At 44.1% G+C, this 125,675-nt stretch overlaps 1 protein-coding gene across 1 annotated transcript; it reads right to left on the reverse strand.

Moving 5' to 3' along the window:
- Window positions 1-6,480: 6,480 nt before the first annotated feature.
- KPNA3 (karyopherin subunit alpha 3) lies at window positions 6,481-94,916 on the reverse strand. Its single transcript, XM_054015042.1, has 17 exons — window positions 94,738-94,916; window positions 77,157-77,201; window positions 40,736-40,825; window positions 40,434-40,463; window positions 40,291-40,343; window positions 40,107-40,202; window positions 36,006-36,091; window positions 30,483-30,569; window positions 29,927-30,096; window positions 28,519-28,563; window positions 26,575-26,706; window positions 22,393-22,521; window positions 17,539-17,643; window positions 17,338-17,409; window positions 17,083-17,245; window positions 15,420-15,514; window positions 6,481-9,473 (listed from the first exon to the last, which is right to left on the reverse strand). The coding sequence occupies exons 1-17, from the start codon at window positions 94,813-94,815 to the stop codon at window positions 9,375-9,377; spliced, it is 1,575 nt and encodes a 524-aa protein (XP_053871017.1). The 5' UTR covers window positions 94,816-94,916; the 3' UTR covers window positions 6,481-9,374.
- Window positions 94,917-125,675: the final 30,759 nt, after the last annotated feature.

The following is a 125,675-nucleotide window of genomic DNA, read 5'->3' on the forward strand; positions in this document are numbered from 1 at the left end:
TGAGTATTTTGATTCCTGATGTCAGATTTGTGTCCATTAATTCTTTTGCGTAGAGACTGTCTGGTTTGGCCAATGTACATGGCAGAGGGGCATTGCTGGCACATATCACATTGGTAGATGTGCAGGTGAACGAGCCCCTGATGGTATGGCTGATGTGATTAGGTCCTATGATGATGTCACTTGAATAGATATGTGGACAGAGTTGGCATCGGGGTTTGTTACAAGGATAGGTTCCTGGGTTAGTGGTTTTGTTCAGTGATGTGTGGTTGCTGGTGAGTATTTGCTTTAGGTTGGGGGGTTGTCTGTAAGCGAGGACAGGTCTGTCTCCCAAGATCTGTGAGAGTAAAGGATCATCTTTCAGGATAGGTTGTAGATCTCTGATGATGCGCTGAAGAGGTTTTAGTTGGGGGCTGAAGGTGACAGCTAGTGGTGTTCTGTTATTTTCTTTGTTGGGCCTGTCTTGTAGGAGGTGACTTCTGGGTACTCGTCTGGCTCTGTCAATCTGTTTTTTCACTTCAGCAGGTGGGTATTGTAGTTTTAAGAATGCTTGATAGAGATCTTGTAGGTGCTTGTCTCTATCCGAGGGATTGGAGCAAATGCGGTTATATCTTAGAGCTTGGCTGTAGACAATGGATCATGTGGTGTGTCTTGGATGGAAGCTGGAGGCATGTAGGTAAGTGTAGCGGTCAGTAGGTTTCCGGTATAGGGTGGTATTTATGTGACCATCGCTTATTAGCACAGTAGTGTCCAGGACCGCTTGTGTGGATTGATCTAGGCTGAGGTTGATGGTGGGATGGAAATTATTGAAATCATGGTGAAATTCCTCAAGGGCTTCTTTTCCATGGGTCCAGATGATGAAGATGTCATCAATGTAGCGCAAGTAGAGTAGGGGCGTTAGGGGACGAGAGCTAAGGAAGCGTTGTTCTAAGTCAGCCATAAAAATGTTGGCATATTGTGGGGCCATGCGGGTACCCATAGCAGTGCCGCTGACTTGAAGGTATATATTGTCCCCAAATGTGAAATAGTTGTGGGTGAGGACAAAATCACAAAGTTCAGCCACCAGGTTAGCTGTGACATTATCAGGGATACTGTTCCTGATAGCTTGTAGTCCATCTTTGTGTGGAATATTGGTGTAGAGGGCTTCTACGTCCATAGTGGCCAGGATGGTGTTTTCTGGAAGATCACCGATGGATTGTAGTTTCCTCAGGAAGTCAGTGGTGTCTCGAAGATAGCTGGGAGTGCTGGTAGCGTAGGGTCTGAGGAGAGAGTCTACATAACCAGACAAGCCTGATGTTAGGGTGCCAATGCCTGAGATGATGGGGCGTCCAGGATATCCAGGTTTATGGATCTTGGGTAGCAAATAGAATACCCCTGGTCGGGGTTCTAGGCATGTGTCTGTACAGATTTGTTCCTGTGCTTTGTCAGGGAGTTTTTTTAGCAGATGGTGTAGTTTCTTTAGGTAATCCTCAGTGGGATCAGAGGATAATGGCCTGTAGAATGTGGTGTTAGAGAGAAAACTAGACACAATCAACTCCGGTTTGAATAAGGACTGGGAATGGCTGAGCCATTACAAACATTGATTCTATCTCCCCTTGTAAGTATGCTCACACTTCTTATCAAACTGTCTGTACTGGGCTATCTTGATTATCACTTCAAAAGTTTTTTTTCTCTTAATTAATTGGCCTCTCAGAGTTGGTAAGACAACTCCCACCTGTTTATGCTCTCTGTATGTGTGTATATATATCTCCTCAATATATGTTCCATTCTATATGCATCCGAAGAAGTGGGCTGTAGTCCACGAAAGCTTATGCTCTAATAAATTTGTTAGTCTCTAAGGTGCCACAAGTACTCCTGTTCTTCTTTTTGCGGATACAGACTAACACGGCTGCTACTCTGAAACCCAAAGTATTAATAATACTTCCTCGTTTTTATAAATTGGCAATGATCATAATTAGTTTGTGGAAATATGGGAAGCTTAGTGTAGGATAAGTGGGAGGATAATATACTGTAGCAACAGTTACATGGGTGGCAGCCCAGGCAAGCCACCCACCTACAATCCTGTCCAACCCCTGGGTATGTACTCAGGCAACTACCCCAGCCACTACCTGTACAACAGCCACACTACTAGTTTTAGGCAGTAGCTTGAGCCAAACTAGCATGTACACCTCCCAGCTGCAGTGTGAGCACACTATTAGTCCACCCTCTCAGTGCGGCAGTGCTCCTATCCCTAGTATTTCATACATAAGCTAGTTGCTCCTCAGCAGTCACAGCTTTTTCCTACCCCTGCTGGCTGCTACTCCCCTCATCTCATTGCCATCCCACCCCCCCTTTAATCCAATCACCATGGAGCTCTTCCCCCATCTTTCCTCCAACCTCCCGCAGAACACTCAATTGTGAGGCAAGCAAACCTGTGCTGTTTGAGATTGCTGAGTACTTCACAACCTCTGTAAATAGTGCAGCCACAGAGCTGAGCATGGTGCAGGGATGGGAGGGAGGAGGCAAATATCTCATCCAGAATCCCAATTTCAACCCCCACACCCAATCCTAGCAATACCAGCAGCAGCAGCCCTACACCCAGCCCCTACATCCTACAGCACCCAGAAAACTTCCCAGTCATTCCAGGGACCCAAATCCTAGAATATGGTGGATCATGAGACGACTGCCAACTCCTTGGATAGGAGAGTCTGGGTCCTCATTTTCTGGAAAACCAAACAAAAAACCAGACTCATACTCACCAAGGTTTGAGGGATTCCAGCTAGCAGAGTGGAAGAGGAATAGATTGTCAGACAAGAGATCTTGGTTGCTGTGTTGTAGCCATGTTGGTCCCAGGATATTAAAGACAAGGTTCTTTTATTAGAAGATAAAAATTAGACTATCTTTGTATTAGAAGTTGGTCCAATAAAAGATACTTCACCTCACCTATCTTGTCTCTAGAGATCTTGTCCTTGGTGAATAGCTGATTAAACTTTTCCCACTCATTTTTAAATGGGTCTGTAAAATGTAGAAGGAATACACTTGGGAGGCAGAGCAGCAGTGATTGTAGCTTGAGATTAGCACTGCTTAGGTGGAGGTGGGTTGACTGAGGGCACCAGCTTGTCCTCTGATCTCAAAAGCCTTTACCAGGTTTGGCCTGACAGTAGAGGACCACTGGATGGCCAGCAGAAATTACCCATCTGCTGAAAAATTAAATAGAAGAGTTACATCTTTTGTGGGTTACTGTACAGGCTTGTCCATGGTGTTAGTTGGCATTGAAAGTCCTTTGTTAACAAATGTAACAGACTTCCTCATTTAACACTTAAGAGTCCCGGGGACAGCTGTGGGCTTGTCTACACATGGAGTTGTTCTTGATTAACTCCATGTATGGACACTCTTATTCCATAGTAAGCATCCACACATGGAGTTTTATCAGGAACAACTCCATGTGTAGACCAGCCCTCAGGACTGAGACTAGCAGCAGTCAGAAACGTTGAGACTTTTTGCCCCTTCCATCACCACCTTCGTTTCTATGCTCAGACTGAGTTTTGAAACTGTTTAGTCACACTCCAGCAGCTTGTTCTTTTGACCAGCTCTGAATGAGAACAAAGAAAAGCAGGAGATACCAGGAATCCTTAGTGCCAAAATCTTCAGTGCCTACTGCCTCCCACTCACCTATGAGCAAGTGATCCAGAATTCCAGGTAAAGTGTATCAGACTGCAGAAATGGAGAGATCACTTCTTTGGCTTGGATAGGATTAAACAATATCATCAACCTCAAATCTACAAAAAATCATGAAGCAGGTTCCAACCCTCCCCCACTTCCCCTGAGATTTATGAAAAGTAACGAGATTTTAAAAATAATACATTTGGGGGATTTGTCTGTCTTGCAGTTTGAGCTTTTAGGGTTATTGTTTTCAAGTTTCTCTCTGCAATCATAAGGACCAAAAAACTTTAAAAGTATGAAAACTGAGATTCTCATAACTGTAGGAAAAATTAAAATGTTTTGACTAAAAATGGTTATGGGGAAAACATTGTTTTGCCCACGTAAAAACAAATTCTTACAGCCATTACATTCAGCAGCTCTAGCGGGGCTCCAAGTCCCTGTTCCAAAGCACAAAGTTTGGCAGGAGGTGACTCTGGTGACAGGGATGTGCCTTAGAGATGAGTCTTGTGAAAGACTGGTAGATAAATTCTCCAAGATTCCAGATACACTGAGCATGCTCCATCCCCAAAGTTCCTCCAGGCCAGACTTACACCTGCCATTCCCACAGAGCAATTGAGCATGCTCTATCCCAAGACTGCAGAGACTGAACAGGACTTTTCCCCCTGCAATTACTTCTCACAGTGGCCCGGCAGCCACAGAGGCACTGGAACCAATAGCAGAGACACTTTTTTCCTTTGCTTTGTTTTTGCTGACATCAAGGCAGCTAGAAGGCTGCTATACTGGAATGTAGAGGGATGACATATATTAGGGGAAGACTGAGAATAGACAGTTGCAGAAGTCAGGGATGGGTAGGCACAGAGGTGCTCTGGGAATAAATCAGGGTGGTGTAAGAAGCGGTTGTCAGTAGGACTCCTGCTTCATTTGGTGCAGAAGTCAGAAGATGTGTAGTTAATGAGGCAAGGGATTGCAGGAAGAGAAAGGATAGTCTCATGGTTAAGGCATTGTTGCCCTGGATACTGCATTCTATCCCTGCCTTTGCTGGAGTTTCTCTGTGATGCTGGTCAAGTCACTTAAACCAAACTTTTCACAGGTGGTCATTGTGTATTCCCCTTTTTCTGGGTGCCCAACATGACACACCCGGGGCCAGATTTGTTAAAGTATTGAGTGCTCACAGCTGCAACTGAAGTTGACTGGAGCAGTGCTTTGAATATATAAAGTGCTATATAAATGCTAAGCACTCTGAAAAATCAGGCCCTAGGTGTTTCAAGCTGGGCATCCAAAATTAGTGATTTAGAAAGAAATCTAAAGGCTAAAGAAATTTAGCCTTTTTCTGTGCCTTAGTTCCCCAGCTGTAAAATGGAGATTCCACCACCACCACCTAATCTCACTGGGGTGTTGTGAAGATTAAGTTAATGTTTGTGAAGCATGCAGATACTATGGCTGAGAGTACCATGGAAATATCCATAAAAAAATTAATGTAATCAGTGCAGGGTTTGTATGGCATGCAATAAATAAAGCATGGGGCCACACATTGAATGTGGAGGATAAAGAGAAACACTGAATCGTTTAGCAATTCACTAAATGAGGCATTGTGGAAAAATATAGTATGTGACCATGTAGTTAAAGACTGTATCCTAATGCATATGGACAAGGGAGAAGAATTAAAGTTTGCACACCCAACCTGAATTCTCATTATTTGACAGTGCAACCTTAAAATTCTTCTAATAAAGTTTCTGGAGTGTAGCATATATTTACTTCAACTACTGCACTTAAGTATATCACCAAACAGTTTATGGTAAAGCTTCATCAAAAAGCAAAACCAAAGCAACTATAAATGTTCTAGTTTTACAAAGACAAGACAATCCAAAATATTTTGTATATCTGATGATCTCTATTTGCCAACTGCCTCTCAAAAGCAAAGAATGTTAAAATACAACCTCTAGTGATTTCATACTGTTTTAGAAACTTGGAAAATATACTCCCATCCTAATAATTTTACACTTTCATCTTGCAAATATTTCCATTTCCAGTTGAATACATCATTTTTTTCCTATTTATGTTTGTGAGCATAAGTACAATCGGTATTTCAGAAAAAGGTTCACTTCTACTGCAAAACTAACAGAGGAACCCAACTGAACTAGGCTATTTAGGCAGAAAGCTTTTTAATGGAATTAATATCTATTTTAAATATTCTGCATCAGATTAGAATAAGTAGGTCAAATCTGGGACCTGAACACTTGACAAACTCCTTTGAGATTTAGAAAAAAAAGCATGTCGGTCAATGCATCTCCTCACACATCCACTGCTTAATAGATCCATAAAGCAAAACTGAAGAGCTATGTCACCTTGAAAAAAGATAAGGAAGACATTCTTGTAAGATGCTTTGTAAAAGATACAAGACATTTTCTTTAAAAAAACATTGCACAACAAATTCTAACCTAGTAGCTCTCAAAATGTTCGTAAGTAGGACCAGCTGTATGGTTAACAATTTATAGGGTAAAATTTTCAAAAGCACCTAAATGACTTAATAGCTTAGGTCACATTGTCAAAAATCAAAGTGAATAGGAGGGACCCCAGTACCTAAATCACTTTTGAAAATGGGACTTAAGTTTTTGTCTGAACTAAGCAAGTAAGCCAAAGGGAGAAATTTACAGAAGAGCCTAACATGCAAAGAATAAGATAAGATAGTGCCTATACATTTTGTGCTATTAAATCTTTAAAAGACAATGGTGAATAAGCAGGTAGAACATAAATACCTGCAACCTGGAAAGGAAGTCTTCTGGAAGTTCTAGCAGGCAACAGTGTTAAAAAAAAAGTGTTATGAAAAAGTCTGCTTGCTTCCCAATTTGAATTACTTGTAATTTATTCCCTAATTTAGCATATATGTATATCATGTACACATGCCATTTGACTCAGACAACTGACAGAATAAATTGGCCTTTAGCTTTACTGCAATTTTTTTCCTTTGTAACTACAAAACTGCTAGAAATTGGCAGTCTGAAAAGCACCACTTTTGTCTTCACACCACTTACTATGAGTGTAACACAACCTTCCTCCACTGGATGGTCAACTCTATAGCAAATATAAAACTCCACATTAGAACAGTATTCAAAGTTTCAAAGATCACTGCATTAGCTTATTTTGTTTAAGTAGCATACTTCAAACTTTGATGTGGAGTTCTACTACCTAAAATTTGGTCAAAGACAGAAAAAACTTTAAATCAATTTGAAAAGACAGTTTGATAGTTTTCAAAATAAATTTTTGCATGTTTTATAGTATTTGATAGCAGCTTTTTATTGGTTACAAAACCTAAGCCCATATACAAAATTAGGAACACATTTAGATGCCTCTTTTGAAAGAACGTTTTAGTCTATTTTAACTGATAGTTTAAAAAAATAATAAAAACAATGCAATTTTTAAACACTTCTGAAAACGTAAAAGTGCAGCAATATACTTGGTTTCCTTTATTAACTATGAAATGGTGCAATCCCAATCAAAAGCTGATAAGGTCACAACAGAAAGAAATGAGCAAATGCTTTGTAGTGCTTTACTCAGTTCTCCGATGTTCACTTTTAATGTGATGCACTGAGTGCAAGAAAAAAAATTAGATCTTCACAGTTGTGGAAAATCATGAATGTAATCTCAATTTGTATGTAATCTCTAGGAAAATCGTGAGTGCAGGCTGAAAAGGGTAACTGTCAGTCTATATGGCATATAGAGAACTAAATTGAGAATAAAGAGGGGGAAGATTTGTTCACATCATCATCAGCTGGAACTCTAATTTCACAAAACTTTGTGACCTTACTAACTTTGACTTTATATTGTTTAGTTTTAGCAAACACCACACAGTTTAAAGATTTTAGACTATAGTATGTGACTAGGATGCAGTTACCATATGAAGCTTCAACTCAACTTTTGGGAAAAGAAAAAAAGGCACAATGAACTTCAACTCAATTTTATGTGCACAAGAGTTGAAAAATCTGAGCCACCTTAAAGAGAAATTGATTCTAAAATTTATAAAACCTATAAATAATCAGAGGCCAAACCACTATATTAAAACAGATTATCTAGCAAGTAAAAATCTTGCATTTTAAACATACGCTTGTATCTATTTAAGATACAAGACAACTCGCTCTTTAAAGTGGCTCCACCTTGGCAGATATATATTTAATGAATGCACACCTGCTATGTGTTGTTCATCCGTGGAAAAAAAACAGCTGATCCACAAAGCTCTGATGGCATCTGTCCTTATCTTCATCACAGTAAATACAACCCACATCCAATAACTAAATTAGTTTAGATTTTTCTATCCCTTCACATCAATGCATTGGGAAATTACACCCAGTAAACAACGGCAACAAAACCAGCTTGTGTGATAGCTTACAGAGTTTCAAATTATTCATCTTCACCCCACCAAAAGCAAATCCCTTTGAAAATAACTGGGCCAGACAACTTTCCGAAAGCAATGACCTCTCCTATTACCAGCTTATATAAAGTTATTTAATGTGTGCTGCATATCAGGCTTATGCTGAAACACTGCAGCTTCTAAACAGCCTCACACATCAACTAGCTTGTAATATTTTTAAATCAAGTGAATACCGTTTTAGACTCATTTCTGAATTACTCTTCCAATACTCCAAGAATGAAGCTTTTATGATGCTTCTAAATAGCTGCTGGTTTGTTGCCAACCACATCATCATAAGCACTGGTTACTAAGTAAAAAATAGTTTAAGACTAAATTACAGTAAACATGAAAGCTCCACAGTTTAAACCCAATATAAATCAACCTTATCCAATTATCAATTTAAAATGAAATATACTGACTACTGGAAGTTGAAAGCAAGATTCTTTTTAACCAATGCGTGGTTTTGGACAGATTTTTTTTTTCTCGTCAAGGACTCTTGCTTTCAGCTTAAACAGAAGTTCAAGTCCATAACAGGTTGTAGCTCAGGTAAAATACCATGCACAGCATCTGATTACTTCAAAACAGCAGGAACACACAGGCTGAAGTGAGTGGTCAAATAGGGCTCGCTGTTCTCAAAAATTAGGTATAACGGCAAAAGCTTTACCAGTCCAAATCTACAGTTCATTCTCCAACCCTGGTTTCTGAGGCAGTTAATGAACACACATCAATTACTGATAGATGAAGTAGTTTGTTTTTTAAACTTAACTGTTTAATCAATTGCCAAGTGTAAGTTACTTTTATTTCAGTTTCACCAATGAAATTCATTTGGCTTGCATTTTTGAATCTATTCTTCCACATAAAGTATATGAAAATATGTTTGTGGAGGACGATGGAGGCTCAGACCAAACTGTGCCCCTGTAAAGTCTTCCAAAATGTATGCATCATACCAAAGTGTCTTGATCCACAGCGCACCATTTTCCAAAGAAGTTACTTTTCCGTGGAAAGCAGATGTGCCACCACTATGAAATTTTCTTAACAAAACTGCAGATTGCGGTTGTCAGCATGTGGCACCAGGGAAAAAGGCAAAAAAAGAAGGTAATTGGGACTGTTAAAAAGAATTGTAAAACAGTTTAAGAGACCATGCATATGCATTCACAGTCCACGTGATAGTGACTTTTGGCAACTGCAAAGTGACAGATACATGGCTTGCTTTAGAAGCATCAAAACGAGGAGGCATGTGTGTCTTGGAGCCTTTTTTTTTTTTTCACTTGGTAGCCATTTGGTGGTGCTTCGTATTGGTGTGGGACAGAGAAGCTGCACTGTATTGAACTTAAAAATTAAATTCTTTTGTTTGAAGATTGGCTGTTGGGTCAAAGTTGTAAGTACCTCCTTGAGTGGCTTCAGGAATGAGGCTGGGATCTTCATCAATCTATAAAGATATAATAAAAAGTAATCCATACAAACCCAACACCTTGTACAAGTCATTTAACATACAGGGATGCATAAATATTTCATAAATATTGGCCAACTGAAATATTTTGTTACTAAAAGGTGAAATGTTAATAATTTTAGCCAATTCAATATAACTTTTTTTTTAAAAAGAAAAATCATGCTTTGTTCTAATGCCATTAAGGAAATAGATGCATCGAATCCTTATTGATTGTGTTACCACTTAATTACAGCAAAGACTCAACTACAAAATTAAGATTGAAATTTTAGCTTTCTACTATATCGTCTAATCAATATTAGTGAAATCTAAAAACTAGTTTTGTGCTTTTCTCAGGGTTACCTATTGTATTAAATTGATTTTTATCTATAGCCGATAGGAATTCTTGTCTTTTTTTTTTTTTTTTTAAAGTAATCAGTATTTCCTCTTTGATTCTGAAGATTCTAACTTAAGTTATTTCAGAGTGATTTATTTTTTAAACTTCTCAAATTCCCAGTTGAATATACTATATTATTTTACAAAAGAAACAAATGAAGCTTGGTGTAGCATGCAAGCCATTAATATAGAAGAACCATGATTCAATTTCCCCTCTCAGAGTTTTAGAAGTTAGGCATACAGGTAACATTTTGTTTCTAGTGAAGGCTAAAATTGTTAATAGCATTACAATATGTACACCGGATTTCCAGCATACAGTCCACTGGCAGCAGCATTGAGCATGCTAGGATAAGGTTACTTGCTGATATTTGTTCTGAATGTACTGGCTCTGAAAATCAGACTTCAGGAGCCACATGCCATGTCGCATGAGTTATTGAACCATTCAAAGCAGTAAGGCCATCTGAGGGTGCATATACTGTTTACACACTGAGATCCAGTATTCTGAAACAATATAAAGATAAGTCAACCTATATTAGGTCGACTTAAAGCCACTGAATTAATTACTGTGGTGACTGATGTCCACACTACCCTCCTTGGGTCAGCGGTGTGCGTCCTCACCAGGAGCCCTTCCACCGACCTAAGAGGGGGAATGTGGGGAGCTGAGAGTCCGGTCTCTCAGCTCTGTTGGCAGCTCTCTGCTGGGAGCCCATCTGCCCTGTTGGGAGAGGAGGGGAAGCCACCCGGGGCTCCCAGCTGGGAACAGCGTCCATTCTTGCCCCAGCTCACAGTATCAACACAGACACTGCGCCGCCCTAACACCACCAACATAAGCCCAACACCTCTGGTTTTATTATGTCGGCATAGTAGGGGAGTTACATTGGCGGGAGGAGCATTTCAGCATGTATACCTCCACTCCTTTATTGACAAAAGCTGACTTTTGTTGACAAAACTGTGTAGTGTAGACAAGGATTTTGGAGTGCTGACCCCTAAAATCCTTCAGCCCCTCTCTACTTCAGGAAACTCATTAACTCCTAAAGAGAGAGGAGGAGGAAAGCCTGTAGATCTGCTGAGCAATACATCTGGAGAACAAGTTACTGGCAAATAACTTTTCTCCTTCATAACAATGCTTATTACTCTAAATGGATGCCAGTGAAGCGCTAGAGGCAGCAACAATCCTCAGCAGAAAAGCTGAGTGCTAATTAAGAAAAACAAGAGCACTTTCCCAAACTGAGGATCCAATCTGGATTTAGAGTTGATACAATGCTTTGTTAAGTGTGATTGAACTACAACTAGCAGGACTGTCTTCTTCTACAAAGACATTACAAAGCACCACACCAAGGTTGATACTTCTTTAGTACAAGGGGTCTATCATCCCTTAGGAAGTCAGGAGAGGGTTAGTCTGGTTTCTGAAGAAAAGGACCACACCTGCATGCCCTATTGCAGTGAACTACAAGGGAATAATGTAGAGTTAGTGGCACAGAGAGAATCAGTGGCCTCCAGTCTCCTCCAAAAGGGGAGGAGAAGACATTCCACAGGGGGTGGGGAAAGAAAAAGAAAAAAAAAAGATGCTTCTGGGCTGGGAGCCCTAGTACTGTCAGGCAGGTGAGGTAAATATAGCTTCTTTTCTCCTCATTTGTGTAATCCTGTGTGACAGACCTGGGGTACAGGAGTCTGGTAAAGGGCAAATATACTGGTCACTAGATGAGTAGTTTTCTGTTCTCTGAGTGACCAGAGCAGGGGCTGCACTAGAGTAATCAGGAACCTGCTAGAACCAGTTAAGGCAGGCAGGTTAATTAGGACATCTGGAGCCAATTAAGAAGAAGCTGCTAGAATCAATTAAGGCAGGCTAATCAGGGCACCTGGATTTTAAAAGAAGCTCACTTCAGTTTGTGGTGTGAGTGTGAGGAGCTGAGAGGGAGAGGTGCAAGGAGCTGAGAGGGAGAGCTCCTGGAGGACTGAGGAACACAAGCATTATCAGACACTAGGAGGAAGGTCCTGTGGTGAGAATAAAGAAGGTGTTTGGAGGAGGCCATGGGGAAGTAGCCCAGGGAGTTGTAGCTGTCATGCAGCTGTTACAGGAGGTACTATAGACAGCTGCAGTCCACAGGGCCCTGGGCTGGAACCCGGAGTAGAGGGCGGGCCTGGGTTCCCCCCAAACCTCCCAATTGACCTGGACTGTGGGTTCTCCCAGAGGGGAAGGTCTCTGGGCTGTTACCCAACCCACATGGTGAATATCTGAGGCAAGAAAATCTGCCAATAAGTGCAGGACCCACCAAGATAGAGGAGGAACTTTGTCACACCTATTAAAGGGCTTGGTTTGTTTGCCTTAGTCCTTAAAAGGGACAGAATACTGTTTTGGGTTTGATAGTTACTTGTTATAAATAACCACCCGAAGAGTGTTATCTAGCTTTATTTTGTGTTTCTACATAGGACCCTAAGACATACTGACATTGAAAATCCAGTAAAGTTATAACAGAGCTGCCCAAAAAAACAAAACAACAAATCCACTGACTCAGTGTCCTATTTACTCCTGGGGGAATTCTGCATAATTCATGTCCCCCACAGATTTCTTTGCTTCCCTACAGAAAAATGACTGATAGGGAAGCAAAGGTAAGCTGTAAGAGCAGTCACTTGCCCCTCGCCAGCAGTGCAGGTGTGTCATTTCGAGCAATGCAGAACCCCCACCCTGCCAAGCCTTATCCCCTGCATCCATTCAATTGGTATTCAATTGTTTAACAGTGCGATTAAATCACAATTAATTTTTAAAATCATGATTAATTTTTTGAATTAATTGCATGAGTTAACTGCGATTAATCGACAGCCGTAATTTAAACCCCTAATTACCTGGCATCAAGAGTCAAGTTTCCTTGAAACAGACTGCACCACAGCTAGGTGATTCTAAAGCAAACCTTCTACAGCATCTAGAAGCCCTTTGTTTGTGGGAACAACTACCTGGCTCCTTCAACACCAGAAGGTCAAATATCACATGATTTACTATGGATTGAAACAAGAGGAATGTCAGACACTGCCATCCTTTCTACTACATCCTAAATGCCTTCAGGTCCCTCTGAGGAAAGGACAGAAAGGGGGAGAGAGATGGCTCAGTGGTTTGAGCATTGGCCTGCTAAACCCAGTGTTGTGAGTTCAATCCTTGAGGGGGCCACTTAGGGATCTGGGGCAAAATCAGTACTTGGTCCTGCTAGTGAAGGCAGGGGGCTGGACTTGATGACCTTTTAGGGTCCCTTCCAGTTCTAGGGGATAGGATATCTCCATTTATAAAAAAATAATAATAATAATAATAATAATAATAAAAAGAAGCATCAGATGACAAAGATGGGGGGAGGAATACTTCTGATGAATTACACCCAGCTTGTTACTCTGATACCAAATCCTTCAGGACAGAAATGGAAATTCTCATCCTGACAGCACTCTGCTAAAGGTCTGGAATATTTTGGGGGAGGCAACCTAGATATCAGTTTTCCTTCATCCTTTTTGCTCGAACCAACTCTCCAAAAGAGCCTGAATCAGGAAGAGCTGGAGCCCACGAGGGTCAAAACTCCCAAGGAGGACAAAAGACAAGAAGGTGGATATACATCTTATTCTGAAACAATTGACTCCCTCGGGCAGCAGCAGATGGCCAGAGTGACAAAAAGGTATCTAGAGGCAGGAATAACACTGCCAGAAATACAGCTTCAGAGCCTTCAGCTCTGTTCTTTAGTGGCTGCTCCTTCTCCCCACAGAAGCAAAACCATGACTGATTAGACCTCTCTGAGATGGCGATTTCTCAGTAAGAAAGGATGCCAACATAGGAAAGACTGTTTTTATGAGAAAATAAAGAGGTTATTTAGAAGACCGATCCAATCTGACTAATAAATCCCATTGCAAAGCCCAAGGAGTGCAGGATCCAGACACCCAGCATGTGAGGAAGTCTTAACTGCTTTTGACATCCCAGGATTTGAAGAAATGCATGCAAGTAAGCAGGGCTGGACCTGAACCAACCTTTGGATATGACTGACTTGTATCCTGGTGCCTTTTTTCATGCAAATCCCTTGAACTTTTACACACTTTTTAGAAACTCTGGACAGTGACTTAGGATTCCCTATAATCTGAGGTGCATAAAATCACAGAATCAGAAGTGTAGGACTGAAAGGGACCTCAATAAGTCATCTAGTCCAGTCCCCTGCACTCAAGGCAGGACTAAGTAGTAACTACTAGACCATTCCTGACAGGTGTTTGTCTAACCTGCTCTTAAAAACTTCCAATGATGGAGATTCTATGACCTCCATAGGCAATTTGTTCTGGTGTTCAACTACCATGACAGATAAGAAGTTCTTCCTAGTGTCCAGCCTAAACCTCCCTTGCTTTAATTTAAGCCCATTGCTTCTTGTCCTATCCTCAGACATTGAGGAAAAAAACTTCACCCTCCTCCTTGTAACAGTTCAGCTGCTTTACATCCAGAGGACGGACCCAAAAGTCTTGGATTCTTTGTCTGGTCCTAGGGCCTCCAACTCAGATACTTTAGACTGTAGACGCAATCCACTCAAATCTCCAGGAGAAAGCTCCTCACTCCACCAAGCATTCCAAGAGGACGGACTTCATCCCACAGTGGACCTTCTAAAGAAGCCTCAAAGTCATTTGAGGAAACATATCTTGAGCTAACATTTCATGGTGATCGGATTGTTGGAAACTAATATTTTGGAGGAACAAGATTACCAAGCAGTCAATTGTTGCTATACCTGCAATTATAACAAGATACCACTCAGGACAAATGTCCAAGAAAATGTTAATCACCATAAAAACTATTGATTTCACTGTGCAGGAATAGCTGGCACAGATTGAAACAGATTTGTGGTCACAGAACCAAACCCAATAAGAAGAGTGGAACTGAGGGAGTAATGGGGAAGGGACCTCTTTTCCTTGGCACTGAATTCTAGGATTATACACGCACCCCTTAACAGTTTTACTGTGCTGAATGGTTCCATGGCTTCTACACAGGACATGTGAGGCCTGGCGTGGTAATCTGAAGGAGAACTGCTGGCATCAAACAATTTTTAAGGACAGTGCAGGGTTAATCATAATATCTGATATCAATCTATTTTTCTATAAAGTATATAAAACTTGATTTGCAAGTACATTTTCTTCTAATGATAAACTGTTCAACTTTAGAAGATGTTGTAGTGTGGGCTAGCTTTTACTGGTTTATTAGGCAAAAAATGAATTGCCCGTCTTAGTCAATGTCTGTTTGAGGCAGTTTCTTGGTGCAAGAAAGGAATGAAAAAGATGGAATAGGTACAGGTCAAAGAAGTCACAGAAGGGAAGGAAACCATAGAGGGAGAATGGAAGATTGAGAAAGTATCTTAATTAAAAGATTAAGACAAGCTGTACAGAAAAAGGTAGGAAAATATCCTCTGAACAACCCATGTCCATAAAGGGGGATGACTGAAGTAAAGCTGACAATGTAGTTACAAAATTAAAATATGGAGTACAAAAGCATTCACACCAGACATTTCATACATCTATAACCACACACAGAGCATTCTTTAACATACTTACATCATCACCAGAGAAATACTGATCTATGATTTCAAATGCTAGTTTATAGATGTCCTCATTCTCGTGCTGTTGCAAGGCTTCAATTTTTTCTAAACCTGGCAAAATGACAGCAGGAATAAAAGCGTTCAACGGGTTAAAATGAAGTTTGTTAGTAGCTACTTTAGGTTAGCATAACAAAATACTGTCTTTAGTTACATTAGTACCTCTCAAGACATACTGGAGTACAAGGATGGTCACGATGGAGCCTAGTTTTCAAACATGACCCAGAATGTTCTTTCAAAGTTGCCATTTTCATCTTTAAGACAGAGGTGTGGCTTGTGGAATCTACAGGTCTCAGCACAGCCTGTTTCCACCTTAATGATGATGCGGAGTCAAACCTGTTCTTAAAAGCCTCCAGGGCTGCTGCAATCCATTCCCTTTTATGTAAGTTAGGTGAAGCACTCAGTTAAGCAAAGCTTGTGCATTTCTGCTGTATAGCATGTATCCTTTGTCCCATACAGACATTGTACATCTTGGCAGGCTAAAAGTGGTTCCACATTAGAGTAGCATACCAAGAGTGAAATGCAAACAAGGTGACAGAAGAACATAGCTACAGTAGTTTAAAATCATAACTTCATTTTCAAGCAAGAAATTTATGTACATGGGGGGAGGGGGGGAAAACCTTTAAGAAATTCATTTGTCTCTAACTTGCTTTTGAAAAATTAACTTGCCATCATATCTAAATTGCTGATGTGTGATTTAACAGGGACTTGCTACCTCAAGCCCAACTTCTCTTTCTATTTTAATTCTGCAGGGAAGTCAAAATACTAACATCCATTCCCACTGCAATGGAGTGATACAAAACCATGAGTTTTACTGCCTGTGCTTGATCCTGCAGGAGTTGGGTGGAAATAACGCTCTCTTTAAAACAAATCTGAAAAAGATACAGAAAGCTACTACTGAAATACACTGGTCTGTGGAAGTATGTCCTCGCCCCACCCTGCCACCAAGTGTCCGCCAATGTGAAAATCACTCTAAATAAGTTTCACTAAATAGAAAAAAGCTATAATGGCTACAAGGTAATGTATTTTTTTCCCTTTCTGACAGTTTCATCCACTTATTCAAATACCACATAAGGACCAATTGCTGGTGTTATGTGGCATGTGTCAATGGCCATAAGTCAGGGGTTCTTACAACAAATTTTTTGGTGGCCTCAGTTCAGCCACCACCTCTTGCCACAGCCCTGGGGCTAAGGCCTGAGCCTCGCTGCCCCTGGAAAAGTAGGTCAGGAATTCAGTGGTTGCCTGCAAAGTCCCAGGTTCCTCCGGTGCCATGCACACTGGCCCCATGTGTCGCCAGAGGCGCTGCCCAGATCCCCTGAGGAGATTGCAGTGCAATGTGCTGATCCTGTTGGCAGTACCAGCAAACACCAAGGCAACACATCCAGGAGCAACACTGGGCACTGCAGGGAGGAGCCGCTGCTTTGCCTCCCCTACCCCCCCCCCCCAAATCACTGCCTAGGAGGTTGTCGTGGCAGCAAAAAAATCCGGTGGGGGCTACATGTGGTCACGGTGGCCACATTTTAGAAACACTGCCTTAAGTACTGCACTGGTTCTGAAGAAGGAAGACAAAGTGATCCATAGCAAATAAAAGTTTAAAAAAAGCCTAACAAATAAAATCTTACCTCCACATTCTTCTATAATTTCAGCTATTGTGCTAGCCTCATCACCAGCCATTATCAGAATGTTTTTCAGCCCATCCAGGACCACCTGGACCACCTGAGAGTCTTTTACTGACAGTAAATTACAGAATGGTGGTATTACGTTCTGTTGTACAAGATATTCAACCTAAATAGGGGGAAAATGCCTTCAGAATTATATACGATTAATCTTACAATACACTACATTTTAACAACAGCCTGAAAGTCAGTCACACACACCTGATCTTTTCTTCCACTTATCGTCAAGTTGCTAATTGCCCATGCAGCTTCCTTTTGTGTTCCAAAGTCCCCCTGAAGGGTAAAATTGATAGTTCATTAAAATTAGCAAGCATACATCTGTAAAGCTTATTAACTCAAATATTCCATGTCAGACTTATAAAAAGATGATGACAAACTTGCGTAACTGACAGCTTGACTGACCTTAGCCAGCTGGTGTATGATCATAGGGATTAGTCCAGCATCTATTACAGCTTGAACTTGTTGCTGGTTTCCTGCTGTGATATTGGACAGGAACCAAACTGCTTCCTACAATCAGACAAAATGAGAAACCACCTTTCTTTAGAAATAATTTAAGTCTTTATACATGGCTAAAAAGCATTACCTATGAACTGCAATGACACAAAAAAAAAGCATTAAATAAGTCCAGCAATTCTTCATCAATCTATTCCACCATGTGTTCCTTGTCCTAGAAACACTTATTCCCTGAAAAAAAAAAAATCAAGGATGGTCTTCACTACAGGGAGATAGATGCTGCTGCAATCAATGCAGTTGGGGTAGATTTAGCAGGTCTAGTGAAGACCAGCTAAATGGACATCAGAGCCATCTCCGGTAGACCCTGGTACTCCGCCTCTCCGAGAAGAGTAAGGGAAGTTGACCAGAGAGCGTCTCCCATCAACGCAGCGCAGTGAAGACACCAGGTAAGCTGACCTAAGCTATGTTGACCAGTTACATTATGACTTAGGTCCAAGTAGTAATGACAAGCCCTCGGAGGCATTCAGTGAGCTTTAGAGTAAATCTGGCTTCTGTGACTGCGGTTTCAATTTGGCAAACTATATAGGCCAGGGGTTCTCAAATTTGGGGTCGGGAGGTTATTATGTGGTGGGACACGAGCTGTCAGCCTCCACCCCAAACCCCGCTTTGCCTCCAGCATTTATAATGGTGTTTATATATATATATATATAAACATATTTTTAATTTATAAGGGGCGGGGCGTTACACTCAGAGGCTATGTGAAAGGGGTCACCAGTACAAAAGTTTGAGAATCACTGATATAGGCCTTCAAATGACACACTTAGGTACCAAAAAGCCAGACTTACACCCGTGGCCCTCTGTCTGTCTTATCCCATGTGCTAGAACGTCCAGCGCTCCCCACCTCTCCCCCAGACAGCTTCTATAATGCAATCATGCGTTTCCAATACAGAATTCTGCAACACAGTGAAAGCTAAAGACATAGGGGTCAATATAAAATAAAGTTTAATGGGACTTTAAATATACACTTAGTACATTATCCACTGGACCAGCCTCATTTACACTAAGGCCCCCCAGTACATTTTGCAGTTATAGCTGAACCCACTTTCTGACAACTCTGTACTGCTAGAGTCAGTATAATTAAGGATCTGACCTTCTGTATTTATTGTCATATATAGTTAAATAAAACTATATTGAGACAGGGAATCCAGAGGCCTGACTGCAGATTTTAGCTCAAATATGCTTTGAATTACTTGGGAGGTGGGGGGAGGAGAGGGGTTTGCTTATACTGTTTATTGAAACTCAAATGTGAGAAGTTTTAATCTCTGATTTTTGCATATAAAACTAGAAATGAATAGAAGACCCTCATCCTAAGAAAATGAAATAACCAATAGTTTAGTCAGTGGTGGTCTTCTACCCTGGCACAAAAAAAGACCTGGGTTCAGTTCCTATTTCCATTGTCTTCTTGGACCAGGGAGTGGTGTTGATGCAATTCATTCAAGGCCCCCGCACTGGGCAGACAGGTATCCTCATGTTGCTCAGTTATCTTTTCAGCAGCAGAACCAAGTCTCAAGGAAATCACACAGTTCTTTGTTAAAAGGGCTATATAGGAAGAGTTACCAAGAACTCCCATAGCAGATTCAGAGAACACTACCAGATGGTCCTTTTGTAAAAGGAAAAATAATTCAAAGCTCAAAATAATGAGCTCATATAGTTCTTTCCTGGGAGCAACTGTATTCTGAGCCTCACTCTCTTCAGGGTTACTAGCGTCCAAATGTAGGCTGTTTGTTTTTTTTAAAGAGGGGGTTATGACCCCCTTTAAATAAACCCAGAAATAAGCCCCACTCCTTGTCATGACATCTAAGAAGCAGCTCCTAGAGTCCTTTCTGGGAGCAGAAAGTAGTAGGATACAGCCCAGCAACTGCAGCTATATGTCAGAGAGAACTCCTTCAGGGCTCCTAGCAACTGGCAGGGGCTAGGGGGAGCAGAGGGCAGTCACCAGGGGACCTCCTCTGCAGATAACACAGGGGAGGGAGTAAGTGTATGTATCCTGAAAGATAGGAAGCTTTTTCTCCATTCACCTGTCTTTTTGGTGGAGGGGGAAATCAAAGAGGGGTGGGGAAGCGCTTACTGAACACAAACTGCCCCACCCACACCTAAACAAACAAGTAACCATAGCAGAGGAAAGGCTCTGAGTACTTCCTCCCATTAACTCCCAAACTTCTCCACTTCCTGCACACACAACAGGGAAGCCCACTGACAAAGCTGGAAGGAGAGAGGAAAGGAAGCACAGGCTGTCTTTCCCCTTCTCTTCAAAGCAGAGGAATCCATATCCCCCTGAAGGCACCAAAGGCGGTGACAGGAAAAGGGAAGCTGGGAAGAAGGCAATAGGTCTGCTCTCCTCCGGGTGGTGCTTCACAAGAGTGCTCTGCTATATGAAGTGAAGAAGCTGGAGTGACCTTGCCTGTCTCAGTGGGAAGGAATAGGATTTCAGAGCCTGAGTGACCATTCCCATGAAGAAGATAGTTTGCATACTGAGTAATGTCAGACAGGATGTTTGATCGGCAGGAAACTAACTGCTCCCATCCTAGCAGAAGCACTTTCTCCATTAAGATTATTTAAGCAATATAGAGACGTTTTAATGGTTTGGTAGGCACTAGTGGTCAACATTTAGGGTTCCCTCTCCTCTACACATCCTGCAATGGAAGCTGGTAGGATGCCAGCTGCTGTCAGAAGCCTCAGGATGCTCCTCAGATGCCGCAGTAGAGGGTATGATTTATTCCTGGTATAAAAATGGGGCTTCTAGAAGGCATTTAGCTCTCTTCTCCCTTTAACGAAAATCACTCTACCTCCATCTCCTCCCCCACAAAAAAGGAAAACCCCATCTTCCCTTTAAAATGACACTTATGTTGGGCAATTACTAACAATGGCCTTCCCTTTCTTCAAGTGAGGCTCAGAAAACCATCTTAGCAGAACTAACAGAGATTCTACTCATAAACAGTAGCTGCCTTTAAATCGCCAAAAATAAGCATAGGTAAAAACTTTCCAGAGAGCCAAAACTGGGAAGGTGGCGGAGCAAATATTATAGTGCTGGATGAGTGATACGCTAGTAATTATATTTTGAAGGGCACATTTGCTTTTCCTGTGGGCTCAACTGAAAGTGATAATACTTATTTATGAATATTAACTGCAATGCAGATGACTCAATTCTCGTATAGTGATATAAAGTATTGTATTTCAATGCTAAGATTACACTTAGGATAGGTATCTTTAGATCACAGGTTCCTTGAAACAGATACGATGTACAACAGGGCACTGGAGCCAATGTGTGTGTCCCTGTACGCCTGTTACAGCCCTCAGGCCCTTACACCTGGAAGCAGTAGTTTCAGGTCACATGCTTGTTCCTAGTCATGTGCCCTAGAGGTAACTGGATATAAGGCTTCCTGCCTCTTAAACAGAAGAGCAAATAGGAGAGACCCAGCCTCTCCCAAGGAGCTAGGAGAGGGGTGGGCAAACTTTTTGGCCTGAGAGCACCATGGGGTTCCCAAACTGTATGGAGGGCCGGGTAGGGAAGGCTGTGCCTCCCCAAACAGCCTGGTCCCCGCCCCCTATCTGCCCCCACCCACTTCCCACCCCGACTGATCCCCTCAAAACCCCCAACCCATCCAACCCCCGCAGCTCCTTATCCCCTGACCGCCCCCTCCTGGGACCCCCCGCCCCAACCTCCCCCCTAGGACTCCACCCCCTAATCCAACTGCCCCCTGCTACCTGTCCCTGACTGCCCCCCAGGACCCTCTGCCCCTTATCCAACCCCCCACCCCTCCCTGCTACCTGCCACCTGCCCCCTTACTATGCCGCTCAGAGCCCGGCCGGAGCCAGCCAGAGCACTGGCGGCACGGGGAGATGAAGCTGCGAGGGAGGGGGGACAGCAGGGGACAGGCTGGGAGACAGCCTCCCCAGCCGGGAGCTCTAGGGCCAGGCAGGACGGTTCCACAGGCCGGATGTGGCCCACGGGCTGTAGTTTGCCCACCTCTGAGCTAGGAGATGCCTTTCCATGTGTCAGGCAGAAGGCCGGGGAGGGGACCACGAAGAGCGAGCAAGAGCACACAACGGGAAGCCTCTGTTGAGGAGGGCTGTGAAGCTCTGGAGATAGCTTTTTATCTTTTTACTGTGCCCTGTTGGGAAGTAAATCTGTTTTGGGTTGCTTTACATTTGTTTCTAAATTAATAAAGAAAACCCTGAAAAAGGAACTAGATCTGTGCAGCTGGTTTGAGTGAGTATAATTTTCCTCAGTTGGTGGATCAGACCACCAGCTCACACAGTCTTATTAAATCTGTGCACACCTCTGGCACTATATAAATAAGTCTGCCAGGAGTGAAAACTGGGGGGAAAAAAAAGTGTGTAGGTTTCAATATTGCTTTCACTGTTGGTCTGAAGCAGAGGAGTTCCAACCACATCTCTCCTACATGTACTCACCTTTGGTATTTATATGCTGTAAAATTTTACAGAAGCAAAATTTTTATCTGAAAAGACAGTATTTTCCACTCTTATTAAAGTAGTCCCTTTAAGTGGGATTGCCAATCATATCTCGAAGAGAATGGTTTGTGGCCACTATGCAGACATGGTTATTAATGGAAGGTTTTAAACTGTTTTAAACTGTTCCCTAAAGTTAAAAAGAATAAAATAAATAAAAAGTAGTTGGGAATTCTGCTTGCCACGTGCTACAAAAGGAGAGATATTTTGTTTTGTCAACCTAAAAGGTGAACCTAGAAACAAAACAAAAATGAAAATAAAACCAAAATATACCTTGTTTATCTTCTCTTTTGGATGCGTCAGGAGATTTGGGAAGTGAGAGAGAACATCACAGTTGAGAACAACTTGTGTTTGTTCATCAGTACCAGTTACTATGTTGCCTACTGCTCTCAGTGCTGCTGTCTACATTTGAAGAAAAGAAAGTAATAAGACATTACTGCATGCATTGTAACTAAAAAAAAACCATGACAGTGTTCCTTTAAGCCAGTCATTTCCCGAAATATAATTTAACATTGTATCTTCAAAACCAGGCTCAGCAATATGCTGAGAGTGAGCAAGGTGGAGTTCTTGAACCACCTCTCCGCAAAGTGAAAAGGCAGAGTACAAATATTTTCTTGAGTGAAAAAGTTCCGTCAGAAGTCAAGGAGAGTGCGAGATTTCAAAGTTATTAAAAAGAAAGATTAAGGAACTTGAAACTGAAAGAGAAGAAGATGACTGAGAAGACCAATTAATTAAGAGGTCTGATTTGAGTTACATTTAATGTTCCCATGCTTTTTCTGTATCTCCCCAGACAGCTATTCAACTCAGATCTGTGCTGCAATAACATTACAAGAACTCCCCATTTTTCCCCTTCCTACTAAGTACTGACTCTCAAATTGCTCTCAGTAGGCTCTAGATCTTTATTCATTAGTCAAGTAATTAATGTTTTACAACTGACAATATATTCAAAATATTCATTTTTTTTTTTAAGTAAAAAAATTCAGGACAGCCAAAGGAAATAAGAACTAAGAAACATGACAAGCATACAGATACCACAAAAAGGTCCTATTTTGCACCATGGCTTCATAGTACTAAAATTTTTAAAGGTGAAAATTTTATCTTAAAGATCCTTTCATTTCATCACATTTTTGACCTGGCTAAACTAGATTGGGTCCCTACCTTCTACAGGGAAATACCAATTTTCCTTACTAAAGAGGATTATAGCATCTGAGTTTATTTTGGCACTCAAAGGTCCCAAAATAACCATTCTTATCTCCAGGATTAGGTATCAGCATATACAGCACCCACTCTTCTTCTTCCTATACCCAAGGTAATACATGCACCAAATAACAGAGGATTACAATTCAGGAAAACTTGAAGGTTTTCGCCCTTGCAAGAACAATGGCTAGAAACAGTCTCAAAGTTAAATAAATAGATTGCGGGGTGGGTGGGTGGGTGGGGGGGAGGCGGGAAGGGAAGAGAGAAAAGACCCTTTAGGTAATCTCTTTCTGATGCCCTACTAAATTATCTATCAAACCTTTGTAGATTAGAGTGAAGTTTAGGGATTGTTCATTATATATTCCTTATGGTAAATTAATGTTTGAATACTATGTGTCATATATCATATATACATAACATATTCAAGTTTTACTTTTATTTTCTTCAGTTCTCATCAACTTGAAGTTTTTTCTACCATAGAACTTATTTAAGACTTAACAATGTGGCTATCTGAAGATCTGTTTTGTTATAATTTAATATTTTTAATAATTAAAAAAAAATTAAAAAGGTGTCTGGGATTTGAAAGCTCAAAAGAAGAATCAACACAAGTACGAGAGCAGCAGAACTGATAAGAAGCCAAGAGTCTCAGGACATCACTGTACAAAACAGACTGAAATTTTAGGGATAAGGCAAAAGTAAAAGAGATTAGACTGGATAAAAATGCATTACAGATTATAGAAGACGAAACAAAAATACTAATTGATCAAAAAATATTTTGGTACCACAAGTCTCATTATACTTTTAAAAAGGAATGTGAAGTTGACAACCACTCAATGGAAGACATTTTAATGGGTATCATTTCTTGCACAACTTGTATTCATTTTTTTACACAAAGGTCACACACCAGGAGATTGTACATATACCTTAAATAGACGGCTATGGAAATTCTATTAAAAATATCTACATATTAGAAAACAATTTAATCTGAAGAGTTTCCTACAACTAAACTAGGGCCTGACCGATCTTTCAACAAGACCTTAGTGACCTGCACAGACCTATTTCTATACCAAAAACCTTGGATTAATGTAGCAGGGCCCAATCCCCCAACATGACTTCTCACCCTCACTACATCCCCAGTTCACTACTTACCATCATCTCCTCCCACTTTAGGTTTGTGTAGTGTAGACATGGCAATTTTTTATTAGCTAGTAGGGGTTGACCTTAGGAGGGGAAGCCTTGGACTGATCCCCTCCAATACACACATTAAAATACAAGCTTCCCCATCTACACAAGGATAGTAACACATTTCAAAAACATGCCTTCTTTCCTAGTAGGGACACTGCCTTTGGGATCCAGTTTTAAATCTAATTAACTAACATGATTGTAAATGTTAGTCTCACCACTCAACAAAAAATTTTTTTTTCCAGGACACAGGGCAAATAACTTACTAAAAGTATTCATAGAATCAAAGAATATCAGGGTTGGAAGGGACCTCAGGAGGTCATCTAGTCCAACCCCCTGCTCAAAGCAGGACCAATCCCCACCTAATCATCCCAGCCAGGGCTTTGTCAAGCCTGACCTTAAAAACCTCTAAGGAAGGAGATTCCACCACCTCCCAAGGTAACCCATTCCAGTGCTTCACCACCCTCCTAGTGAATTTTTTTTCCCTAATATCCAACCTAAACCTCCTCCACTGCAACTTGAAACCATTACTCCTTGTTCTGTCATCTGGTACCACTGAGAACAGTCTAGATCCATCCTCTTTGGAACCCCCTTTCAGGTAGTTGAAAGCAGCTATCAAATCTCCCCTCATTCTTCTCTTTTGTAGACTAAATAATCCCAGTTCCCTCAGCCTCTCCTCATAAGACATGTGCTCCAACCGCCTAATAATTTTTGTTGCCCTCCGCTGGACTCTTTCCCATTTTTCCACATCCTTCTTGTAGTGTGGGGCCCAAAACTGGATACAGTACTCCAGATGAGGCCTTACCAATGCCAAATAGAGGGGAATGATTACGTCCCTCGATCTGCTGGCAATGTCCCTCCTTATATAGCCCAAAATGCCATTAGCCTTTTTGGCAACAAGGGCACACTGTTGACTCATATCCAGCTTCTCGTCCACAGTAACCCTTAGGTCCTTTTCTACAGAACTGCTGCCTAGCCACTCGGTCCCTAGTCTGTAGCAGTGCATGGGATTCTTCCATTCTAAGTGTAGGACTCTGCACTTGTCCATCAGATTTCTTTTGACCCAATCCTCTAATTTGTCTAGGTCCCTCTGTATCCTATCCCTACCCTCCAGCGAATCTACCACTCCTCCCATCCGCAAACTTGCTGAGGGTGCAATCCACGCCATCCTCCAGATCATTAATGAAGATATTGAACAAAACTGGCCCCAGGACCGACCCTTGGGACACTCCGCTTGATACCGGCTACCAACTAGACATGGAGCGATTGCTCACTACCCGTTGAGCCCGATGATCTAGCCAGCTTTCTATCCACCTTATAGACCATTCATCCAGCCCATACTTCTTTAACTTGCTGACGAGAATATAGTGGGAGACTGTATCAAAAGCTTTGCTAAAGTCAAGGAATAAAACATCCACTGCTTTCCCTTCATCCACAGAGCTAGTTATCTCATCATAGAAGGCAATTAGGCTAGTCAGGCATGACTTGTCCTTGGTGAATTCCTGCTGGTCACTTTCCTGATCACTTTCCTCTCCTCTAAGTGTTTCAAAATTGATTCCTTGAGGACCTGCTCCATAATTTTTCCAGGGACTGAGGTGCGGCTGACTGGCCTGTAGTTCCCTGGATCCTCCTCCTTCCCTTTTTTAAAGATGGGCACTACATTAGCCTTTTTCCAGTCATCGGGGACCTCCCCCGATCGCCATGAGTTTTCAAAGATAATGGCCAATGGCTCTTCAATCACATTCGCCAACTCCTTTAGCACCCTCGGATGCAGTGCATCTAGCCCCATGGACTTGTGCTCGTCCAGCTTTTCTAAATAGTCCTGAACCACTTCTTTCCCCACAGAGGGCTGGTCACCTCCTCCCCATACTGTGCTGCCCAGTGCAGTAGTCTGGAGCTGACCTTGTTCGTGAAGACAGAGGCAAAAAAAGCATTGAGTACATCAGCTTTTTCCACATCCTCTGTCACTAGGTTGCCTCCCCCATTCAGTAAGGGGCCCACACTTTCCTTGACCTTCTTCTTGTTGCTAACATACCTGTTTAATTGTTATCAGTGAAATAAAAAAACCAGACTTACTTGAACTTTAACCTCCTGATGGCTCAGAAGGGGAACTAGGAAAGGTACAACGCCTGAATCAATGACCATCTGTATCTGTTCATTACCACCATCTGTTAGGTAGGACAAAGCCCAAACAGTGTCCACAAGAATCTGCAGGAAGCAGAAAAGAACAGACAGCTTATACACTGAGCGTAAGACTGCATCTGAATTGTGTGATCAACACTCCACAAGTCTTTTTAAAAAAAGAGCATGCAATTTAGCCATAGGAAGAGCTCAGAAATGCTACCAGGAGAAACAGTTAGCTAGAATGTTATGATGGCAACTACAATGGTTAAATAGATGGTCATTTGTTCCATCAATAGTTCAAATGCATCACATGTGCTCGTCACAAACTTGGGGGGCGGCGGTTCATTAAAAAAAAACAAAACACTTTTTGGGTACAGTTGGGCCTGGTTAGTATTTCAATGGAAGACAATCAAGGAAATCCTAAATCCTAGATGATGAGGATTACTGCTGGAGTTACTATCTGTTGATTAAGACAGAAGTTGCCTTATGGTCATATTAAGAGAGACCATGTGTTGGTTTTAAGAGTTGAGCACTGAGTCGGAGAACCAGTCTAATTCCTATCTAAAATTCTAACTGCAATTTTAGTTAGAAGAAGTCTTATTCAAGTCCTGTTCTAAACTGTTGTGCAATGTTACTTGGTGCTTTTAAACAGCTACTGCAGTCTATTTGAGATTGCTACACTACAGTAATAAGTGAATGTAGTAAACACACAGAGACTTTAATCCTAATCTTGAAGGATGCATGAATATATATGCATACATATTAATACACTGGGTTTATTCTGGAAAAGAGATTATTTATATTATAGCTGGAGCTGGTAGTGATCCCTATTATTTAGGGTGCCTAATACTTTCCATTAAAGAAGAGTCTTGCAAACTTTTGTTTTTAAAAGCTCTCACCTCTCCAGTGCTTGCAGACGACCTTTGAAAATTGGCTGAGAAATCTTACAGAACTACAAAGGTGTTTTTTCTTTGACCCATGAATTTCTGTTTAGGTTTGGTTAAGTTATAAACTGTGAAGTCACAATTTCCCATCTCTCACTTGTGTTCCATAGAAATGTTGACAACATGCTAAAACATTAACTGAAAACGAACATTCAAAAGAGCCAGGTCCATTATCAAAACAGTAGCAGCACCTCCACATCACACTGTGCAGGTGACTGCTGAACCACCTCCCAGACCAGGGGTGGGCAAACTACAGCCCGCGGGCTGGATCCGGCTGGTCGGGACTTTGGATCTGGCCTGTGGGATTGCCCCCCCCGTGGCGGTGCGGGCCCTGCGCCGTTTCTGGAAGCGCCCAGCACCACATCCCTGCGGCCCCTGGGGAGGGGAGGGCTCTGCGCGCTGCCCTCGCCTGCAGGCACCGCCCCCCACAGCTCCCATTGGCCAGGAACGGGGAACCGTGGCAAATGGGAGCTTCGGGGGAGGTACCCACAGGCGAGGGAGGCATGGGGCCCTCTGCCCCCCTCTCCCTCAGGGGTTGACCTTAGGAGGGGAAGCCTTGGACCTACCCCCTCCAATACACACATTAAAATACATTTCATAAACAGGACAATCAAGAGGCAGAATTAAGGGAGCACAGGCAAATGTAAATCTGGCATCTCACAAATTTCAACCTAAATAGCTAACTTTTGTGTATATAGTTACTGTGTAAAGGGTAAAAAGGTTTCTAAATTTCAGAAATGGTGTTTGTGCTTCCCCCTTTACTCTCCTGATGACCGGAATCTATCATTATGAAAATACTGACAGTAGTGTGTTCACTTAATTATACTCAGGTTAACGTACAAAACAAGTTTACTATTTAAATACAATACACAAACATTTTTGTTTCTAGAGAAACAAAGAAAAAATATCCCAAAACTCAAAATTTTAAGGTATTTGTCTTGTTTTTACTTACATTTATATCTGTATGGTATATAAGAACACACAATGCTGGCAAAATCTGAAAAAAATAAACTATCAATAATTATAGTGGCACCTGTCCATCACAAAGTAACATCAGCTGTGTAAAAGCAAGTTAGAGTAGAACACGTAGAACAGTATGGTTTGAGGATTTATTCATGTATTATACACCTATGTTTCCTAACAGATGGCATTCACTCAAATGTCATAAAAAAATTAAATATTTTGCAGGAATTTTGTACAAATGCAAAATAAAGTTGCAGCAATGCTATACTTTAAAGGAGTAGTGAGAGAGAAGAGAACAATTTCAGGGAATATAAGCAAACTTAAGAGCAAAGATAAATTTTAGTGATTTTCCCAGCTACTTATCAGGGGTGCTGAGAGCCATTGAACCAAAATGTAAACCCTGTATTTGATGGAAACCATTTCAAGCCAGGGGATGCGGCAGCACCCCTAGTTCCAGCACCTATACTACTTATGAAAGCTTGTGTTTAAAATTACCAGGTATAGTAAAAATGTAAGCACAACAAAACCCCCACTTGTTTGGGAAGTTACTAGGATCAAAATAAAATGTTTTTTTACATGCATTTGTGTAGAGCCAAAGCAAAGTCACTCTTACTACAATACATAAACCCTTGTTTGGTAAATTCTCACTTTTAAACAAAAAAGTGTTCTGCTTACACAGTCTCTCAATTCTGAAGTTCCATCATACTTCATTTTGCACTAAAATGATACTTCAAACTGCTTCAAAAAGACTATAGACATCAGAATATATTTTTAAACAAAGTAGAGCTTTAAATAGGTTGGTAGTATAACCCACAGTAAACCAGCATCCCTTTTTTTACGATTGGCCGAAACGGTCTTCAAGTCTGTATTTTTTTTATATCTGGGCAGTCAAGTATTTTCAGGTGCTTCAGTTTTAAAATGGGGACATATCACTGACACTATATATTTTGATAAGTACTCAAAACTTAAATATATATTAAAATGACACACCCACTTAATCATTTACTTACATTTCACACAATTAAAAGTAATTTCATTTGAATAGCTATTTGTATGTAGTAGTCTCTTGTTTGGTGAAAGTATGAAATGCTGCAAATTAAACTAACTCTTCAAGTTAACACTTTCTACAGTCTTCACTTTTCGACAGTCTATTTCAACAAATTTTCCGAAGACTAATTAGTCAGCATTCACCCTCTCAAATGGTATAATTAGTTTAGTTATAACCTCCAATTAGATTACATAAATAGACCACTTTGATACTTCTATTAACTGGTAATTAATACCAGGCAGCATCATAAAACATGCATTAATTTGTAGCACATACAGCAGCATAAAAAAAAAACTGTCCTGTAGCCCAGAGATAAGGTGTAAAAATCAGTCCTATTATAATTATTTACCTCCTGAACTGTCTCCATAGGCGGTGGGGGGTCCTTATTCCTGCAGAGATTTACAATGACCCATGTGACGTTCCGAAGGAAGGTGATGGGAATGGAGGGATTGATGAAGGACAGAAGAGGTTTGACAACTCCCAGTGATATGACATAATCTCTACACTGAGGACCATCACCTACAGAAATGAAAATTGTTTTAAAAAAAATTACATTAAAGATGGAAAACCTTGAAATGTATGCAATGACTTATGTTGGGATACTGATATTCTATGTTTCCTCACCAGAAGTTTAGTACCAAAAGCTGCTGTTCAATAAAAATATTTTAGGAGGCATAAAATTTATATTAAAATTTCTTATAGCAAATGAAGTCACTAACTCTCCAAACTTAATAATTAGTATATACATATGGATTCTTGCCATGTGGAAAATTATATGAAACCAGAGAATATAGAGGAAACATAGTCTCATATGGTAATGCCAATGTTCAAAAGTCAGAATCTAAAATTCCTATGTGTCCCCTGATTTAATCTCAAGTACTTTTAAAAAGACAGTTAGCACTTACCTATAATATTTCCAAGAGCCCAAACAGCTTGCTCACAAACATTCTGATGTGGTGAGTGAAGCAGTCTCAAAAAGAGGGGTACTGCATCTATACAATGAAAAGATTCGACCCTGTTAGTGGAACATAGAAGAAACTGTACACAATATTTTAGTCTATTATTATTAAAATGTATATAATTCCATAACTTTGCCTGACATTAAGACCTTACAGTTTAAGTTAGAAATATACATAAATTCTCAAAAATGTTTCCTTTCAGAAAACAACCAAAGGTTAAACAATGGTCCCCGCACCTAAGCTCCCCTCCCAAAAGGTGGGAGTCAATACATTTAAACAAAATTTTAAGTTAAAGGTACAAAGTCCAGTGTCCTGGAAATTGAGATCTTCTATTTACCCACAAACCAGGTGCATAACCAGAGCAGAAACACAAGCTTCCCATGCTGCCTTGACAATGTGTTTCAACACCATGATCTGGAAAAACCACCTCTTTAAGAATTCATATTGGTACTATTCCCCTTGAGCCATCCATTTCCCCTCACATAACCCATTCCTTGAAAGCATGAGGAGTCTTAATGGTAAACTTTTCATTTGCACACTATCATACTTTATCATGTAGACCCGTCGGGCAAACTAAAACTGATTAATATGCTGGTGAATGAGTTAGCACTCACAAGAGAAAATACTACAAACATTAAAATATTAAGAGCTAAGAAAATTAAAGTGTGTTTTTAAATAGAAAATTTGCAATATAAAGAAATTCCAAGTGGACACAATTGTTTTATTTTTGATAATTTAACATGAGGTAGTAGTAAGCCGAAAAATTTGAACAGATTAATGAACAAAATCTATGGAAAAATTCCATGCAGTTAAGACAAACTGCAAAGGAATTTGTTCAAGTTGCCTCAAGATTAGTAACAGTGCTCAACAGATATGAGGGACATCCAACACACTGACACCTAAAAACTTCACTTCCCTCGGGTGCTGTGAAATTCAATCCTACCTGGATCACAAGGTCCTACTTTAATGGAATATTCTTGCCTGTCTTTCTTTACAATCAATGGCTCAACCAAATAACTCTGCTGGAACACGGAGCCAGCATGTCTGGATTGGGGAGGATCAAATAAGTGTTATTTCTTTCGATAGCACAACTTTTGTGTTTTTAGAAGCGGGATGAAATGTTTCACATCTGCCCTCCAACAGAAGGTGAATTTTTGCAAAAATCTGTTTAAGTAATTAGAGAACAAAATTAGAGGGTTCCCCCCCACAAAAAAGTGTAAAGTTTAACTATACTTTCTTTTCAACGGCGCTGGAGCAAAAATAGCTCAAGTTTGATACCCGGAATGGAAATAACTCTGAGGACTACAGTAGACATTACTAGATTTGGAAAAAGACAATTGAAGAAGTAGTAACTGAAAAATCACTGAGCGCACACAGTTGGCATCTAAGTCTTGCACCTTTTGTAAAATCACTGCATATACTCTGTCTAGCCTGACAGAAAACAGCCTGTTCGGATAATTTGCATGAGAACTGTCTTACTGAATAGTATCAAAATCCTTGAAAAAGCTGCTTTAGCACTGAGACATGAGAAAAACTGCAGGTGCGATCCTGGGATTTTATGGTTTCTCTGCACTTTTGACAACACTGCAAATTCTAAACTTGCATTTCTCTTTTCCAAGCTGAAGAGTCCCTGTCTTTTTCATCTCTCCTCACATGGAAGCTGTTCCATACCCTTAATCATTTTTGTTGCCCATCTCTGTACCTGTTCCAATTCTAATATACATCTTTTTTGAGATGGAGAGACCAGAATTGCAAGCATTATTCAAGGTATGGGCATACCATGGATTTATATAGTGGCATTATATTTTCTGTCTTATCTATTCCTTTCCTAATGGTTCCTAACATTGCTAGCTTTTTTGACTACTGCTGTACATTGAACAGATGTTTCCAGAGAACTATCCCAATGACGCCAAGATCTCTTTCTTGAGTTGTAACAGCTAATTTAGACCCCATCATTTTATATGCATAGATGGGATTATGTTTTTCAATGTGCATTACTTTGCATTTATCAACACTGAATTTATCTGCCATTTTGTTGCCCAGTCACCCAGTTTTGTGAGATCCATTTGTAGCTCTTCAAAGTCAGCTTTGCACTTCACTATCTTGACTATTTTTGTATCGTCTGCAAAGTTTGCCACATCACTGTTTACCCCTTTTCCAAATCATTTTTGAATATGCTGAATAGGACTGGTCCCAGTACAGATCCCTGGAGGACACCACTATTTACCTCTCTCCATTGTGAAAACTGATCATTTATCCCAACCCTTTGTTTCCTATCTGTTAACCAGTTACTGATTCCTCTTATCCCATGACTGCTTACTTTGCTTAAGAGAATTTCATGAGGGACCTTGTCAAAGGCTTTTTGAAAGTCCAAGTACACTATATCCACTGGCTCAACTGTGTCGCATGTTTGTTGATTCTATCAAAGAAGTCTAATAGATTGGTGAGGCATGATTTCCCTTTACAAAAGCAGTGCTGACTCTTCCCCAAATTGTGTTAATCTAGATCTCTGATAATTCTGTTCTTTACTATAGTTTCAATCAATTTGCCTGGTTCTGGAGTTAGGCTTACCAGCCTGTAGTCGCCAGGATTGCCTCTGGAGTCTTTAAAAAAAATTGGTGTCACATCAGCTATTCTCCAGTCATCTGGTAACAGAGGTTGATTTAAATCAGAGGTGGGCAAACTATGGCCTGCAGGCCATATCTGGTCAGGGAGAAGGGGGTGGTTAGATGGGGCCGGGGGGCGGCCAGGAAGAGGGGGGGGGGTTGGATGGGGCGGCGGGGGGTAGTCAGGAGCAGGAGTTCCAGGGGCGATCAGGGAGCAGTGGGGGTGGATGGAGCAGGGGTCCCCAGGGAGCAGTCAGGAAGGAGAGGGGAGGGTTGGATAGGGCGGCAGGGGGCAGTTAGGGGCGGGAGGTCCAGGGGCGGTCAGGGGACAGAGAGCGGGGGGGGGAGGGGGTGGGTCAGGGAGCGAGAAGCAGGAGGGCGGGGGGTTGGATAGGGGGCGGGGGCCGGGCCACGCCTGGCTGTTTAGGGAGGCACAGCCTCCCCTAACCGGCCCTCCATACAATTTCTGAAACCCGATGCGGCCCTCGGGCCAAAAAGTTTGCCCACCCCCGATTTAAAAGATAGGTTACATACCCAGTTAGTAGATCTGCAATTTCATATTTGAGTTCCTTCAGAACTCTGGAGTGAATACCATCTGGTCCTGGTGGCTTATTACTGTTTAATGTATTTATTTGTTCCAAAACCTCCTTTACTGATACCTCAATCTGGGATAGTACCTCAGATTTATCATCCAAAAAGAATGACTCAGGTGTGGTAATCTCCCTCACATCCTCTACAATGAAGACCAATGCAAAGAATTCACTTAGCTTCTCTGCAACAACCTTGTCTTCCTTGAGCGATCCTTTAGCACCTTGATCATCCACTCTCCTCACTGATTGGCAGGCTTCCTGCTTCTGATGTACTTAAATGTTTTTGCTGTTAGTTTGTGTGTCTTTTGCTAGTTGCTCTTCAAATTCTTTTTTTGCCCGCCTAAATATACTTTTACACTTGACTTGCCAGAGTTTATGTTCCTTTCCTTTTTTCTCATTAGTTTAATATTAAAAACCGTTCAAAACTGTTGACTTTGACTATGAAAAGCAGTTCCTAGTGGAAGGACAAGGGAAAGTTAAAAACACCTTTTCTTTGATATTCTGAATATATTTGTTAACTTTAAAAAAAACAACAACAAAAAACAAAAACAAAAAAACTCCTCCTTGGACTTAGTTCCTTTCTACATCCTGTCTGCCACAAGCCTGGCTGGCCTTTCAGCTGCAGCTTGTGGCTAAACCACCACCACCGTCTGTTGAAAATATCTAATTATGAGACTAATATAGCTACCACCCTCTTACCACCGCCCCGCACCAAAACGCAAAGAAAGAAATGAACATGGCTGCTGAGACACAAGCTGCAGCAGAAAGGGTAGCTGGGCTCATGGGAGATAGGCAGAGAGGGGCAGCTTACAGTTACCATTTTTACCCCTTCCTTCCCTCCTTTCCTCTGGAAGGTACAGGCCAAACTGCAGGAAAGTAATTCAAATCCTTCAATTCCCATCCCCCCTCAACTTCACCTTCAGTCACATCTAATCAGCTATTCCCTCCACATCTTTGCCCCCTAAATAAATAAATTCTAGCTCAATTAATCTCTCCACACCAATTTCCCCCTCTAAATTTATTCTCCCACCAAGCCAGTTAATGCATCTCCTCTCAAAAATCAACTCTCCTCTTCTCCTAAACAAAATTAATGCGGTCTTTCAAATTACACTGCATGCATTATCTGCCCCTCTAAAAATCAATAAAATCATCCCTGTTTTTACCTCTTTAAAATAATCAGTCCCCATCTCTTTTTGTGAGGCCCCTAATACTACTGCCCCTTTTCTGGTGTTCTCTTCTGATTGCCAACAGCCTTTAGCCTCCTAGCTCCTTCTGTACCTAAGCTAGCGCAAGATAAAAGCATAGCCTCTTTCCTTCTACAACAGCACCAAGGCACCCTTTGTTCCCTCACTCCCCATCCCTCTCAAAAGAGGAGCAGCTCAGAGGCTGTTTTGCTTCTTATTCCCCCTTTCTTCCTGTGGAAACAGCAGAAGCTCCAGCCATTGCACTTTTCATTCTCATTTGCTCTCCTGAAACAAAATACAGCTATTGACACCTGAGTCACTTTCCCTTCCACTCCCATTAAAAGTGCAGTAGACACCTGGACTGATCCTACCCTTGCATTTTCCCTGCCAGGTATTAACTGAGCAGGACATCCAGCCAGATTTCGGGAGAGGACATGTTCCCCTCATGCCTCTCAGTGGTCAGTTATATGAAATCATTAATTAGGCTCTGTCATGTGTATGGATTTCCTATTCTTATTACTCTGCTTAAATACACAACTTCATATATCACTGCTTATGACATAACACAAAGATGTCATGATGAGCACAAGAATTCTAGATAAACTGAACAATGTGCTCATGTTAAAGCTGCTATTAAAATCTTCAACGATTGCATTTCCTGACTAACTTCAACTGTGCAACCCTAACGCAGTTATCTGTATTTAACAGCATTTTTAAAACTGTAACATTTATAGTATCTTTTTAAAGTAGGAAGAATTATTCATTAAGCCTTCTGGTTCTAGTCCTGTGGAGAGTAATAGCACTCAATTTCAGGAAATATCTTTTCAAGAGTGACAAAGAATTAACATTTTCTGTGATGCTCATAAGAGGACTCTTCAAACTTCCATACTCAGGCCTCAATTTCCTAATGCTAATCATTGTTGGCAAATACCTCAAGGGTTACAAGCAAAAGCACGACTATTATTTCTAGCACCTTTCTGCTAATTTCTTTTTCATGGTTTTAATATAAAAATTCCAAATGGAAGACACTTTTCACCTTTACCCAGCAACATCCACATATCCCAAAAATGAGCAACTTTTAGCACTTACTTGACTGTACCACAGCTTGGGTCTGTGCAGAAGTGCCCGATGCTATGTTAGTCAGTGCCCACGCAGCTTCAAATTGTAATGAGGGACTGTTTAAAAAAAAAAAAATTAAGTCAAGCAGTAATTTGAAGTGTGCTCGTTAGGCTATTATATGGTTGCCCTCTACAGCTATTAGCTGTGTCTATATATAGAAATTGCAGAATTTAATACTGTATTATGTAGTTTTAAAAAAAAAGACTAGACATTTCAGAAGAATTGAGAAGTTTAAGGGAATGGGAAAAAAAATTATATTTGCCAAAGCCTCATCTACTACTCATCACCACTGAAAACAAGCCAATTGATTCTGTCCCTCCCACAACTAAGGCACCTCCCCATAGCCACACACTGCGGAGCCTGCCCCACACACAGCTGATACAAATACCCCTTCCCCTAAGCTTTGGGAGGGAGGAGAGACCAGCACTGGGGGATCTTTGTCCCCCTCTGAGGCCTGGGGGGAAGGTAACATCATTGGGGGAATCTTCACTGGGTGGGGAGTGGAGGGGTAGGAGCTGCTACTCCACAGCCTGCTCTGACTTTGCATACTCTAACCCCATGCATTCCAGTGAAGTGGAAGGGAGCACTAGTTGCTCCACATGCTGTGGGACCGGTTGTTAATCACATGAAGCAGCTCTGATTGGCCTGTGGAGCTGACAGGGGTCAGACAAGAGGGTGACAAGCGTGCGGAAGTATGGGCCTGTACTTGCCATTCCAAAACCTGCAAACATTTGTCTTACATATCTTTAAGATCTGCAACACTCCTCCCCACCACACATGCTATACTTATTGTATTGACCACCATATTTCTAGCCAGGGATTCCATCCACTGCCATGTCACTCCTTAATTAGTTGGAAAAGTCCATTATCTTTCCCCAAGGGATGAGTGTGCTGCCTCTGCAAAGGGCCCAGAGAGCAAATACCAGAAATATAACCAAACTTCTTCCAATTCCCCCTGCCCTTGTTGAAATCACTACAGAAATTCAGTCCTATGTTGTTGGTTTTTTTGGGGGGGGTTGGGGGGAGGGAGTTGGTTCAAAAACAGGAGTTTGTACACAGTTAAAGCAAATACTGACAATACAGGGGAGAAAATAACTGTCATGTAACATCTTAAATTATCATACAGACCATTTCAGGTTTTAACCTGGCAACTGAAGTCTTTTAGGGCTGGTCAGCTCAATGTGTTTGTCCTGTAGAGTGGGGTGAGGAAACAGAAGCAGGCTGTTCTCAGCAGAACACCTATTATGGAATGCCCATAATCTCTTTGTGCAACAGAGTGAATGTTTGAAAGCAAGATGCAAGGGTCCTTGGTTTTGCCACATTTTCAGTGGGGATTGTGGGGTTTGGTCTGTTTTTTTCTATAAGTGGTAGAGGAAACAGTTGCATTGGCTAACATGGTGTTGGTAATTTCACTGTAAAATATCGTAAGTATCTAGAACAGCGGTTCTCAAACTGGGGTCCATAGACCCCTGAGGGTACTCCAGGGGGTTTGTGAGTCCTGTCCAGCTCCAAGGGGTCCGTGAGTCATGTCCAGGGCCACCGGCTCCACTGATCAACTCCTCACCCTCCTTCCCAGTGTCTTCTGCACACCACGGAATAGCTGTTCAGCGGCATGCAGGAGGCGCTGGGAGGGCGGTGGGAGGAGCGGGGATGGGGAGTGCTCGGGGAAGGGCAGAAAGAATTGGGGAAGAGGGGTGAGGGCGGGGGTGAGGCCTTGGGAAAAGGGGTGGAGTGGGGGCAGGGCCTGAGCAGGGGTTGAGCACCCCTGTGGAAAATTAAAAGCCGGCTTGGGGAGCTATGAAAAATTTTAAATCAAAATGGGGATCCTTGGGTTGCTAAAGTTTGAGAACCACTGATCTAGAAGGTATTAGATATATATTATATTCATTTTTGACATTTGCATATTTCTTATTTTCAAAAAGAAGACATCTGAAAGGAAGAAAAAAACATAGCACAGTTTCAACTTTGACTTATTTTTAGAAATAACCATCTCTAAATGGACTACTTTGGATGGCCTAAGATAAACAGCGTATTTATGCTCACTAAATTACAGAATAACTGGACCAAACAGACGGACTGGTCATATAAAGCACAGTCCTGGCAACTATGTGGGTAAGAAGAGTCCAAAATATCAAGACTGAAGGAAAAAGAGGCTGACCCAAGACGTAGTGAGATGGAAGACCGTTAGCATGTGGTGTGTTAGAGGATATGGCACTGAAGAGAGAAAGAGAGAGAGAGAAAAAGATAAAGGAAAAAAAAAAAAAAAGAAAAACACGAACTCCTACAACAGACCCTATTTGATGAGATTAATGAAAGGACAAAGTTCAGAATAAATTTGTCACAGGAGCATTGTAATGCAAAAGCATCACAGAACTGGTCTGTCCCATATCACTGATTGCCAGTAAAATACCATCACACTTCCACCAACAAGAGCAGGGGAATATAGCCTGTTAAAGAAGCTCTGTGGATCAGCTAGGAATATGAGTGTATATAGAGTATTTATTTTCCCTGAGACCATGCATGTTGCATCTGACATGTGCCTAGCCAAATACACAGTAGTAATTTGGTAAAGAGTTGTGTGTAGACTGTGGTTAAAGGGAGTGATGGAGGGCTAGCATTTATACAAGGGGGCAGAATTAAGGTTGCAGTGAAGGGTATGGTAGTTGTGATAATCGTAAGATGTGTGCGTGTGGTTGGAGGAGTACAGGGTATGTAGTATTAGATGACTTAACTTTTCATTTCCTTGCTTTCACTGATTTGTTTCAGGTATGTTGCACAGGTAGCAACCCTAACTGCTTCTTGGAGCTTTTTGTGAAATAGCTTCCTAGATATGTTCATTCTTAATTCGAGGTGGTGTAGGAAAGGAATGGGTATTGTGGACACAAAAAGGTTAAAAGAGCATCTGCTAACAGACAATAGCTGTGCAGAATCGCTTCTGTTGTACGAGAAAGTGACAGTAAATCATGGCTTCTAGTGGAGGTTTTACATGCACCCAACCTCCATCAATCAGGCTTCTGTGCACTCAGTTCCCCATTCTCCCCATCAGTCAGGTTTGTATGTACAGTGCATAAACTTTCAATTATAACATGAAGAGCAGCTAAAAATGACCCTAACTCCAACTTAAGTTTTTAATTACCTACTGCATCAGATCTATATCCCTACTCAAATTTTGTAGACAATATTTTAAAAGATATGGATCACAATAAAAGAACTGCCCAGGAAAAATTTCATCCAGATCCCAATTTCAAAGACTCCCTACTACAAATTTACAAAGAAGCCATAAAAAACTACACAGAAAATGGACAAAAATCAACTGTGTGAAATGTCACACCAGTTGGACATCTACTTTTGCAGAAAAATGGGCGCTTATAGCCCATTTTATAATGCAACCCTAATTATGAAATTGTTACCAGGCATTTCCATAATAGCTGGTTTGCTGAGCAAGTCACAAGCAGGGCCTTGTGTATTCTATGATTCTGCAGCTGCAGAACGGCATCCAAAATCTGTTTGCATTTAAAAATGTTTCTAATTTATGGTTGCAGAAGTAACCTTGAAAACTCAAAGCAAGTGTAAACAAATACAGTGATGCCTGCCTGAGAGTCTGAAACGATAGCTGAGGGTTTATGAACTGCCCCAACTCCCCAATCAGAGCCATGGACTCCATGATTCTGTGATTGTGCAATTTGGCATTTTTCTAAGGTGTGCCAAGGAATTCACCATATCCCTCTGAACTCTGCCCTGCTGGGACTTGCCTGCAGCTGTCTTTTGTTTTCCAGCTTTCCCTTCAAAGAGAAGTTAGATAGCAGCACAATGCTCCCTGTACTGTTCAGTGGAGCCAGAGCTGAAGTCCACCTTGCAGAAAGAGCGAAGGGAGCCAGAAGTGTAGGCTGGTGAAACAGGCAGCCTGGGGAAGAGTGCAGCAACCAAGATCAATGATGCTGTGGTATTTGGTCCCACTGTGCCCAGTGGGACCATGACATGGCCATGGTCATAAGTTTGCATCTGAAATAGTGCTGCCTTTTAATCATAAAACTTAAGGAAAGGGGGAAAAGAAAAAAAATGTATACTTACTTATCATCCCTTTCTAGACAGTTGACCAGAATTGGTAAAATTCCAGATTTTATTAAGTCATCAATAGGTGGATTTCTGTCACTGGATAACAGTTTTCTGTAAAATTAAGTAAGACAGATGAGTAAACAACATCATCAAGGAAAATTTCTGTAGCAACTGTGTGCATGTTGCTGGGTTTTTTTACCTTGCAGCTTGGACAGCACTCAACTGGATCACAGGGTTATCACTTGTGGCATTCTGCAATACAAAAATAAACAAATTCAGAAATCCATCAAATGAGCCTTAAATTCTGAATTCAAGAAACTGAAGATATTAAGTTTAACATACCTGCAATATAGCTTCTAGTGTTACATTTTGCTTGAAAAGAAAGAGAGATCATTTAGCAACAAATTACTAAAATTACATTTAATGCTGAAACATTCTAGACTAAACATTTGAGCAATGGTGAGCAGTGCCACTCCACTACTTCGTTGGAGTTGTAACTGCTCGGATTTGCCTTTTCTGTCCATCTACAGGCATTTTAAAAATGAACATAAGACTCAAACTCAAGTGAACAACAGAACAAAAGTCTTCTAGCCACTACCAAAGAAACTAAGTTTTAGAAGCAGATTCAGAATCAAGCAACTTACTGCTTTGAAGTCAGCATCAACATCCGAGTCTTCTAAACTTTCTTCTTGAGGGACATTTCTTTTTTTCAAAAGATGTTCATCTCTTTTGTTCTAAAGATATTAAAGACACTTTAATGCTTATCAATACTGACTAGTCAAACAGAGGCACTTAAAAATAATTTACATAAGATTGTTTACATAAAGAGATTTGGAACTCCAGACTGATTTTACAGTAGGGCAGCTGTAAATCACTCATTTTGTCTTAAGCTAAAATAGATTTGAATCTATATATAAGCATGTATCTTGTGAACCATGACAAAATACTACAATCCGTTGCATAAAATAGATAGTTAACACCTTTCAGTTAAAAAGTATCAATATTTTACGTGGAGTTTATAGCACACATAGCTCTGCCTCAACAGTCACTTAAATTAGAAATGAATAATGATGTCCTAGTCAAATAAGACTAAAATTAGTTTGTAAATAAGACTATTACAAGCTGCTCAGATATCCTGATTACATCTATTTTAATCCTAGGTGTAAACAAACATGCTCCAACACACTGGCACTGATAGACCCTGGTCACTGCAGCATTAACAACAGTTTCTACTTCTAACACAGTACCCTGCAACTTAGTGCTTTGTTTAGTAACTACTCAGATGAGCTTCACTGAATAAGCTGCATTTTCAATGTTAAAGCATCCACAAAATGTTCAGTCTGCTTAATCAGCTTGCTTACTACCTTTTATATTCTAAGTTTTCTACTTTTATAAGAGGAAAAAACTCAAATAAAGGTTTCAACTATGCCAAACGAACATGTTTTATTTGTAGTTTTGAGATTTTTATTCCAAGTTTGTTTATTCACCAGAAAAAAATTCTCTTCCACAGAAAAAACTCTCTCTTCCACATTTTAGACATGGTCTATCTTTTGTTCTGTGCATAGTTTCCTGCAACTGTACTATATTTCCATCTTCATTTTGGGTTAAATATTTAAAAAGCAAACTACACTGTCTTAATTCCAAAAACTCTGATTCTCCATTATGCAAGCAATTAAAGAAAGACACTTTCTCCCCTCCAAACTATCATCTGCTATGGTGTCACACTATATCTCAAAAGAGCATCCTGTAACCCCCATATTCATCATTCATATATGATTGTGATATTTCATACAAAGCATGCCTTATAAGATATCATACGAAAGGTCATGATGTGCTGAAACCCACTGTTCTGTCAAAATATGCATATCATTAGTGTGTAAGAAATTATGAGATTCTGCTGTCTGGTTGTTATTGAAATATGTTGTGACTTTGGGAGTCACCCACTGCTATTTCTCCAGTGACAACAAAGGAGGTGACCCACACCCAGGTGGGCGTTAAATGACCATTAATCAGCAAGGGAGTTGTAAACAAGAGATATACAATTCTGTAAGAGAGTTGCACAAGCATCACAGAATGGGGATTGCTCAACTCTATGAGGCCTTGTCTACACTGGCAAGTTACTGTGCAGTAAAGCAGCTTTCTGTGGAGTAACTCCCAAGGTGTACACACTACCACGCCGCTTAGGGCATGGCTACACTTGCAGATGTAGAGCACTTTGAGTTAAACCAGCCTTCGTAGAGCGCAGTAAGGAAAGCGCTGCAATCTGTCCACACTGACAGCGCACTGGTGTGGCCACATTAGCAGCTCTTGCAACATCCACACAGAGCAGTGCATTGTGGTAGCTATCCCAGCATGCAAGTGGCTGCAATGTGCTTTTCAAATGGGGTGGTGGAGTGGAGTGTATTGTGTGTATGTGGGGGGAGAAAGAGAGGGTTTTTTGGGGGACTGAGAGCATGTCAGCATGCTGTCTTGTAAGTTCAGAAAGCAGCAGACCTCCCCTTCTCCCCCCGCCTCTCTCTCTCTCTCTCTCTCTCTCACACACACACAGCATTCCACAGTAATGGTTGCTTTGTCTCAGAGCAGATAAGCATGACGGCTGTCAAACAGACCTTTCAAAGGGCATATCCAACACACAATGACAAGAGTGGCCACTTGACTTAAGGGGATTATGGGACGTTTCCGGAGGCCGATCAGAGCGCAGTAATGCAACACCTCGTTCACACTGACACTGGGGTGCTCCAGTGGGGGCGCATCAAACATTATTCTACTCGCCGAGGTGGAGTACCAGGAGCGCTCTAGCCGTGGAGTCAGAGCGCTCTACGTGCCTTGCCAGTGTGGACGGGTAGTGAGCTAGTGCGCCCGGGGCTCCTTTAATGCGCTGTAACTCACAAGTCTAACCAAGCCCTTAGCGTACAGAAACTCCTCAGTTGCAGTGTTATCAAAAAAACACCTTGACGAGAGTGGTAAGCCTTAAAGCGCAGAGGCTCCAGCACTATATTGGCAATGTAAACACATTACAGCGCAGAAAGCAATCAACTGGCCTCCAAAAGTGTCCATAATCCCTCAAGTGGCCACTGTGCTCTTGTTTTGAACTGGGCTGCCCTGGAGACATGCTCCCCTCCCCTTTCAAAGCTCAGTTTCTGACAGCCATTGCATGCTGTGCTGATCTGCTCTGGGACACAAAGCAAACCATTAATATGGCATGCTCCTACTGTTGAACACAGAGAGAGATAGAGAGAGGGTGTGTGTGTGTGTGTGTGTGTGTGTGTGTGTGTGTGTGTGTGTGTGTGTGTGTGTGTGTGTGTGTGTGTGTGAATGTGAGAGAGAGAGAGATTGCTGTACAGAGAGCTGGGGACGGAGGCTGTGGTTTCCCCCTCCTCCGGCCTCAAGACTGGTTGCTTCCTGCTGCTGTTTGAACTTACAAGACAGCATGCATACACTCTCTATCCCCCAAAACACAGTCTCCCCCCTCGCACCCCCATACACACACACACTCCCCGTTACACACTCTGCCCCCCCCCCACACTTCAGTTGAAAAGCAGCTGGCAATGTAGTAGGATGCCCATGGAACAATGGGATTGGGAAACCTGCATCATGTGATGCTGTGCCTGTCCCATGAGGCATTGCAAACCCTTCCCAAAGCACCCTGCGGCCAGTTGCACAGTGGGCTAGCTACCACAATGCACTGCTTTCTTTGCCCTTGCAAGAGCTTCTAATGTGGATGCACTCCACTATCACAAGGAGCACAGTGTGGACATGCAACAGCTGTTTAATTCCAGCGTTTTAATAAAAGTGGTATAACTTGTTGTGCAGAAACTTGCCAGTACAGACATATCCTGATTTAGCAAGGCCCACCAGGACATGCCTGGGCTAGTATTTTCCAGGCATATGGACTGAGGGTATAAAATAAGAGAAAATTGCATCATGCAATTACCTTTCTCCTCCCCCATTTACACTGACGGCAACAAGAATGCTGGGAAGACAGAGACTAGAACTGAGGAGACTGGTCCCAGGTTTAAAGGGAAAGCCTCCATATTAAGGGCTGTAACCTACCTGCAACATCCAGTGGGGTGAGAGAAACTTCTTGATGTAAATACTGCTTAGTTTTAGGATTTAGACTGCATGTTTACTTTTTATTTTCTTTGGTAACTAACTCTGACCTTTCATGTTTACCACTTAAAATCTATCTTTCTGTAGTCAAACTTATTTTAATGTTTTATCCTTACCAGTGAGTTTATCAAAAGTGCGTGGGAAATCTATTCTGTTTACAAAGGCTGATTCATGTCCATTTTCCTTTGACAAAGTGGTGAACTATTTAATAAGTTTGTACTGTTCAAAAGAAGGTCTTGAGCAGTGCACGATGGTGTATTTCTGGTGCAAGGCTGGAGGCTTGGGAGACTTACTAGTGTTTCCTGGCGTATAGTTCATGAGTGGCTTGGAGAGTGTTCATGCAATGTAGCTGGGTGAGCTACTGCATGCTGGTGGCTAAGTGATAACTGCACCTCGAGGTGTTTGCTGCTTGTCACTAGAGCAAAGCATTGTGAGAGCCAGCCTAGACTAGGAGATTAAGAGGGAACAGAAGTCCCACAGTTTGAGGTTGTACCCTATGGATCCCGTCACAGTTATACACACCTTACTGGATATGGTGACTATGCCCTTATTGCCTATTTATGATACATAAAGATAGTTCAGGCTTGATTTTATTTAGATGTTTTCTGTATTTGATTTTTACATTAGAAAAATCATGCCATTATTTCCCTTTCTTTGGTTGAAGGATTCTTTAGACAACTTAAGTTGAACAACATCATAAGTTGTACATGAACAGAACAGCTTTCCCAACTGGGATGGGGGAATAACAGTATGTTAAGGCTTTTCCAACCAGGGAATGAAACAAGCCCCAGGACTGAAAAACCCATCTTTATCCATCACAGAGGTTTAGTAAAAGGCATAAGTTTATTTTCCTTTGCAGTTCACGTGACACTACTGCTAGAAGGCCCATATTCTACTTCAAGAACCAGGCTAGTTGTGCTTTGGAAAGCATAACCTGTATACATGCCAAACACAAATCAGGAGGCCCAGGACAGTTTTCACAAACATACTAACAGTTTAATTTCTCTCCAGGCTATAATTCAGGGTTAGAACCCCCCAATTTAGCAGTCAGGTTTTGTCTGCATTACAAGAACCATCCACCTACCAAAATTGTCTGCCACAGCAAAGGGCCCTATAATGAGAGACAATCAAAAGCATGGTGGTTCTTATAGTGCAAACAGGCCCTGAGTGTTTTAAATTTCTTTGTGAGGTTTAATTGTGAAAATGTTAAAAATGGGCATTGTGCACACAAGCCATTTTAGGCACAAACTAAAGGACTGAGTCAACGTGCAGGCTTGTGTCAAACGTTTCTACACTAGGCAAGCAACAGATGACTATGGTGCTGTTCTTTGGCTGAGTTAGTTTTTGACAAAGTATTTGCTTATATCCTTTTAAGCAGATACTAATACTACGCTGACTTGGTTTCAGCCTTGGCAATTCTTGAGTTGTGTAAATGTAACTGTCTTTCCTACTACTTGCGTGAATCATGAGCAGCATGAAAGACCTGATTTGGGAAGGCTATTTCCCCTGCTCAGTGGCAAGGACAGATCATTTAGGGGGGGGGGGGTGGTAGGCTTCTCAGGTGCCCTTTCTCCCTATCCTAAAGAGCTTGCATAAGAATAAGCTCTATGGGCCGGGACAGTTCTAGAATTCTCTCCATAGTCCGATGTTGCTCCTTCAACATGCTTCAGACAGGCACTAAAGCGGCTTGGAGTTGAAGCCACAGTGTTCTCAGTTTCTGTCTTCATGGGGACCAAAGGATCAAGCTTGCTGTTGAACTCTGGCGTACTACCATGAGATCACTAGGCCATCTCCCTTTTGCATCCTCAGCAACAGAGAACTGCACCTGAACTGTGTTGCCAACTCTCACAACTTCATAATTAAAAATGAAATTTTGGCTCCTGCTGGAGCCAGTCCCATGAGGACACAAGCAGCTCTGACCTTCATGTGGTTTCCAGCCACATGGGAAGAGGGGGGAGGGGGGGGAAAAAGAGAAGGAAAAAAAACCCCTTCTGACTGGCTGCTTTCCCCGCTTCCTAGGAAAGAGCAATCCAATCAGGGCTGCAGCCTGAGGCAGACAGGCCATTCCCCTACCCCCAAACTCCTTAGCTCCTGAGGGAAGAGGGAGCAGCTAACACCATGTTCATAAGAGGGGCAGGAGGAAGAAGCTACAGAAAGCTCAATGCAGCTCTGCTCCTCCCCTTGCCTGTGAAAAATGGGTCAGTATGCCCTCTGCTCCTCCACTCCCCCTCTGTGCAACAGCAGGACTGGAAAGTGAAAGAGGATGAAGAACCCATGGAGCTGTCCTCCCTCAGACCTGGGAAGAGAGAGAAGAGGGGAATGAATAACCTGATGTTGCCCCACAAGGCCTAGGGAGGGAGAGAAGAGAACCCAATTGCAGTTACCCTCCCAGGCATAGGAGAAGGGGATCAAGAACCCTTGACCATGCAAGACCAGATGTGCACTGAAGTAGGGTTACTATACGTCCATTTTTTCCCGGACATGTCTGGCTTTTTTGGTAATCAAACCCCCGTCCGGGGGGAATTGCCAAAAAGCCAAACATGTCCGGGAAAAATACTGGCCAGGCACTTCCCCTCCCGGGCTCCAGCTGCTCTGCTCCTCCCCGGACTCTTCGGCTCTGTTTAAGAGCCGAGCTGCCCGAGTGCTCCGGCTTCGGGCAGCCCCCTTGCCTCTGGACCCCAGCCGCCGGCCAGGCACTTCCCCTCCCAGGCTCCAGCTGCTCTGCTCCGGCGGCACAGGGTACGGAGGCAAGGGGGCTGCCCAAAGCCGGTAGCCTTCAGGCAGCTTGGCTCTTAAACAGAGCCAAAGAGTCAGGGGAGGAGCAGAGCAGCTGGACCGGGAGGGGAAGTGCCCGGCCCGCGGCTCGGGGTCCGGAGGCAAGGGGGCTGCCTGAAGCCGGAGCGCTCCGGCAGCTCGGCTCTTAAACAGAGCTGAAGAGTCAGGGGAGGAGCACAGCAGCCGGAGCCCAGGAGGGGAAGTGCCCGGCCGGGGGCGCAGGGTCCGGAGGCAAGGGGGCTGCCTGAAGCCCAAGCGGCTTCATGGTTTGATGGGCAGCCTCCAGACCCTGTGCCCCTGGGTGGGCGCTTCCCCTCCCGGGCTCCAGCAAACACAAGAGTTCCTTCGGGGGGATCAGAATAAGATTTTATAAATTTGGGAAGGGTGCAACATTCACACTGAAGCTGAGCAAGGGGAATTATAAAAAGACCCACAATATAATCTTCAGGGGGAAAAAATCATGATTTTGGGGGGAGGTCTGGCTTGTGATTTTTTAACTTTTGATTGGTAACACCATGAGCTACTCCTACACAAAAGAGGCAACTTCCCTGAGTTCCCGGATAGTAAAATAAACTCACTGAGGAAGCTGGGTCAGAGGGACAGATATCAACTTTAACAAAAATCAAAAACAGCAAGCGAAGATAGGAGGAAATGGAAGTAGAGGCAGGTACGGGGGGAAAAAATCAATTCATGCCAGTAATTCTTTTCTGTTTCAGAGACTACAATTCTGTGAAAACTGACACGCAGCAAGGCCTTCCAAGCAAAACTTAAATTTTGGTGCTAATTGTAGCACTTTCATAATATTTCCTGAAACTAAACTAAAGCTTCCATAGGTGAGATCCTGCTATATTATAAACACATTTTTAGCCTCCCCCCCCCCCCCCCACCTCTGACCATTGCAACATAAAATAGTTTACTCTATACCTCACACATAAAAACTCACGGGGATAGCCTTTACTGGCCCTATCTACAGTAAAGAAAGTTTGCAAAAATTCCCTACTGTTGTCAACACTCATACAGCTTCACCTATGGCAACAACTATAGGAGAACTAGATAAATTCATGGTGGTTAAGTCCATTAATGGCTATTAGCCAGGATGGGTAAGGAATGGTGTCACTAGCCTCTGTCTGTCAGAGTGTGGAGATGGATGGCAGGAGAGAGATCACTTGATCATTACCTGTTAGGTTCACTCCCTCTGGGACACCTGGCATTGGTCACTGTCAGTAGACAGGATACTGGGCTGGATGGACCTTTGGTCTGACCCAGTATGGCCATTCTTATGTTCTTAACCTACAAGAGAGCAACTACTAGCAGTGTATACAAGGCCATTGTGACTGAAATGTAGAATGCAGTGTTACTGTAGCCTTGTTGGTCCCAGGATATTGAGAGACAAGGTGGATGAGGTAATACCATTTAGTGGAATTTTATTGTATTATATATTTTATTAAAAGGCAAAACAGACAAGAATTCCTATTTCTGTACACTCAACCATAACATCATCTCAGGAAGGTCTAAGTGCATTTAGACTACAAGAAACATAAGCAGTGAAGCTGTAACAAGCTTAACCTCAAGGCAGAGAAGTAGGCTACACTAAGACTCAACCTTCCAAACATTTTCTGGCAAACTTCTGACGTGACTGTCCTTGTCAGAAGATGCAAAGAGATGAGGAGGACAAACTATAAGGGGCCCCAATATTCTAATCTTTAATTAGTTCTGCTGCCAGTTATCACAGAAAAGGAACCACAGACTCAGCAATGGAAACTTTTTCCATATTTTTTATTTATTTATATATATATAAAAATAAATAAAGGTTTACATACAGGAATATCGTAAAGAAAATAGCACTACTTTTCATCCCCTCTGTGTGCCTCCAGTTTAAGGCCCCAATATAATCACAATGCTTTGCTGAATTGGAGGACATTAAGCAAAAGGCACATGATGGGGATGAAAAGTAGGCATCTATTCTCAAAACCAGCCCTCAGTTGATTTCAATGGCACTTAAGTAGGTGTTTTGTTTCATAACCTATATGCAGGAAAATGTAAAGGAAGTAAGAATTAGGAGACAACTTTAGAATTTTCTTTAGATACTGATTTCTTTTGGGTTCTTTGATTCAAGAAATTATAAACTAAAATCTGAGAATTCAGAAAACAATATTAATAACATATTTGTATTAAGTTTACTGAAAGGGAAAACCAGGTAACAGATTCTGTTTTATTGCAAAACTGATCCTTCAAAACTCAAGCTGTGGATTGTTAGGCTTGGATCGGTCTCCTTTATGCCACTCTAGTGACAGGTTTCCTCACCAGGGAATCTCATGAAGTTCAGGGCTTACCCCACTAGCTCAGGGCTGACACAGAGCCCTATGCCACCTTCCCACACAGCCCCCAGTGTAGCTGTGCCCCCTGGGAAAGAAGGGAACATGGCTGCACAGTGCAGTGTGTTCTGGCTACTCTAGGCTGCTCCACAAATTCTGGGCTGTAATGGAGATACAAAAGTGGTTAAACCTCTCCATGTCTCAGGACCCAACTCAAAACTTGGGTGAAAGTCTCCCCAACAGTGTTTACATTCATTAGTTTTATTAATTTGGGAATGAGGATTGCATTCAACTGTTTAAAGAAAATTATATATTTAGGAGAAAATTGGACCTAATTTTCTCCAAGTGTTGCCAATGAAAAACTAGGAGGACCAGACTAGAAACAGCTGAAGAATTTAGTGAAAATGGGAGTATCTAAATGTAATGGAAACAGAGACATCTATTTTCTAGCCTGCAAAAAACTGGTGATGGTAATCACTTTTTATTTGTAGGGTGCATAGTTGTTTTTTGGATGTGAAAACAACAAACAAACAGTTACATACCCTGCACTAGCTGTGGTTCTTCCAGATGTTGTTAGTGTGAATCTCATGCACGAGATCAGATTATTTTGAACAGCAATGTCCATTGAGGCCATGAAAGGGCCTTGTGACACCTCATGGTCCTGTGCAAGGCCATAAAGGAGGAGCACCCAGGATAATCCCTCAGTTCCCTTGCAATTCAATGTCATGGTAGCTGAGAATTCCTAAAGCGAAGATGGATTGTGGGATCCACAGTGATTACAACCGTTTGAATAGCCTCAGCTACTCTAGGGTAACCAACCGTGTTCTTCTTTTGAGTATCTGTCAGTTTACATTCCACTGTTGGGGACTGGCAAGCAGCACCCTTCCTGGATGGTGGCATGGGGAGTATCAGCTCCATTAGAAAGACTGTCATACCACTCCCACACTTGACATCTGCTTTGGTAGCTAAGTCCAAGGCCTAAAGCTTGATAAGTCAGTTGGTTACTCCACATCGCCACTTTGCAGATCTCAATTGGTATATTCCTGAAGCAGAACAAGGATATCACCTGAACTCTGGTGGAGTGAGTCTTGATGTTCAATGAAAGAGGTACACCAGTCAAGTGGTAACCCAGCAAGATACACTGTGTTATCCACTTAAATATTTTTGTGATCAGATGGCCTGGCCCTCCAAACAGCCGGCTACAGCCAGAAATAAAATGGGAGACAGAATGGTTTGGTTCTGTCAATGTATTAATGTAACATACTGCTGACACCCAGTGTTGTATGTAACTACTTTTCCCCTGACCAAGAGTCAGGTTTCAGGAAGAAAACAGACAAGTTGATGGAATTCCATCAGATTCAGAGACCACCTTGTGATAAACCTTATGCCAAATTTAAGCACCACCTTATCCCTATGAAGTGTCGTGGATGGAGGGTCACAGCCATAAGCATTCGGCAGTCACTCTTTCTCCTGGCTAAAACAACCACAGCTAGGAAGAGTCTTCAGAGTAAAAATAAGTTAGGAGCACTCTAAAAATGGGCTTTAAGAGTGGCCCATGAGTCAAGAGGAGGATGCTGATGTCCCAGGCAGCTGCAGCTTCTCTGGTGAGTAAGCATTTAACAGGGCCTTGAGGAAGTTTGATGCCATTGGATGAAAGTCAGAACAACTGCACAGGCAGATGGCAAGCCAAGTTCACTGCGAGATGAATCAATAGAACTGAACAGGCTGGAACATTACAAATGCAGCAAGTAGTCAGAGAACTGCAGTACTGAAGCTTGCATAGGGTTCAGGAGCTGCTGACTTGCCCAAATCAGTTGCTCTTCCATTTTGATTAATAAGTTATCTGGTGGTGGTCTTCCTGCTCTGTATCAAGATCTCCTGGACATGTCTGGAGCAGTCCATGTGTGGCACTCAACCAACCAACATCCAGGCTGTCAAGTGCCAGGAGTATATGATTGTGGTACTGAGAGATCAGGTCCGGACAGTCTGGGAGCAGGATCAGCAATTAAATGGACATCTGCAGCAGGTCTGTCAGCCAAAACTGCCTCATCTAGGATGGAGCCATGAGAATAATAGTGGCTTTGTTTCTTGATTTTGGAAGTTACCAAGGTTATCAGGGGAAATAGATGGAAAGGCATAAAGGCATCCAGGACTCCACTGCAGAAAGAAGGCATCTGGCAATGATCCCAGGCTCATGCCCCCTATATAACAAACTGACACTTGGCATTATCCTGGGTGGCAAACAGGTCTATCATGGGAACCCCTCTATGATGAAATCTGGGCAGTATCCTAGAATTTCATATGGACCTCTTGTGATCGGCTACAGACAGTGTGCTGAGGATCTCTTCATGTTTGTTTGTTGCGGACTTCCACGAGATGAACTACCTGGTTATCCCAGGTCAGTAGCCCCATGTCCAGAGTTGATGGCCTCCTGACAGAATCAGACAGGCGTGTCTCCCCTGCTTGATGATGTAGCAGTGCATCACAGAGATGTTTTCCATCACAATCTACCTGTAGATTCTTCCTGTAGAATTTTGAACAGGAAGAAAATAATGCAGACTAGCCTGATAGTACTGCACTCCAGGACATTGATTTGGAGCCCCAAATCTTCTCGGGACCAAGTCATTTGCATAGGAAGACTGTTCATGTGGGCTCTCCAACCATTAAAGTCTTCACAGTAGAGGGTGAGAACTGCATCCCTCCCCACACATTCTTGGGATCCTTCCACTATCATGAGGAGTAACTGGTTAGGCAGTACTAGTGCAGAAAAGGATCTGGGGGTTATAGTGAACCACAAATTGAATATGAGCCAACAATGTGATGCCCTTGCAAAAATAGGCTACTATTTTGGGGAATAGTATGTAAGACACGGAAGAGGAGGTTACTTACTATAACTGGAGGTTCTTAGAGAGGTGTGGTCCCTACCTGTATTCCACCTGTGGGTGCACATGCATGCTACATGCTTGAGTCCAGAAGTTTCTCCAAGTAGTATCCTTTGACCAACCCATGCACAGTGTCTCCCCCTGTGCTAGCAACCAAGAGTATAAGGGGTAGTGCAGGTTGACACCACTCCAGTTCCTCCTCTTACTGCAATGTTATCAAGGCCAAAGAAGAGGAAAGAGGGTGAATAGTGGAATACACATAGGGACCGTGCATCACTCCAGTTACAGTAAGTAACCTCTTCTCCTTTGAGTGTATATTCTACACATGGGTGACTTGCAAGCAGTGATCAGTGTGGAGGTTGGTGCAAGGAGACTGGTAGCAGAGTAGTTTGTAATACAGACTTTCCTCCTGCTGCATCCACAGCTGACGTTTGAATCAGGGCGTAGCGTGCCATAAACGTGTGGATACATCGCCAAGTTGCAGCTTTGCAAATGTCCTGAAATGGGACGTCCAATAAAGATGCCATAGGGGCTGCTTGCGCTCGCATGGAGCGCACTGTAAGACCCCTGGGAGGGGTAAGTTTTGCTATTTTACCGCATTCCAATATGCATCCCAAGACCCACTTAGTAATTCCCTGTAAGGCTATAGCTTAGCCCTTTGCTCTTTCTGCTATGGAAGCAAAGAGCCTTGGAGACTGTCTAATGGTCTTGGTTCTTTGCAGGTAGAACTCCAGGTCACATCGGAGGTCAAGGAAGTGTAGTTTCTTGTTCTCAAGAGAGGCATGGGGTTTCAGAAAAGACACAGGTAAGTGAATTGACTAGTTGATATGGAATTTGGACACAACCTTCGGGAGGAATCTGGGGTGTAGCAGCAGGGAGACCTTCTCTTCGTGGAATACTGTGTGAGGAGAGTCTGTCATAATGGCCAGTAGCTCACTGACCCTTCTGGCCAAACTGATTGCTACTACGAATGCCACTTTCATGGAGAGGTAGGTCATGGCATACGTTGCCATAGGTTCGAAGGGCAGGCCTATGAGAGTTCACAGGATGAGGTTAAAGTCCCAGTGGAGCGTGGGTTTGATGACCAGTGGGAGGGTTCTGATCAAGCCTTTCATAAACCATACTGTCTTCGGGTGCATGAAGATACAGCATCCCTCCACTGGGGAAAGACTTGCAGGCTAGGTGGACTGCTTCAAGCTCCAGCAAATTTATGTGCAGTCTGGCTTCTCATGGTGTCCATGTACCCTGGGGTGTGTGGTGGTCCAGGTGGGCACCCCATCATGTAAGGGAGACATGTCACAATGGTGGCCCTCAGTTTGAGAAGGGTGAAGGGGGTTCTCACCAAGACCTTGGACACACTGGACTACCAAGCAAGAAAGGCAAGCACTTCTGAAGACACGATAACTCTGGAGTCAATAAGGTCCCTGGTCAGCCTGTAGATCGAGTGGAGCCAGGCCTGTAAGGGGGAACTGGAGTGGTGTCGAGCCGCACCACCTTTATACCCTCATTCAGAAGCACGAGGGGAAATACTGTGCATGTGCGAGTCAACAGACACTGCTTGGAGAAAACTTCTGGACTCAGGCACATGGCACACAGATTCTCTCGTAGACTTTAAGATCAGAATAGGGCCATTGTGATCATCTAGTGTGACCTCCTGTACATTGCAGGCACAGAACCTTACCTACCCACTCCTGTAATAGACCCCCTCACCTCTGTGTCACTTACTAAAGCCCTCAAAGAATGATTTAAAGACTAAGTTGCTGAGCATCCACCATTTACACTAGTTGAAACCTTCAAGTGACCCATGCTGCAGAGGAAGGCAAACTCCCACCCAGGGTCTTTGCTAATCTGACCTGGGGGAAAATGCCTTCCTCACTCTAAATACAGCCATCAGTTAGACCCTGAGCACGTGGGCAAGACCCACCCGCCAGCCACCTGGAAAAGAATTCTCTGTAATAACTCAGGGCTTGGCTACACTTGCGAGTTAGAGCGCATTAAAGCAGCCCCGGGTGCCCAAACTCACGACACGTCCACACTGACAAGGCACCTAGAGCACCCGGACTCCGCAGCTGGAGCGCTCCTGGTAATCCACCTCCACAAGAAGCATAAACACTTGCTACACCCCGGCTGGAGCGTCGCAGTGCCAGTGTGGACACCCTGATTGGCCTCCAGAAGTGTCCCACAATGCCTGTTCTAGCCACTCTGGTCATCACTTTGAACTCTACTGCCCTGCCCTCAGGTGACCAACCATCAGACCCACCCTTTAAATTCTCTGGGAATTTTGAAAATCCCTTTCCTGTTTGTTCAGCAAGGCGTGGAGTGCCCTCAGCAAATCTTTCCAGGTGACCATGCCTCCACACACCAGGCGATCCTCAGTATGGAGCAATGGCGAGGTGCTGGACCTCATCAGTGTTTGGGGGGAAGAAGCTGTCCAGTCCCAGCTGCGTTCCAGCCATAGGAATTATGATACCTTCGGGCAGATATCAAGGGACAAGATGGAAAGGGGCCATGACCAGGACGCACTGCTGTGCAGGTTAAAGTGAAGGAGCTGTGGAATGCCTACCACAAAGCCTGCGAGGCAAACTGCCATTCCAATGCTGCCCCCGCGACCTGCTGTTTCTACAAAGAGCTGGATGCAATACTTGGGGGTGACCCCACCTCCACTCCGAAGACCACCATTTTCACTTCAGAGCCCAGTTCAACAAGGCAGGAGGAGGAGGAGGAGGAGGAGGAGGAAAGCGGGAGCGAGGGTGATGAGGAGGAGGGAGACAGCCCAGCATCCCTAAATGCATACAGCCAGGAGCTATTTTCAAGCCAGGAGGAAAATAGCCAGTAGCAGCGGACGGTGCTTGGGGAAGAACAAACATCAGAGGAGGTGCCCACTAAGCGGCTTTTATTTTGGGAAGGAAGTTGTTTGGTGCAGGCTCTTGGGACAAAGATGGTAAGGGCTGCATGCATGCCTAGATGCGGAATAGGGCATGGTGTGCTCTCTCACATCACAGTAATCAACCTCGGTGATCTCTTCAAAGGTCTCATGCAGAAACTGAGACTGGCTGGGGGTGGGTGGGGGTGGGGGGGAGGGAGACGACCATTGATGCACACAGGCAAGCTACATATGGGCCAGGCAGACGCTGCATTGTAGTAGAAGACCCTCCCTTGCTTCCCAGGTCACCCTCAGCAGTGAGAGATCTTCCAGGACGAACTCATCTTGTGGAAAATGTGGGGACACTGTTCAGTATAGCGGCCCCCTGCAGCTGTTGGCTCTCCCCAAGGCACAGAACCCCAGAGGACAGTACTGAAACAATCAGTCCCCCTTGCCCCTAGGCTTACTCACCATTTTGGGGCTCCTGTGGGTTATGTGCACTCACTTTGGGATGGACAATTTCTGCTATTGTATACACTGTGCTTGTCTTTAAGTACGGCCGAATCATTGCTCTGTCTGGTATGAACAATGCTGCCTCTTAAGTGCTGCATTTTGGCTTACAGATGCAACCTTGAGATCCCAGCCATCCTTGTTATCAACGACCGAAAGACTCTGAAGAATCAGGAAGCGTCCACGAAGAAGCAAAGAGGACATGCTGCATGAAGTCATACAGCAGTCCCTTAAAGAAAATCAAAAAGTGCAGGAGTGTCAGGAGAGTGAAAGGAGGGTCCGCCAGCAGAATGCAGATCACCGGCACCAAAGCACAGAATGGCTGCTGAGCATCATGGAGCACCAAGCAGACTCAATACAGGCGCTCGTAGCAATGCAGGTGGAGCACTTCTGCCCCTCCGCCCCCGCACAGCCCTTGTCCCAAAACTCTTTCCCTTGTGCCCCCATGTCACCGCCAACCCACTTTCCCCAACATCCAGGTTCTTATCTACACCAGTTGCCTCCAACACCTGTAGCTTCACCACCCAGCCCTGCAAACTATGACCCTTACCCACTGCACTCAACCCACATCACCATGCATTTTAGCCAGCCTGAAGCGCAGCACTCATTGCACAGCACTTCAGACAGGAAGGCTGAGTATGATAACAGGACCTACGCAAATATGGGATTGTCCCGTTCCCCAACCAGCGTCCTTCGTCTCAAACAGCACAGATGTGTCATGCCCTGATTCCCAAGCAGTTGTGTTTCTTTTCAATACATGAATTTTTTGGTTTTGAAAACATTCTTTATTATTGCATTAAGTAAAAGATACCGTAGCCCAGGAAAGCAACAGGCATTGCAAGTCAGTGCATCATACGTAGCAAACAGAGATTCCTACTAACATTGGAACCACTGCACTTCACTCCTGTGCAGAGCACCAAACATTACTGGTGGCTTTCAACCTCAAAATTGCTCCCTCAAGGCATCCCTAATTCTTGCAGCCCCACGCTGGGCCCCTCTAATAGCCCTGCTCTCTAGCTGTTCAAATTCAGCCTCCAGGTGTTGAACCTCCGAGGTCCATGCCTGAGTGAATTTTTCACCCTTCCCTTCACAAATGTTATCGAGGGTACAGCACACGGCTATAACCGTGGGGATGTTGTCATCAGCCAGGTCCAGCTTCCTATACAGACAGTGCCAGTGGCCCTTTAAATGGCCAAAAGCACACTCCACAGTCATTCTGCACCGACTCAGCCTGTTGTTGAACTGCTCCTTGCTGCTGTCAAGGGTCCTTGTGTAGGGTCTCATGAGCCATGGCATTAAAGGGCAAGCAGGGTCCCCAAGGATTACAATGGGCATTTTGACTTCCCCTACAGCGATCTTGTCTGGGAAGAAAGTCCCGGCTTGCAGCTTCCTGAACAGGCCTGTGTTCCGAAAGATGTGTGCGTCATGCACCTTGCCGGACCAGCCTGCATTAATGTCAATGAAATGCCCACGGTGATCCACAAGTGCCTGGAGAACCATAGAGAAATACCCCTTCTGATTTATGTACTCAGAGGCTAGGTGGGCTGGTGACAGAATTGGAATACGAGTTCCATCTATCGCCCCTCCGCAGTTAGGGAAACCCATTTGTGCAAAGCCAGCCACAATGTCTTGCACGTTACCCAGAGTCATGGTTTTTCTCAGCAGGATGCGATTAATGGCCCCGAAAACTTGCATCAACACAATTCCAACGGTCGACTTCCCCCCTCCACTGGTTAGCAACCGATCAGCAGCTGTCTGGAGTTGCCAGATTCCAGATTGCAATAGCCACCCGCTTCTCCAGTAGCGGGGCCACTCTCAATCTCGTGTCCTTGTGCCGCAGGGTGGGGGAGAGCTCAGCACAATCCCATGAAAGTGGATTTTCTCATCCCAAAGTTCTGCAGCCACTGCTCGTCATCCCAGACTTGCATGACGATGTGATCCCACCGCTCAGTGCTTGTTTCCCCGAGCCCAAAAGCTGCATTCCACTGTGGTGAGCATGTCCGTGAATGCCACAAGCAATCCCGTGTCGTAACCGTTATGCGAGTCGACATTGTCAGAGTCCTCACTGTCAGTTTTTAGCTTATGGAGTAACTTGACTGCAATTCATGATGTGCTGGTGAGACCCATCAGCATATTCCTCAGCAGTTCGGGATCCATTCCCACAGACTGAAAGGGAATTCAGAGCGCACAGTACAAAAAACGTTGAAAGATGGCACCAAATGTGGATGGAAGCACAGCAATTGCTGGGATGCGAAGCGATGCATCACGGGGCATTGGGACAGGACCCAGAATACCCTGCAACCCTCCGCCTGCTTCCCTCAAGCCACAGCGCCAGAATGGGAAGAGGTGCTCTGTGGGATAGCTGCCCATAATGCACTGCTCCCAATGCCACTGCAAGTGCTGCAAATGCGGCCACGCCAGTGCGCTTGCAGCTGACAGTGTGAACACACTGGACCACTTTCCCTGCTGCGGTCTACGAGGGCTGGTTTAACTCACAGCGCTCTACGTCTGCAAGTGTAGCCATGCCCTCAGAGCTCTCCCCACCTAGAGTCCCATGTATTAAATGCATTTCCTTTGTCTAAAACAATCCGTTATCTTTTCAAAGGAGATCAGCTGGTCTTGCATGATTTGCCTTTTCTAAAACCATGTTGTATTTTATTTCAATTACAGTTTACCTCTAGTTCTTAACTACTTTCTCTTTCAAAAATTGTTCCAAGACCTAGCATACATTGAGGTTAAACTAACAGGCCGGTAGTTTCCCAGAATACTTTTCTCCTTTCTTAAATATAGGAACTATATTAGCAATTCTCCAGTCACAGGGTACAACTCCCAAGTTTACAGATTCATTAAAAATCCTTGCTATTAGGCTTGCTATTTCATGTGCCAGTTCCTTTAAAATTCTTGGGTAGAGATTATCCCCCCCCTCGCCCCCGTTTTAGTCCCATTAAACTGCAATACATTTAGGGACCAACTCTCAAGAAATACTAAATGTTCTATTCTACTTGAGATTAATGAGGCCTCAGCTGGAATACTGTGTCCAGTTCTTGGCACCACAATTTAAGATGTGGACAAAGTGGGTAGAGTCCAGATGAGAACAAAAAAGATAAAAGCTTTAGAAAACCTGACCTATGAGGAAAGATTAAAAAAAAGACGGTTACTCACCGTTGTAACTGTTGTTCTTCGAGATGTGTTGCTCATATCCATTCCATTAGGTGTGCGCGCGCCGCGTGCACGATCGTCGGAAGATTTTTACCCTAGCAACACCGGCGGGTCGGCTGTGGAGCCCCCTAGAGTGGCGCCTTCATGGCGCTGAATATATACCCCAGCCGACCCGGCGCCCCCTCAGTTCCTTCTTGCCGGCTACTCCGACAGTGGGGACGGGGGGCGGGTTTGGAATGGATATGAGCAACACATCTCGAAGAACAACAGTTACAACGGTGAGTAACCGTCTTTTCTTCTTCGAGTGCTTGCTCATATCCATTCCATTAGGTGACTCCCAAGCCCAACTTAGGTGGTGGGGTCGGAGTGAGACATTGCTGTGTGCAAAACCGCTGATCCGAAAGCAGCATCGTCTCTGGACTGCTGCACTAGTGCATAGTGAGCTGTAAATGTGTGGACTGATGACCAAACCGCTGCTCTACAAATGTCCTGAATCGGAACTTGTGCCAGGAAAGCCGTCGAGGAAGCCTGGGCCCTCGTGGAGTGAGCGGTGAGGTGCGGTGCTGAGACACCTGCCAGGTCATAGCAAGTCCGGATGCAAGACGTAATCCAGGAGGATAGGCGTTGTGAGGAGACCGGTGAGCCTTTCATTCGGTCGGCCACTGCAACGAAGAGTTGCGTTGTCTTTCTAAAGTGCTTTGTGCGGTCAATATAGAAGGCCAGGGCCCTTCGTACGTCCAGGGAATGCAAACGTTGATCCTGGCGAGTGGCATGTGGTTTGGGATGAAAGACCGGGAGAAAGATGTCCTGGTTGATATGAAAAGGAGAAACCACCTTAGGGAGAAAGGCAGGATGTGGACGAAGCTGCACTTTATCCTTATGGAAAACTGTATAAGGGGGCTCGGATGTAAGCGCCCTGAGTTCAGAAACGCGCCTTGCTGAGGTGATGGCTACAAGGAAGGCTGTCTTCCAGGATAGGTACAAAAGAGAACAGGTGGCCAGCGGCTCGAATGGAGGACCTGTGAGCTTGGAGAGAACCAGGTTGAGGTCCCACGTCTGAACGGGCTGACGTTGTTGTGGGTACATCCGGTCTAAGCCCTTGAGGAATCTAACGACCATCGGGTTAGAGAATACCGAGGACGCGAGTTCCCCTGGGTGAAAGGCCGATATAGCGGCCAGGTGAACTCTAATTGAAGATATCGCCAACCCCTGCTGTTTTAGGGAGAGGAGATATTCCAAAATAAGGGGAATGGGTGCCTGCAACGGGGATGTGGCTCGTTGTTCGCACCAACAGGAGAACCGCTTCCATTTGGCCAGGTACGTGGTCCGTGTTGAGGGCTTCCTACTGCTCAGTAGAATATGTTGTACAGAGTGCGAGCATTGCTGCTCTGCCTGGGTGAACCATGGAGCAGCCACGCCGTGAGGTGGAGTGATTGGAGGTCGGGGTGACGCAACCGGCCGTGGTCCTGAGAGATGAGATCCGGATCCAACGGAAGCGGGATCGGTGTCTGAACCGAGAGCTCCAACAGTGTGGTGTACCAATGTTGTCTTGGCCACGCAGGAGCAATCAGAATTACCTGTGCCTGGTCTCTGCGCAGTTTGAGCAGTACCTTGTGGACCAGAGGAAACGGAGGGAAGGCATAAAACAGGTGGTCTTTCCAGGGAAGCAGAAAGGCGTCCGAGAGGGAGCCCGGAGCTCGACCTTGTAGGGAGCAGAACACGTGGCACTTCCTGTTGTCTCGAGATGCAAACAGGTCTATCTGGGGAAACCCCCACCTCTGGAAGATGGAATGTATAATGTCCGGACGGATAGACCACTCGTGCGTTTGGAAGGACCTGCTGAGTCGGTCCGCTAGAGTGTTCTGGACTCCAGGGAGGAACGATGCCGTGAGATGGATTGAGTGGGCGATGCAGAAGTCCCACAGGCGAATGGCCTCTTGGCATAGAATTGACGAACGTGCTCCTCCTTGCTTGTTGATGTAGAACATGGCCGTGGTGTTGTCGATGAGAACTAACACACAGCGGCCACGTAGGAGATTGAGGAATGCCTGGCACGCCAGGCGTACCGCCATCAGTTCCCGAACATTGATGTGTAGGGCTAACTGGGATGCAGTCCACAGGCCCTGGGTATGGTGTTCGTTGAGATGGGCGCCCCACCCCAGAGATGACGCGTCTGTGACCAGGTGCAGGGAGGGTTGTGGGGCGTGAAATGGCATCCCCTCGCAGACTACAGTGTGATCTAGCCACCAGGTGAGGGAGGCCAGGACCGAGTTCGGGACCGTGACCACCATGTTCAGGCTGTCCCGATGTGGACGGTATATTGATGACACCCAGGTTTGAAGCGGGCGAAGTCGAAGTCTGGCATGCCTGGTTACGTACGTGCAGGAAGCCATGTGACCCAGCAGGGTAAGGCACGACCTCACTGTGGTAGTTGGGAAGGCCTTGAGCCCTTGAATGAGGTTCGTGATGGTGCCAAATCGGTTGTCTGGCAGGATGGCTTGTGCATGTCTGGAGTCTAGAACTGCGCCGATGAATTCTATTCTCTGGGTAGGTTCTAGAGTGGATTTGTCCTTGTTGAGTAGGATGCCCAACTTGTTGAATGTGTGCACTATTCTGTGGACGTGAGCTTGAACTTGCTCCTTGGTGCGACCGCGCACCAGCCAGTCGTCTAGGTACGGGAACACCTGTATCCCTTGCCGACGAAGGTACGCTGCCACGACAGCCATACATTTCGTGAACACCCTTGGGGCCGAGGATAGGCCGAAGGGAAGGACTGTAAATTGGTAGTGCACCGTGTTTACCACGAATCGCAGGAAGCGTCTGTGAGGTGGGTAAATTGAGATGTGAAAGTATGCGTCTTTCATGTCGAGGGCGGCGAACCAGTCTCCAGGATCGAGGGAAGGGATAATGGCCCCCAAAGAGACCATGCGGAACTTCAACTTTACTACGAATTTGTTGAGTCCGCGCAAGTCCAAGATGGGCCGCAGACCTCCTTTGGACTTGGGGATCAGGAAGTAACGGGAATAAAATCCCCTGCCCCTTAAGTCTATCGGAACCTCCTCTATGGCCCCCATGGCCAGGAGCGTAGAAACCTCCTGTATAAGAAGTTGCTCGTGAGAAGGGTCCCTGAAGAGGGACGGGGAAAGGGGGTGGGAGGGGGGGATAGAAGAAAACTGGATAGCGTATCCCCTCTCCACCGTGCGGAGGACCCAACGGTCCGAAGTTATAAGGGACCAAGCACGGTGGAAGTGGGAGAGGCGATCCCGAAAGGAGGGAACTGGATCCTGGGGGATGACTGGGGCGCCGTCCTCGACCGCACCTTCAAAAGTTCTGTCTAGGACCTGAAGGTGGTCTTGGTGGCCCTTGGTTCTGACCGGGTTGAGGGCCAGCCCATCTTCTTCTACCACCTCGCCCTCGCCTTCTGGCAGGGTCCTGTCTCTGACGAGGTGGAGGGGGGTAAAAACGTTGAGGCTGCGGCCTAAATGGTCTGCGCTGGGGACCCGCAACATGCATCCCCAAGGAGCGCATGATTGTCCTGGAGTCTTTGAGGCTCTGCAATCGAGAGTCCGTCTTCTCCGAGAACAGCCCCTGTCCTTCAAAGGGCAAATCCTGTAGGGTCTGCTGTAATTCAGGGGGCAAACCCGAAACTTGGAGCCAGGAGGTCCTGCGCATAGCGATACCTGCGGCCAGGGTCCTTGCGGCCGAGTCCGCTATGTCCAGGGAGGCCTGTAAGGAGGTCCGAGCCACCTTCTTACCCTCCTCAACCATGGCTCCAAACTCTTCCCTGGACTCTTGGGGAATCAACTCCTTAAACTTCCCCATAGAGTTCCAGGAGTTGAAATTGTAGCGGCTCAGTAGCGCCTGTTGATTCGCCGCTCTAAGTTGTAGCCCTCCGGCTGAGTAAACCTTACGGCCAAACAGATCAAGCCGCTTAGCCTCTTTTGATTTTGGCGCTGCAGCCTGCTGGCCGTGGCGCTCTCGTGCATTCACTGATTCCACCACCAGTAAACACGGTTGGGGGTGTGTGTACAAGTATCCATAGTCCTTAGATGGGACAAAGTATTTCCTTTCCACCCCTCTCGCTGTGGGTGGAATGGAGGCAGGAGTCTGCCATATCGTATCCGCGTTCGTTTGGATCGTGCGGATCAAGGGTAACGCCACCCTTGATGGGGCATCCGATCCAAGGATATTCACGATCGGGTCGTGCACCTCCACTATCTCCTCCGTCTGCAGGTCCATATTACGGGCCATCCTGCGCAGGAGATCCTGGTGAGCCCGAAGATCTATCGGAGGGGGACCCGTGCATGAAGTGCCCGCCACTGCCTCATCCGGAGAGGAGGAGGAGGACGCCTCCGGTGGTAGTGGATCCAAGGGGGGGTCCCGGTCCCCCGGTCTTGGGTCGGAGCGTCACCTGCACTTGGGTCCACGGTGTCGGGTGGTGTGGACACAGAAGCCTCCACGCCTCCAGGCGGAGGCCGAGAGATGGTGGATTCTGGGGCCCTTCTGACCGAGTGACCCGAGCGAGAGGTCGATGGTAATGAAGCCCCTTGCTCCTGGTGATACGCCCACGGGGTCCAAAACGACCAGTGAGATGGTCCATGAGAGTGGTCCTCTGCCCTCTCCTGCCAATGGCCCAAGTCTCGTTCCTCGGCCTGCCCCTGAGGGGGGTATGCCGATCTCGACAGGTCCTCCGAGGAGCGAGACGCCGATCTTGACGGCCATGGCGGTGCCGCGAAAGATGAAACGATCCCCGTGGTCTGCGGTGCCGCACGGTGCCGGTCCGGAGATGATCTATCTCTGTGCGGTGCCGGCGATCGGTGCCGGGACCACGACCGGTGCCGATGACCTCGTCGGTGCCGGGAGTCAGATCTGGACCTCGACGAGGACCTAGAGTATGCCCGGTGCCGGGAGCGGCCTCTCGACGTCAAGCGTCGAGCGTGGCGGTGCCGAGAACTACGTCTCGACGTTGATCGGTGCCGACGATCATAGCGGTGCCGAGACGTAGACCGGTGCCGCGACGAAGATCTTGGCCGCGAGTACGACCGGTGCCGAGACGATATTCGGTGCCGGGACTGCGAGCGGCGTGGGGACCTGCTTCGGGACCTGGATCGGCGCCGAGGTTCCAGCCCTTGTGATGGAGGGCGCATCAAGGCAGGTTTCCCTCTTGACTGTACCGGGCGAGTCAACGGTACAGTCGGTGCCGGTGGTTGAGGCGGTGCCGGCTCCGTGAGAGCTATCAAGTCTCTCGCCGCCGCGAAGGTCTCTGGAGTCGACGGGAGACACTGTATCACCGCCGGCCTCGGTGGAGACGCTATTTGTACCGGACTCGACGGCCTCGGCGCCGGAGTCGACGGTGCTGGAGGCGCCTGTTTCCGTTGCTCCACCGGCGGACGCGGCTCTACCCCCGGCACTGGGGGAGCCGGCGTCTTCGGCATGGACGTCCCCGTCTTATAGGCTTTTTTATGCCCTGGGGATAATGACCGGCGCCGCGGCACTTGCTGTGTTTGCGGTGCCGACGAGGTCCGGTGCCGGGGAGGCTTGTCTGACGCCACTCGCGTGGTCGTCATAGCCGGTGCCGCCGGGGCACTGCGCACCGAAGTGCTAGGCGTCGGAGTCTGGCCCGTGGAAGGAGTGTCCGGGCTAAGTGCCGCCTCCATTAGGAGTTGCCTGAGCCGAAAGTCCCGCTCCTTCTTGGTTCTTGGTTTGAAGGCCTTACAGATCTTGCATTTGTCTGTTTGGTGGGACTCTCCCAGGCACTTCAAACAGGAGTCGTGCGGGTCGCTCGTTGGAATAGGCTTAGCGCAGGAGGCGCACTGCTTGAAGCCGGGAGCGTTGGGCATGAGCCCGGGCCCGCGGCCGGGGGAGAAAGGGGGAGACGACCCCCTTAACCCCCTGAACTACAATAACAACTATAACAACTTTAAAACTATTTAACTATAAACACTAGAACTACAACTATAACTATAACTTTGAATGACTAAGTAAGCTAGGGAGAGTGGAGGACAGCTATGCCGCGCTCCACAGTTCCAACGACCGTCAGGGGCGGTAAGAAGGAACTGAGGGGGCGCCGGGTCGGCTGGGGTATATATTCAGCGCCATGAAGGCGCCACTCTAGGGGGCTCCACAGCCGACCCGCCGGTGTTGCTAGGGTAAAAATCTTCCGACGATCGTGCACGTGGCGCGCGCACACCTAATGGAATGGATATGAGCAAGCACTCGAAGAAGAACTGGGCATGTTTAGTCTTGAGAAGAAAAGACAGAGGCGACCCGATAACAGTTTTCAAGTATGTTAAAGTCTGTTATAAAGGGGATATGACCAATTGTTCTCTATGTCCAATAAAGACAGGACAAGAAGCAATCAGCTTAGTCTTCAGCAAGGGAGATTTAGGTTGAACATTAGGAAAAACTACCCTTGTAGTTAGGATGTTAAGTTCTAGGATAGTTTAACCAAGAGAGGTTCTGGAATCCCTGCCACTGGAGGTTATTAAGAACAGGTTAAACCAGTGGGTCTCAACTTTTTTACCATTGTGGGCTGCATATGCAGCTCTCTGCGTTACGTGGGCCATATCCACACAATATATAAACTTCCTGTACTACCCTAAGGATGTCACATGAGCCGCAGCTGTGTGCTGATTGGGCCGCAAGCAGCCTGCAGGTTGAGAAACATTGGGTTAGACAAACCCATCACGGGTAATAGACTGGGAGCATGTGTAATTCAGTGAGCAAGTTAATGACCGCTCTTTCCTGTCTGTCATTTGATTTGTAAAAATCTACAGAATCATAAATTCAATGTCATCCTCCAGGGTGTGGCACAAGGGACTTGCTGCCCCTCTGGCTCACAGCTCCAGATCCTTCCATTGGTGGAAATGTTGACAATACAATGCAGACCGAAATGGGTTGACTTGGGTATCATTCAAAAGCCCTTTCTCCCACAAATACAATGGTACCAAACATGACAAATCTAGAACAATTATGTTCTATTTTAGTTATACTTTAACACAGATATCAAACATGCAGCCCGTACAAAGTTAAATTTTGGTCCTCAACTGACAATACTGTGTTATCAGTCAATGCTCAGAAAAGGATACTTTATTAAGTTTTTTAATGCTACACAATACTACAAATCAAAGGAGTATTTCAAATTGATTTGCCATCACTGGCAAAAAAAAAAAGTGGTTCAGCAGTACTGATTATCTTTATTATGCAAAAAAAGGAGTTATGAGGCACTGATTAATACATCAGCATCCCGCCAGAAATTACTGGACTCCAACTACAAATGCTATGCACAGTTGCATAACATACTTCATGTACCATAATTACAATCCAAAACTAATTTATTATAAAGTCCTGGTTTTTATTTTAGTCTTTATCATTTTTACACATCAATGGGGAGATGAAGAGTACCAACAGTAGCTGAATCTTTGGCAAATATCGCCATAGAGGCCCTGGTTAAACACAATGCTCTGTGGCACCTTACATGCTATAAGTGCTCCCGGAAAGGGAATTTGGCAAGGTTAATGAGCATCAGGAGAAAATTGAAGATGCTGGCATAAGTGCCAGCCATGGGCAAGACTCGCCTTATACTAGGCCCCATGGCGTGCATTTTGAGACAAACAGCTGCTTCTTCCACAGTAAGCCAGAATCCCGAAGGCATCCATTAAGCACAAATTCAACAAGAGACAAGTGAGAAACTGTATGAAAACAGTCACTCTTAGTGAGAACATTTCATGGAAATTAAAATTAAGTAGCCGTATTGACCCAAAAGATTTCGAAGCATATGACATATATTGAGTGATACACTAACAATGTCTAATGCGTTACGTCAACAGGTAAAAGCAACAGAAACAAATACCGATTTTACTGCTGCAAACTGTGGAGTTCATAAATTGCCTCACAGAGGCTCTAATGGATGGGAAAGTAGTGGTGATGGCTGAAGCAGAAGTTAAGAGAAATATGTGCTTTGAACAGGATTGACGAGGAACAAATGCTTAGTAGAAAGGCTCTTAAAGCACTTATTGAAGATGAACTGTGGGATATGGATGTACTTTTTAGCAATCTTAGCTGCAGAAATGAATCACAATGCATGTCCTTAAAAGCTGCAAAAAAGACATGGCACTATCAAAAAAAGTGCTGATGTCAACAGTAATATGAAGGCTCTTTGCAGCTGCTGAATTTTTATGGAAAAGCATTTGGTCCTGCAGTACATGGGAGTTGCAGGGATCCATAGCTGATGCCAAACTTGACAAAAAAAAATTCCACATGACCTGTACTACAACTTTAAATAGTGAATCGGTGGTCATGGTGATTTCATCACCAGCAAATATGACCGTATTCAAACATAGAACAAGGCTGTCATTTTATTGCAAAGCCTCATGTGCAAGTGGCTTGAGTGAAAGGCAGCTTTCCAACACATACAACTGTGCTACATACGTGTAATATACCACTACAAATAACTTTGGAAAGACCAAATTATTTTACTGGAAGACATTTGATTTAGCCTCCAAAGTCACACTCCACACTCTGAAGGTGCTCAGAACAACAGACAGTTACTGACGAGGTCATATTTGAATAGGGGATGTTTGTATGCAGAGTTTACCATTTAAAGACCAAAATTATAACACTATGCAGAGCTACGCTGGAGAATGTTTTCCACAAAGCAGACAAATGGAGGAAAATTCCCACTGACAAGGGGTGCACTTATACCTACTATAAAAAGGGCAAATCCTCAGGCAATGGAAAGATCAAAACTATCCTCTCCTATCAAGCATGGATGGATCTTGAAGGATGGACTGATCACACCAGTTGTGTGTGAAACACCATGTGCTCCTAAATCAATCCTTCAGCTAATCAAATGCTCGGGTGCAAAGACTAGAGACTCACCTCCCTGCAGTGTTTGGCTTGCAGACAGCAAGTGCAGGGTGGACAGGGATCAGTGTGACAATGTAGCTGGCAGTGCTGCCCTAGACAGACTGATTAACAAATGTTTTCAGTCATACCTGTCAAGGCTAGTTTCCCTAGGCTTATCGAAGCTCAGTGAATTCTTATGTAAGCAATAGATCTCTATGTTAAAGTATAATTTAAAATGTGGCTTTTTAAACAAACATTTTTCAAATATATATCTGTGTAACTATTCTAGGTTTGTCATGTTTGGTACCATCGTGTTTGTGAGAGGAAGGGCTTTTGAATGATACCCAACTGGTCTCATTTCCAATTACACAATTATCAAAATTTTCATCAATTGGAAGGATCTGGAGTTGAGTCAGAGGGGCAGCAAGGCCCCCTGCCATGCCAGAAGATAACAGCACTGAAGTTATGATTCTGCAGATTTTTACAAATCAAATTACCTCCCCTACCTTTTATCACTAACTTGCCCACAGAATAAGATTTTACTACATTATGCTGCCAGACTATATATTTGGTTCTGCTTCAGTGGTGGTGGGGGGGGGGGGGGAAGGGAGGGAAGGCAGATGAACTAAATGATCTCTTGAGGTCCCTTTTCAGATCTACATTTCCATGATTCTGTGATCTCAGCTCTGTGATGACATGAGGCGGAACCACCGCATCTTTACTTGGCTGGTGTTTTGCTGGGGAATAGACCAATCTGAGACAGAGTTGGTGCAACTGCAGATGAAATCTGGAAAGCAGCATCATGTATGTGCATACTACACTCCTGAGGGCATTCTGCACCAAAAAAAATAAAAATTATGTGCACAATATTTTAAAATTCTGCAAATTTTGTCAAATAAATGTGGAGACTCCAGCATGGCACTGGGGAGCACAAGCCATTGGCTGCACAGAGGTGAGAAATCACTGTGCAGCTCCCCCCAGGACATGGACTCAGCGGTGAGGCTGCACCGAACCCTGACACAGCACAAGGACCTGGCCTGCCCCAGAAACACCCCAGGGCCTTGCCCCTCCATGCCAGGTGCATCAAGTGTGGGCAGGCAGGCTCAGCAAGGCTGGATCCAAGTGTGGAGGAGCCTAGTGTGGGAAGATCCAGGTGTGTGTTGAGAGGATTCTGTGTGGGGCAATCTGGGTACAGGCAGCTCTGTGGGGGATTCTGGGTGCAGCGCTAAGGGGATGCTGCAGCAGGGGGCAGGTGAAGATGGTTGGGCTCAGCAGGGAGATCTGGATGTGGGGGAAAATAGTGAGGGGGTCCAGACGCTGGAGTAGTGGGGCAGGGATCCAGCTGCCTCATTGGAGTAGTCCTGGTTCAGGGGGAGTGGGGTGTCTGGGTGCAGGGGTGGTAAAGCTGGGCGGGAGGGTCTAGGTATGAGGGGATCTAGATGCATGGGGGTTGGGTGGATGGGGGAGCAGCTCCCTGTACAGTGATCCCTCCCCCTGCAGCTGAGCAGAGATAGGTGCAGGAAGCATGGGGGGTGAGGGAGTTTGCAGAGCTTCCTACAGCCAAGGGAGAAATCTGGGGGTGGGTCTGACATAGCCCCAGATGCCATAGGGGAAGAGGAAGTCCTATCTTCCCCAGCCCAGCCGGGACTAGCACCTGAGTCTGGTGTATGGTAGGAACTACCAGCCAGGTCTTCCCCAGTCCCACAGTGATTTACCTCTCTGCCAGGTGTCTTAGGCACCTGAAACATACTGCTTGGGAGGGGTCAAATGACTGCTCCTGTGGCTTCCCTTTCAAAGTCATTTTTCTGCGGGGGACAAATTCTGCGCGTGAACAGTGGCACAGAAATCCCCCACGAGTAATATTAACAGCTGAACAGCCCCATACACAATCAGCACTGGCATAGTCAAGTATGTTTCTATTCTAACAGTGATTGCATTGACAGGAATCTATGTTCAGGCAGGTATGCTCTTGTTGACATGGTCAAGGCTCCTCTGAACTACTGACTGTGATGGAGAAGAGAAGGATTTTCATATTTCACCAGGAGACCCAGGTGAGAGAACAGAAAGGGCATATTACAGGCTTGCAGCCGTCTCCTCCTGGGCTGTGCCTGCAATCAATCAATCAAGGTAAGAGTAAATATGAATAGCCTTCCTTCTGAGATTGACCCCTTACTACCACTAGGCACTTTGACAACTCAGGGCTGTGAAAAGTCCAAATGGCAGTACCTTATACTGGTAATATTTGGACCCCACTATGAATCTTTGGTATTTCCGGTAACCCAGATAGATGGCTATGTGGAAGCCTGTGTCTGGTTCATGGCTCTCAATTTACAAGTCTTGAGCCTAAAGATATGTGATGACTGAGGTAAGCATTGCCATCCTGAATCTGAGGCTAGGTGTATACTTAACTCGCTACACTGGCACAATTTCAGTGTTACAGCTGTGCCATTGTTGCGGTTTAAGCAGAGACACTCACTACAGTGACAGGAGAGGTTCTCCTGTCGCTGTAGTTTATCCACCTCCCCAAGAGGTGGTAGCTGGTTGAGGAAAGAATTCTTCCACAGACCTAGCATGGTCTACACTGGGACTTAGGTCAGCTTAACTGCATGGCTCAGAGGTAAGGACTTTTCACGCCCCTGAACGACATAGCTAGGATGACCTAACTTAGTGTAGGCTTAGCTTGAGGCAGCATATGTATTTGTTCAGTCTCCTCATGTCTAGAAGAGAAGAAAGTCCCTATTTTTTCTTCAGGATAAGAAACTGGAGGAGACGCCTGTCTTTGTATTCAGTGGATCTCTTTTCTCTGGCTCCTAGATGAAGCAATAAGGTCACTTCTGTTTGCCATTGGCTCTTGTGAAAAGGGTACCTGAAAAAGAACAGGGAAGGGGGCAGGTAGGGAGTAATGTGTAGAAATATATAGGGTCCATTTGTCAGCTATGATGGCCACCAAGGCCCAGAAGAAAGTGCAAGATGGTTCCTGAAAGTGGGTCCAGGCTCCAGTGTGACTAAATGCTCCTGTCAAATTTGCTGCCTCAGAAGGAGCCCAGGTTAGCAGAGGAGGTGGAAGATGGCCATCCCCTGGAATACCTAGGCTGCCTTTTTTGGGGTACTCTGGTGTCCAAGAGTAGGACAGTGTCCTCTGTTAGGGATGGTACTTGCAATGTTTAGTAGAGTGGGGCTGAAATGTAAATCCCTGAGAAACACACTGTTAACCTTGAGTCCTTAAGGGAGTGGAATAATTATTCTGTTTTCTGTCTGAAGAGCTCCATTCCCCTGAAAGGCAGGTCCTCTATAGTGGCCTGTACCTTGTGTAGTGTGCCAGATTCCTAGAGCCATGAGGTCTATGGCATAGTGACAGCCATGGACTGTGCAGCTGTATCAGAGGCTGCTAGTAGTGACATTCCCACAACCATCTCGCTTTCCTTAATCATAGAATACCAGGGTTGGAAGGGACCTCAGGAGGCCATCTAGTCCAACCCCCTGCTCAAAGTAGGACCAGACAGATTTTTACCCCAGTTCCCTAAATGGCCCCCCTTAAGGTGGAGGAGTAGCTCAGTGGTTTGAGCATTGGCCTGCTAAACCCAGGGTTGTGAGTTCAATCCTTGAGGGGGCCATTTAGGGATCTGGGGCAAAAATCAGTACTTGGTCCTGCTAGTGAAGGCAGGGGGCTGGACTCAATGACCTTTCAAGGTCCCTTCCAGTTCTAGGAGGTGAGATATCTCCATTAATAATAAATAAATATATATAAATAAATAAATAAGAATTGAACTCCCTTTTCTATTGCTTGATTTTGCATTCTCCCAGGTGAAAAAGTTGTACTTGGCAAATAAGCCCTGGTAATTTGCCAGAGTGAGGCTGATGAATGCGCCTTGCATTAAAAAAAAAAAAAAAAAAAAAAAAGATACAACTCACTGGGGGTCTTTGTCCTTCAGTGTTCCTTCTGTGGAAACAATTTTTTCCTGTCCTGCCAAGACAACCGTGGGTTTGGATAGGCATAAAAGTGTTCAAAGCCCTTTGAGGGCATCTGACATCTCTTCTCTGCTCTTTTCCAAGTGGATGGAAGAGTGTCTGGGATATTTGCCACAGTCCTTTGGCTGGTTGCAGGATCTATTCATTAACAAGGAGGGCAATTCTGGTTCGCATTATGGTTGTCAAAAATATCAAAGAAATTGAGAGACTAAATTGAGAGTATATAAATATTGCTTCAATATGCAGGGTCTCTGCAATACAAGACAGGTGATCCTAAAAAGCTTTAAAGTAATCAATTGCTAGATCTGGGGCTGGTGTCACTGCCTCATGCACTGAGGAGAAAGACAAGGGTTGCTCTAATTCCTTCATTGCTATGTGGTTCTTGGGTGGGCAGCTTAATTAATAATGTCATTGAACATGATCTACTCTTTCTAGAAAGATAGGAAAAGAATCTGCTCCTGGATGCATAACTATTCCAGTAAGGCCAACATGAGCAAGGTGACATGTCCATGGATACTGGCTTGGTTCAGGGTGGCTGCCTCGGTGCCACTCCTGCCCCATTCTGGGACATGACTCTGAATAAGGGCTCCCCAGTGCCATCCTTCGGGTCACTATGAAAGCAGAAAGAGGATCTCTGTCCAATGCAGGCAAAAAGGATGGCACAGAGTATCTCCTCTTTGAATGGCAGTGCTGTAAAGGTGATATGGCATCAGTGCCAGTCATTTCTTTGGCATGGTGAAGGTCTCTGGAGGTGATCCAAAATCCTCCAGATTGTATCTTGGGCCCTTGCTGAGCTCAGCTGCAGAGACCAGTACCAAGGCTGGCACTGGGAGTCTCACTCCCTATCTGATCAAGGACTTAGACCAAAAGTCTTGTTTTGTCAACAAAACAGTGGCCATGTATACACTACAATGCTACTTCTGCAAAACTCTCCCGCTTTACTGACAAAATAAAACCTCGACAAGAGATGTAGAGCTTTGTGTGGCAAAGTTAGATTAACAAAATGTCAGTGTAGACACTGTGGTTGGTTATGTTGCTATAAATGGCCTCCAGGAGGTATCCCACAATACCCATTCTGACCGCTCTGGTCAGCAGTTCGAACTCCCCCTGCACCCAGGTACACAGACATCTGCCCTTCCTCCTTTAAAGGCTCAGGATTTTTTGAAATTCCACTTCCTGTTTGCACAGCATGGAGAGCTCACATCCCATCTTCCCAGCTGACCACGATGACTCCACGCAGCAAATGCTCTCCCGTTTGTAGCGCATCTGAGTTGTTGGATCTGCTGGCACTGGGGAGAGGAGGCTGTGCAGTCCCAGCTCCACTCCAGCTGTAGGAACTTCAATACCTGTAGCAGATTTCTCATGGCTTGTTGGAGACGGGCCACAAATGGGACATGATGCAGTGCCATATGAAGATAAAAGAGCTAAGGCAGGCTTACCAGAAGGCAAGGGAGGCAAACCATTGCTTTGGTGTTGCGCCAAAGACCTGCCACTTCTATAAGGAGCTGGACACCATCCTTAGCAGCAACCCCACCTCCACCACCAAAAGCCAAGTGGATACTTCAGTGTCTGCTGCCTGCCGCCCCATCGGACTCAACCCCAAGGATGAAGTCAGATGAAGAGGTGGTGCACACGTCACAGCTGTCTGGTGGCATGGTGAGTCAGGACCTCTTTTCCCACTCTGGAAGGGTCTGGCCAGTCCCAGCAGTCTGTCTCTGGTGCGCAAGATGTAAGAGAGGATAGTCCTGGGTAAATGATATTTTTGCATTGATGCTGCTCGGTTATATGAGATAGAGCTGTTCTTTGCTCTGCATATTCTAGAAGCGGGTGAAGGGATAGAAATGTGCAAGACTAGCTGTGTTTCTGTGTGCTCCATATCCCCTGTGCAGTTAAGCAGTGTGGCAGAACAGCACGTTTATACACACCGAGATTTCATGGGAAACCTCCAGAGAGATCTACAGGAAACTTTCCTCCAGGTACTCGCCAATCCTCTGCTGAAGGTTCCTTGGCAGAGCTGCTTTGCCCCTTCCCCCACTGTACGAAACTTTCCTGCACCACTCAGCAATCACTTCTGCAGGGACCAAAGCGGCAAACAGGTGAGCAGCATAGGGACCGGACCTGAAATTGCAATTGTGAAGATGCATCCTTGTTTACTCAGGAGCAAAGTATCAGCTTCAATCACCCCCACCTGTGGAAAATGGTGATAGAATTTACAATATTGTCCTTAGTCACCTGCACTGATCCCCTTAAAAACCACCTAGACCCTTTAGCCCTTTCTGAATGCCCAGGCCGAGCTCACCATATTCAGGGCGTTCACTGAGATGTTTGCTTGTCACAGGACAGTGAAAGTGATTGGTATGTTAAAAGAGGTGTATTTCACTATGATTCAATGCTGTGCGTGAACTAACAATCATGCTGCTGCATATTGTTTCTTATACTACTGCAGATATGACCTTCGGGGGAACCCCCGACACTCCAGCCAAGTGCCTCCACCAGATAAGAAAGCGACCAAGAAGGAACAAGGAGGACATGTTCCGAGAGATGCTCCAATACCTGGAGGCTGAAAAAACAGAGTGGAAAAAGACCCTGCAGGACAGAAAGGCATGTGAGGAGTGCATAGTTAAAGGCTAGGAGCAAATGATAAAAGTGATGGAGGAGCAAACAGATGTTGAAGACTCTAATCATGCCCCAGATAGAACACATGTGCTCAGCCCCCTCCTGCAGCCAATACAGAATTGCTTTCCATGCTCTCCTCAAACTCCTTCCAAACATTCCTTGCAACTTCTCGGTACTCCATTCACTCCACTCCTTTGGACAGCTTCCAAAATGATAGCTTGACTTACACACAGTTATGAGACACAACACTGCCCAGTACTATTATCTCCCTTCCTATTAAGTCTTGTGTGTGTTAATTGGTATTTAATAAAAAACTCTTTGAAAGATAACCAATCTGTCTCCTACATGTGGTGGTTGCTCCTGGTAGTAATACATAGTGGCAGTTTGATCATTTGTTGACTAAAAATCCTAGTCATGAATCACCACAATTTTCATGCAAGGCAGCAAGTTAAAGTGCTGTATGAAATGACATTACTGGGGCTCATCAATATGTTGCCTCAAAGCCTCCCTGATTCGAATAGCTTCTGCTTGTGACCCTCTAACAGCCCTGGTATCTGGCTGCTCAAATTCAGCAGCCAGGCGATCCACCTCTGCACTCCAGCTGGGGGGGGGGGGGGGAGGGGAGGAGGAGGAGAAGAAAAGAGGAAACCTTTCACCTTTAGCCTCACAAATATTATGGAGCTGCAGCAGGCTCCTATGACCATGGGAATGTTTTCTCATTTAGGTCTAATCTGCCATAAAGGCAGCACCAGTGTGCTTTTAATCTGCCAAAGGCACATTCCATGGTCATTCTGCACCTGCTCAGCCTATGGTTGAAGTGCTCCTTGCTGCTGTCCAGGTTTCCCATGTAAGGCTTCATGAGCCATGGGAGTAAGGAGTACGCTGGATCTCCCAGGATCACTATGGGCATTTCAACATCCCCAACTGGAATTTTCTGGCCGGGAAAGAAAGTTGCTGCGGGGAGCTCTCTGTACAGGCCAGTGTTTCTGAAGATGCTTGTGTTACGCACCTTCCTGGACCACCCCACGTTGATGTCAGTGAAACACCCATGGTGATCCACAAGTGTCAGCAATACCATAGAGAAGTACCCCCTTTATTGATGTATTCCATCGCAAGACGGTCCAGGGCCAAAATTGGAATATGCATGCCATCTATCGCTCCGCCAGTTAGGAAGGTGGTTTTCCGCAGCCAAAAATTCTACAGCCACTGCTTGTCATCCCAGACCTGCATAATGATGGGATCCCACCACTCAATGCTGGTTTCCTGAGCCCAAAAGCGACAGTCCACAGTATTCAGCTGCTCCATGAATGACGAAAGTAATCTGGTGTTGTTTCTTTCCATGGCACGCAGCAGGTCAGGCAACTCTGATTCCTGTTCAGACTGTGTGCTCATGATACACTGCATGACCCTCTGATGTGTTCAGAACAGTGGTCACAACAGTAAAGTGCAGTGGAGGACCCATCCTTTCAGACAGATAGCATGCACATAGTAACAGAGGCCATTGAAAAATGCCATGAAATGCAATCAGAAGCCCATGGAATGTTGGGACAAAAAGAACTGCATGGGACGTTAGTCCACACCCATGATGCACTAAGATCCATTCTGCCTTACCACAACTCCTAGCTTTAGAAGGTAGCATAGAAGCATAGTGGGATAGCTACCTACAGTGAACTGCTCACTGTCAATGCTAGAGCATCAAGTGTGTACACGCTCTGCCAACAGAAGGAGCTTAGTGTGAACATGTACAAGTGATGTAATTATACCAGTTTGTTATTGTCTGCTTAAGGTGTTGATACAACTCTAGTGTGGACAAGGCCTTAGGCTGTTCTTTGAGGAGTGATGTTTAGTTTCCTCCTTCTCAGACTTCTCTTCACATTTGGAGCTAATATTTGGGCTCTGTGAATGAGCCTCATCGACATGTACAGGCCTCTATGCTCCTTTACTGCCTAGAATACCAGCCCCAGGGCTGACTTGTCTCCAACAAGAATGGTATGCAGCTTGTTGTAAGGTCACAGTCATTTATTGTTGGCCTCCCTGACCTTGTGATATTCCTACTGAAGTTCCTTTGCTTTCATGCTTCACTGTTTCTTATTCCCATCATACCCCTTGGGCGGCAACCCACATGCAATCTGTTCATAGATGTCCATGTTTCTACAACTGGTCTATAGCTGTGCTTGAAACCGCTTCTTCCCACAGGCAGAAGTTCCAATACCTCCGGTCTACTGCAGGCAGCACTGCATCTAGTACATGGACCCACCACAGTCAGTTGGGCGGTTGCACACAAGGGTGAGCTGCTAGATGTGCTTGCCATGGTGTGCAATCAGGAAATGGCTTAAAAAACCCCACACACACAACACATGGGGGAGCTTAAATGGTATGGGTGGGAGGGGGGGGGGGGACGGTGGCTTCCAGTCTGACTCCTGAGAAGCAGAGTTTACAGTTGTGGCCAGAGTAGTCACTGTCGCAGGGAATGGGGTATTGTGGGACAGATGGTGGAGGACTGTTAGGGTTGACACAGGTCATGCATAAGTCCTGTAGATCAGGCCTGAGAACCAAAAAACAAGACCTCCCACACCCTCTGAAGTGCCAGAACTGCTCTGTTCCAAGATTTCAAGCTTCCAGCTTCTTGACAGCTTCTACAATACTTCGCAATGCAAAAGGGAGTAGTACATTGAAAATTTGGTGGCAGAGTAAATAATGTTTTCACCCCTCAGTTCACAGAGTATTAAACTGATCTTTATTCCAAATTAAATACACACAGCAACGGCTACATGTTGACTAAGCTAAGCTGAGCTAGAAGTAGGCAATGGGGGCGAGAAGACTAGGAGGGAGTGGGGAAGTGAAGAAATATTTCATACTTCTAGAGTCCACAAGACAATTTAAGCCTAACATTCTATATAGGACATGGGGCCTTGAATACAGGCTTGTAGTAGAAACACAACAATAGTAATAGATGAAGACACTAGAAAATGTTAATTAAGAAAATGTACAGCCGATAAGCAAAAGCAGATCAAATTACCTTCCGCAGTTCAATTGTTACTTCATTTCTGTGTCTTCTCATTGTCTAAAAAGCAAAAAAAACCCATTATATTTTTAATTAAAAATTATATGAAGGAAAACAGCATACAAGGATTTGTAAACAGTGTTCTCCTAAGCCACTTAAAATGAAGCCGCTCACAGAAAGCTACAACAGAAGAGGGCTTAGTGTACATTGATTAAAGCACCTCTCAGATATAAACAATTTTGGAATCTTTTACACCAGAGATCTTGGGAACCACAGGGTTAAAGAAAAAGATAAAATACCTCACAAATGCAAAGCTTCATTATGAAGGCAGAAAAGAGAGTACACTGAAGGATAGAAAGCTTTTTGAATAGTTTAATATAGTGCTCCCTTGTGAAGGGCCACACGGTTCAGTTCTTTTTGGTCTTATAAATATTTACGTGTAACCACCGGGAAAAAAGTTGACTACATGAGTTCAAATGTTAACCATATACAGGTAAATCTGTAACCATGTTATCCCAATATCTGCCTGAGATCAGCACGTGGACAAGAGCTGGCTGATGCTTAACCCACTTAAGACAGGTTATGCTTGTAGGTAGAGGGAAGCACTTTGAAGAGCTTACCACAGTGCCAATGGAGGCTGTATGTCTGTAAATGTCAAGACAGACTGCAATCTAAGGATCCTTTTAGACTCCTCACTGATGCTGGGCCCTCATAGCAACATCTGAGAAACATTCTATTATCCCAGCTGGCTTAGAGATTGCATCCCATCTTTGATCATCATATTGCCTCTTGCATCCTCTAATTAGTTTACAGAAGTACAATTTACTTGGATCTGAAAGCATCAACTTCGAAAAACTGCAACTGGTGCAGAACGCAGCAGGGTACCTCCTCAGCCATGTGGTAAGCAAGAGCACAAAGTCCCTGTACTTCGCTTATTCCATTTTCTATTGACAATGACATCACCTTCAAATTCTTGATCTTCAAGGATCTAAATGGTCTCTGCCCACAACACCTAAAACTCCACCTCATTCTTGGAGGCCTCAACCATCAGGATCCATGTAACAATTATCTACAGTGAATTAACATCATGTGCACAGAAAGACAAGGCCTTTTTACAGGCTTGCCCAATACTAATGACATCACCCCAACAATAAATAAATACAACCACAAACCTCAACATTTTCTGATTCAACATGAAATGCACTTTTGACCTTGTTTCCCCACAAACAATGCATGTTCTTGGAGGTACTGCCCTTCTTCCTGTGCTATACTGCTACAGCTGAGATGCTCATAGTTGGAACCACTTTAAAAAACATACTTCACATTTAAGGTAGGTAACTTGTGATGACCTTCCCAAAGAGCTGGAAGTCTTCTGTTCACCACCACATTGGTATACTGCTCCTTTTAAACATACAGTACTTACAATAAAAAAAAAATGTGAAATACTAGATTCAGGATTAATATTAGAGGAAGTAATTTAATGTGTAACTATTTTCAAAGTACTAATATGATCCTCCCTCTCAGTGCTAGAATCATGATAGTACCATGGTCTGAATACTATACTCCTAGCACTACACCTACAAGTAGGAAGTAGAGGCAGAGGTGCTATCAGTTTAGCAGAGGTGCTATCAGTTTAGCAGAGGTATGATTTAACACACTTGTTCTATACCTACCATAAACTTTTTCTTAAGACAAGACATTTTTCTCACCCCAATCAACAGAGGAGTGCAAGAACCAATTCATGAAGTGGTAGGGGGTGTCCTTATGACAGGTTCTTGGTGAAGTCATACATCCCCTGCTTCCAGGATGGGAGGACAGCAGTTGATTACAGGGTGGGTGCATACATGGTCATACTAGAAACTTAGGGACCAAGTACTCCTGTAACAGATGCTGCAATTCTCAGATTTCCAAAAATTACGGATTGTGGCTCATTTTTGAACTCAATCTATTTTACAACTAACTTTCTCCCACTCATTAGTAGGTCATAGTTCTATTTTATCAGAGCCACTGCCAAGACAAGTTAAAAATGTATGAAAGCGTAAAGTAATTAGATCCTGCACCTTCGGAGATGGAAATTCAGCATAGCGACAGTGATGCAAACAAAGTTATATCCCCCAGCGTCTCTCAATTGAGCACACTGCACAAGGCATCACGTACTAATGCATCATACTACAGTTGCTTGCCTCAGGCACACTGAGGCAAAAAACTAATCACCAAGTGCTATCATGGCACAATAGTGCACATTTAAATTAACAGTAATGTTACAGCACAGCGATGACATCCTAAATGAACTGGCACTTAATTGGTAGTTAAGTCCATATGACATTTTATAATATTACAAAGAAATAAGATTTCCTTTGCCGATTCAGTATCTATTATGGACAAACTACCTATAAAAATGTTAAGATTTAATACGAAAACTTATTAACAGTGAGGTGCCAAGCTCTGAAATAGGCAGTCTTAAAAATAGATGTTGAAATTAACATTGCTTACGTTATTTCTTTAGCATTTTCTTCAGCAAGATAAGCAACTTTAATGAAAGAAGGCATGGAGATAAAGAAAAATCTGGTGTGCTTACATTTTTTTTTCTGTTAGGTTTTTTGGAGGACAGGAATCAATCTCTAGATATGCTTTAAAACCTGACATGAAACATGCCTGACAAAAGTCCTTCCCTACCATTTCCACTAATTGTGTTTGTTTAGTCAAAGTTCCATCACATAGCACAACAAGAGCTAACCTTCACTGAAAAGTCATACTGGATTTACCAGTACTATGTGAAGATCTCCATGTGAACCCCTTACGCCTTCCTGATTGCACTATAAATATATTTATGTTAAGGCTATCAAACAATTTAAAAAATTGCAATTAATTGAGAGATTAAAAAATAGTAGCAATTAATTGCAAGTTTAGTCGCACTGTTAAATAGAATACCAATTTAAATTTATAATAAATATTTTCGGATTTTTCTCAACATTTTCAAATATCAATTTCAACTACAACATAATTTACATTATATTTTATTACAAATATTTGCACTGTAAATAAAAATAGTATTTTTCAATTCACCTCATACAAGAACTGTAGTGCAATCTCCATCATGAAAGCACGATTTACAAATGTAGAATTTTTATTTTTTTTACATAAGTGCACTCAAAAACAAAACAATGTAAAACTTACAAGTCCACTCAGTCCTACTTCTTGTTCAGCCAATCATTAAGACCAACACATGTTTCTCTCCTGTAAATGTAATGTTACCCACTTCTTATTTACAATGTCACCTGAAAGTAAGAACAGGCAGGGTTCTGCTTGATAACAATCCAAAGCAGTGCAGACTGACACCTTCATTTTCATCATCTGAGTCAGATGCCACCAACAGAAAGCTGGTTTTCTTTTTTGGTGGTTCGAGTTCTGTAGTTTCTGCATAGGAGTGTTGCTCTTAAGACTTCTGCCAGCATGTTCCACACCTCATCCCTCTCAGATTTTGGAAGGCACTTCAGATTCTTCAACCGTAAAGATATCTTTAGAAATCTCATATTGGTACCTTTTTTGCATTTTGCCAAATCTGCACTGAAAGCATTCTTAAATCAAACATATGCTGAGTCGGCATCTGAGACTGCCATAACACGAAATATATGGCAGAATGTGGGTAGAACCATGGAGCAGAAGACATACAATTCTCCCTCAAGAAGTTCAGCCACAAGTTTAATTAACACATTTTTTAAATGAGTGTCATCAGCATGCAAGCATGTCCTCTGGAATGATGATCGAAGCACGAAGGGGAATACAAATGTTTACCATATCTGGCACATAAATATCTTGCAACGCCGGCGACAAAAGTGCCATGCGAACCCCTGTTCTCTCTTTTAGGTGACATTGTAAATAAGGGGGCAGCATTATCTCCTGTAAATGTAAACAAATGTATTGGTCTTAACGATTGGCTGAACAAGAAGTAGGACTGAGTGGACTTGTAGGCTCTAAAGGTTTACATTGTTTTGACAGCCCTAATGTGTGTTCATTTATTACCTCCTTCGAAAACAGACTCACTTCCCCACTTCCTCTAAAGAAAGTCAGTAACGGCTACTAAAGTCAAACCTAACAAGTGGAGGAAAATTAAATTTAAATAAATACTTATTAAAAATAAAAAATGCTAAGATGAGAAAAGCCACACAGGATGGTATATCAAGAAATTCACTAGATCTTAAAATAAATGAAACTTCCTTTCCAAGACAATGTCCTACATAAATCTTCAAACATCAGGTTTAAAAATCTCTCGCAAAACAGTCTTCAGCAGACATTTGTTGGTCATCACAGAATATACACAAAAACATAGAAACAGTCATACAGGATCAGATTAGTGTTCCTTCTAGTCTGGTATCCTGCCTCCAACAGTGGACAAATACCAAATACTTCAGCGGGAAATACAAGACCCTCATAATGGACAATTATGAAGTAACCTGTTCATAAGGAAAATTTCTTCTGGACTTCCCCTCAGTTAGTGATTGGTTTATATCCCTCATTATCTTTGTATCCACAATAGCAACAGCTGCAAGTGGATACAAGTCTGAAGGGTCTACCAACTATTTCAACAAGCATCAAAACAGCAAGACGCTGTTCCCAAGTGGCTTCATCTTTACAGGAAAAAAGTATAGGAGACTAATGTTCAGCCGCAGTGGTCAGCTACAAAGGACAAGCGCTCACCAACTGTGTCTGTGGTTTTCTAATGAACACCCAAAGCAACCCTATATAAAGGTTTTTTATCAGCAAAACCCCGGCCAGAGGTTTGTGTGTGGGGGGGACTGGCGGGGGGGTCCTTAGAATGAATGCTGAGACCAAATGTCACCTCTAACAATCCTACTCTGACATAACCTGTTTAGGTCAAACCAGCTTTAAATCCAAGTCTCCAACACTAGCATTTCCTAATTACTTCACAACATTAGATCCAAAAAATAAGCAAATTTGTTATGAACTGGACCTACACAGAAAACAAATTGCTTTGAAGTTTTGGATAAGAATTAAGATTTATTGACTCTTTAAACATGAATGAATAAGGTTTTTAGAGATGAAATTATGACAAGAAAAAAAATCTAAAAATGAAGATGTTAGTTTATGGTACAGGTCTGTCGCATCTTGCGTGCACTTAACATGCACAATTTCAACTTTACGCGGTGGGCAAAAACACACAAAAACAAGAGAAAAAACAATTTTAATACTATACCTGTAGTGCGGGCGATTTTGCCTGCCATTGAACTCAATGGAATTTGGGCTATACACGGTTTTCGCTTTACGCGCTAACCGCGGAACGGAACCCCTGTGTAAGTTGAGACAAACCTGTATAGAATATGTATGTCACTGGAGATAGGACCGAATCAAGTTTAGAAACAATGTCCTGGCACAGAATAAAGAAATCAACAACCCTTCCCACTCCAAAACCAACTTCGTATACAAAAAGCTTGACCCCATCCACACTGACCAGCCAAACTGTTTGGACAGTTATTTGAATCAGTTTCAAACAACATTTAAAACTAGTGTAGGATAACTATTCCTGGTGCCATGTACTGTAGTTGAGTGTAGAATCAAATTCAGAAAGTTTTTTGTGCCACTGCTGTTCAAAGTATTCAAACTTTATTTTCAAAAATTAATTTTAGATTATCCTACATGGGCACTTTACTAAATCATACAAGATTATGCTTAAGGGACTACAGAATAGGAATTCTAGGGCCCTGGAATATACACTTGCCTTCATTTTGGCTACAGTACAAGTTTTGCTTTTTAAATATCTAAAGTAGCCACCAACTGTTTCTTCAGATATTACCTCATTAGTCATTCTGAGAGAGAAGAGGTGTAAAGATTCAAGGAATTTTTTATTTTATTAAATTAAAATTGCATTTATTGCACACAGAAAGGTGGCTCAATATCGAATTTAAATTCTGTCCATAAAATCAAGTTTTATTTGGCAGTAACTAAAATTGGTTTCCTTTTTAACTACAATTTTTCCCCATCATTTCATTTGCAAGGGGGATCAAGATTATACAAAGCCAAGGTGTAGTCTTAGGTTAGAAATGTTTTCACCTCTCTTAGCCAGAAGGCCAAGGAGCTTGAATTGTAATGCAATGAGAGACTCCCATCACTGCACTATAAACAGAACTGGAGACTATGGTAACCATTGTGCCAGCCCAGCCTGCCCCCATCACTAACTAACTAGAACACCTAGAGAATAAGCAACCCTTAAAACTCAACCTCTTTCCCGATGCCACACTAGCAGAGCAGGAGCCAGATTCAGGTGCTTAGTTGGTAAAGTTAGGATGGAAGGTGAATATGGTGGTATGGGTTGGGTGGTTGGTTATATTGTGGATTTTGAAGCAGAAGGGGGATGGGTTGGATACTTACCGTTCTATGTTCAAAAGCACTTAAGAGACTTAGGAGTCTAAAGTCATATCTGCACTATAAACTTAAGTCAACCTATGTTAGGTCAACTTACAGCCACCGCAGTAATTACTACAGTTGTTCACGTCCATGCTGCCCTCCTTCTGTCAGTGGTGCATGTCCCCAACAGGAGCACTTCCACTGACTGAAGAGGGGCAAGGTGGGTGAGGTGTTGACATCCCGGGCTTCTCAGCTCCCCACTTCCCTGCCAGGAGCTGAGGAGGGGAGGTGGGGCAGCCACCCAGGTAGGAGTGGGGAGCCGGGAAAGGAAACCCACCACTGGCTCCAGGCTTTCTGGTCAATTTCACAGCTCCAGTATGGAGCTATGAAACTGACAAGAATGACAACCAACAGCCAAAGTAAGTAAGGTAGCATCTTCACAGATACCCTAACTACCCTGACACAATCCCTACACCTCCCATGAAGATGGGGTTATGATGTTGGTGTGGTAGGGCACTTATCGGCAGGAGCAAGGCTGTAGTGTGTACACGGACATAGCCATGCAGTGTAGACCAAGCCTAAGTCACCCAAGCACTTAACATTTAAGCCTCTCTCCTACCCACTGAAATCCCCCACCACTTGGCCTTTTCCAAAGGGGCAAAAATCCCAATAGGATTAAGAAGAAATAAAGACCGCCCTTTTTATATACCCTTGCTTGGGTCAGATCCAGCTTTCCAACCTCTATGTTGGAAAGGGGGAAGTTGACTGAATAGTCCAGGGGGGGGGAAAAAAAAAAAAGATTCAAAATCACACAAAGGAAAATTGCCTGGAGGTATAAGAGTGGTGTAACGGAAGACCCATGTCAATCCAGGATCAAGCAGAGACTCCACTGGCTGCTTTGCTAAACTATCTTAGTGAAGGATAAAAAAAAGCAGGCGTCTGTGCTGATATTGTTAGATCTACCAGATCCTTCCAACACTGTTGATTCCTGGTGTTTACCTGCAGGCAAATCCTATTAGGGATAGATAGGACTGCTGTTCAATGGCTCCACTCCTAGATCTGAGAGAAATCTTGGCAGACCATTTTGGACAATTTCTCAAGTCATAAGAGCACTTTTACATAGGGCTTCCATGGGGCTCCAGATTGTCCCTGCTGTTGGAGCATCAAGGGTTGGGGAGCCTGGTCACTTCCCCTGACCATTTCCAGGCCATGGAACCATCCTTGCCTCCTCTGAGGGCATTACACACACACTGTGGTGGAGCGAAAGTAGAGCTGGGTTTCCCCAACCACTCCCCAGATCCAGCTGCCTACTGTCCTCCTCCAAGGCCAGGAGCCCCCACCCCTCCAAAGGATGGTTTAGGAACCCCCAATGCAAAGAAAGACTTAATAATGGGGACCAGGAAAGCAGGAGTTCTAGGTTCACTTCTATTGACTAGTGATGACTGTATATCCTTCCAAATCTTCAAATCAAACATTTTCTCATTTCTGAGTGTTTGCACTTTGCAACCAATATAGCATGCTTTCACCAAAGCTTTTGGCCATAACTGTAAAGAGAACATGGAGAAGTAAAAATAACCTTTTTTTAATATACACCAAGTGAGGTTATATATGGCATGTGTTGATAAGATCTGTATATCAACTTAACTTTGAAATTTCTGTCTTCATGTAACAAATCTAAATACTTATTGTATAAACACTGATTCATACTTAAAAGCTTAAATATATTAACTACATATAATTAAGAGTAAATGAGTAAAAATTATGTGTCAAACAACAGGAAGTATCATACCCTGACAGACCCATGTGGGAAATGCATGGGTAAGGAATTTCTATGCCCTCCAAAGAGTTTCTAGCCAGTGTTCTCTGCAGAATTTAAAGGGTGGGTCTATTCTAAGAGTGACTAGAAGAGTTATTACAGGATTCCATATTCATTGTCTCACTGGATTTCCATATCAAATTCCTTCAATTTGCTAACAAACAGATGTTTTTCTAACTGCCAGCCCCACTGACTCATCCTAGGCTCCCATCAGTCAAGTTGTATTTTTTCCATCTCATGGATCCCCAGTAATAAAGATTTTATTATACCAAATTCTGGCCACAGATTTGTTTATTCAATCTAAGGGCTTGTCTACACTACCGGCCGGATCGATATACTATACTATACTATCCAGTGGAGGGGTCAATTTATCGCATCTAGTATAGATGTGATAAATCGACCACTGAGTGCTCTCCCGTCGACTCCGGTACTCCATCAGAACGAGGAGCGCAAGTGGAGTCAACGGGAGAGCGTCTGCTGTAGACTTATCGCAGTGAAGACACCGTGGTAAGTAGATCTAAGTATGTCGACTTCAACTATGCTATTCACGTAGCTGAAGTTGCGCATCTTCGATCGACCCTGCGCAGTAGCGTAGACAAGCCCTTACTGTATTGAGACTATGCCTTCAGAGGCCGTCCATCAATCCCACACTAGGCATCTATCTAGGTACTTGTATGACACTCAGAACTGTAGTATCTGAGCATCTCACAATTATTACTGTGTCTACCCTCTATACCTCATAGGGGCATTATGAAGTACTATTATAACATTTTATAGATGGGTACCTGAGGCAGAGAAAGATTGTGAATTGTCCAAGGGATGTTTATAGCAGAGCAGGAATGAAACTTAGGTCTCCAGAGTCCCAGTCCACAAGTTTAACCACAAGGCCAGCCTTCTTCCATGGTATCACAGTAATATCGGATCTCCATTGGCCTTCAGATTATGCCCATTGCAGACTAAAGGATTACATAGGTGTTGAAGGCATAATCAGGACCATGAAAACATTACTACTGGTGAAGATCAGAGATTTTCAAATTATTTTTTTCTGTCAAATCCCAATGATATATCAATTACTCAATATGGAACCCAACAATGAATTTTTTTTATTAATTTTGAGTAAATCCATACTGCAAAGCTTCCATATTTTCTTTAAAAGTATAACCTTTGAGATCTTGTTGCAAAGGCAGTCTATATACTAACCAAGCCTGCGTACAGATGGCAACATAACAATTGGTGGAAGTTAACATTACCCTTAATCTCAGAAAACCATTTGTTCAGTAGGTTGGCAATCACCAATGTAAAAAAGAATGGACACAGAATTGCAGTTCAAGTCGCTATCAAAAATAGCCACAGAAGTGATGGAATATGGGGAAATAAATTTTCAGTGAAAGGTGATTGATTCAGTGAGAAATGCTCAAATAATTTGACTCATGTAATACAAATGTCTGTGCAACATTTAGGTGGTATTTTGTGCTTGCTGTATTTTAGTAGCCACACTGTACTTGCATCAAAAGTTTCAAAATGGTTGGAAAAGTTTACTTGTCCTGAAAGAATGGGCATATGATCCCAGAACCCTAGCCACATTAACTGGGGGAAGCAGACCAACACCTGCTGAGGTGGAGCCAGCAGCTCCAAGTGCAGAGACTTCCCCCTAACAGCAGTAAGGTGTGGAAAAGCCTAGCCAGAGCCCATTTCTCTCCCCCAGCCTGTACCTTATACTGTTATTACAGTAGCTCAGGAACCCTAAGTATCAGAGTCCCACAGTGCTAGGCACTTCACAGACAAGTAATCTAGAACAGCAGTTCTCAACAAGGGGTCACAGGCCCCCGGTAGGCTGTGAGCAGGTTTCAGAGGGTCTGCCAAGTGGGGACGGCATTAATCTCATTGGGACCCAGAGCAGAAAGCCAAAAGCCCCATCTCCCCCAGCCCACCCAGGCCTGAAGCCAAAGCCTGAGCAGCTTAGCTATGCGAGGCCCCCTCTGGCATGGGGCCCTGGGCAATTGCCCTGCTTACTACCCCCTAATGCCGGCCCTGGTTTTTATATGCAGAAAATCAGTTGTGGCACAGGTAGGCTGTGGAGTTTTTAATAGCATGTTGAGGAGGCCTCAAAGAAAAAGGCTGAGAACCCTTGACCTAGAAAACAGCTACTGCCCCTGACAACTTCCCTTCCTATCATTCTCACCCCACTTCTGGCCTCAACACCAACAACTCATTTGACAATTTGTCCTAGAGACAGCACATGATACCTGTGCTCTGGGATCTACACCGGTTACCCTGGGAACAACACGAGACAGGCGCTCTCTCCAAGGATGTACTGCATCAGCTGCAATCAGCTGAAGTAATGATGCTACATTTCCCCTCAACATAACAGAGACCAGATCTTGGAACACCCTCCCTCCATGGGTCCAAAATAGTAACAATTTGCTTTCATGGCTCACTTCCCATTTGATTCATCTGGCCTTTGAGAAGAATCAGGGCAAGTGAAAAGCACTAGCCAATGTGTGGGAGTGTTGTTATATGGGAAACTGGTAGCAATACTTACTTGCTTAACGCTTTCCATTATAAAATACTCTTACAACCCTTTTTAGAAGCTCTAACATCTCCACTGCTTGCAGAAGGCTCTTGAAATTTGGCAGAGAAAAAGGCCTGGGTCTAGAGATATATCTTTCATTTACTGCATGAAATTCTATTCAGATTTGGCTGACTAATAAGGTGTAAAAAACTGACAGTGCCCCATCAACAGGAAAATTTTGGAAGCATGCCAAAATAACTGAACATGAGCAAACATTCTAAAGACCTGGGCCCATACAGCTGCCAAAGCTGCAACAGACTACACTGAGGACACCTGGAAACCACCAGAGCCGTAAGAACAATGGCAGAGAGAGAAAGAATCACAGAAATGTAGGGCTGGAAGGGATGAGAGGTCATCTGGTCCACACCCTTGCACTGAGGAAGGACTAAGTATTATCTAGACCAGTGGTTCCCAACTAGGGATCCAAGGCCCCCTTGGGGGCCACAAAGAGGTTTCAGTGCAGCTGCCAAACAGGGCCAGCATTAGACTCGCTGGGGTGCAGGGCAGAAAGCCAAGGCCCTGCCATATGGGGTTGAAGCCCGGGCCCTGAGCTCCACCACCCAGGTGGGAAGCTGAAGCCTAAACAATGTAGCTTCGTGGGGGGCACCTGCGGCATGAGGCCAGCCCTGGTGGAGCCTTCCCAAAAGTGGGGGGGAGGCTAAGGCCCCTGCCCCTTCTGCCTGAGGCCCCACACCCAGCCAAGCCAGAGCAGCGTGGGAGCCACAGACCCTCCATCTGCCGGGGAGGGAGGGGGGCTGAAAGCAGCCCCTGGCCTGTGTCCCTGCCCCTGGGCCCCCGCCCAGGGCAGATGGAGGGTTCGCAGCTCCCCATAGCTGCCCGCACGTCTCTTACCCCAACCAGCTCTGGCTGGGGCCTCGGAGCGGCAGCCTGGCCATGGTAAGAGCCGCGCAGCCAGGCAGCTGACAGGAGACGCAGACCCTCCACCTGCCCTGCATGTGGGCAGGGAACAGGAGGAGGTGGGGTGGAGACACGGGCCAAGGGCTGCTCTTGGCCCCCAGGCAGGTAGAGGGTCTGCAGCACACACACGCATGCTCCAGCTGCGGGCCTGGGGGGTGGGACCTCCAGGGGAAGAGGAGGGGTGGGGGTGAAAAGTAGACAGAACAGGCCCGTCCACTTTCAAAAAGTGGGAGGACCATAGTCCCTTGCCTCCCCCTACCCCATTCAGATTCCAATGCATGAGGACCCAGGCAATTGTCCTGCTTGCTATCCCCCAACGCAGACCCTGGTTTTCATATGTAGAAAACCAGGCGGGCCATGGATTTTTTATAGCATGTATGTGTGTGTGTGGAGGGGGGGGAGGGGAAGAGGAGAGAGAGAGAAGAGGTAGCTCAGAAAGAAAGGTTGAGAAGCCCTGATCTAGACCATCCCTGACAAGTATTTGTCACTGGAGGTTTTTACAAACAGGTTTGAGAAATATTCCACAACCTCCCTTGGTAACCTGTTACAGTGCTTAACTACTCTAGGGTACACTCCCGTGCCCCTGGAATCCAGCCCCTTTTTGGGGCCAATGAAAAAGGAACTCCCTGAACTCCAGGTAGGGGGGAGAGAGTACTGAGCTGGGCTCCTCTGAAAGTCCCAAATGCAGCCATACCAATCTCTTCCTGCTCACTCCTACCCCCAGACTCAGGACATACCACCAGTGGCTCATTCCCCTCCCTGGGAAAGTAGCTATCTCCTGCTACAACCTAATGTAGCCAGTCATGTAGCTCAAGTGGTAGAAACCTGTGCTGCACAGCAGAAGGTTTAGGGGTCAAATGCTTCTGATTCATGACTTGGGGTATTACAGTTGTGTATGAGAAAGGCAGAGACATTTTAAAAGTCTCCAAAGTTACACAAATTTAGGTTGCAAAGTCAAGCTCTCAAAAGTTAGGAAATGCCTTAAATAGTTGCCTACACAACCTTAATTCTGGCCTCTTATGTAATGCCTTGTAACAGTTTTACTTACATGATCACATACTTTTCCCCCCACCTCACATACAGTGTGCAGGATGGACACACAAGGGTGAATCTGCAACCTTGCAGATCATGCATTTCCTGACCTTGGGGTAGGAGTTTTTTTTTTTTTTAAACTTTGCAACCTACAAAACTTTATTTTAACCATTTTCTTTTTTGTAGGTTATTTTATTTATGACTGCTTGTTGGTAGAGGGGTAAGCTGACTACAATCGTGTGATTTGTAATTTTAAATAACTGGCAGGACACCATGAGACTGTGCATGGGTGCTATTTATGGCTCTAAACAAAAATATGAGAGTAACAGACCAGAACCAGGCAAGAAGTCAAGGCAGGGCAGGAAAGGGGTGACAGGAGTGAGGGAAGTTAGCAGGTGGGACAGGATAGGGTTGAGGGAACAGGTGCAGAGGTTGCAGGTAGAGAGCAAACTAGAAACCTCAACATCAAATTGCATTTTTTTTTAAGTCAATTTAGTTGCAATTTCAGCATCAACTTGATTTTTTTATAACTGCTTTTCTAAATTAAAAGGTTTGATTGTACTTAAAATATAGCAACACAGTTTGTACTTTATTTATTACTTAGTTAGTAAGAGGCCTGGCCTACACCGAAAACTTGGGTCAACTTAAGTAAGCCCCAGTATAAAAACCTCTAGGTCGAAGGAAGAATTCTTTTGTCAATCTAGCTACTACCTCTTAAGGGGGTGGATATAAAAATTTTATTAAAGTTAATATTTAAAATCGAATTTACACAAGGTAAGAGGGAAGGTACTGTACATCTGGGGACAGGCTTGAGTTATGATAGATTACAAGCATCCGTTACAAGGTTCACGAGATACATACATAGTACATAACCAGCATAGACCCAGATTGGGGCACGGGAGTTTAAGACATCGGTGGATAAGTGGGCTCACACACAGAATGTATTAGAGTTCACGTCCGTATTGGTGTAGCCAGCGAATAAGTACATGGGTACTTGGTTTGTCAGGGAAGGAAGTGGGTTATTTCCCTGACCAGCCGTCTCAATTACTCAACTTGGTACTGACTGAAGAAAAATTCCTTCCATTGCTGTAACATGTGTCTACACCAGAGCAGAGTAGCTGCAGCGCTGCATCTGTAATGCTTGTAGTGTAGACATGCCCTAAGTGGTTTTGAGCCTTTATAGGACATACCCAGTTTAAATAGCAACCTTACAAACTCCATAAAAGGCTTACACAACTTAAGCATTGCATAACTGTAAGCTCTCACCGGCAGGGCCCATGCATTTGCTCATATATTGAGAAACTGAAAATCTGAGTCTTTTCCTATAGATTTTAAAACTGCAAAGAATGTTTAAAAAGTACAAACTGAGCTGTGAAGTAACAATTAAGGGTTTTCATTGTTTATAAAACAAGCTAATTTCATGATTACAATTTGGTGTTAGACTACTACTATTCCATTTTTTAGAAGGACCACTTGTGAGATATTAACAATACTACACATAGGTTGAAATTCTGATCTCACAGGCACAGCTTGAGTAGACTGGCTAGCTGTGTATGCGGGCAACCAGCACAGGGATAGGGAGACAATTCTTCCCCAAGTCTGGAACCAGGGCAGTCCAGTGGCCCATCCTTTGCAGTCAGTGAACTGTATAGTTCATGAATCCATTGGCCACACAACTGCTCACCAAGATACCCCTTTCCTTTTCTCCTACAGAGGGGCCACTGCAAAACTTGGCTCTGTGGTACATAAAATACCACAAGGTCCCACTGTTCTCTCTTTCAAAGACCTGGCCTTGCTGTACAACAGAACCAGTCTTTTTGCATATAGAAGGATTATTCCCTTTAAAAAAAAATGTAAGGACCACTCAGGTTATAACAAGAAAAGGTGGTGTTACAGCATAGCAGACCCAACCATGAAAATATCAATGTTAATTACAATTTAAGAAAAGAATAAGTATATTGGTTTGCCAGAACATTTTGTACCTGACCAAAAGTGATTTTATAATATTCAATAATATTAGTTGAATAGAAGCTAAAGGAAGATGGTTACTTAAACAATATACTCTACATTAATTCAAGCCTGGTTAGCAGAAAGAAGTCAGTAACCATCAAATAACAGATGATAAATTGCTATGGAGCATTTTGGTCAACAGTTTAGATCATGCTTTTAGTAGATATTCTTTACTTAAAGTTATCTACAGAAATGAACATTAAATTTTTTTAAAGCATCTCCTATAATAGAAGGACATTTCTGTTGTGGTACAAATGCCAAAGCAAAAACAAATAATTCTCAACCATATCAGTTACCAGATCCACAATCTTAGAGGAGGCAACTGCTTTGTAGACCCCTTTGTGGTACTATTTTTAATCCCTTTCCCACTATAACAGCGGGTCCTGCGGGATATCCCCCCAGTCCTGCTGCAGGGCTCTACGCTAGTCCCCACACAGAGCTCTATTGCTTTGCCCATTATAGCATATTTTTTATTAAATCAATGGAACATCCCTATAAAAAACAGTACCTTTTATTCAGAAACAGCTCAATCCATTAGCATCGCCAGATGGCAAGTACATAATGTCTTGGGGCAAAACAAGGACTATTCTTCTAAAATAATCTCCTAGATATTCTGACAACCTAATAGCTAGCTAGGTAAAGCTGAGCTGAAACAGGTTTCCTTACCAGGTTTAAGCTAAGCACCCTTTTTCCTAGCATAGATGCACCCTTTGGCTTGACAAGTGCTAAGCAGTGTGACCCATCACCTTGGAAAGTAAGATGTTTCACAGCTTGTCTATACAGGGGAATTGTGTTCAGCATAGAAATAGCAGAATAATTATTCCATAACAGCTATTCTGGTACAACTCCCCTGACTGTATTTTGAAATAATTATGCTTCCAAAGCAGAGTAATTATTCTAGAATAGGATGTCCACGAGGGAGTTACTCCACTATAGCTATTCCAGTATAACTATTCCTATGCCTGCCAATTTCCCCATACAGACAAGCCCTCAAATCCCCTCAGCTCAGTAGTCACCAGTTTCAAACACATTTGCATATCAGGCAGCTTAGATGAGAGATCAGATTATGCTATGTGGGGACCCTCAGTTTGCCCCTGCTTTGCTCTTCAACCAGTCAGGCCAGTGGTTGGGAAGGCAGAAGCTTAAGTTCAGCACTGCTGAAGCAAAGCCAGTATTCGCAACAGGGAGAGAGAAAGAAAAGGATAGAGGAAGAGGCAAACAAAAAATACAGCCCAAGACTGAAAATGAAGAGGAAAAAACCAAAGATAGAAGCCAATTTACTTGGTGTAAGGGTGGGACATTTTTGGCTAATCTAATTATCATTGTTAAATTGTCTCCCAAAAATGGAGAGAGAAAACCTTTCTGTAAAAAGATTGCATTTCCCATAGAAAGAGCATTGTGTGCAAGGGAGATTTACCACCAACAACCTGAAAAGAAATTAAGATAAGACTAGCTTACATTGTGAATGTCATCTTTACAAAGACATGACTCCTGTTAAACTAGGTCTGTGAACTGTCTCCACCCAAACAATAGTAGTAAAGGTGTGAATTCTGCCCCAATTCAAAATTTACCTTAAAAAGAGTGTAAATTCAAAGTCTATTTCAGATTATTTAAATGCTATAATCATCAAATACAGCAACATAATTGAGGAACACCCTCAAATGGAGTCAAAACATAATTGACTGTATATTTAGGCTCACCATTCCCTTTTTCATCCTAGATTAGCTTTCACTTCAGAGAGATTTTTTTCCTCATTATTTTAGCTAAAAAAAGACAGGCGTCAGCCCCTCAGAATTTCTCCTCATTTCCATAGTGGTTACAATGAAAGGTGCCCACAGTACTGAAGGGTAGTGGAGTCAAAATACCTAAACAATACCCTCGGGGATTCAGTTACCTCCGTAAAAGAGACAGCATTTCAGATTTGGAGAGTGGATTAAGGAAGGCTATGGCTATCCCTCTGTGCTGCCTGATGTAAGTAGATGGAGACTCTTAACAGATCTACATTGCTAAGCTACTGCCTTCATTTCAAGAATCTTCTCGTGTCATTTTAAAGACTGGGGGGATTTAAACAAGAATTGGGAGTGAAAGCTAGCGACCATCAAAATGTGTGTGATAAAAAAGCTCAACTGAGTGTGGGATCGGCCTTTGCAGTTTCGCCACTGGCCCCTATTGCCCGGCCTAGGCAGGCCTACAACATTTGAGAGAGAAATAGATGGCAGCCTTTAGCTCCAGCGCCGACATGCGAGGGACCTGCGGCTGGGTGTTTGGGGGAAGGGGTGTTACTACCCGAAGGGGTGGCACAAAAGGCAGCCAGCCCCATTGTCCAGCCCATGCAAGCGCCGCCGATCCCTTTGAGCATCAGGCAGGGAGATGAGGAGGCAGCTGGTTAGCCGGGCGAGAAGGGGGCCACACGGACACTGGCGCATCCCGCCGCCTGCCCAGGCAGGCCCGGCCCCTCACACAGCCCCATGTGGCACAAGCCAGGGCGGGGAGAGCCGCGATCGAGCCCCCAGCCCGGCAGCCCCCCACTTTCCCCTATCTCAGCCCCGCCGTGGGGTGAGGAGACGGCGGCCGCCATGGGAGGCTGCAGGCCCACGGCGGGGCGGCGATGGGAGGCGGCCGGCCGGCCGCGCACCCCCTGCCGGGCTCGCTGCTCCCTCCCCAGGCCGCGCCCGCATGACGGAGAAGAAAAACCCGGAGGCATTTTCCTTGCGCCGCCGCCGAGCCCCCGCCGGGCCCGGCAGCCGCCCAGCTCGGAGCGGGGTGCGGGCCCCTCCCCTCGAGCCCGCCCGGGGCGGAGGAGGGGGTGGAGAAGGAGGAGGCGGCAGCGGCGGCCGAGCTCAGCCCCGGCGGGAGCGAGACCCGCCGGCCCGGCCCGGACTCACCTCCACGTCGCGGCCCTTGTTCTTGAAGCTCTTGATGCGGTGGTTCTCCAGGCCCGCGGCGGCGGCGTTCTCGGCCATGGCTGCTCCGGCGGCGGCTCCCAGCTACTGCGAGGCGGCTCCGGCGGCGGCTCGCGGGGAGGGGGGGAGAGGGCGGGGGGAAAGGGACGTTCCGTGACGAGCGCGAGGAGGGGGGATGGAAAGCAGGGGCACGCGCCGTTGCTGAGTGACGATGAGCGCGGCTCGCGAGGCACGTGACACTGTAGAACACGCCTCCTATGCTTCAGGCCCGGCTCTGCTTCTGCGGCGGCTGCTGCTGCTTCCCGTCCCTTCTTTATGCTAATTAGAGGGGCGCCTAATTTGCATAACGCGGAATCCATTGCGGTAGCGAGCGGCGGAGACTACCGGCTCCGGCATGCAATGCGGCTTGGAGTCTCGCGACTGTACGCCGCGTTGCACTCTGGGTCTTGTAGTCTCTGTGAGCCGCATTGTGGCGCGCTATGTGTCGCCCAGCCCACTCTGCCGGTGGAACGCACAGGGCGCGCTGTGCGTGGCGGTCTCCTGTGGAGGTGGAGGAGTTGCAGCTGTCTATGCCAATGCCAGGCTTTTATAGCATGTGCAAGTGCAGCAGGCTGCAGGGGCGCTGGAACAATTTGTATAGTGGGGGTGCTGAGAGCCATTGACCCAAACTATAAACCCTGTATATGATGGAAACCACTTCAAGCCAGTGGGTGTGGCAGTACCCTGGTACTTCTAGTTCCAGCATCCAGGCAGCATGTCTAGTCTAGATGTCTCCTTTCTAGCTCACTCAACCTAGACTCTGCATTTCTCTCCTTCTGGGGGCATTTGGGGCACGTTTTTCAGGCTTTTCTCTGCAATTGTGGAAGCTGGAAACATTTTTTTAAATGAAAACTGAGCTTGTCCTGTATTCCTGAATCCAGGTGCTGGCGCTGCAGCTTTAAGACAAACCCCAAAGAGTGCGTGCAAGACGTAATAAAACCATGAGAGTTGGGAACACTGCTTGTGACTCAAGCTATGTATCTGTGTCGGTTACTTGGCTAATTGGCAACTTCCTGGTTTCAAGTGACCCACTCACTCAGGGTCTCAGGCCATCACTGCCTCAAAGTAGAATCATCCACTTCCACCACTAACAGATCTGGGGTTGCAGTCCCGTATGTGTCAGCTTTGATTACCTCAGCCGGTCTGATTTAGGTCCACTGCCTCTAAATTTATTCCCTCAGGGTGTAATGACAATGAGAAACAATGACAAAATAGCCTCCATAAAGCAAAGTATTATTTGTTCAGTACAAAAGCAACAAAAAAACAGACTATATGTATGTATTGGACTAGTTTTATACTTTCAGAATCATCATAAACTGAATCAATGTCCAGAAGCATCATGTGCTGCTTTTCTGCTGCCAAACCCCTAATCAACACCATGCTGAGACATCCATTCAGAACTAACTGTGGCCTTTTCTTCACTAGTCATGTTCGCATTAGGAAAAAAAGTGTACTTTAACATGTATAAAAGGACACATGTTAAACGTCTAGTGTAGGCAAGGCCAGTTTCGGTTTTAACACATATTAATGGATGATGTTAGCCCTAAGTTTGATAAGCTAACTTGTTAAAATCACAACTTGCATTGTCCATGTTAGGATTTTAATACATGTTAAAGAAACACTTCTTTTCCTAGTGTAGCCATTGAGAGGGCTACCCACTACGGCCTTATCTTCACTATAGAAAAATGGTGTGTTCTTAACTGGAGTTAGCTCCCTTGAGTTAACTAACTTGAGGTACAATCCTAGTGAAGAAAGACAGAGCAATTTGTAGTTTTCACATGAGTTAGCACTTAGCAGGTCAAGTTCTTTGCCTTCATTTGGATTTTAACTTGAGTAAAAACGCACCTTTTTGTAGAGAAGACAAGGTCAAAATCATCAATACAGCTTCCTAAAAACCCTGGACTTCCCCTGGTGGCTCTCCCATGCAAATATTGACCTGAACACCTGACCCTGTTTGGCTTGTGAAATCTATAACATGGCCTGAGGTCATTTAGCTGCACAGCTCTTAACAAGATTACACAAAAAGTGTGTTAAAAATAAAGATAGATTCTTATAACTTCCATTCTACAAATAGGTTTAAATATTTACTCCAGAATAAGCTTTAAAAAGAATAAATCTAGCCTTTTTGGTTGCAGAGAAAATTGTAAGAGAATGACTGATGCAGTGTTGTTTGAATCTGGAACAAGGCACACGTCCCCTTTTGCATCTCATTCGGATGTAAACTCAAGTCCAATTATGTCTAAAGTAACAAATATCTAGTATGTGTCAAGCATAGTTTGAGATAGCTATCATATCCTAACATTCAGCTCACTTGAAAAGACATTCCATGGTAACAATGCTGCCTATTTAAAACTTGCAAATAATCAAATATTCCATCTAATTTTGTTTGTTTGTTAATAGAGGACAACATTTCCTAGTCTCAGCAACTTCAGTTTATAAAAGGTTGGACAGACAAAAAGGGTTGGATTCTGAAGTCACAAATCACAGGGTTTTGTGGGATTCACACAAAATGTGGTCCAGCAGCAGAAAAGACACTTCACTTTCAAACCTATTGTAATTTGAATTTATGAACTGTGTTGGTTCTGCAGTTCCAAAAGGAGTCAAATCTTAAGCCCTTATCCGCAAACACCTATCTACACAGGTATTCTGACTGAACACAATGGCTGTACTCATTTGCATAGAGTTAGGCACATACATAAGTCCTTATAATACCAGGGTTTTATTTCAGTCACTAAGGTATGCAGCTATACTTTAAACACACACAGGGATCTGTTCTACATTGTCCGATCTGTTGAGCAAGGTGATACCATTGTACATAGTCACTTTTTGGAGTAGGACTGCACTAATACTTTTGAACGACTCTCTAATGATAGCTGGTATTAGGTTCATACACTTTCCCCATGAATTCTATAAATGTTAGTTTTCTTAGCAAAGTGTAATCTAAGAGTAGATTTTCACTGTGGCGTTAACTCGGGGTCTTACTGGGTGTTGCTCCAAACCCCTCCCATTCACACACACAACCTTTAACCCAAGTTTAGTGGTGCTTTTAACCCAGGCTAGCTGGATCATCTGAGGCTGTAGGCTAAAACCTGTGCAGTGAGGATGCAGGCTAAACCACTTCCTGTTGGTTATCCTGCTAAACCTTCCCACAAGTCCTCCGACATGCCCAGAAGGACAGACAAGTTATCCCACAGTTCACTGAGGAAGAATCATAAAGTGGCTTATCTCACTGTAGTACAAAGAACTGTGGGTAATGCCCCTAGTAATACTAGCAACACCCCTTGGGAAGTGCAGCACCAGTGAGGATGCAGTCACAGACAGCGCTAAGCATAAGCAGAATAAGCAATTGCATAGGGACCTGAGCAGCTCAAGGGAGTCCCCTATTTGCTTTTTATTATAAGAACTTGCCTGTTTTAGTACCTCTGGAGTGCACTCAGATTGTATTTTTAAGCTTTTCTCCACAACCATGAAGGCTAGAAGCTTTTTTTTTTTTAAATGAAAGCTGTGATTCTCACTTCAACACTTGTCACTAGCTGCTGGGGCTTTAAGTAAAAGATCAAATATAATGCGAATAGGAAACACAGTGTCAAGGCTGGAAAACTATGTCCATAGAACTAATAAAATTATGACATCACAAGAATCAAGTGTGTGAATGAGCAACTGAGAGGGGGTGGGGGTAGGAGGTTCCCCCCTCCCCTCAGGGCTTATCTACACATAGTTTTCTACTTAACAAAATTGGCATTAACAACTGATTTAAATTGGGTGTGACCCACCCCCACTGTAAAGTGTCCCCAATAGGTGATTGCACTGATTTAATTCAAATTGTTTTTTTAAAATACAAATGTAGTTAAACTATTACAAAACTATGTGTAGAAGAGCCCTTAGAATCTTTAAAGTTTGTTTTTGTTAACATCTTTTTAACTTCAGTGACTAACATTTTGCACAAAGATTCAGTACCTTCACCCCAATAAACTAAGGTTTTAGAGATCACAATATGCACCCGAGACTTCCCAGGGATGTCGTCCAGCAAAGCTACAGAAGACCAAATTTGATATTCCTGATATTTCCAAAAGTACAAAACAAGCAGAGGAGGGAAAACAGTAAAAAAAAAAAAAAATCTTTCATACCATTTTTATATATCATGAAAGAAGCAAACAGAGGTACAAGCTCCATCTTTAAAAATTCCTTTGCAGGTCACCTTTAAGAAAAACATTCTGGTACCATTATACTTTTACCCTGCTCCACTGTTTTGGAGTATCATTTTGTTTGTCCATTTAAATATTAAACTTCCTTTCACTCTTCTGGGCTGTCCAGCACCAGGTACATTTTCAGCATTCAGAAATTCAAAATAAGAGTAAGGCCAAGTAGAATAGAAAATGAAAATCCAGCCTCCCCACTTAAATAAATTTCACATATTTGGCACAAAGTTGTCACAGGCTTTGCCAACATTCCATTAGCCTTTCTGTTGTCTCTGATAATAAGTAACAGTTTGTTAAATACTTAAATAAAAAAAAGTTTATCTAAAAGCTGTATAGAGAATACCTGGTAAATCTTTGGTACAGTTCAATCAGTGTAAAGAGAAAAAGATTTCCTTGTATTTGAAGAGATAACAATGATCTACGCTTCAAAAGATAACAGCAAGGTTATATTTGTGATAGTCATGCAGGAGATCTTTCTACTCTCAGTATGCACAATCTGAGTTGACTGATGGCTATAAACCTGATGGGTTGCTAGAAAAAAATTACATTATAAAACACCTCTGTTTACTATAAATATTCAAAAGATTGAGACTTAATTTCAACAAAGGTCTCACATTTGATAGCTAAGATTTTTATTTCTAGTCTCAGACTCTAGTAGATTTCCTTCGGTATCAATATTGCTACTTTGGTATAGATCATAACTATAATTTGGGGATACTGAAGTCGGAGTGAACTCCTCCTAGATTATTAGAAGTTAAAGGCTGGCCACATGTTATTCAAGACATATTCCCCTCTTAGATCTAACCTTTGACATCTATGTCAAAAGTATGAATCATCTCCATGTAGGTGATTAGAAACCACAGTGCCTTAGGCTAGGTCTATACTACCCGCCTGAATCGGCGGGTAGAAATCGACCTCTCGGGGATCGATTTATCGCGTCCCATTGGGACGCGACAATCGATCCCCAAATCGGCGCTCTTACTCCACCAGCGGAGGTGGTAGTAAGCGCCGCCAACAGAAAGCCGCAGAAGTCGATTTTGCCGCCGTCCTCACAAGGGGGTAAGTCGGCTGCGATACGTCGAATTCAGCTACGCTATTCACGTAGCTGAATTTGCGTATCTTAAATCGACTCCCCGCTGTAGTGTAGATTTACCCTGAGAAATACCCAAGTGAGAGGGAATTGGTGAAATACAAACTTTTTTTTTTTTTTGTAGATTTGATAGAGCTCTAATTGTTATATTCAATAAGTAAAAGTCAATATCTGAGATTTAATTTATTTGCTCCATATACCTCCACTCCTTGGGCTTGTAATTTCATTAGTTAATTATTATTAAAAAATATGTATAGAATCATTTATAGTAGTAACATTGTTTAGTATCTGGATTTCAGTTTATGCCCAAAAAGAATGCAAGAGGCTGTGGAACAATTAATTATATGGCAGACGCCTGGCACAGGCTCTCCTTAATTCCTGAATTACAATGCAAGGGGATTCTAAATACAGTTGTATTTCTCATAGATGTGTAAAAGAGAAGATTAAATGGTAAGAAAGCTTCACAAAGGTCATTCACAGCTGTGACAGAGACCATGGTGATAGGCATATGTAACAACACAGCAATCTGAATAATTGTCAGAATGGTAGGTTTGAACTAGTCCACAGCACCAAAAACTACTTGGTACGCCAGTGTGGTACATGGCAAAAGAATGCACTGAGATCCCCCATGAAAAGTACTATCTAGTGTGAAGTGATACAATAATAAATGCCTAAGGCTAAAAAAACCAAGAGCTAGCGGTGGGATTTTCTCAGACCTAGGTCAGCTGCTGAACTGTCTTTACTGTCTTCTCATTTATGAAGCATTGTCTTTTATCTGTCCTTCAAAATAATTGCTAAATCCACCTCAGCCCTCTTTCTGGACACTGTCCCAGGCATTAATTTTTTTAATTAAAACTTAAGTGTTCGTAACAGAATACATCCAAACACAATAGTATGGCATGATCTTCCATGTTTACCTTGTTTTACCATGTCCTTTTTATATTGTCATCCATGCTGTTTTAAATCTAATTTAGGCCCTAATCCTGCCAACTGCTCTCTGGACAGCAGGGAGTTAACAGATTGAAGGATAGCTAAACAAAGAATCCAATTAAAGTCCATGTAGTTAGTTTTTAAAAGGCATATTTGGATTACTGGATTTTAGAAGACGTAACTGGCCCAGATATTAGGAGTGCACATATTGTCAATTTCATTACAGTTAGGCCTGGTCCACACTAACCCCCCACTTCGAACTAAGGTACGCAAATTCAGCTACGTTAATAATGTAGCTGAATTCGAAGTACCCTAGTTCGAACTTACCGTGGGTCCAGACGCGGCAGGCAGGCTCCCCCGTCGATGCTGCGTACTCCTCTTGCCGAGCTGGAGTACCGGCGTCGATAGCGAGCACTTCCGGAATTGATCCGGGATCGATTGATCGCGTCTAGACAAGACGCGATAAATCGATCCCAGAAGATCGATTGCTTACCGCCGGACCCGGAGGTAAGTGTAGACCTATCCTTAGATTCTTCGCAGTGAGAGCAGTTGTGAATTTTTTTAAGATCACTCACGCAGATCTTATTGGGGGTCAGAAGTGTGATTTTTCTGTCGTCTTATCTAAGCAGGAAATTTGCACTGGTATAACCTAAGATGTGAATTTAAACCAATAGACCAGAATAGGTGGAAACCCCTGTGTGGAAACTTATTTCAGCATGAGAGTGATTTAGCTTACATTGACCAGGAACAGGTTTAAATTAAACTGAAAAATTATGGCTATTATTTATAATTTGTATTATCATGGACCAGGACCCCATAGTGCTAGGTGCTGTACAAACACATCCCAAAGAAGGTCTCTGCCCCAAGGAGCTTACAAACTAAGTATAAGACAAGAGATAGCAGATGGGTACAGACAGACGGAAGACTACAAAGAAACAATGAGACAGCACTGCTTAGTGTGACAGCCAGTGTTCTTTGCACACTGGCAGCCTAACCATTGTCAAATTTTTGGTAGGCATCCCAGCAGAGGAGAGTTTTGAGGAGGGATTTGAAGGTGAGTAGCTTTGCAGATTTTTACAGGGAGCACCGCCCAGGTGTGAAGGGCAGCCTGGGAGAAAGCATGAAGATGTTTGAAAATGTAACAAGTGAGCAGTTGAGGCTGGCATCACAGGCCAGTTGGAGGCGGATATCGACAGCTCTAGAGAGAATAAAAGATGATAGGTAGGGTGGGGGTTGACTGTGAAGAGTCTTGAAAGTGAATGTTTGATGCTATAGAGAAGGAGAAGCCAGTGAGTGGAAGGATTCAAAGAGTGTCTACTCAGTCTTTTGCACTGGCTTAACTATATTTAAAAACTGATTTAAGTTAAACTGGTGCATTTTCCCATGTAGAGAAGGCCTTTGTCTCCCTTCCTCCTCCTGGCTGTCTGTGGGCCTCAGGGTCTCTGCTCTCTATAGCAGGAGTCTTCTGATTGTTGATTTCTTCTGCCTTTTGACTCAAGTGTTGCCTTCCCTTGCTACCAAACAGTAGAAGCCACATTTACAGGCGTGAAGATACTCCAGCCACCACCAGCAGCATTTCCTTCTTTCAACCATCAAGAGAATTAGCAGGCTCTTGATATGCTACAAAGTTGAATAGATTTTTACTTTAAGCTCAGGACTGGTGTCCAAGGTAAGTGACTACTATGCAACTCTACAACTGAGATTTTTAATCTCAGAAAAGGCAGGAAATTCAAAGGCATGCTTCCCCTAACCATTGTAAGTCATCCTCCTTGAGCAATGAACATAGGTTCATTGTACTCCTGTTAACTTTAATGTTTTAATATATATGCACACACGTCAGTGCCCATGAATTTTTATATGTTGTAGATTCAATGAACAAAGTAGCATATATAAAGTTTAGCGTTATTGGACATGAATCATGTATTCAATTTTTGTAAAGAGATGAGGGTGTCTTTGAAGATTGCGGTAGTGTACTTAATGCCAATGTCTTAAATTTGTTCATCCTTCTTCCTGCAGTATAGGACATAAGGGTTAAATGAACAGGCATACAATAGCAGTTGTTAAATTACATGACAAAACCCTTTCACAATTTTGCCTGGCTTTGGAGACTGAGTTCCCCCTAGAGGCTGATGTAGGGAACTATTGACAATGTTTGTGTTTAGATGAATTTACCAAGGAATAAATTGCAGTATGATGACCTCTTCTGGTGCATAGAAAACATCAGTGGATCTCGGACAAAAAGTGGCAAATGGTTGTAACAAGAACAGGAAATGGTATAAGCTTTCTAAAAGCATTTTTTTTTTTGTTTATTTTAGGTTGGTTAGTGACAAAGTTATACAAAATCATCAAGAATTATACTTCTAAATTTTTCCATATAGAGAGTATCATCACAGACAAAAAGTAGTACATAAGTAAGTACATTCCAGCCACTGAACTTAAATAAGTCATTTTTTATCTTTAGTATACACTGAGAATTGGACTTTACCGATAATAAGGAGAAATGTATGTTCTTTTGGTCTCTGTGTTGAATCTGAATTATCTCTTTTCTCAAATCCTAAATGAGGTAGCCACACTTGGTGCAAGGTACCAATCTCAAGCCATCTGTCAGTCATTTAGGCCCAATCCCGCAATGAGCTCAGCATGGGTAGAACTCTCTGCCCACACGGAGCCCAATGCATGATTGGGACCTTAGAGTATGTCCCAAATTCTTCTGAAACACCCCCAGTTTTATCTGGGAGCTCTTGTCTTTTCTGTAACTCTGAGTCTGCTAAACCTACCCCCTTCCCATTAGCATTCACTATGTTAGGCATTCCTTCAGACTTCTCGGTGAAGACCGAAACAAAGAAGTCATTAAGCATCTCTGCCATTTCTAAGTTTCCTGTTACTGTTTCTCCCTCTTCACTGAGCAGTGGGCCTACCCTGTCTTTGGTCTTCCTCTTGCTTCTAATGTATTGATAAAAAGTCTTCTTGTTTCCCTTTATTCCTGTAGCTAGTTTGAGCTCATTTTGTGCCTTTGCCTTTCTAATCTTGCCCCTGCATTCCTGTGTTGTTTGCCTATATTCATCCTTTGTAATCTGTCCTAGTTTCCATTTTTTATGAGACTCCTTTTTATTTTTTAGATCATGCAAGATCTCGTGGTTAAGCCAAGGTGGTCTTTTGCCACATTTTGTATCTTTCCTAACCAGCGGAATAGCTTGCTTTTGGGCCCTTAATAGTGTCCCTTTGAAAAACTGCCAACTCTCCTCAGTTGTTTTTCCCCTCAGTCTTGATTCCCATGGGACCTTACCTATCAGCTCTCTGAGCTTACCAAAATCTGCCTTCCTGAAATCCATTGTCTCTATTTTGCTGTTCTCCCTTCTACCCTTCCTTAGAATTGCAAACTCTATGATTTCATGATCACTTTCATCCAGGCTGCCTTCTACTTTCAAATTCTCAACGAGTTCCTCCCTATTTGTTAAAATCAAGTCTAGAACAGCTTCCCCCCTAGTAGCTTTTTCAACCTTCTGAAATAAAAAGTTGTCTGCAATGCAGTCCAAGAATTTGTTGGATAGTCTGTGCCCCGCTATGTTATTTTCCCAACATATATCCGGATAGTTGAAGTCCCCCATCACCACCAAATATTGGGCTTTGAATGATTTTGTTAGTTGCTTAAAAAAAGCCTCATCCACCTCTTCCACCTGGTTAGGTGGCCTGTAGTAGACTCCTAGCATGACATCTCCCTTGTTTTTTACCCCTTTTAGCCTAACCCAGAGACTCTCAACACTTCCGTCTCCTATGTCCATCTCTACCTCAGTCAGAGTGTGTACATTTTTACTATATAAGGCAACACCTCCTCCCTTTTCCCCCTGTCTATCCTTCCTGAGCAAGCTGTACCCATCCACACCAACATTCCAATCATGTGTATTATCCCACCAAGTTTCAGTGATGCCAACAATGTCATAGTTGTATTTATTTATTAGCACTTCCAGTTCTTCCTGCTTATTCCCCATACTTCTCGCATTTGTATATAGGCATCTAAGATACTGGTTTGATCTTTCCTCCCAGTTTTGTCCTGACTCTCCTTTCTCTCTGCCAATATAGCCCACACTCCCTCTCGTTTCCGACCCATCTCCCCGGTCTCCATGTTCCCCACTTACCTGTGGGCTTTGCTCACCTGTCCCCGTCGAACCTACTTTAAAGCCCTCCTCACTAGGTTAGCCAGTCTGTGTCCTAGTTTAAAGCCCTCCTCACTAGGTTAGCCAGTCTGTGTCTCAGTCTGTATAACTGAGTTCAAAACACGCTTTTGGTTACATCAGTAATTTGGTATGTAGAGCTGGCCTAAGACTCAGTGTATGATCTGAAAACATAAGCCTAAATAATGTCACGGTCAAATCTTGTTAGAACTCCTCTCGATTTGTGAAAAGAACTTTAAGTACAGAAATCACTAAAAATAGGGATGACATAACTCATTCAAAAAGTTCAAATTCAGACTCTTATGGCACTGTTTGTGTGAAAATAGTTATCGTCAAACCATTGTTCCTGCCAAACTCTGTTTGGATAACATCACATTGCTCAGCAAATTGTGAGTTTATTTCACTTGATAAGAAAATATTTTCGAATCTGGATATACTAATTTCAACCAACATAATCTCTTTGCCATTAGAACGATCAATTTAATTGCCTATTTCCTACAAAATACATTTTATTATAAATAATTTTCTAGAACACTATTCATTCTCTTTTTCGTCTTATTTGCAATTACAGTCGTTTTGCATTTATTAATTCATATTTTGATCTTTTATTTGGCTCTCTCAATATTGACATCTTCAGGAATAAAATAAATATTGGGAGTGAAAATAAGGCAGAATGAGGGAAAATTCTGAAATTAAAACAATCCATTGTTATACATTGGTCTTTATGTTATACACTGTTAAGCATGTGAGGTTTACCTTAATGGATACCCAGAATATATATATTCAACTCACTTTTCTGGCTACAAGAAAAATACAGAAATATGGGGCGTTAAAATGTAGGCTGTGCAAGGGGATTGCTTTATCCCTAGGATTGCGGGAGTCTTAAAGGCAACGTAGCTGGGGTGGGACGGTAAAACAGGTCCAAGATATAGGTTCTGGGGTGTCGGTGGCATAGGGAGTTCTTTTGCATGAGCTGTTCTCTTTACCCTCTCCCACCCTGGCAGTTCTTCAACTCGCTAGAATATCTTTCTGCAGCAAGACAGTGTGTTTCATAAACAGATTGCCCAGCTGCGTAGCCAGTATCCAGAACCTTCTGCAACCTACTCAGTTCAGAAGACCACCCATAATGGGCCCCAGTTCATTTGTGTCTGTCACAGGGCTGGCCCTTTACAGGGAATCAGATGCCCAGTCTACTGGAGACAGGCTCCATTGAAGAGAATGAACCAACACTGACCTACTAGTTAACTCCCTAACTAGCTGGAAGGCAGTTAATTAAGTAAGGAGCAGCTGGGCCTGATGAAAGGCTGAGGCCAGGTCTACACTACAGGCCTATATTGGTATAACTGTGTTGCTGGGGGTGGAAAAATTCCCCATATAGACAGTGCTACATTGATAGGAGAGCTTCTCCTGTTGACATAACTACTGCTCATGGAGGTGGATTAACTACATTGATGGGAGAGCTCTCCCATTGGCATAGGAGCATCTTCGCTTAAGCTTACTGCGGCACAGCTGCAGGGAAGGAGAACCCAGGGAACTACAGACTGGTCAGCCTCACCTCAGTCCCTGGAAAAATCATGGAGCAGGTCCTCAAGGAATCCATTTTGAAGCGCTTGGAGGAGAGGAAGGTGATCAGGAACAGTCAACATGGCTTCACCAAGGGCAAGTCATGCCTGACTAACCTGATTGCCTTCTATGATGAGATAACTGGCTCTGTGGCTGTGGGGAAAGCAGTGGATGTGATATATGTTGACTTTAGCAAAGCTTTTGATACAGTCTCCCACAGTATTCTTGCCATGAAGTTAAAGTATGGATTGGATCAATGGACTATAAAGTGGATAGAAAGCTGGCTAGATCATCGGCTCAACAGGTATTGATCAACGGCTCAATATCTAGTTGGCAGTGGGATCAAGCGGAGTGCCCCAAGGGTCAGTCCTGGGGCCAGTTTTGTTCAACATCTTTATTAATGATCTGGATGAGGGGATGGATTGCACGCTCAGCAAGTTTGCAGATGACACTAAGCTGGGGGGAGAGGTAGATACACTGGAGGGTGGGGATAGGGTCCAGAGTGACCTAGACAAATTGGAGGATTGGGCCAAAAGAAATCTGATGAGATTCAACAAGGACAAGTGCAGAGTCCTGCACTTAGGACGGAAGAATCCCATGCACCGCTACAGGGTGGGGACTGACTGGCCAAGCAGCAGTTCTGCAGAAAAGGACCTGGGGATTACAGCGGATGAGAAGCTGGATATGAGTCAGCAGTGTGCCCTTGTTGCCAAGAAGGCTAACGGCATATTGGGCTGTGTAGCAAAGCGAGACTCAACAGGGTTGAGTCTCAACGACCTGCTGGTCGTCTTGGGAATTAGCTCTTGTCCAGCCCGGAGCGCCCTCTGCAGGCCAGTATCTCACCTCCCTTAGGACCCCCATGTCCCTCCAAGACCCCGGTGCCCTTTACCTCAAGGTTCTGCCCTCTGCAGTACCCCCACTCTGGGTTTCCCCTCTCTGGGAACCCCAACCCTCTATCCCCACCTTGCCTCAGTGGTTACTGCCAGTCGTCATCTAGCCCCCTCTCACTGGGGCAAACTGCAGTCCATAATGGCCACTCATAATTGGCAAGGGGGTTGGACCAGCTGTCTCTGCCTATCCCTAGGCTGCCCCTCTGCAGCCCTAGTACCTTCTTAGGCCTTAACCAAGCCTCGGGAGTTGCCAGGCTAGAGCTCCCCAGCTCCTTTGCCCTTCCCCAGCCTCCTGTACTCCCAGACAGCTAGGTCCTTCTCTCTCCAGAGAGAGAAAGAGATGCTGACCCAGCACCGCCCTCAGCCCTTTTATCAGGGTCAGCTGAGGCCTGATTGGCAAAGTGGCCACAGCTACAGCCACACCGATTGCCTACCTTTTTCAGGAGCACGGCAACTGCCCCGCTATAGGCTGCATTAGTAGGAGCATTGGCAGCAGATCGAGGGAAGTGATTATTCTTCTCTATTCGACACTGGTGAGGCCACACTTGGAATATTGCGTCCAGTTTTGGGCCCCCCACTACAGACAGGATATGGACATATTGGAGAGAGTCCAGCAGAAGGCAATGAAAATGATGAGGGGGCTGGGGCACATGACTTACGAGGAAAGGCTGAGGGAACTGGGCTTGTTTAGTCTGCAAAAGAGAAGAGTGAGGGGGATTTGATAGCAGCCTTCAACTGCCTGAAGGGGGGAGGGTGTTCCATAGAGGATAGAGCTCGGCTGTTCTCAGTTGTAGCAGATAACAGAACAAGGATTGGTATAGAAAGTACGCTTATTAAGTTTGCAGATAATACCAAACTGGGAGGGATTGCAACTGCTTTGGAGGATAGTGTCATAATTCAAAATGATCTGGACAAATTGGAGAAATGGTCTGAGGTAAACAGAATGAAGTTTAACAAAGACAAATGCAAAGTGCTCCACTTAGGAAGGAACAATCAGTTTCACACATACAGAATGGGAAGAGACTGTCTAGGAAGGAGTACGGCAGAAAGAGATCTAGGGGTTATAGTGGACCACAAGCTAAATATGAATCAACAGTGTGATGCTGTTGCAAAGAAAGCAAACATGATTCTGTGAGGTTTCAGAGTAGCAGCCGTGTTAGTCTGTATCCGCAAAAAGAATAGGAGTACTTGTGGCACCTTAGAGACTAACACATTTATTAGAGCATAAGCTTTCGTGGACTACAGCCCGAAGTGGGCTGTAGTCCACGAAAGCTTATGCTCTAATAAATGTGTTAGTCTCTAAGGTGCCACAAGTACTCCTGTTCTTTTCATGATTCTGTGATGCATTAACAGGTGTGTTGTGAGCAAGACACGAGAAGTCATTCTTCCACTCTACTCTGCTCTGGTTAGGCCTCAACTGGAGTATCCTCAAATTGGAGAGGGTCCAGAGAAGAGCAACAAGAATGATTAAAGGTCTTGAGAACATGACCTATGAAGGATCCTCAAATTGGAGAGGGTCCAGAGAAGAGCAACAAGAATGATTAAAGGTCTAGAGAACATGACCTGTGAAGGAAGGCTGAAAGAATTGGGTTTGTTTAGTTTGGAAAAGAGAAGACTGAGAGGGGACATGATAGCAGTTTTCAGGTATTTAAAAGGGTGTCATAAGGAGGAGGGAGAAAACTTGTTCACCTTAGCCTCTAAGGATAGAACAAGCAGCAATGGGCTTAAACTGCAGCGAGGGAGGTTTTGGTTGGACATTAGGAAAAAGTTCCTAACTGTCAGGGTGGTTAAACACTGGAATAAATTGCTTAGGGCGGTTGTGGAATTTCCATCTCTGGAGATATTTAAAAGTAGGTTAGATAAATGTCTATCAGGAATGGTGTAGACCAGGGGTCAGCAACCTTTCAGAAGTGGTGTGCCGAGTCTTCATTTATTCATTCTAATTTAAGGTTTCGCGTGCCAGTAATACATTTTAATGTTTTTAGGAGGTCTCTTTCTATAAGTCTATAATATATAACTAAACTATTGTTGTATGTAAAGTAAATAAGGTTATTAAAATGTTTAAGAAGCTTCATTTAAAATTAAATTAAAATGCAGTGCCTATGTCCTGAGGTCTCTTCCAATCCTAATCTTCTATGATTCAGTGTTTTACGTGTAACTTGCCCTTAGGAGAGCTCAGTTGGAAAAGCTCCTGAGGAGAAAGGAAGTTCTAGAGGAGGGGAGCGCCAGGAAGGTTGAATTAGGTAGATAGAAGCTGTGCTCTAGGGCAGGAATATTGAGTGGACTGCAAAGGTCTATCGGTAGGGAGGCCTGAGAATGATCCTGAGCAAGCAGTGGGAAGACTGCAGAGCTCTCCAGGCAGTGGAGAAGCCTGAGGTCTTAACAGCAGCAGAAGCTGAAGTTGGAAACCAGAGACTTTTGTTGTTGGAATTTGTTTATCTGGGCTCTAAGATAAGACCCTTTAAACCACCAACACATAAGTGCTCTTTTCAGGAGGCTTAACTAAAGGGAGATATACTGCTGTCAAATGTCTTGCTTCTCCATGACTCAGCTGTTTAAGTGACCTCATTGTTACCTTGTTGAGGGGGAAACTGAGGCAAGCCACAGTAGCATCACACTCAAGAGCTTGGTTGGGAAGCAACAGTGCTCCTTCTACAGTTCCCGATAGAGAACCGTTTCCATCAGGTACAGAGTGAGAGCTGCATACTCTAAATTTCCCTCCCTTCACAGAAGCCCTGGTGCCAGGGACATGTTCAGGGTGTGCTGTGGAGGGAGAAGGTCTGGCCAAGGATTTCCTAGGATCCAGCTGCTGCAAGGGCCCATGGCAAATGGGGTGCAAGGTAGGGCAATCCTGAGGGGACAATTAATTACTGTTGCCTCCTACCTCTATTTGGGCCAGTATCAGTACTTTCCATTAGTGGCAGCTTATCATTCCAAATGGTTTTATCTAAGTTTATGCCACATGAATCAGTATGAGAATTCAAATCTTCACCACCACTAATGAGGAGCTGTAAAGGGAAGTTAATTGCCAGACAAGTCATAATTGCAGACTGTGCATAGAAATTTCAGAAAATATGAAGTTACTTAGAACTCAATGGGTGTTAAAGATGGGGGGAAATTGGAAAAGAACAAATCTATGTTCAGTGGAGTTACGACACACTTGTTAGCATTTCTTTATTGCTTCTCTCTTTGGGAGGGAGTATAGACTTAGGACATTCTAGTTAATATATCTTTATGCTTCAGAAAACAGAAACTGCAAAAGACAGCTATTTTGTTTCTTATGTTTTCCTCCCTCTCTGACTATTGGGTGTTCTAATGTTTGTCTTAACACTAGCAGGTTTGGGAGGAAAGACAGGGGTCAGCCTAGCTGGCTAGACTCATTTGGCAGAAGTTCAAGGCTAAAAAAGCCTTTCATGTTCCTGGTTTTATTTTTAGTTTTTCATGATGCAGCATTTTTAAAATTAAAATATAGTCTACAATCCCCAGCTCTGTTTTCTCTCATGCAGTTAAACAAACCCATGTTCCATAGCAAAGTCTATTTTTTCTAGCACTCAGTCTTTGCTTCTCATTAGCAGTTACCTTTTGTAACATGACATACCAACTCCCTCCCTGACCTAGCTAGACCTCTTATGCATTCCCATCATGGGTTTTATTTTAAGGTTAAAGAAACCACCTGGCTTTAGTTGCTGAGCCACCATTATGGTTCAGCTGCTTTCCCTCAGTCCAAAGAAGCTGAGAGAAAGGAATTTCTGCCCAATCACATTCAGGTATTCCTGTCCCTGGGATTCACGATACTAGATTTAGGACCTTTATCAGAATTAGAATTCAATAGGGATCTTGGCAAACCCCCTGGGAGAAACAGCTGGCTTCCTGTGCAACTGCTAGTGGCTTGTAAATATACCTCCATTATTTACATGTACAATATGGGCTTGCTCTAGTATAGAAACTGAAGCAGGTACTTCTGGCGTGAGCAGTTTTCCCCCAGTGAGCCCTTGGATCTTGTCTATGTCACTGGGGTATCAGAGAGGTATGGGATGAGTGTGTTGTGAAGCAGGAATTCATGGCTCTATGTCTTGGCTCTGATGCTTAGAGGGTATCTACATTAGACTTTTTGCTCAAAAACTCATTGGTCCAGATGCAGAAGTGGTAGCTACTCTTGGAGCCCATATGGAGAAGGTTCCAGGTGGCCACATGCATTTTGGACAAGGTAGACAGATCTTCTGTTCATCCTGTCTCATCATCCGATAACAAGGGGACACTCGGTGAAACTGGCAAGTTCAAAACTGTTGAAAAGAAATACACTTTCACACAACACACAAGGAGTCTGTGACACTAATTGCCACTGGAAATTGATTTATTTAGACTTTTTAAAAAAAGGGGTGGTGGTGGAAGTGGACATCTATCAAAGGCTCCAAGTGCCCCTGCCATAAATTACATTAAATTAAACTGCCAGCAGAACACAAAACTCCAGCTCTAACCAAAATCTGATTCCCCCCTCAAAAGCCCACCTTGACACATGCAAATACATGTGCCATAAAACCAAGAGCTTAGCAGATTTTAGAAAAGGATCCGACATTTCTGTGAATAACAAGAATACCCAGATAAAACAGTAATATATTTAAAAACAACAAGAGTTTTGAAAAGGAAATAAATTCTCCTGCCTCAGGGCATAAGCACTAATTATTGGGGGCTAGGAGGAAAATTTCCTAGAGGTAAGTTATCCCACATCTGCCTGTTGCAGGGTGTCTTGCACTTTGGTCAGCACCAGATGCTTCAGATGAATGTCAGAGGCAGGCTATTGGACTAGATCAGTGATACTCAGACTAAGGATCCTGAGATGCACCTGGCTCTTTAATGTGTCTCCTGCAGCTCTTTGCAGCACATATTAAAACATGTGATTTAATAACGAATCTAAGTTATTAACCAGTCAGGGCACTTTTACTATGTTATTAACGTGGGCGGCGGGTATAGAAGGCCAGGGGAGGCTATGCATCCCCTATCCCAGGTCATGGCCTGGCCCACTCTCCACCCTGAGGCCCCGGACTCACTCCCCCTCTGTCCCGAAGCTGGCGAGGGCTCAGCTCCAGCCGGCAGACGTTATCTTGTCCAGTCCCTTGCGCTGAGGCAGGAGCAAGTATACCTAGACCATCCCTGACAGGCGTTTGTCCAACGTGTTCTTAAAAACCTCCAGAGATAGGGATTCCACAACCTCCCTTGAAAGCCTATTCCAGACCTTAACTACCTTTATAGTTAGAAAGCTTTTCCTAATATCTAACCTACATCTCTCTTGCTGCAGATTAAACCCATTACTTCTTGTCCTACTTTCAGTGGACATGAAGAACAATTGATCACTGTTCTCTTTAAAACAGCCCTTAACGTATTTGAAGACTGTTATCAGGTCCACCCATCAGTCTTCTTTTCTCAAGACTAAACATGCCCAGTTTTTTAACCTTTCTTAATAGGTCAGGTTTTCTAAAACTTTGTCCACTTTTGTTGCTCTCCTGTGGACTCTCTCCAGTGTGTTCATATCTTTCTTAAAGAGTGGCACCCAGATTTGGATATTACTCCAGCTGAGGCCTCACAGTATTGAGTAGAGCAGAACAATTACCTGCCATGTCATACATAAGACACTATTAATATCCCCCAAATGATATTAGTCTTTTTTGCAACTGCATCACATTGTTGACTTATATTCAATCAGTGGTTCATTATAATCCCAGATCCTTTTCAGTAGTATTACTGCCTAGCCAGTTATTCTCCATTTTGTATTTGAGTATATGATTTTTTTCTTTCCTAAGGGTGGTATTTTGCACTTGTCTTTACCGAATTTCATCTTGATGAATTCAGCCCAATCTTCCAATTTATAAAGGTCCTTTTGAATGCTAATCTTGTTCCCCAAAGTACTTGCAACCCCTCCCAGCTTTATGTAAATACTCCCCATTCCATTTATCCAAGGCCTAAATGAAAATATTGCATAGTACTGGACCCAGAACAGACCCCCTGTGGAACCCCACTAGATACATCCTCTGTTTGACAGTAAACCATTGATAACTATTCTTTGAGTAGTCTTTCAACCAGTCTTGCATCCACTGTATAGTAATTTCATCTAGGCCACATTTTCTTAGTTTGCTTATGAGAATGTCATCTGGCTCTGTCCCCAAAACCTTCCTAAAATCAAGATATTTCACTTGTACAGTTCCCCTCCTCCATGCACTAGGCCAGTAACCTTATCAAAGAAGGAAATTAGGTTGGTTTGGCATGGATTTGTTCTTGAGACATGCTAGCTATTCCTTATAACCCTATTATCCTCTAGGTGCTTACAAACTGATCTCTTAATAATTTGTTCCAGTATCTTTCCAAGTATTGAAGTTAGGCTGATTAATCTATAATTCCCCAGGTCCTCTTTGTTCCCCTTTTTAAAGATAGGTACTATGTTTTCACTTCTCCAGTCCTCTGAGACCTTACCCATCCTCCATGAGTCCTCAAAGATAATTGCTAACAATTATGAGATTGCTTCAGCTAGTTCCTTAAGTACCCTAGGATGAATTTCATCAGGCCCTGCCGACTTGAATACATCTAACTTATCTAAATATTTTTTAACCTGTTTTTTCCCCTATGTTGGCTTGCATTCCTCTCCCACCCCCCACCCCGCTAATATTAATTGTGGTAAGTATTTGGTCACAATTTACCCTTTTAGTGAAGACTGAAGCAAAATAGGCGTTGAACACCTCAGCTTTCCTGATGTTATCTGTTATTAGCTCTCCTTTCTCGCTAAGTAGAGGCCTTACTTTTCCCTTTGTCTTTCTCTTGCACCTAATGTATTTATAGAACCTCTTCTTATTGCCTTTGCTAGGCGTAACCCATCTTGTGCCTTAACTTTTCTGATTTTGACATGCTAAGGACCCAGAAGAAGATGTACATAAAAGTAATTTGTGCCTACTTTAATATGTACCTTTTTACTGTCCCGTTGCTTGCTTTTCAGCGTCACCTCTTTCTTCTGGCCCCTCATCATGTGAATTACACTAGCTTAAATGCTCTGAGATTCAATAGGCCAAATTTGGAAGTGATGCAAAGGGGGTATAAATTCTATGTTGGTAAGTGCCTGTGAGCTTAAGGGAATCTAAACAGGAGTTAATTAGATGCTGAGAGGTCAGAAGAAGACCTAAATTACCCCATCTTAGGGTATGTCTACATGGCCTACGTTACAGCGCGGTCGTGGTGGTGCTGTGACATGGGCAGTGTAGACACGCTTTATCGCCGGGGAGATCTGTCCCGGCGATTTAAAAAAAACAAAAACCCACCCCAAACGAGCGGTGGTGGCTTTAGCTCCCGGTGATAAAGCGCTGTCTATACTGGTGCTTTTCAGCGCTAAAACTTTTGTCGCACAGGGGTGTGTTTTTTCACACCCCCGAACAACTAAACTTTTAGTGCTGAAAGTGGCAGTGTAGACAGGTTTAGACTCCGTTCTGAAAGTGGTCATTTGTCTTCCCACCTTCTTTGAAATGCAGCATGCATGCCAATAGCCCTATACATAAATACAATTATTTTAACATATGGGATAAAATACATCACGCAGTCACTGTTTGCATGCCAAGGTAAGGATGGGGATGGATAACTTTACCTGAAACCAAAATAAAATTGGAGGGCCAGATGCTCAGAGGCTGTAAACTGGTGTCGTTACATTGAAGTCAATGGCACCACACCACTTTACACTAGCTGAGGGGATCTGGTCCAAAGAACTTATTTTAGAGAAAAGAAAACAGAACACTAAGGAACATTCTAGACCACATCACTTATGCCACAAAGAGGCAGGCTGGAATACATCTTATTTGTGCTAAAAAGAGTGACTCAAATATTTTAATTTTTTTTTTTAAATTATCAGTCTAGTTTATTAATACATTTCAAAGTGCTACAACACACCTTTTGTTTGGGGTGAAAAGGGTTTGACAGTTTTTAGAACCCACAGTGTGGGGAAGGGAAAGCAAGATCTGACTTGCATCATTTTAATCCACCTTGAGGGAAGCTTTCAATGCCTCTTGCAAATGTTGTGTGGAGATTTCAGCGGCAAAACTTGCAGAGGAGTTTAGGGGTGAGGATGAGACTAACACAGCAGGAGAAGTAAAGGTTTTGCCACATATTCTAACAGTCAATGAACCTCAGACTTGACAGGTTTGGGTATGCGTGGCTGGCTGGAGGGCTCCATGCAATGTACATTCTTTTACTCTGAGGCACAAAGTGGTTTATTTAAAAAATAAAAGTGGGGGAGAGATATTATTGGAGTCTTTAGCATGTCAGCTCCTTGGGCAGGGACCTGCTTGGTATTTGCCACACCTCACCGGTTAGATCAGCTGTTTTCAAACTGTGGGTCGGGCCCCCAAAGTGGATTGTGACCCTGTTTTAATGGGGTCATCAGGGCTGGCATTAAACTTGCTGGGGATGAAGCTGAAGCCTGAGCTGCACCACCTAGGGCCAAAGCCTGAGGGCTTCAGCCCTGAGTGGTGGGGCTCAGGTTACAGGCCTCCCACCTGGGGCTCAAGCCTTTGGGCTTTGGCTTTGGTTCCCCCCTTCTGGGATCATGTAGTAAGTTTTGTTATCAGAAGGGAGTCACAATGCAATGAAGTTTGAGAACCTCTGGATGAGAGGATGCCATGAACGCTGGTGGTGCTCCAGCGGTAATGATAACTTACAGAAGAGAGGAGTAGGAATGCCATGGTGCACCAGCTGTTCTAATAAGACAAGGGGCCAGATCTCTCCCTACCACGTAAAAAACCACAGGACAGAGCTTTTGGGGAAGAAACCTCAGCAATATTTCCCTCATGTTGTCCTGCCCAAGTCTCTCCCATGGAAAAAGGTCCAGGGCCTGCTCCCAAACTGGGAGATGCTGGAGGATCTCTGGGAGACCAGGGGGGCCAACTGCACAAAGGCCCTCTACCCCACACTGGCTCGGGCCCTGTCAGTGCTGCTTCTTTGGAGCTGAACTACTAGGGACTCCCACCTGACTGTAGGAGCCCTGAGACTCTAGGGGGGCTGCTGACAAAACTCACTAAATTTCACAGGGCCTTGGCTTGCCCATTGCTCCCTCTAGCATGGACCTCGCACACGAGGCTCTGCTGTGCCTATGTGTGCGGGGGGTTGGGGGGGGAGCTTGGGGAGTTGATGGTACCAGGGAGGTGGGTCAGCCGCTATCATTCCTAATGCCAACTAATGAGTAGAGCTGGGTGGAAAACAGTTTTCCTATCCCTGGAAAATTTTTGAATTCTTTCTCTTTGCACATTGGAATGAAATAGATTTTTTAAAATGAAAAGTGTGTGTGTGAGTGAGACAGACAGACACCGCAGAAGAGCAAATAGCCCAGTGGTTAGGGTACTCATCTGGGATGTGGGAGGCAGAGATCCAAGTCTCTGCTCTACCTGGTTTGGAGCAGGGACCTGAACCTGGGTCTCCCACATCCCAGGTGTGCGCCTTAACTGCTGGCGGGTGCTCTCACCCACTCACTCCTGATTTGAGTAGAACTTCTCTTCTGGACCTGAGAAAGCCTTCCGGATGAAAGTTTTGTTAAAACAGACCCTTTGACGCAAAAAGTTTCAGTTGTCACAAACTGGCATTTCCTGACAAAAAAATGTTTAATCAAAGAATTCTTGACCTTCTCTGCTACTGAGCCGAAGTAGGTGCTATAAATATTTGAGAACACTAGAGAGGGCAACAGGAGAAGATGGCAGTTAGAAGTACTAGAGCCATTGTGGTTTGCTGGTATGTTTTTGTTACTTTGCATATGTTAGAATCTGTGGTACAGAGCGGGCACTGATGCAGCTTGTGCGAGATTCAGGTTGTCCTACTGGAAAGGATTTTACAGGTCTTGGAGAGAGAGTATTTATTTATTTCACCCTCTGAGTTCAATGTATTTTCAGATTTATACATATCCCTATGCTGTCCCCTAAGCAACCTTTCCATTTTGAAATTGCAAAGCTAAAGGAATATGCTACAATTAATGGAAAAAGAGTTTGCTTTTTTAACAAATTTAAGAAAAACAGGAAAGTAAATTCATGCATTGTTCATGCAGTTTGGTTTAGTCACCAGAGAGAGACCAATAAATAAGGCAGACTTCTTTGTGATAAAGAAGCATATAGTACTAAGAAATTACGGAACACTAGTTCTTTATTGATAAACAGCACACAGGCAGACACAGAGTAGGAGCTTTATTTAGTCCTATTTCAATTAGTCTAATGATAATCAGTGGCTACATGGCACAGTCCATTTATAAATAGCAAGCTTTATATTGTCTACAAGCCTAAAGGAATGAATCAATACATGTTAACTGCCACAATGTAAAGAGACAGTTCCTATTTGTTTAGCAGTATTTTTGCATTTACTTACTCTGTCCTTGTTCCTGAAGGTGTAGAATCATAGAAATGTAGAGCTGGAGAGGATCTTGAGAGGTTATCTAATCCTGTCCCAGCCCTCCTTCCCCTCACTGAGGCAGGACTGAGGCCTGGTCTACACTGGGGGTGGGTGGGGGGAATCGATCTAAGTTATGCAACTTCAGCTACGTGAATAATGTAGCTGAAGTCAACGTACTTCGATCTGCTTACCGCGGTGTCTTCACTGTGGTAAGTCGACAGCTGACACTCCCCCATCGACTCCGCCTGCGCCTCTCGTTCCAGTAGAGTACCAGAGTCGACGGGAGACTGCTCGGCTGTCGATTTATCACGTCTAGACTATCGACCCCTGCAGTATACTTAGACCATCCCTGACAGGTATTTGTCTAACCTGTTCTTAAAAACCTCCAGTGATGGCGATTCCACAACCTCCCTTTGTAACCTATTCCAGAGCTTAGAAACCCTTACAGTTAGAAAGTTTTTCCTAATATCTAACCTAAATCTCCCCTGATGCAGATTAAACCCATTACTACTTCTCCTCCCTTCAATGGACTTGGAGAACAATTGATCACTGTCTTCTTTATAACAGCCCTTAACATATGACACTCAGGCCTTGGCTACACTTGAAAGTTACAGTGCTGTAAAGCCGCCCCCAGTGCTGTAACTCACTCCCCGTCCACACTGGCAAGGCATTTGCAGCGCTGTATCTCCGTGGTTGCAGTGCTGCATGTACGCCATGTCCCCGAGAGGAATAGCGAGTATTGCGCTGCCGCTGCAGCACTGCGGCGCCAGTGTGGCCGCCCAATGCGCTGTGAATGGCCTCCAGAATTATTTGGCAGTATCCCACAATGCCTGTTCTAGACACTCTGGTCGTCAGTTCAAACTCTACTGCCCTGGCCTCAGGTAACCAACCATGTGACCCACCCTTTATATTCCCCGGGAATTTTAAAAATCCCCTTCCTGTTTGCTCAGCCCGGCGTGGCATGGAGTGCTATCAGCGAATCTTTCCAGGTGACCATGCCTCCACGAGCCAAGCGAGCCCCAGCATGGAGCAATGGCGAGTTGCTGGACCTCATCAGTGTTTGGCGGGAGGAAGCTGTACAGTCCCAGCTGCGCTCCAGCCGTAGAAATTACGATACCTTCGGGAAGGTATCAAAGGACATGATGGAAAGGGGCCATGACCGGGACGCCCTGCAGTGCAGGATTAAAGTGAAGGAGCTGCGGAGTGCCTACCGCAAAGCCCGCGACGCAAACGGCCGCTCAGGTGCTCCCCCCGCGACCTGCCGATTCTACAAAGAGCTGGATGCGATATTTGGGGTTAACCCCACCTCCACTCCGAGCGCCACCCTGGACACTTCAGAGCCGGTGTGGGTGTGGGGGGGAGGAGGAAGAGGAGGAGGAGGAAAACGGGAGTGATGATGGTGGGCCGGATGGAGACACCCCGGAATCCCTGGAGCCAGGCAGCCAGGAGCTCTTCTCGAGCCAGGAGGAAGGTAGCCAGTTGCAGCGGCCGGTACTTGGTGGAGGACAAACAGAAGAGCAGGTTCCCGGTAAGCAGGTTTTTTTTCGGGAAGGAATTTTTTCGGTGCGGGCTCTTTGGGAGAGGAGGGTTAGGCATACATGCCTAGATGCAGAATAGTGCATTGATGTGGTTTATCACATCGCGGTAATCGGCCTCGGTAATCTCCTCGAATGTCTCATCCAGAACGTGTGCAATGTGCTTGCGCAGGTTTATCAGGAAAGCCACCGTGGTCCTTGTCCCAGCCAGGCTAACGTGTCCGCGCCACTGTGCCGTGAGGGGCAGGGGGACCATTGCTGCACACGGGCAAGCTGCATATGGGCCAGAGCGGAAGCCGCATTGCAGTAGAAGACCCTCCCTTGCTTCCCAGGTCACCCTCAGCAGCGAGATATCGTCCAGGACGAACTCCTGTGGAAAATGTTGGGACAGTGTTCAGTGTAGGTGTCCCCTGAAGCTGTTGGCTCTCCCCAAGGCACAGAAAGCCAGAGGACAGTGCAGCCCTGAAACAATCAGTCCCCCTTGCTCACCATTTTGAGGCTCCCGTGGGGATATGTGTGCTGTTTCGGACGGGAAAATTATGCAATTGTGTAGACCCTGTGTGTTTTCTACTCCTTAAGTGAGGGCAAAATCATTACTCTGTCTGGTATAAACAATGCTGCCTCTGTTAAATGTTGCATTTTGCCTATACAGCAGCATCAACCTGGAGACCTCAGCCGTCCCTCTTATCGCCTGCTCAGAGACTGCAAAGACTCATGAAGAGACCGTGAAAAAGCAAAGAAGACATGCTGCAAGAAGTGATGCGGCAATCTATTAAAGAGAATGAGAAAGCACAGAACTGGAGGGAGAGAGCAAGCAGGATCCACCAGGAAAACGCAGCGCACCGGCGGCAAAGCACGGAGCACCGGCAGCAAAGCACGGATCGGCTCATAAGCATCCTGGAGCGCCAAGCAGACGCTATCCAGGAGCTCCTAGCCATGCAGAAAGAGGAGCAGTACCGCAAACGCAAACGCCATCCCCCCCACAGCCCTTGTCCCAAAACTTTTTCCGTTGTGCCCCACTGTCACCTCCAACCCACTTTCTCCAACTTCCGTGTTCTTCACGCCACCTGCTGCCTCCAACACCAGTATCTTCACCACCCAGCCCTGAAAACCACGACCCTTACCCTCTGCACTCAACCCCCATCACCATGCAGTATAGCTGTCCTGAAGTGCAGCACTCACTGCTCAGCACACCAGACAGGACATACGCGAATCTGTGATTGTACCGTTCCCCACTCCACACCCTTGTTTCTTTTCAATAAATATTTTTTTTTCTTTTTGATAAATGGATTTTTTGACTTTGAAAACATTCTTTATTATTGCATAAAGTAAAAGACTCCTTAGCCCAGGAAATAAACAGGCACTGCAAGTCTGCTTGTCTGCTTAGCAAACACTGATTCCTAAAGATTGGAACTACTGCACTTCACTCCCGTGCAGGGCACCAGATATCACTGCTGGTTTTCAGCCTCAAGTTGTTCCCTCAAGGCATCCCTAATCCTTGCAGCCCCACGCTGGGCCCCTCTAATAGCCCTGCTCTCTGGCTGTGCAAATTCAGCCTCCAGGTGTTGAACCTCAGAGGTCCATGCCTGAGTGAAGCTTTCACCTTTCCCTTCACGAATATTATGGAGGGCACAGCACGTGGATATAGTCGCGGGGATGCTGTTTTCGGCCAAGTCCAGCTTCCCCTACAGAGATCGCCAGCGGGCCTTTAAACGGCCAAAGGCACACTCCACAGTCATTCGGCACCGGCTCAGCCTGTAGTTGAACCGTTCCTTGCTGCTTTTAAGGCTCCCTGTGTAGGGTTTCATGAGCCACGCCATTAACGGGTAAGTGGGATCTCCAAGGATCACAATGGGCATTTCGACTTCCCCTACCGTGATCTTCCGCTCTGGGAAAAAAGTCCCGGCCTGCATCTTTCTGAACAGCCAAGTGTTCCGAAAGATGCGTGCGTCATGCACCTTTCTGGGCCAGCCTGTGTTAATGTCAATGAAATGCCCACGGTGATCCACAAGCGCCTGGAGAACCATAGAGAAATACCCCTTCCGATTAATGTACTCGGATCCTAGGTGGGGTGGTGCCAGAATAGGAATGTGTGTCCCATCTATCGCCCCTCCACAGTTAGGGAACCCCATTTGTGCAAAGCCATCCACTATTTCCTGCATGTGACCCAGAGTCACGGTTCTTCCGAGTAGGATGCGATTAAATGCCTTGCAAACTTTCATCAACACGATTCCAACGATTGACTTTCCCACTCCAAACTGGTTTGCGTCCGACCGGTAGTTGTCTGGAATTGCCAGCTTCCAGATTGCAATAGCCACCCGCTTCTCCACTGGCAGGGCAGCTCTCAATCTCGTGTCCTTGCGCCGCAGGGTGGGGGCAAGCTCCTCACACAGTCCCATGAAAGTGGCTTTTCTCATCCCAAAGTTCTGCAGCCACTGCTCGTCATCCCAGACTTCCATGACGATGTGATCCCACCACTCGGTGCTTGTTTCCCGAGCCCAAAAATGGCGTTCCACGGTGCTGAGCATGTCCGTGAATGCCACAAGCAATTTCATGTCGTACGCGTTACGCGGCTCGATAGCATCGTCGGACTCCTCATTCTCACTGTCACTTTGGATCTTAAGGAATAGTTTGACAGCCAAACGTGACGTGCTGGCGAGATAAGTCAGCATACGCCTCAGCAGTTCGGGCTCCATTTCCCACAGACAGATCGCGCTGCACAGAAACCGTTGAAAGATGGCGCCAAAGGTGGACGGAAACAAAGGGATTTCTGGAATGCGAAGTGATGCATCATGGGGTGTTGGGACAGGACCCAGAATGCCCCGCACCCATGCCCCCTTCCCACAACCCACAGCGCCTGAATGGGAAAAGGTGCTCTGTGGGATAGCTGCCCATAATGCACCGCTCCCAATAGTGCTGCAATTGCCGCAAATGTGGCCACAACAGTGCGCTGGGCAGCTGTCAGTGTGGACAGACTGCAGCCCTTTCCCTACTCAGCTGCACAAAGTCAGGTTTAACTCACAGCGCTGTACATCTGCAACTGTAGCCAAGACCTCATGTTAATATACCCCAGAATATCAGCTTTTTTTTTTTTTGCAACTGCACCACATTGTTGACTCATATTCAATTTATAACCCTCAGATCCACCATAATGCTCAGATTCTTTTCCGTAGTACTACCACCACGCCAGTTATTCCCCATTTGGTAGTTGTGCATTTGTACCTGGCACTTGTCTTTATTGAATTTAATCTTGTGGATTTCAGACCAATTCTCCAATTTGTTACAATTCTTTGGAAACGGGATTAGAATTCAAAAGTGCTTGCAACCCCTCCCAGCTTGGTGTCATCTGTATGTTTTATAAGCACTCTCTCCACTCTATGATCCAAATCATTAATAAAAATATTGAATAGTATTGGACCTAAGACAGACCCTTGTGGGACCCCACTAGATACAGCCCCATAATCTGACAGTGACCCATTGATAACTACTCTGAGTATGGTTTTTCAACAAGTTGTACACCCACCCACTTTCTACCTTAACTACATTAGATCAAAGAGATGGGTTGCTAATTGGAGCACGTGTTATATGAAAATTGCTAGCTAGTTACTTGGGATTTTTTTAAATTAACTATGGGTATTGTCTAGGTTGATGTACAAGCATAAGCTGTAACACTTGACAGAATGGGTGTTCATTAGTCGATCTAAAAACTGGAGATAAGAACCCCTGTAATAGAGCTGAGAGAATAACTGATTTTTCGGGTTGCTGGCTGAACTGGAAGAGTGGGGGGATTTGTCAACTCAAAATGAAAATGTTTAATTTTTTTCAGCAAACTGAAAAGTCTCAAATTTCATTCAGGATCAAATAAAATATTTTGGTTTTGATTTTTTTTAACTGTTTAAAATAAAATTTAAGTAAAATTTGAAACAGTAATTTTGAATCAAATAATCAAAATATTTTGTTTTTGAAAATGTTGAAACAAAACCTTTAAATTCTTTTTTGACATGTTAGGGGTGGTTTTGACAGAAACAATTTGGCAAATTGAACATGAATTCACAAAATGTGGTTGTCAACTCAAAATCTGCATTTTTCAGCAAAAAGAGGTTTTGTCTGAAAATGTTTGCCCAATTCTGCCCCTGCATCTGGACACCCGGAGCTTTGGGAGACTCCGTATTCAGATCAAAATGATGCCTTGAGCCTCTCTTTGATGTAAGCACACCTGGGGCTTTCTGAGGATTGAGGCCCAGTTAAGGGCCTTTACACACCCCCAGTGTGCACGTATTGGCTGGACACACAGCTAGGAGAGAGTTAGTACAATTGGAACAAACACAGTTGCTATGTCAAAGCCTTCGTGAGATTCCTTAAGTATGGTTACATCTATTACACTGTAGAAGCAGAACTGCGCTGTATAACACAGATGTATTAATAGGTAGCTGGAGCCAAAAATCAAAGCCACTAGCACTTTCCCTGGCCCCTATAGCCAGACTGCTTCTTGATGCTGCTTCAGGAGTTGAATCATCATATTTCCCTTGTTCGTTCTCCATTCCTGCATCAATTCCCACTTAAAGCTTTCCTCAATGGGTCATTAAGCTGCTATCGCTACAAATTTGTTCAACCCCTTAATGGTCAATCAGAGGGAGAAGGAAGGGAGAATTCTACAATCACTACTCTATTCACAGCACTTTACAGGTGTGAATTAGCATCTGCTGGGATTCATTTCCTACAGTGGGGTCCTTTGTTCACTTCAGGCTGTGTCAGTGCTCTATTATGGACTACTAAATGAGTTGATTGTATCTTAATATAGTTCTTAAATGTTTTCTACAAAGCTTTTTTAAAAAGTGACTCAAGAAATAAAAAAGTGATCTCTCCCAAGACAATGTATTCCCACAAACCACTGATTATCAGGCACATCTCTTAATTTGGATATTTCACTTTCCATCAGAGTGCCAATTAAGAAGATTCTCCTCTAGCATTATGTAATGTTTATGAAGGGATATTTTTCTATAACTATCTCAGTTTGGTCATTGTGATTAGAAATATTTGTTAAAATGTAGATGAAAACCGCAATGTTGTTTGCAAATGCAGATGCAAACAGTATAGCACAGAAAGCCAACAGGATTGCTGTTTACTTGCTGCAGTTATGAAGGGAAAGAAATAGCTTCCTCTTTGCATGTAGCCTACTGTATGAAAATCATTCCTATATTTAAATAAAAAATACTCACATAGAATCCTGGATCTTTATGCATTATCACTGATATTACTAGAGCCATTTCAGGGTAAAATTCACCTTTGTACAGAGGGCCTGTGCTAAGCAATATGTATCTCTCAGATCCTGAGTTTAAGGGTTAATAGATGCATCCTTCCATCAATCTAGCTGTGTCTACACTGGGGATTAGGTCAGTTTAACAATGACACTTAGGGATGTGGATTTTTCATATCCCTGAGCACTGTAGCTATATTGACTTAAGTTTTAAATGTAAACCAGGCCTTATTGGATTGTACTGTTCCTGTTGATAAACACCCTTAGGTCTTGTCTACACACAAGTTGTACCACTTTAACAATACCAATATTTAGTGGTACAAACCCCTCAAGTGGACAGGTATACCAGTATAAGAGTACTTTTACCACTATAGTTTATTTCCATAAGGGAAGGGGAATAGGCTATACCAATTCAAGACATCTTAGGCTTTATATACTTGGTATAGTCCTATTTGGGTAAAAAAATGCACCCAATACCTCAACAGTTAAACCAGCACAAACACTGAGGGTACGTCTACACTACCCATCAGATTAGTGGGTAGTGATCGATCTAGTGGGGATCGATTTATCGTGTCTAGTGTAGACGCAATAAATCAAATGCCGATCGCTCTGCCGTCGACTCCTGTACTCCACTGCATCGAGAGGCAGAAGCGGAGTTGACAGGGAAGCTCCGGCAGTCGACCCCGCGCCATGAGGACGTGGGGTAAGTCGACCTAAAATACGTCAACTTCAGCTACGCTATTCTCGTACCTGAAGTTGCGTATTTTAGGTCGATTCCCCCGCAGTGTAGACCAGGCCTAAGAGTAGACCAGATAGCTAGACCAGACCTCAGTCTAGATAAAAACTT

This window comes from Malaclemys terrapin, chromosome 1, assembly GCF_027887155.1.
Source record: "Malaclemys terrapin pileata isolate rMalTer1 chromosome 1, rMalTer1.hap1, whole genome shotgun sequence".
Taxonomy (NCBI): domain Eukaryota; kingdom Metazoa; phylum Chordata; order Testudines; family Emydidae; genus Malaclemys; species Malaclemys terrapin.

What these genes read in the sequence shown, in the direction of transcription:
- KPNA3 (XM_054015042.1), bottom strand. Translation starts at nt 94,815, where the DNA reads ATGGCCGAGAACGCCGCCGCCGCGGGCCTGGAGAACCACCGCATCAAG. An exon ending in ACAAGGGCCGCGACGTGGAG is followed by an intron (nt 77,202 to 94,737) that starts GTGAGTCCGGGC and finishes TTTGCTTTTTAG; the next exon opens with ACAATGAGAAGACACAGAAA. An exon ending in CCAAGCTGTGGTACAGTCAA is followed by an intron (nt 30,570 to 36,005) that starts GTAAGTGCTAAA and finishes TTCATTGTATAG; the next exon opens with ATGCAGTACCCCTCTTTTTG.